This window comes from Elaeis guineensis, chromosome 6 (genome assembly GCF_000442705.2).
Source record: "Elaeis guineensis isolate ETL-2024a chromosome 6, EG11, whole genome shotgun sequence".
Classification (NCBI taxonomy): Eukaryota; Viridiplantae; Streptophyta; class Magnoliopsida; order Arecales; family Arecaceae; genus Elaeis; species Elaeis guineensis.
The window spans coordinates 2,759,266-2,868,684 of NC_025998.2; the positions used below are offsets into that span (position 1 = coordinate 2,759,266).

Genomic DNA, 109,419 nt, shown 5'->3' on the forward strand with positions numbered 1-109,419 from the left:
GGTGAAGTCGAGGTGACCAACCGGACCATACTACACGGGCTCAAAACCCGACTGAATGAAGCCAAAGGCCTCTAGGTCGATGAGCTGAGCTCCATTCTGTGAGCTTACCGAATGACCCCCCGCGTTCCGATCGGGGAGTCGCCTTTCAGTTTGGCCTATGGGACAGAGGCGATGATACCGCTCGAGATTGGACTGCCATCAACCAGGGTCGAGCAGTATCAAGAGCCGAACAACTCTGATTGCCGGAGAGCCGACCTAGATCTTCTCTCCGAACTACGGAATGAGGCTCAACTTCGCATGGCTTCATACCGACAAAAAGTAGTCCGATATTACAACGCCAAGGTCAGACCAAAGCTCTTCAGGCCTGGGGACCTAGTCCTAAGAAAAGCAGAAGTCTCGAAGCCCCTAGACCAAGGGAAGCTAGCTCCGAACTGGGAAGGGCCCTACATGGTAGCGGATACCTACGGGCCAAGGACTTACCGACTGGAAACTCTGGAAGGAAAACCCATTCTCCGGACCTGGAATGCTGACAACCTGAAGTTGTATCGTCAATGAACTTTGTACCTGTTCATTCGGAATACAAATCCAGTTTCAAATTTCAGAGTTTTAACTCTTTGACTGATGATCGGCACTCGTCAAGAAGGATGAGTCCCGACATCCCGACTTGGACTTAATGTCCACATGGAATCGACGGCCCGATCGCCGACGATGTATCGGACGCTCACAAGGGGCCGAATCATCCATGACAACGGGAGTTAACACTCCTTCTACGGTCGAAGTTTCGGGCCAAACGATCGGCTGACTTGCCGACTGAGCCCTGACCAAAGAAAGGCAAAATGCCTGCGCGACCGCCGTCACAACTTACCGACCGAGCTACAGTCGGTCGAAGGATATTCGGCTTGCCACCATCTATCACACGACGTGACCACTGTCGCATTCATGACTCACCGACTGAGCTACGGTCGATTGAAAGATATTCAGCTTACCACCGTATATCATGCGGCGCAGCATGAGTACCCGACACAAGGGTATCAGGATCTGACTTATCATCGCTCCCCCGACTAAACGCGCCGGATGACATCCGACTGAATGCGTCAGAAGAGATCCGACTGCCAAGTCCCATCCGACGGTCGGTCGGCTTTCGACTCGATAAGTACGCCCGACTTAAGTCGGGACTTGCTCTGCCTTCGTGATGGCATGCATTACCGAACATCCTAACTGATCTATTGGGCTAGCGACTTATGTGTTCAAACGCATTCCACAACACATGAAAAGAGAAAGACATGCGGAGGAAAAAAGTTTAAGTCCAAAAATTTGATTTCATTAAAGATCAAGACAAGTTTACAAACTGGGCAGAAGCCTGACTACAAGTATGATAAGCCGAAGCAAAAAGAAAAAGGTAAAAACTGACTAGTCCTCAGAGTCGGCCTCTTCCACTAGATGACGGCCGGGGACGGTCGACGAACCCGCTCGGGCTTCGGCAGTCGGGGCCGCTTGATCTTCGGTGGCTTGCTCTGCGTCTTCTTCAGCTTCCACCCTGGTGGTGAGGCCTTCCGACGTTGGGTCGGCCGTCTCCTCCGCAGTTGGGGCCTCCGACTCCGGCAGAACAACATTGCTGAGATCAAGCTCCGGATACAGGCTTCGAACAGCTTCTCGAGCATTCTCGTACCCCACCCGGTATGAGAGGAAGCCGCTCTCCAGAAGTTCTTCCCGAAACTCTTCCGAGTCTCGGAAGTCTTCCACGGCCCGACCCATGGCCTCCTTCGCCGACTCTGCCTCTGCCTTCGCGATGTCTGCGTCAGCCTGGGCGATGGATAAACCTTCTTCGGCCTTAGAGAGATTTTCGAGGCTTACTCGGAGCTGCTCGCGTTCGGCCTTCAGCTCCTTGATGAAGCTGTCCCACTCGTGCCGAAGTCGACGGACGGTCCGGGACTTCTTCTTCACATCGTCCCGGGTCGACTGCAGCTCCGACTCCGATGTCGCCAAGGCGCCCGTGAGTCGGGAGACCTCCCCCTCAAGTCGGCCCTCCCGGTCGACCGACTGTTGCAGCTGGTCGACCAGAATGACCTTGTCGGCTTCAACGATCGCGATCTTGTCTCTCCAAGCCATGCACATATCACTGAACTTTTGATATCCGGCCTCTAGCTCGGATATGTTGTAGACTAGCTGCACAAAACAAAACCGACCGTTAAGGGATCGAACTTACGAAAACCACATTGAAAACGAAGAAGAGAGAAACTTACCCGGATCATCATCGGGTAGAATGAAGACAGCATGTCGGAGACACGTTGGTTCTTCATCGCCTCGATGTCGGCGGGAAGAAGGAGCGCCTGGCACAGCCTCCTGGCCAAGTCGTGGTTGGCCAGGCCCGACGCACCTTCGGGGAGTGGGAAGTCGGTCGACCCTCCGCCACCGACCGATCTTCCTTCGTCGCCCGACACCATGGGGGCCTTCCCTCGGTCGGACATCCAGGCCCTGACGTCGGAGAAGGATGGTAGGCTTGAGCCCGATCGGGTATCGACCGAGGGCACGGCAGCAGCGGGTGCGGGTCGCTCGGGCTCGTCGCCTCCTCCCGATCCTCCTCTGCCGGCTCAGCAGCCGGTGCGCCATCGACCGACTCATCGGCCGCCCTTCTTTCGGGCGAGGCTGCGCCCTCGCCCGACGGTCCCTCAGACGGGACTTCGACCAGCACTGTCGGTGCCGACAGTGCGATGACGGGCTCCACCCCCGACCCAGTCGGTTCGCTCGACGAAGCTACGTGGGGCCTCTTGGGAGGCCGCGACGGCCCGGCCCCTTGCTCCGGCCTCTTCCGAATGGCGTACTGACGTACGTCGGCTGCCGTCAGTCTCGACCTCAGCGGCATATCTGCAAACGACGATAGGCGGTCAGCACCATAAAGAAAAGACGAAAAGAAAAAGGGGAAGAAAAATGAAAAACCGACCTAAGCGAGGGACCGGGCTGAGGCCGGCATCGTACAGGGCCTGCTCAGTAACGAGCTCCCTCTGCTTCGGCACCGAGATGTCTTTCAGCCGGTGGAAGTCTTCCCAATCTTCGGCTTCCACCCGACTGTTCTCGTTCGGTTCGGTTCAGAGATTCCCCCAACGGGCAGGGAACCCCCAAGGAGTGGAAGAAGACGTGAAAAAGAACTGGTTCTTCCATCCGTGAATAGACGATGAAAGATCAGTGATGAAAGAAAGCCCCTTCCGAGGATTGAAGTACCACCACCCTCGGACTTTAGGGTGGGGTCGGAGGACAAAGAAGGCTCGAAAGAGGAAGATCCGAGGGTCAGTCAGCAAAAGCCGACACAAAAGAGCAAAATTGATTATTAGCCGAACTGAGTTCGGCGCGAGTTGCGCCGGGCACAGTCCGTAATAGTCAAGCACGTTTCGGACGAACTCCGGGACTGAAAAGCGAAAGCCGGTCCGGAGGTCCTCAACGTAGAAGGCCACCTGACCCTCAGGCGGGCTATTAACCCGACCGTCGGCACCAGGGACGAACAGCCGAAACTGCCCCGAGATGCAATATTGCTCCCGGAGCCGATCGACGTTCGGCTCTGAAAGTGAAGAGACCTCCACCTCCGGGGTCGACCGAGGGTCGTCAGTCGGCTCTCCCGACCGACCTCCTCGTGGGGATGTTCTAGCCATGGATTAAAACAAAAGACAGGAAAAGAGGAAGAAGGAGTAGACTGCGAAAAGGCAAAGGAGAAGACGGTGAAAATAGTGATGGCCCTCAGAAGGAGAAGAGAGAACTCCTAAGAAGAAGGAAAGCGGAGTACCTGGAACAGGGACTATGCGGGCAGAGTCTCGACAGCAAAAGTGAGGGGGGTAAAAACCTGAATATGGGCGACCCTGTATATATAGTACCCCCCGACGGTCGAGATGAAGGCACGACCAATGAGGAACTCCCAGATCGCGCCACGTGGCATCATCCAGGCCGTCCGTCGGTCCGACGGTTCGACGCACCCATCCTCAGATCGAGCCACGTCACCTCCATCCGCTCCAACGGACCCATCCCAATGGCCACATGCCACGTGGCACAGAGGCCGTGACGTTTCGTATCCCCGAAGGGGCGGCGGGAACGACGGTTTCCCTTCCCGATGGGACGAGACGTCTGACGCCGACGGGACAGGACACCTGACACCGACAGGACACCTGACACCGACAGGGCGCCTGACACCGACAGGACATCTGATGCCGACGGGACGTCTGACACCGACAGGACGTCTGACGCCAGCGAATCGTCCGGCATTCATGAGGCGCCTGTCATCATGTCAACCCACGGTACGGTCGTCATATCGGCCCACGGGACGGTCGAAACTTGACACGCTGGTAATCCACTCCTCTTCGCCCGATGCTGCTGCCCAAACAAAGACATTGGCCAGCGCGCCATCCGACTCAGGAGTGGAGGGGGGCAACTGTTGGGGAATACCGATCGGCCCCACCCATGCCGACTCATCGTCGGGCCTACTTGTCCGACAGGTGCCTTCACCGACCGACCGACGGCTATCGACCGATCGACCGTCGGCTATCGACCGATCGTACGTCAGTCGGGCAGACCGTATCCACTCTCCCAACTGACAGCGCTATGGAGCCCGATGTCCGACTCCTGCAACGCGCCCGACTAACCGTCGGAGGGGCCCAAATTTTCACCCGACGCCCCTCAGCTAGCCGTCGACCTACGGTCGGTCGGCCCCTCCAATCACCGTACTACTGCCAGGGACTGTCAGTCCTGACAATGGCATGCGGAATGCCGCCTAGGGGCATCATCCCGCCTAAGGCATGGTCAACCCTAGCGATTTGACAGCCCCACGACGATTTGACACCTTTACGGCGACTCTGACAGTCTACAGTGAGTTGACAATTCTTCAATTGTCCGCGCCATTAATGACGGCGCCATACCATGCTCCACTATATATATCGGGGAAGGCAACAGTGCTAGAGGTCCATTCGAAACCCCTGAACCCCTCCTCTCTAGCCCTCGCTCTCTTATTCGTTGAGCTCCTTGTTTTCTTTTCACTGTTGCCTAGTCTCCTCTCTGACTTGACCGTCAGAGGGTCCTCGCCGGAGCCACCTCCGGTCAGTGCGGATATTCTTTTGCAGGCACTCGTTCCCGACGATCAGGCGACGAGGGAATTGGCCGCAACAAAGCTAAAGCCAAATGCTAGAAAATGTTCCATTGCTTGCATGAACTAATTTCTTGTGGACAACTAAATATTGTTCCATCACGAGAATTAGGAGCACTTTAACCAAGGTTCTTACAGGATCTATTAATAGAGAAGGTGTTGACTAAGATGCTACAAGAAATGTTATGCATAGAGACATTAAAAAATGCGGTTACTACTAAATAATTTGCACGATGCGTACTATACATTTTCTATATGCTCAATTTGTTATATATGCTAAATTATATTTATCAACAGTACATGCATGTATAGTTTTGTTATTTTTTCTATGCTTCTATCTGTTGTCGCCGAAATCCAAACTGCATTGCTGAGGTCGAACAGAATCTTAAATGAAGCGATGCGATCGGTTGATCATGCTCCAAGTTGAATAGTTAGATTCGAAAGTGTTGACAATGTTTGAGCTTGAACTTGAATGGGGAAAAACACCTAGCATGGCCAATCTGGCCTGAAAACAAAATGGAAAGGCCACTTGCGTTTGTTCGCGGTGGATCATCAGGTACTTGAGTCAATTGGATTCTAAAGAAATGGAAGAAATACGAGAGTTGCAAAGTATGGGGGAGTATGAGAACTCAAAAAAACGAACAAAGAGGTCTCTATGTGACCCCTAATATAGTGAGGGGTTGATGTTCATTACCAAATAAGGCAAAAATAGTCGTTAACTGCTTAGTAACGGTCACGACATTGTGCACGTGGCATAGCTTCACCGAATTAATCATGCAATAATAATCAAGCTACTCGGGATGAGTTGTAATCATCCCTCACTTCGGTTTTTAATAGCCATTGATTCCTTTAAATACACTTAAATTGGAGACATGTAGCTTATTGTCGTTGGTCGGCCAACCTATTGTGGTTGGCTTGATGGTTCAAGTGGTCACCTCGACCAATACCAAAGTTAATAGTTTGATTGATGGCCATAGCTGGTTGTTTAATTGGCTTTTAAAACTGGCAGCTCGATTGATGCCAAGTTCATTAGTTAAGCCGATAATTGAGGTCGGGTTGAGGAATATATCCATATTACTATCGTCTAAGGATCAGACAATAAGAAAACACTAAAGTTATATTTGGTAGGCAATGGTAATCTGGATAGATTATCAGGGGCGGCTGAAGGGCAAGGCCACCGAAGCCCTTGCCTTAGGCCCCCGCCTCCAGGAGGCCCCCCGCTCGCGCGCATCCGGCATCGCGGTCCAGCCTCCACCTCCCGTCTCCGACGTCCCGGTCCAGGCGTCTAGCCTCCGCCTTCGGCGTCTCGGTCCACCCCCGACCTCCGTCGGTAAGTTTCTTCATTTTTTTTTGTTTTTCGACACTCCTCCTTCGCCCCGGTTGTGCGCCGGGCCGGCGGCCCGTCGGTCCGCCTTCGTTTCTTGAAAGCCAGAGCCCGGAAGAAGGCCCCTCCCTGGTCCGCCTTCGTTTTTAGCTTTAGGCCTCCAAAAATGTTGAGCCGCCCCTGTAGATTATCAGTAATGATGATTACTGTATTTGATACACGCATGTAATATTGCAGTAAAATTATGAAAAATCTTAATTGACATATTTGGTATTACAATCCAGATTACTGATAATGTAACATCAAATTTTTAAAACATATTTATTATTAGTTTAATATTTTAAATTTTTTATTTAATTTTTTTATGATAAAAATTATTATATGAAAAATTAATTAAATAATCAAATTATTTAATTATTTATTATTTTTAATATTTAATATTTTTATTTTTATTATTTTTATTATTTATCTTTTTTCTTCCTTCTCTATCTCTCGTATGCTACACCCCGACACCCTCTCCCCCCCACCTTCGCCGTCCGTGCCTACTCCCACCCTCCCACACCACCTCTTAGCCTCCCAACGAACTTGCCCACCCGCGCCGCCGCCCTCACCCACCTCATTGGAGGCCGTACTAGTGGAAGAAGACGGTGAGAGCTAGGAAAGAGATGGCCGACCGGCTGTCTCCTCTTTCCATGCGCGATCATCTCTTTGAGACCGTCGAATCTCAATAGACCAACGGTTTTTCCTTGATTGTTGGTGGCTCCCATTAAGGAGATGACGGCAGCCCATCGATCGACTGGTTTCCGATCGTCGTTGGTCAGATTTTGTAGAGAAGGACGTCGGTTTTGGCCCCCCTCTTTTTACTGTCCATTGTGAGGAAGAAGACCATAGGATAGGTGATGGCGATGGAAAAGATGACGGGGAGGACCACGATGGCGGCGTAGGAGATGGTCTTGCCATCGAAAGTATGGGCGAGCGATGGGTGGCACTGTGCGGAGAGGGGGAAGGGAGGCACGAGTGGCGTCACACGGAGAGTGAGGGAGGGGAGGAGGGCAGTTTCGTCCAAAAAATTATTACAAGATTATTAAAGTAGTGATAATCTCATATTACCTCGTGAGAGATAATCTGTATTACCAATCTAAAAAGTATACCAAATATGATAATCTGTTGGGGTCTATTCAGATTGCTAGCTACTAAACACAACCCAAAAGTTTTTTGAAATCAAATTAGGAAGGATTTACACCTTTAAGCTGAAATTTCTGCATAAAGGCTGACAAAGGCTATCTAAAAATAGCTGCACTTTCTAGGATTATTAATTTTCACAAATGATAATGTAAGTTTTGAAACTTGAAATCTTGCTACCAATCTAATATATTAAAAATTAACAATAATTTATTTGCTACTACACATGGGAAACCAAGTCCTGGCAACAATCTTTGGTGAAGATGTAGATATAATGAGTCCTCTACTTGCATAAAATTGTTCTTCTTATGTGACCATTACTTCAATTCCACCAATGTTTTGAATCATTGAAGATGAATAGCCAATGATATCAACAGGTTAGATTAAGTTGTTGTGCTGTTGAAGAAAAATGCAATTTCGTGGATTTGGCAAACAAGCACATGACAAGAAAAGCATGACTCTAGGTAATTGATGTACATTCTGTTTAGATATGCATGATTTACATGGTCCACATTAGTTTTCTTTAAGATATCACAGCTGCTGCAATAAAAGAAAGATCTACAATCATATCAAAACCAAGAGTAGAAAGTGCTATCATCTGAGAATGTTAATTGTCAATAAGCAATAAGTATTAATATATCTGCACTATAATTTTCTACCGAACAAATAGACTAGTGTTCCAATCTCCAAGTTGAATCAATAATTTTCTCAAAATGAGATGATCTTGTCTGCTGTGGAAGTGAAATATTGTCTGAGTTGATATTCCATGAATTTCCTATAATTACTGCAATTTCTAGACTATTAGAGCTTTGATGGTACTAATTAAAGCTCAACTATACCCAATGATATTTGAATCACTAAATATGTTTATGTTACGCATGTTTTTTTTTTCAACTTGAAAACATCTCTAATAGTGATAAATTGATGGAAAAGTAAATGAACAATAGAGTTGGCAAGCATGTCTATTAGTATATAAAATCTCTCTATATATGCAATCATATTATAAAAGATAAGCAAGGCTTCACCTACTTATAAAAATTCATTAACACTTTTCAAAAATCTATTACTTAATATATTAGTATCTCATAATACCAAGATTATTGCTAAATGCATATCATACTCGATAGTTGAATAAGTAACTTAACATGATTATAAGCATGTTGTGTGTTTCTATGAGCATTGTTTAAACAATTACATAATAACAATATACTCTCATTCTATGTATGTTATCAGGTGGCATAGTACTTTTACATGCTTGCACCAAAAAAAAAAAAACTGACAAACTGATAAATTTTTGTACATTATATCATGATATTTTATGCTTGTACTTGGATATTCAAAATTTATATACGGCAATTCTTGGTGGTAGTACCACACAACTATAAAGATATAAAATACTTCTTAAATTACAAATTACTATGTACACACTTTTCATCTTATCTTGGATGAAAATTGAAATTTTAAAATTCAGCAGCTTCATAACTTACAAAAATACTTTTATTCAATGACCAACAACGACATCAAAAACCCCCACCATCGTTTCAATCATTATTGCACTACCATCAGTTTTATTACTATTTAATCCAATGATCAACAATAGGCATTCATATACAAGAAGCTAAAACCACTGCCAAATTAGCAAGGAGCAATTGTTATTACCATGTTAAATCACCGGATCACCTGATGAATAGCATCATTTGTATTCCATACCATGGAGACGATGAGTTAGTTCTCTACCCCCAGCGGTTCGTAAAAAACCGAGTCGGGCTGCGCCAAGGGGTACACGAGGCATTTCCCGCATGGAATCGATGCCGTTGGTTGGTGATCGAAGGGATCATTTTGTATTTCTCTTTTTAACCGTTGGTAGGCGGTGCCCAGGTCTAATGGCGAGGCACACGTGGGCGACGCTGCCGACTCATTGGTCGCAATACGTTCATGAACCTCCTCTCGTCCTCTCTCTCTCTCTCTCTCTCTCTCTCCCCGCAGTTTCCGCAACGCCAAGATCTCTCCCACGACCCTTTCCAATTTGCTTTCCCCACACCTCCCCCCCCCCCGCCTTTGATGGCCCTTTCCCCTTCTTCGCCCCCCACCTTTCTTTCTTTGGCTCGTCCGTTCCCCTACTAGCTAGCCGAGCGCGCAGCGATCGATCCCACCCTCCTCCCCACCGAAGGCCAGCCGGAACCGCAGGCTCAGGAGACCCCAAATTTTTCCTCCTAATTCGAACCATGACCACTGCCACCTCCTCCAATACGAGCACCACCACCACCACCACCTCCCATCCCCACCGCCACCGTCCCTCATCCGCCACCTCCCAGCCCGCCACCCAGGCCTGCGCCGCCTGCAAGTACCAGCGCCGCAGGTGCAACCCCGACTGCACCCTCGCCCCCTACTTCCCCGCCGACCAGCAACGCCAGTTCCTCAACGCCCACCGCCTCTTCGGCGTCAGCAACATCCTCAAGATCATCCGCGACCTCGACCCCGTCCAGCGCGCCGAAGCCATGCGCTCCATCATCTTCCAGTCCAACGCCCGCGCCCACGACCCGGTTGGTGGATGCTACCGCATCATCCTCGAGCTCGAACGCCAGCTCGAGCACGACTCCGCCGAGCTCGCCCTCGTGCTCCGCCAGCTTGCCTTCTGCCGTTCCCAGGCTCAAGCAGCTCTATCCCCTACTATGACCGCCGTTACCTCCGACCTCGGCTCCGTCCATCCCAATCTCATTCTAAATGCGGACGACACCGGTGGTGATGCCATCTATGGCGGCCATCAAAACAACCTCGTTGCTCTCCCGATGCATCAACAGCAGCAGCAGTGCAACGATTATTTCTATTATGATGGTGGTGGAGGTGGTGACCACCACAGCGACCATCATAACAATAATAACAATGGGACGAGCAATAGTAATAGCGTTGACGATAAGCATCATCATAATTATGATAACAGAGGGGTGGAGGTCGAGGTGCCAACAATGTCGATGTTGAGCCTCCATCCGCAGCAGTGCGGGGTTGATGAGGAGGACGTGAAGCCGCTGGTCGACATGTTCGAGATCAGGCAGGCATTCACGATAGGGGATGACGAAGAGGAACCAGCCAAGAATTGTGCTGCCGCGTTGCCGAACCGTTTCAGTGCAGGTTAGGGTTAGGGTTCTCGAGCTTCTGATTAATTTCTTTATTTTTATTTTTTAAATTATGGTTCAAATTAGGCTTGCCAATGCTTCGGTGCACCGTTTCAGTGATGTTTGCTGAAATTTTGAATTAAGAGACGTGGAGATGGAAGGAGGACCTGGATTAATTTGCTAATTACTTGATAAATAGCTGTTAAATTTTAAAATTATAGATTTTTTAGCTTTGTGGTTTCCGTCCAGCTGTGTCCTTCGATGCTTGTTGATACATTTCCATATTTATTCGGCTTTCTATATAGGGCATAGATTTCCATAAGTTATGCAATTTTCCATATACTTTTTTTATGCAAAGTTGCAAATCCATGATGCAAGTTTTTCTTCTTTTGGGTGGAAAAGGAAGTTTTTTTTTTTTTAGGAAAAAAATTGAAGTGGGATGAAATAGCCATATATACATTCGGTTTGGAGAATAATTTCCATAATAGCGTCGGTTTCTGAATGAGCTGCATGTCTCTATCGCATTCTCTAGGCATTTAAGGACTGGATTTGGAAATTAGAAGGTGGTGGGATCTTTAGGTTCTGGTTTTAGGTTCCTTGGATACTATAACAAATTCCTTTACTTTGATTAGGTTGTGTTGGATTAGTCTGTCAACCTCGGTTTAGAAAAGGCAAGGCAACTTTTAAATACAATAAATGAATAGAATTGTACGTTTCATTGTGTAATAATCATGTTGAAACGTTTGAATATTGGTGCACACTTTTCTTTCCTCTTTTTTTTTTTTTTTTTTTTGTTTTGATTCTAAAAGTTACAGTATGTTGTTTAATTTTGCAGTGGCAAGATAGAGTTCAAAGAGGAGTTAAACCCTATTGAGGATGTTCCAGAACATGATCTGAAGGGCGCTGCCTCTTTGTTTACTCTTACGAATTGTACAAACTCTTCCGTATGATTTCCATTTTTTTTACATATATTTTTTTCATCCATTCTTTTAGAAATTTTTTGACAGTTCGAAATTTAATGGGAAAAGTGCGTTGCCTGGTTTCTTTTGATGGATTATGCATGGAGATTTCCTCATAAGCCAAGAAGAAGCTTGGACATGTTGACATTCTTATAGACGTGTTCACAGATTGGTTTTGAACTCAGGGATGCTAATTGATACAAAAGGGAGGGTTTGGATGTGCAACGTATCTCTTTGCTCTTATCTACATTGATAATTGAACTTTTGCTGGAAAGTATTGATGGGATGGCAGATTAAAGGGGACTTGGTGGTGCTACAGAAGATAAGAACAGAGCTAACTGCTAAATTTCATGAGGATAGTGCATCATGCCAGTCTCAATCCAAAGGATCGATGGTGCCACCATGAGTGCTAATGCCACTGAGATCTCTGTTGTTTGAGTTGACCCAGACTACTCTTCCTCCTGGGATTTTAAACTCTCACTCTAGGTGGGCAGATGTTACTTTACTGGCCAACCTTGAGTGACGCGTTGCCTTCATTGCTTGCCTATGAATCAGTAGTTTGAACTCCAGCTTTCTGACATGATTGGTATTGGCTAGTGCCTTAGCTTTAGCCATCTAATGCTCTACCTTTTCTTATAGTGGTGGTCCCAACATGTAGTCCAATGCGATGGAGACCCCACAACCTATTCATAAAAATGTTGGGTGTTTGAGAGAGAGTATCGCAGAAAGATCTTGTATAGTGTCCTGTGGCAGGATTGTTGGATCCTATGGTATGTAGAACAGCCACATAATCTCTACTTACCATCAAAGTTTGATCAGCATATTGATATGGTTATCAGTCCACGAAATGATAAAGAATGTATGAACAGTCCTGACTTGTTCGGTTATCGGATGGATGACTACTAATGCAATTGCTTCGATCGATGTTCATCCATTTTTATGTGCACTTGTATGTATTATGCAATAACTTGCCCCTCTCGAATGTCCCATGATTCTAAAATTACTTTCCCCCTAATTTCTAGTAGAGAGTTCTAATTTTGGACCTCAAAAAAATTCCTTGCTGACTCATAGTTCAGCAGAAAACTAATGCAGTGCTTTACAACATCTTGATGCCTGTAAATAACAACATGGATGAATACCATCCTTTCAAGCATGCCATATCATCCATTCTATATTGATCATGAAGGTTTGCTGATGAAAATTAGTATCATATATAAATTTGTACACGATTTCTAGGATTGCTATACTGTTCTTCTAAATCACAGGGCAAATTAATTTTTGATTCACCAACCATGCTCTCGTCTAATCATTGGCTATTTCAGTGCATCTCAGTAATTATTGATTTTTTCAATATCAAAAGAATGATAAATCAAACCTAACATCATTTTACTTGTGACGAGTTCAGAAATAAGCACAAAAGTTCTATAATTAAAAAAGAATGCATATACCGAGCCTTTTTCTTTTTATTGCTAACAATAATACCATCACAAGCATCACATACTAGCACACCAGTGCATGATAATCTAATCAAGTCAAATCCCTCATGTCATAGAAAAAATCAATTTCTTACCGATCTTATATTTCAACCTGTCCATCAGACGACAAGAATCTTAATGATAGACTCAACGAATGATGTAAACTGGCTCATTTTGAGTCTCAACCTCTTGAGAATTCATTTACAAAAATCAATCACCCCACATTCACCAAAACCAACCAATAAACCCTCATTAAACTAAGCCAACAACATTATTCCATAACTTGAACTTCAATGATCAGTTTGTAAAACAATTCTAATGATTTTATAATCTATTGCTTCATCTGACCACCCCAAACATTAGGAAATTACATTCTATATGGCAAGCATGATGTGGTTGTGCATACAGCCAATCACTACCACTCTTTCATCCAACCTCATTCATCAAGTGCTTATTTTAGTGCATTCATACATGAACAAGCAGCTATGATTAACTGCCTGCACGGTTAGGATATAATTTCTCCCAAACATCTCTCCTTTTTAGTCCCACACCCCATTGAGATGGTCTGAGATGGAAAGTGAAAACAAAGGGTGTAATGGTTGGTCCCTCTCCCACCAATCAAGCCCCCCACGGTTGAGACTTGGAAGATCTCAACCTTACCCAAGCATCCACAGCCCCACACAATCCATACAGAGCCAAAGATAGATGCATAGAATCTGGTGCTGCAGAACGGTCTTATTTTTGGCCCCTCCCCACTAAAACAAAGCCCCCTCAACGCCAGAAAGCCTGAGACCTCACCCATATTATATATTTCTTTATGTCCCTTTAGAATCATTTCTTCCAATTCACCAAAGACTCCAGGCAAAACTATTCCATACGGTCCTCTTAGCATCCCTCTTTCTCTCTCTCATGTAAAGGAGCTGTTTTTGGAGGTTTTGGTTCATGAAGGAGCCACCTTGGAGGTTTTGGTTCATCATGGCAACATAAGCACTCCTTTCTTGGTGCGGAAATTTCCTCTGAACACCGTTCTTGATCATTTTCATCTGCTATCCCGGGCTGTTTTGTGATATCAAAATCGCCACTTTCCGACATGGTTTTGCTTAAATTTGTCGCCTTTGGCGTTGCCCATCTCTTACTCCTGGTCGGTACTTCAGCTCTGTCCTTTTCTAGGTTTTCTGGGTTCAGTGTTTCACTTGATATGAGTTTTCTTGGAGTGGATGAAGATGTAGAGGTGGCTGTGAGAAACTTTTGTTGAGTTATTGGATCTTGGATTTATGTTATGAGTGAGAGGGGAGCAGTAGGATGGGGCGATGGCGAGAGACTCTTCGCCCATGGGTTCTTCGAGTGATAGTTGTTCTTCTGGCCGTCCATGGATCTAAAGGTAAAATTCATTGCAGAAGTGTTTAATTTATATTTTTGTTATTCTTAGCCATGATATAATTTATGGCAGCAAAAAAAAAAAAAAAAAAAGGCAAAACTTGCGACTTTTTCTGGTTTTGTTATGCTTCTACCTTGGATCCTTTTGCCCCCGTGGCGCTTGCTATCTCCCTTTCTAAATGGAATCAGGGAAGCGACAGATATTTGGGTAAAGTTCAGGTTAGAGTCAAGAGAGATTTTCTTGATGGTTTTTGATTCGACTCTATATGGGTAAAGAAAGAAAGTAGTTATGTGATTTAGGATTCATCTCATACAGTTTAGAAGAAACGACAGAAAACTGTTTGCTTTAGGTTAGTTCTTATGCTTTCACAAAACATGTTAGTAAAAGCGTCAAGAAGTCTGCACAAATGTAATAGAGTTCCTCTGAAGGCTTTGTTTTCAGAAGAAACTGGTTCAAATTTTCGTGCTTTAATCCTAAACCTCATTGAATTGCATTCACTTTATCCAGATTTGCTCTTAGATGACCCATCCTTCTCATCAAGAGAGATATGCTTAGATGATGCTTTTCTCATCTGATCTTTCTTCTCTGTTATAGATTTCTTCTTTGCCATGACCCTTTTCATGTGATGTGCTGCAAAAATATTCTTACATTGGCCACATTTTGTTCAGCGTTAATTCTGTGAGGAAGATAATATAGGAATTCTGTAAAATTGTAAGCAGGCAACAGTGACACTAGTTTATAGATTCCAAAGTAGCTACATTCCCATGTTGGCAAATTCTCGAGACTGGAAGAAAGATAATCTTCTTCGAGAGCATAGCATATCATGAATAACCCTTTCTTAGAAATGCACAGCAATCCAGGCCTATCAATGATCTCGGAAGTGAACTCAACTCTTCATGGAAAAACTGCAACACTGTCACTATATTTTGCATAAGAGATTGGAGAAGAAGTTAACACCATGCTAATAATTGCCTTTTTCAATAGACTGTGCATGTGAATTTTTCTTTATGTTTTCATATCTGTGCTTCCTTTACATCACATATATCCCTTGTGGGGGCAAATAGAAGGAAGCAACAATAGATGGAATTTGAAATCAGAGTCTTTTAATTTCTTTGATATTTACTTATTTTCATTCCTAGAGTGAATAACATAACTTTTTTTTTTTTTGGATTACTTACTGAAATTTATGACTACAAGATGAATACTCATGCTAAAGTTACGGTGATGTTCTAAATCACCCCAATTTACCTACTCAATGCTAAAATTCATACAATTATATTATTTTCTTAAATTAGTAACGGATGCATCCAATGTGGATTAACCATTTCATTGTGTCTTCTGTTTGAACGATTGTATTTTGAATATTGTTCTAGATTACAACGACATGCAAATTGTGAGTTGCATGTGATCTCTGTGCCCCAGCAACTGCTTTAACAACAACTCTATGTAGCATTTTGGGAAATGTTGGCTAAATGTGCCTGGTTTTATACTGTTTAAAAATACACTTTAATATACCTTCAGAGCATGGCTATGTGCTTATATGTTCTCACTAACACTGTTGCTATAGGTCCAATTTCAAATTTTGTACAGCAACTATCAAAATCATCAAATGTACATCCATGGGCTCGCAGAACACTGCTTTCAGCAACATCTGGGCCTCCACCCAATGGCACGGATTTGAAGCTTCAGCCCTCAGGCATTCTGGCTCCATCCATTCTTCCACCACTTGAACTACTAAGTACAGGTTAATATTTATGACCTGTTCAGTTGTTCAATGCTTTTGTTCTCATGCTGGGTTCCATGAATCCCATTCACACAAATCACCTGCGCTACCACATATCAAAGAGAGAGGACCTACTCCTGTGTATTTTCCAAAATCGCAAAGGGAATATGCACATATCAAATAATGGTCCCTGAAGGTAGCCTTGATAGAAATATATTGAATTTCTTTTGAAATGTAAGGCCACTTGCTAAAATTTAAAGCTTACATATTGAGAGCTGTTGTACATGCCCCAACAGCGATGCTGCCTAAGTCTGAGGTTTTACCCCTTTCCACCCAAGCAGTAATACTATTGATGCAGCCTAGTGCTGCACATGATCATGTAACAATGAAAAAAGGAGCAACAGTAATCTCCATTACATTCCCCAACAGTGATGCTGCCTAAGTCTGAGGTTTTACCCCCTTCCACCCAAGCAGTAATATCATTGATGCAGCCTGGTGCCGCACATGATCATGTAACAATGAAAAAAGAAGCAACAGTAATTTCCATCTATACAAGGTCTAGCATCAAAATTTTCATGTTTGGGAAGGCAAATTTCCATCAATAGATTATTCACATAATGTTCTTGGAATGTTATCAAATTCACAAAGTTTTTTATTATTTTTTTTAACATGCATCTACAGATCATGATTTTTCTTCACCCTATATGACCCCTCCATTAGCACATACTGGAATGGGAGTGTCTGTGACTAGGGTTTGTGAGAAAACACCCAGTAGTAATTCTCCAGTTCCAGTACCACATGCGCAGGGTATGTTTAAGTAATAGCACATGCACTTGGTTGCCAATGGATGGCAATTTTTCTGTGAATCTAATTTATAAGTATATGTGACTGAACTAGTTTCCCTATCTCCAAGAAAATCTCCACTTCAACCACCTACTGTGTTTCCAGCTGGAGAGAAAATAGCTCCATCCATGACACCACTTTCTCCTCATACTACAAATTTGCAGCCTAAGCATTTGAGCACTTTATGCTTTTCTTCTTCTTCTTCTTCTTCTTCGGATGAAACCTGGAACCTCTCCACTAAGGAGAGGCACCAGCGAGCTGACCTAAATTCTGTTGGCATTTTACTAATCCTTCAGAATTACTTGCTTAATGGATCATTGTACCTTGGATTGTTCCTTGGCTTATAACTTTTTCAAGTTTAATTGATCATGCATTTATGGTGATAAATAATGCACAAAGCTGGCTGTTCCTCCTAAATCAACTGCTTCTCCTGTCATACAAGGGAATGGATATGGCATGCCTACTGGTGCACCACCAAAGGAATTGTCCGGTCACGCAACACAAGCAAATTATTCTCATCCTGAAGGTATTGTTCTTGTCAGTAAAAAAAAATACTGGATCCAAGATATAAGAGGCAAATTCCATGCCTTTTTCTTTTTGAAGTTGATCATGCATTTGTGGCAATATGTTTTGTGCAGGGCCTGTTGTTTCTCCAACATCAGGTACTTCTACCATTCATGGGCATGGATACATCATCCCAGTTGCTGCACCCCTGGATGAGTCATCTAGCCATTTATCCCCTGTAAATCATTCACATTCAAAAGGTATTCGTTCTTCTCTTCAGTGAAAGATATTGGAATGTGAAAGCTGAACAGACTAACTCCATGACTTATCTTCTCTATATTCATTTATCACAATATATGATATGCAGGGCCTGCTGTTTCTCCTACATCAGTCACTTCTCCTGCCAACCATGGGAATAGGTATGGCATGCCAGTTGCTGCACCACCAACAGAATCATCCAGCAACTTATCCCCTGTAAATTATTCACATCCGAAAGGTATTCATTCTTCTAGTTAGTAAAAAATATTGGAATGAGAAAGTTAAATAGACGAAGTCCATGACTGATCTTCTCTACATTCATTGTGAACATGTGGCAATATATGATGTACAGGGCCTGCCATTTCTCCGACATCAATCACTTCTCCTGCCAACCATGGGAATAGGTATGGCGTGCCAGTGGCTGCATCGCCAACAGAATCATCCGGCCATTTATCCCCTGTAAATTATTCACATCCAACAGGTATTCGATGATTCTTCTGTTTAGTGAAAGATATTGGAATGAGAAAGTTAAGCAGACTAAGTCAATGACTGATCTTCCATATATTGATTCTATACTTGTGGCAAATATGATGTGTAGGGCCTGCTGTTTCTCCGACATTAATCACTTCTCCTGCCAACCATGGGAACAGTTATGGCATGCCTGTTGCTGCACCACCAAAAGAATCATCCAGCAATTTATCCCCTATAAATCATTCACTCCCAAAAGGTATTCTTCTTCTTCTTGCTGAAAATAAAATGTTGGATGAGAGGACTGCTGTCATGAGATTCATGATGGATTTCTTTTATTGATCATGCACAACCTATGATGTTCAATGCCTATTATTTCTCCAACACATTGATTCCATGGCTGATCTTTATATGTTGATAGTGCACTTGTGGCATTGTATGATGTGCAGGACCTGCTTTTTCTCCAGCACCCGCCACTTCTCCTGTCACCCATGGGAGGTATGGCATGCCTATTGCTCCACCACCAAGGCATATATCCAGCCCTTTATCCCCCAAAAATTATTCACACAGAAAAGGTACCTATCTCCTCCTTGAAAAATGTTGAATGAGAACTTTAAAATGCTAATCCAATGACTAATTTTGCCACAGGCTCTTTTCCTGTCATAAGCCCGGCTCCACATGAGGCTGATGTACCATCAAATACGGTACATGCTCCTTCCAATTCACATCCCCAACCTCCAATGGCAAGGATGCTTCACGGCTTTGCACCAGTACCCGTAGCTTCATTTCACCAGCCGAAAGCTAGGAAAAGAACTGGAAACCCTGCATCTGCTCCTTCTCCAGAATCCCACAATCCAGGTTTGGAATAGTATAACTGAAAATGTTATATTCACCCTTCATTGGGTTTTAATAAGAGGCAGGTGTTTTCTCCAGCTCCTTCACATCCTCCAGCAGTACTTCCAAAGCATAGTAGAGAGCATCATGCTCTACCGCCTTATATTCAAGGTACTAAATTTACTAAATAACATGCAGAACAAAAGATGTATTATTTCTTTTAACTCTTGATCATGTTTCTTTTCCTTCAGGTCCTTCAATTTCCCAAGCTCCATTTTACTCAGTAGATAGTGAAGGAACCCCTACACCTTCCCCATCTATAAGATTCCCCTCTACCCAAAATACACGTATACTTAGTGCTTTGCATTTTCACTCTCGTTCTGATACATGTTTTGCCTTTGTTACAATACCAGTTGTTATTGGTTTTTGATCATGCTCATACCTACAGGGCCTGTTCAATCTCCTGTGCTGTCTCCTTCTGGGTCTGCTTCAGGAAAGCCAAGGGCATCACAACTTCAACCTGTCCATTCTTTACCACCTCCACCACCTAATCTAGGTAGGTATAGAGAGGTTTCATTTTGTCACTATGTGGTTGTCAACTTCTGTGTATTCCCTTGCGTTGTTCTAAGATTCTCCAAGTCTAGCTGAATACGCAACCGTAATCGTTGTTTATTTGGTTTGTCTGCAGACTGTACTATGCCATTATCTTGCACAGAGCCTTTAACAAATAGCCCTCCAGGATCACCATGTGCTTGTGTGATGCCGATAAGAGTTGGACTTCGTCTGAGCATTGCACTATACACATTCTTTCCTTTAGTCTCTGAGCTTGCCCAAGAAATTGCATATGGGCTTTTCATGAAACAAAGTCAGGTCCGCATCATGGGAGCAAATGCTGCTAGTGAGGATTCTGACAAAACTATAGTACTCATTGATCTGGTGCCACTTGGAGGCAAATTCAACAGTGCTACAGGATTTTTAGTCTATGAGAAGTTCTGGCACAAGCAGGTTTTCATAAATCCCTCATTTTTTGGGGATTATGATGTATTATATGTTCTCTTTCCAGGTTAGAGTACATGTTTCAGTGTTATTCCTCATGTTAGTCAATGCATATTTTATTTTGTACAGGCAAAGTGTTTAGTGTAAGATAGATTGCCCTCTTATATCTCCATGTGTCATTTTTGATGGATGATTTGATCCATCGACTAACTGGGCCACATTACCATTTTTAGCATCATAAATAATCAGATCTAGGCACATATCATGCATTTGTTTATTCTCATGACATCCTGGACACGTTTGATTCATGTGAGAGGTATGATTAAGCATATTTTGTAATTCATAAATATAAATTTGTTTGGGGAGGTTCCCTTCTCTTTTAAGAGTAAGAATTGAACTATATGGGGTTTATTGTTTTGATATAGGACTAATTATAGGGGGTTGGAGCTTAATGAATTGGAGCCTCTTAAACAATGAGGCACTTTGGACTTTGGAGTGTAGCACATGTGATGCATGCGAGAGGTAGTAAGGATGACTGGAATCCTCCAGTCCGATTAAATAATTTCATTATTGATTTTATTTTGAAAAATAAACTCCCAACTTTTGGAGGTTTGACTCTATCGTTTCTCTCAAGTTGAACTAAGTGAAATTTGTTTATTTAAGTTGGGAGCAATTACAATGTCAAGAGAGAGATGTTAAAAAGAATAACCTGGAGCCTCACAAGAACTCGAGAGTTCGGGTTCAATATTAGAACTGATACATTGCTTATCCTAACTAGCATTAGATTTAGTCTTTTGCAGTGGTGCCTTCCGAGAAACAGAAAAATGTAACTTACCTCATTATTGATGAGTTGAAAATTGGAGGGTTACGATCTCTCACTGATGTGATGTTTGGCCTAATAGAATGTCATAGAAGTGCTTAGCATCTGTTGATTATGTGCTACATGGAGAGCAAGCACTTTCATATTGTCAAAAGTTTGTTTCTGTAGTGCATATTGACTGCTGTCTTGACTGCTGTCTTGCTTGGCTTGTCTTGATTTTCTTTTATATTATATATGCAGGACTTCCTCCATCACCACCTATGGCACCTGGAAATGTTAATGTCGATAATGAGGCATATGGCAGTGACAATAACTCTAGGACAATCCATCCTCTTGGGGTTGATGTGAGAAAGCAAAAAGAAAAACAAAGTGGCACTGTAATAGCTATCATTGTTCTTTCAGCTGTTATAGCATTGGCATTAGGTGTTGGAGCTGCATGGCTTTTCTTGTTGAAACATAGAGAAATTTCTCATTTGCCAAAACCAACCTCACAGATATCACCAGCTTCATTTGCAAAGGCATCAGGTAGTAATATTTCCTATTCAACTTGTGTGATGGTAATTTTATCAGAAGTTGCTAGGAAGGATGATAATAAACTGACGGTCAAATCTGCAACTCTGAATAACATTGTTCTAGTCAACATCAAGTTACATTTGCTGATCCAGTTCATTTTGTATGTACAGACTTTAGCAACTTAACAATAGGTGATAATAGAATAAATAGTTCAACATGAAATATGTATACAGTTTCTGGTATATCCCCAGAATCAAGAATGGTCTTCATTTCCTCCTGTTAATAAAAGGAGCTTCTAGAAACACGTTTGATTAATGTGAAAAGCATAAAGTGTACACCATAGTTGCCCTTGGAAAGGTCAAGTCTGCAGATGCAAACTTCTTTTAAGAGAATTGAGAGAGCTTAATTTGGCAAGAGAAAGTTTGTAATGATTATGTTGCATTTTTCCCTTTCAAACTCTAAAGCTTGGCCTTTCATGTGTTGTTTGACAACAAGAGAGAAGTTGGCATGACTCACATTTAAAGTGGGGGCAGGAACACTTGTTTTCTTTGATCTTGATTGAATTCCGTTGTTTTCAGGGATGAGATTTTTTTTTTTTTTTTTTCAAGTGTAATTTTTATTTTGTAACAACTCCTTTTCGATATGCCAAAAAAGTTGCAGGAAGTGGACATACGATATCTGGAAGTAGGCCAACTTCTGCCTCAACATCCTTCAACTCTAGCATTGCAACATGTACAGGATCAGCAAAATCATTCAGCCTAGCCGAGGTGGAAAGAGCTACGAACAAATTTGATGATTCAAGAATTATTGGTGAAGGTGGTTTTGGACGTGTCTACGAAGGCACTCTTGAGGATGGAAGAAGGGTGGCCATTAAGGTGCTCAAGAGAGATGATCAGCAGGGTAGCCGAGAATTCTTGGCCGAGGTTGAGATGCTGAGCCGCTTGCATCACAGAAACTTGGTAAAGTTGATTGGTATATGCACAGAGGAGCATTTCCGCTGTCTGGTCTATGAACTCATTCCAAATGGTAGTGTGGAATCTCATCTACATGGTAAGGACCAGTAGTCCTCCCTAATTTTACATTGTTCAGCATCGTTTTGGTTGATAATTTAGTCATTCATGAGATATCATCCATAATGCACATTTATTTCGATCAGCAACTCCAGTGGCTCTCCAAATTGTGGAGCATTAGCCCCAAAATATCTGTTATCGTTCTTGGGCTTGTTTTCCAATTGTTGAGCTTTATCACTGTCTGCATGCTTCCAATTGGTCAAATTGTTGAGCTTGTTTGACCATAACAAAGTTTGTTTGTGCTTATCAGTCTTGGGACTAATTGCCATGGGGGTACAGAGATAACTAGTTCAGGCTTAGGCTGATGAAAAATTTATTCATTAGTTACATCATGTTATCTTTAATATTTTCCTTTCATTGATTTCAAGCTGCTTCTGAGAAACAATTTGAACTGTGATTTCTACACAGGAGTGGATAAGGATAGTGCTTCACTTGATTGGAATGCGAGGCTGAAGATTGCTCTTGGTGCTGCTCGAGGTCTAGCATATCTGCATGAGGATTCAAGCCCTCGTGTCATACATCGTGATTTCAAAGCCAGCAACATCTTGTTGGAATATGACTTCACTCCCAAAGTGTCTGATTTTGGCCTAGCCAGAACAGCTCGAGACGAGGAAAACGAGCACATTTCAACACGTGTTATGGGAACTTTCGGGTATGTAGCTCTAAAATATCATTATTATCTTGTTGCTTGTAACTCAATGTGATGCTTTAAATGATAAAAGCTGTGCTTTTCTTTTTTCTTTTATTCTTTTTTTGTAGTTATGTAGCACCGGAATATGCAATGACGGGGCATCTTCTTGTCAAAAGTGATGTTTACAGCTATGGTGTTGTCCTCCTTGAGCTCCTAACAGGAAGGAAGCCAGTTGACATGTTGCGACCTCCAGGACAAGAAAATCTAGTGACATGGGCTCGTCCCCATCTCACTAGCCAGGGTGGATTAGAGAGTATCATAGATCCATCTCTTGGCACCATTCCATTTGACAGTGTGGCAAAAGTGGCAGCCATTGCTTCAATGTGTGTTCAGCCTGAAGTTAATCAGCGTCCATTCATGGGCGAGGTAGTTCAAGCCTTAAAATTAGTCTGCAATGAGGGTGATGAGCATAGAGGATCAGGAAGCTGCAGCCAGGAGGAGATATCTACACGGGATATGGAAATAAGGATCAGTACAGGGTTGGATCTGGAATCGGAGAGGGCGACTTGGGCATCTGATATATTCAGCACATTAGCAAGGTTTACGAGGGATGTTTCTGGATCTTTCCGAAGGTATTCAAGCTCAGGCCCTCTCAGAACAGGTAGGAGGGGGCAGTTTTGGCATAGACTGAGAGGCTTGTCATCAGGAAGTGCGAGTGAGCATGGGAGGCGTAGCACAGGTTTTGTGAGCAGTGATCAGTGGGTGTAGGAATACTTGGTTCCTTTTCATCGCCGCTGAAGAGATCCATCAACAGAACCATCCTGGCATCTGACCATGCTCTAGACGAGTACGTTTCAAGGAGCCAAAAGGGTTCAGAAGGCTCTTGTTCATCAAATGGAAGCAGCAATCCCTGAGAAACCGGAGAAGTTCGTGGTGTGGGTGGATAAAGATGGGAAAAGTTTGCAGCTTATTTTCTTGAAAGATAAACATGACTGAAACAAGAAGCATCATTCTTTTGGGCATAAACAGTAATCTGACTAATGGAGCTGCTATGTTTGAAGAAGCTTCATTGTTATCCTGAATAAGATAATCGTGAGGATTCAATTAGTATTCTATTGCCCGATGGTAATGTACATTATTGATACATTTTTGCTTCTCCAGATTGGAATATTGAGGGCTGCTGCTGCTCAAATTAACTGTTTTCGACTCTGCAAGTTTAGCTCGCTGCACTGATTTAATCTATTCAATTGCCTTTATTGGTATTTGCAATTTCTTATTCTCCATATACAAGTCTTTAACCTATGATTTGTGCTTGATAATGTGGTTCAGAAACCAATTCTCGGAATGCCATGCTCTCTGCTGCTGCAGCAAATTGTTTTCATCTTTTCTTGGGTTGCAGTCTTGCAGAGACAGCTTAGCTGGAAAGGATTTAATGATTATATTCACCAACATTGGGGCCGCTTAGCTGGCTCCTATGATGAAGATCAAACCATGATCCCCACCAGAAACCCTTTTTTCTCTCCCACTATTCTTTTTCTGCAGACCGCAACAAGACTTGATATTATGTAAGCCTGTATTTTATGATGAGGCCTGAGACTTGTTCTAGTGGAGGTTTTCCTGGATAAGCTTGGCTGTATCTTGTTCCAGCTTGGACAAGCTTGGCTATCTGCCTGACCAACTTGTTGATACACGGACGTTTGATGGGACAATGGGGTGTTGAGAAACTTGAATCACCACGGTAGTAGCCACAATTTTATACGGATGTTATAGTTTTTGTCAAAAAGCAATTCTTAATAAAAACTGTGTTTTGATGTTAAAAATTATTTTGAGACAATGCAGTTTTTGGTTTGGCTAACGATATCTTAAAATTATTTTAAAGCTATAAAAATAATTTATTATATATTTAGTTAATAGATTTAAAAGTTATTTTTAATGATAAAATATCTCATATGATTCTAAAATTATTAGTATATAAAATTTTTTATTTTATTTTTTCTCATCTTTGATACCGTGGAAATGGAGATAGAGGAGATTAACCAAAGAAAGAGTTTTGAGATACAAAAAAAAAAGTAATTAAAAAAAGAATATGACATAACTGGAGATAAGACGAGATCAATATTAAAAAAAAAAATCTTAATAGATAAGTAGTCAAAAAAAAAAAAAAAAGGAGAGATAAGAAGAGAAAATGAAATGTAGATGGAGATAAAATGTAATTAATTTGAAGAAAGAAAGAGTTAGAGGAGATGAAATGTAATTAATCTAAAAAAAGAAAGAGTTAGAGGAGATTAATAAATTGAAAGGAAACATAGATAGAAAAGAGGGGAGATTAATAATCTAAAAATTGGAAAAAAAAAGACTTTAAATGAGGAGATTATGGATGAAGATGAGATGAGACTGCAAATGCGATATTTAGTAATGCCCATCTATGAAAAATATTTTATTTAAACTATATTTTGAGAAATCTTAAACACAATTCAGAATCACTTTTTATTGTAACCAAATATTAAAAATTATGCTTTTCAAATTTAAAATTATAAATACACCTTCAAATATGCACAACTACTTGCAATGTTTTCGCTCAACCGCTTGTCGATACATCATTGCTTGCTTGATGATTGACTTAACCTCCACAGGTCATGTTCCAAGTGGTTACGTATTTCTGTAAGAGCTTGTGTGCATGGAATAAGATGTTCAACTAACTAATTCAACCATAGAGACACGTGGAACTGATTTTTAAAATTTTCACAATATCTTCAAAAAAAAAAAATGTTTCTCGATTACCTATTTTCAGGCAAATGCATTTACAAATTTTACAACATGATATCCTCTCTCATAAATGATAGAAAGTGGAAATAATCAAGATTTAATATACTTCACCTTTGTTATGACTCTCCTTTCTCCTTTTTTTTTTTTTCTCTCCTTTTCCCGGTTCATCTTTTCTTGTGCCAATGATGCTGATACAGTTCGTTTTTCCCTTGACAATAGGAACGAAATCCATTTCGCACTGTCAGTATCTGAGCTCAAACACTCGGAAATAAACCGTTCAGGACTCAAACTAGGACCTCAGGTTGTTAATCAGAGGATCGACCAGTAGGACAAGCTCCAATCTAGAGGATACTAGTAGACAGTTTTTTTTTTTTTTTTTCCTGTATTGAAATCGGAAAGATACTAGTAGACAGTTACTGCTAGAAATTTCTACAATGATGGGCATTCTGTATGCTGTCCCGACCATTGAGTACACCACAAGCAAAAAGTCCAGCACAACTACGCTTCTATTATTAATTGTAACAACTGCTATTTTACGGATTTCCTTATTAATGGTACGAAATGCTAATAAAAGTCTTAGCGGTAACAAGAGTCTAGAACAACTATTTTTCTCTTATTAATGGTAAGAAAAGCTAAGAAGCCCCCATAGTTATAACAGAAGTTTTAACTACCCTCCGCAAATCTAGCACATATCGTCCCTCTGACGAAGACCTGGACTGTAGATTTTCATTTGATCTCAGTCCTTGCTCGTCATGTTTCTGCTGGTCACATGCCTCGCCAAACACAGCTGTGGAACCGCTCTCAACAACATGTATGCTCTGTAAACAGAAAAGAGAGAGAGCAGAGTCCTAAAAGAGAAATATAAATTCTCATGAGAAATTAGGAACGGAATTTTTAATAAACATTTCCTCTTCGTGACCCATACCATTGCGAATTTGCGATTCACTTTAGAATTCAAGTGCAGCAAAAGTGATCAAATTAATAGGAAAATGCAGTCTTTTCCTTGATGTAATTGGCCGCGTTGCGTTTAAAGATTGAGACCACACACACCACCCTCTTTTTAATAAGCAACGAGACCCAAAAAAAAAAAAAAAAGGAAGCAACAAGACCAAAAACGAGGCTAGAGTCAGGTTGTACTTCACTAAAATAAATACATGGGACAAAATAATGAACTCAATGAGGTGGGTGGTCCCTGAAATTTTTTAGATGGATCGGGTCTGCTACTAAACCGGTGAACCAGTGAATCATGAACTAATGCGCACAAGCATATTTATATTATTTTTTAAATTTTTTTTCCTATTTCCGTGCATGTTGATTTGTGGTTGAATTGGTCACCGACCAAGTGGATGTGGTTGAACAAATAGTTTCTCCTCCAATCCCTATAGCCGGATTCTTTCAATTGATGCAAACCTAACTTCCATGAGCCCACCCACTCCATTGCCTCATTAACTTCTAGTCTCTTGTGCTCCTTGCCATGCGGCGGCAGCCATGACAAGAGAATTTAAAATTTTTCGCGTAACGGTACTCCACAGCACGGGATTCTTTACCCTCTCTGTTGCCCCTCGTCCCTCATTAAAGAGGGAAGTAGATTGGTGCACCGCTTATTGGATCAGTCCTTGATCATGCGTTCAGGTGCAAGGAAAACTCCGAACCCCCACCTTTGCCTCCGCCTCGGTTGTCCCTCTACTCCCTGCCCCCCGCCCCCGTCCTCGCAGCAGGTCTCGCCCCCCACCCCGTCGCTGCAAATTCCGTTTGTCGCCGTGTGTTCGACCAAATGTCCCGCCAGACTCGCCTCCGGACGGTCGTGGTGGCCGAGGTGGTGACTCTGATGGAATGGATGCTGGAGGAGGAGCCGCCTTTTTCCTTTTTGCCCCTTGGCGAGGAGAGGAGTCCGTTTCCACGCGTTTGGGAGCCGGTGGGCCCCAACATGCTTGCTTTATAGATTGACGTGGACCAATAGGAACCGTGTAATGTATCACCAGAGACGGAGGCTGCCAAACGGCGTTGTTTTATTTCAGCAAAATAAATGCCGACGCAGTCCCTGCAAGCTCTTAAATTCCGACACGGGCGAGCGGTACGCCGAAATAAATTGAACACCGATATATATACATATATATTTATTAATCAAAGATATTCAAAAAAATAAAAGAGTGATTAAAAAAAATGCTAATGCATCAAATTTTACCGGTTTATATTAGCCTAGATAAAAAGAGTTGAGATTGTTATACATTCCATATAGAGAGGTGCTTGATCTAATGTAAGCTAAAATCTTTGATAATTTTTCTCAGAGATTTTGAAATACTGTTAACTTGTACTGTGTTTGGTTACAAAATAATTTTGTGTTAAGAAAAACTTATATAAGGGATGTCTTTTTTACGAGATTACGTGTGATAAGTGCTGGAGGAATAAATGAGAGAGAATAAGGAAAGGAAGCAATACGAGTTTACTGTGATGTTGTAGTAGTGTATGATCATTTGCTTGTTATATGAGTTATGATTATAAAAAAAGTAAGCTATACATAGATTGATCATTACGAATGGCAATACTTGGTTGTTTAATCTGTTTAACTTGATTTAGCCTGTTATAGATCTGATTAAATTATTTATTTAATCAAGTAGTCAAATTTGGATTGAGATTTATCGTCTTTTTAACGAGTAGTTGAGATTCAGATTGATATATTTTGATCTATATTGTATTCAATTCAATCGTTATCTAATTCGATCTGATTGGATTGCCACTTCTATGACCGTTGTGGTATATTGCTTGATCTACCCAAGTCTCTTCTTCCAGCTGATGAAGAACAGAACAACAGTAATAAAAAAATGTAGCTTGGAGCATGAAAGATATATTTCAGATGAAGTGAACACGACAACATCGCCAAAAGATTGGTACATGAAGCAGGCACCATTTCAACAGGTGGCAACATCCTAAGAGATCGATACTTTTTCTCATCAGCTCCGAGGTGGGGGGCACCAGCGAGCTGGGGCAGACAAAGCTTGTGTCGCGGTTAACGGGGGAAGTCGGTAGCTTTTTGACAAAGAGAGAGCGTAGTTTGTTAAGTTGCATGTTACGGGGAGGACTCTCCCAGCTAGCATTTATTGCGGCCAATCTCTTCATCATGTGATCGTCAAAAATAAGTATCTGTAAAAAAAATTTGTACTAACTGAAGATGACTCCGATGGAGACCTTTCGATGATCAAATCAGAAAAGAAATTAGGCAACAGCAAAAATCAGAGATCCAATCCGAGAGGGCTCGGGTAAACTTGGGAGCTGGAGGGAGCATCAGAGAGAACTTGAGAAAGCTTATCAAGACTGTTGTCTTACTCTTTTTTTTATAGTAGAACGCGACGTGGTCCCGTCATTAATGGTGCAGACAATTGGGAAGTTATCAAATCGCCGGAAGTTGTCAGAGTCGCCGCGGACTGTCAAATCGCCGTGGACCGTCACATCGCTGGGATTAATCTATGTCTTTGGCAGGACAATGTCTCAGGACGGCTATGCCACATGTCTTTGTCAGGATGACGGCCCTCAGCAGTCGTACGGCGTTTGGAGGAGCCGACCGACCATACGTCGGCATTTGATTACCGGGACGTCAGATGATGACCCAGAGGTACCGTCGGGGCGAGATCCATCTATCGGTGGGGCCCGCTGGGTTCAGCAGGAGCCCGATTTTTCTTTCGCTTCTCCTTCTGACCCGTGCCCTCGGTCAGGTATCGGTCGAAAGCTCTTTCATCTGCACGCATGTATTTATACGCGCGCTCCAGCAATTTGGCATACGTCTGGGGGAGGGTCTCGTCCAAGGAATAGGTGAACCGAGATCCCCTTAGTCCCCTCTTCATGGTCGAGATAGCCATGTCTTCGTTGAGGTCCCGGACCTCAAGTGTGGCCGCGTTGAATCGGACCACAAAGTATCGTAGAGTCTCATTTTCTCCCTGCTCGAGGGAGAAAAGACTGTCTGAGGTTCGCGGCGGCTTCCGGCTGGTGCTAAAATGGGCCATGAAAGAATGTTCGAGCTGTCCGAAGGAGTGGATACTTCTCGAGCGGAGGCCGAAGAACCAGGTCCTGACAGCTTTGCGGAGTGTGGCGGGGAAGCCGATGCAAAGGAGGGCATTGGTTGCCCCTTGGATTGTCATGAGAGTCTTGTAGCTCTCTAGATGGTCGATTGGGTCGGTGGAGCCGTCGTAAGGCTCCACATGAGGTATCTTGAACCGACTAGGGATCGGTTCATCGAGGATGAATCGGGAGAGAGGTTGGGTGGTCCGGAAGTCGACGTCGTTCGAAGATTTCTGACCATCCGCCTGGAGTTGAGCAAGCCGACGGTCGATTTTCTCGAACCTGCGTTCATAGTCGTTTAATCGTTGGTGTTGAGAAACTCCAGGAGTCGATCCTCTCGATGAATTTGAGAGTGAGGCAGACGGCGTCTGTGGTCGCTTTTCCCTCCTCGCTCGCTCCAGCCGGGAAGGAGAGGGACGTCGAGACCAACGGACGTTATGCTGTGGCCGCCTCTCCCCTTTTCGATGGGAGTGGTGAGATGGCTGCTCCTGAGGAGGAGATGGAAATGGACGCAGGCGTCGGCGGCTGCTTCTGGACGGTGTGGGATGCGCCACCGGTTGTTCCACTGGCAGTCGCGGCAACTGAGTTGGTCGCTGCTGGAGATTTTTGACAGCATCCATCATGACGGTCATTTGCCGCACGATCGCCGCGATCTGTGCCTCCATGGTTATCGCTGGATGCGGAGAGCTGAGCTCCGCCATGGAGGGTGAAGGAGAGGGCTCTTCTCGACAGGAAGAGTACCTCGCCGATCCGGTAGCTCTCGATCACTGAGCTCTGATTTTCTTCATCTCGAGAGGTCTCTTCAAGCTTCTGTGGAGCTCATTGTCTTACCTCTGTCGAGCCTCTTCCTGACGCGCCAAATCTATTGCGGTCAATCCCCTCGTCGTCTAGTCACCGGGAACAAGCGCCTACAAAAGAAGTCTGCACTGATCGAAGGTGACTCCGACGGGAACCCTCCGACAGTCAAGTCAGAGAGGAGACTAGGCAACAGCGAAAATCAGAGGCCCAGCCCGAGAGGGCTCGGGTAAGCTTGGGAGTTGGAGGGAGTGTCAGAGAGAGCTTGAGAAAGCTTACCAAGACTATTGCCTTACCCCTTTTTTATAGTAGAACGCGGTGTGGTCCGCCATTAATGGTGCAGACAATTGGGGAGTTGTCAAATCGTCGGAGGCTGTCGGAGTCGCCGCGGACTGTCAAATCGCCGTGGGCCGTCACATCATTGGGATTAATCTATGTCCTTGGCAGGACAATATCTCAGGGCGGTTATGCCGCATGCCTTTGTCAGGATGGTGGCCCTCAGCAGTCGTACGGCGTTTGGGGAAGCCGACCGACCATACGTCGGCATTTGGTTGCCGAGACGTCGGGTGATGACCCAGAGGTATCGTTGGCTGGTCTGGTGCCTTGCTTAAGTCGGACGTCGGCTGCCACCCCCGACACTGAGTCGGTAATATGGGTTCGACCGCTTGGTCGGTCGGAAACAGCATGAGTCAGTTCGGCCGACACACCTTCGGCCGGATATTATCAGCAGCCATCTGTCGGGTCATCCATCAGAATCGTCCATCGATCGCCCGTCGGGATCATCTATCGGAGTCGTCCGTCGGAGTCATTCATCGGAGTCGATCAGGATCGTCTATTTAGATCGTCTGTCGGGATCATCGATCGATATATCCCAACAGCATTCATGCCTTCGTTAAATGATTTCCCGTTAGAGTTTCCTTCTCTTAAATCCACCAAGCTGCATTAAAACCTACATTACTTTCTGCTACTTATATCCAATGGAGGGTGAGAGAATGAGAGCAATAAGAGTAAGGAGTAGGTAGCAGCAAGAAGAGAGAGAGAGAGAGTTGGCGCTTAGTTTTTTATCACCTGCTATTAGGGGCTCCCGCACCACGGATATTGTGGCGTGCCCACGCTATTTTCCAGGCGTTCGTGTTGCCTCTCAGACGCATGGCTTGCAGGAAGAGAGAGCTTTTCCTCGGATTCTTGCTGTTCCTCAGCATATTTGGATCAACCCATGGTCTCTTTTTTTCGTTTTTGTTGAATATATTAGATTTTCATTCTTGAACTTCCATATGCTTGTTGTGTCTCAAAGATTGTGAGACAATTGTTGCATAGCAAAGTTAAGACCAGGGGAATTTGCCTCCGTTTGTTAGATTAGATTATTAGGCGGTGGCCGGTTCTTGGAGAAGAGAACTACTTCCCATTTGGCATCCAAATGAATTCTTAAAACCCCACCACTTTGCAAATTCTCAATCTTCGAGTATCTTTTGACTCATCTTGACGGTTAGTTGCCTCTATATACTTTTATATTTCGGTTCCCCAAACTTTTCAAATTACAATTTCTGAAGTTTAGGACTTTCTTCTTATAGGTTTTATTCGTCGGTGTTTCTTGTCTTGATTGAGAGTTTTTGAATTTTGATATGTCTCAAATTTTTATTTGTTATTTGTTTTTTTTTTTTGGGAATATAAGGCTTCAGTTCGCAAAAAAAAGAAGTTTTCATATAAGAAAAAGCCACTTGCAATTTTGCACCCAAACAAAGAGTCACAAGGTGTTCCTTCTTCCTTATGTATGTTCTCTGATTGGAAGCTAAGAACTTGAGCTAATTTACTGAATATATTATTCTTTTTCTCTTTTTTTTGTCCGAGAGAAAGCTGAATTTGTTTTTGTGCTAATCCTGATTAACATTTTGTTATAATTGAGAAGAGTTGAGATGTGTGCTGAAAGCCAGTTGCTTCCATCGGTCTAGTCCATTTGCACTCTTATTTCTGAAAAATCCCGAGCCCCCTAGAGTTTTTTTGGAGAAGGTAACATTTGGTAATTCTTCTATTGCAATTCACAAAAAAATCTCAAACTGGGTTGTTGGGATTGTTAAATCATGACTTGCTTCAATTCCCATGGTAAAATCATGTATGCATAAGCTTTTCAAAGATGGGCTACTTCCATCCTCCACCTCTGTCAAGAATTTTCTTTTGTGAACGTATCTGTGATGCATTGCTTATAATATTCAGGTAGGGGGTTCCACAAGCTGAGTCACCCACATCTGGAGAAAGCAAGCAGCTTCTCCTCAACACCACCACAAGGGTATGACTACATCATTGTGGGTGGGGGCACAGCAGGGTGCCCCTTAGCTGCCACCCTTTCTCAGAGATACAAAGTTCTGCTGCTAGAGAGGGGTGGCTCTCCCTATGGCAATAGAAACATCTCCTACTTGGAGAACTTCCACATCTGTCTGGCTGACACCTCTCCCACTTCTCCTTCTCAACCTTTCATTTCCACCGACGGCGTCATCAATGCCCGAGCTAGAGTTTTAGGTGGGGGGACCTGCATAAATGCCGGTTTCTACACCAGAGCCAGCCCAAGGTATGTGTTTAACTAATCTCTTGATCATTCTGTTAATGTCTGTTCTCTTAATTCCTTTTAGTCTCATGGTGAATTGCTCATTAGTCTCTTCATCATGTTTTAATGCAAGAAAAAACAATACACCAACAGCTGGTGGCACGGTTGATTGGCACCAATCTCTCCAAGTGAGAGGGTTCATTTCCTTTTAGTCTCATGGTGAATTGCTCATTAGTCTCTTCATCATGTTTTAATGCAAGAAAAAACAATACACCAACAGCTGGTGGCACGGTTGATTGGCACCAATCTCTCCAAGTGAGAGGGTTCATGTTGAAACCTGAGTGGTGGTGATAACCATCATCTTCTCACAGAAGAAATGCAACAGAAGTATGCTTCTGAATGGTCATTTATTGGTTAGTAAATGTTAAAAAGTCTAAGTTTCAGATAAGCTTGTTTTAGTCTGAGTTATGGGAACCTGAAAGTTTCTGTTCTAGACAAGTCAAGCTCTTTTGTTTTTTGAGACTAAAATAGCGAGCGACATCTGAATATTGCTTCACTGTTTTTTTGGTCCTGTTCTGTCTTTATCTTGCTATCTGTCTCTCTTTCATTGGGTTTGGTTTGTCCTGTCTCTTCTACCGTTTTACCGAGTCCAGAATGATTGGTTTAATTACCACTAGTAACTAAATATGGCCTTAGGATTGTTTTGTTTAATGGACAAATTGCACAAGGAGGCCCCTCTTTTGTTGGTAGTGGTAATGAGGCCTTAAAAATCTAGATGATTATGACCTCTTTGAAGTTTTCCTCTTTTCATGTGCTTATCTAGAGATTCTAGACATCAAGATAATTTTTGCATCCCTGTGTTATAAATACTTAGATACATGTTCGACATTTTTTTTTCTTTCACGTAAGCAGTCTCTCATGCAGTCAAGCATAGCCAACCGCTTAAGAAAAGCACTTAAAAAATTTGGTTGCTTGAGAAATGACAATTAGAATCCATTTCTTATCTTGATGCACGACAATTAATAGAAAAGGCATATGGGGCTTTCAGTTTGCATGGTTCTGATGAGCGACGAGATGATAACTACCAATATCAGGAAGAGAATAATTTGTACAAATCAGTAGATGTGGAATAGACATTCACATATTGTAGAATGATTTTTCTTTTCAACTTACACTAACTTCAATGAAGCATAGAAATGTAATGGAAATGGATGTTTAGCTTGCTACTTGTAGTGAGAAAAAAAATATAAATCATTGCTGAATTCATGATATTGTTTCTTTAGTTTCTTTCTTTTTTTTTTACTAAATTTGTCATTTTCACATGGATCATTTTATATGTCAGAAATTATTATATGGGGTAATTTGATGAGCATTTCATAATCTTGTTTGGTAATTTACAATAAGACTATGAACAGTACATGGTACCACCATTTTGGCAGAATAGTGCGAAAATAGGACATGTCCTCCAAGGAACAACCATATAGAGAGAGATGGCTCACAAAAGTCAGTCTAAACAATTAAAAGCAGCCACCTCTACGAGCTAGGCCCAGTATGGGAGTCTTTTTCTCCCCTTCATCATTGAATTGTAATTTTCACCTAAATTTTGAGATTCATGGTAGTTCATAAACACATACTCTGGTGCCTCGTTGAGAAGTAGACAAATGCTACATACTTTCTATGCTTCTTAGCAGATCTTAGTCGAATAATTGATGCTGGCTAGCCAAAAGAAGCTTGCAACAGCTGGGAAGAAATTAGACCTTCAGATAAATTGATCCAATTTTGCCTCTTGTCAACGAGACACCATCATTTGTTTCCATTCTTCAACAACTCACTCTTCCATCCTGGTATAACTTGGAGTCCAGTGGACTATAAACAATCTGATATACGTTCGTAAATATGGAGTCTCCAATATTAATTGCAAAACTTGGCAAGCTTGTAGAACTGGTTCTATTACTGTTATGGTGGTGGTGGTTGCGCTTGATGTCATGGCGTCTCAATTCCTTCCAACCTCCTGCTTTAATTTCTGGCACTCTTTTTGTTCAATTCGCCACTTGATTCTATTTTACTCAGTCCACATCATTTTCAGCAACAAGAATAGCTGTCGCCGGCGTCATAAATACCTTTCCGAGCTGTAGAACCAATACCCACCCAAATGGTCCTCTCCCCTTCCCACCAACCTCGTGCTTTAGTAAACCTTCTGGCACCTTAATGAATGGAGCTGTTCATTTGCTCTGCTTCGATTAACTTTTACTGCTATGGGACTTGTAGCTTCCACTAATTCAGGAAGCCAAAAAAGGAACTGATTACTTGAGTTTTATAATATGGCTCCCCAGCTATGTGAGGGAGGCAGGTTGGAATGGTGAGCTGGTGAATGAGTCATATCCATGGATCGAAAAGAGGATTGTTCACTGGCCCAAGATTGCACCATGGCAAGCCGCACTGAGGAATGGGTTGATAGAAGCTGGAGTGTCACCTTTCAATGGTTACACATACGATCATCTGTATGGGACTAAGGTTGGTGGCACCATTTTCAACGAATACGGATTCCGAAGCACTGCTGCTGATCTGCTCACTGCCGGACATAGAAGGAATCTCAGGGTCTTGCTTCATGCCACTGTTCAGAAGATTATCTTCGACATACAAGGTAGAAGCCTAAGGGCCATAACCCAACTGCCTTCTCTGAAATAGCAATTATTTCAGTTGAATGCAGTATTCTAAAAGTGAGCAGAATTCCCTAGATCCTATCGAACATCTCTACAGAGTGAAACATAGGGATAACATATCCTGGTCATTCATCATATCTCTAACATGAAATCAATGAACAGGGCGGAAGCCCAAGGCGGTCGGAGTCCTCTTCAAGGATGAGAATGGCATGCAACACCAAGCAGTCCTCAATGATGGGAGGAGCAGTGAAATTATATTGTCCTCTGGTACAATTGGAAGCCCTCAGTTGCTACTTCTGAGCGGAATTGGACCCGAGGAAGATCTCAAGAAGCTCAACATTCCGGTGGTCCTCGACAACCAGCACGTCGGAAAAGGCATGTCAGACAACCCAATGAATTCAATTTTCATACCCTCCAAGGAGCCCATGGAGCAGTCCCTGGTGCAGACCGTCGGGATTACGAAGATCGGTTCGTTCATCGAGGCCACCAGCGGGTTCAGCCAATCACAAGACAGCATCCGTTGCCACCATGGGATCATGTCAGCTGAGGTCCAGCATTCTCATCCACCAGTAATTTTATGAAAAAATTATTTTTAGATTTTTACCGTCCACACACAGATTGATTATAAATATTTATGTTCAGATTATACAGATTACCTAGTTTCCATATCTATACGTTCATGTTTCGGTTATATGGGTATATATCTTAGTTATATAGAAATAATTTTTTAATATTTTAAAATTTTTTATTTAATTTAAAAAAATTAAAAATAATTTCAAATTTATATAGAGATTTATGGATAATTTTTTCTTATTTTATCCATTGCTACGGTATCCTTTTCTGTCAAAAATTCCTGCAACTAAATTGCAGTTCACCGCAGATTGGGCAACTCTCCACCATCCCTCCAAAGAAACGAAGCCTGGAAGCAGCCAGGGAGTATGCTAAGAACAAGGGGAGCCTTCCTCGGGAGGCATTCCAAGGGGGCTTCATACTAGAGAAGATCGACGGCCCGCTCTCCACCGGCGAACTCAGCCTCATCGACACAAATGTGGACAACAACCCCTCTGTCACCTTCAACTACTTCAGCCACCCGGATGACCTCCGGCGATGCGTCTACGGGATCAGGATGATCGAGAAGATTGTGCAGACGAGGCAATTTGCTAACCTGTCTGATGACTGTGCCAACTCCATGGAAAGGTTGCTGAACATAAGCGTGAAGGCAAACGTGAACTTGATACCAAAGCACACCAATGATACTACATCAATCGAGCAGTTCTGCAGGGATACAGTGATCACAATCTGGCACTACCATGGTGGATGCCATGTGGGAAAGGTGGTGGACCATGACTACCGGGTTCTCGGCATCACCAGCCTACGGGTGGTCGATAGCTCGACATTTGTTAACTCGCCCGGGACTAACCCTCAGGCAACTGTCATGATGCTGGGCAGGTATTAGCATCGTAAATGCTTAACAAGTATCTTTTCCCATAGTTGTTGCAAGGAGATCTGTTTACTGAATTCCCTTACTGATTAATTGTTTCTGTTGTTTTCGATATCCAGATACATGGGAGTGAAGATACTGAGGGAAAGGTTAGGGAGAGCTGGAGGAGTCTAGCTGTGACTGATGGCGGTGCGTTTTGTTGCGTTGACAAAAAAAAAGAAAAAGAAAAAGAGAGAGAGAGAGAGAGAGTGTGTGTATTGCACTAACTTTTACCAGTTTCGTCTTGAAGCATTCAAATCAAAAAACAAAAGTAGAGAAGAAATGGAAAATTCATCTGTCCTAGCCTCCTAGGTTACTCTGCAAAATGGATTGTACTGTGAAAACTACCGATGTCCTCTACCCTTAGCTTCTCAGCATCTAGAGAGGTGCTTCATGCAATAACCGCTGAGAAGTTCAAATTTTCTTGATGGTCGAAAAGGTGGATGTTTAGATAGGTTCCTGTAGTTCTCATCACTTGGTTTCTCACGGAGTGTTTGCTTTGCGACAACGAATCATGTTCTGATGCAACAAATGCAACCAGATATGATAAGGATAATAAACAAACTTTCAACTCCTCCATCACCTCAATCCTTTCCCATGTTATCTTATTCTGTTGTAACGTAACTCAAAAAAATAGGAGACTGTTGAGTATTTGTTGCAACTGGTTTTACGTTAATATATACCTCTCTGCTGGGAAGAAGCAGAGCACTCTGTTTTTCAGCCTCTCATATTCATTTTGTTTTACCACATTTTATGGTATCAGAGCAGACAATTGCCTCACCGCTCTAGCCTGGGAGCTGCTCTCCTACCTTCCTTTCTTTTGACCACTATGTCGACTTCTTCAGACTCCGATAATATCGCGAATCCACAACAGTCGTCCCTTCAGCCCATCAATGGCCATCACGGCACCTCGCCATCCCTGGTAATCTCTAATATTACCAATTTAGTTCCCATCAAGTTGGACGGCACGAATTATCGTGTGTGGAAGGGTCTTTCCGTGCCAATCCTACGAGGTCATCAACTAATGAGCTATGTTGATGGCAACCTGCCATCTCCCTAAGCCACTTCACCTGAGTTCCTCCCTTGGTACGAGAAGGACCCAATGATTCTATCATGGATCAATGCCACTCTGTCTCGATCGGCACTTCCCTACACTGTGGGTCTCCCATCTGCCAAAGAAGCTTGGGATGTTCTAATCCGTCGCTATGGTTCGATCTCTACTTCCCATGTTATGAACCTTTGACGTCAACTTCATCTGATTACGAAAGGGTCGTCTTCCATGCAAGATTACTTGCACCAGTTCAAGCTAATCGTGGATCAGCTTAGTGCTGCTGGATCCATGATTTCAAATGTTGAATTACTCTTTGCAATGCTGGACGTACGGTCTCCCGCCAGCCTACAATGTCGTCGCCAGCATTATCCGCACAAGGCGCAAACTATCACTCTCTCTCGTGAAGTGGTTGAGGATCTTCTTCTAAGTGAAAAACTCACCCTTACTCGTTAAAACCAACAGCAAGAAGAGATGACTGCACTTCTGTCCCAGCGAGGCAGCACCTTCCGTGGTCATGGTCGTGGCCATGGGAGAAGTAACCGCGATGCCCAACACCAGCCCTTCACCACTGGACATCGCGACCAACAACAGCAGCCCATATCTTCACCAACTAGACAGTCCTTAGCGACTATTCACTGTCAATCTGCGAGCGTCGTGGACACAAGGCGATTGATTGCTACTCAATGCATGAACTTCGCCTACCAAGGTCGTCACCCTCTGGAGAAACTTGCCACCATGACTGCATCATCTAACATGGACGACACCATATGGTACACTGATTCTGGGGCTTCTCACCACATCACCAACGATTTGGGTAACCTATCCATCTCCATTAAATACAATGGATCTAATTCGGTACGTATTGGCAATGGACAAGATCTATCGATATCTAATACTGGCACTGGTCTTCTCTTTTCCCCATCTCATTATTTTAAACTTACCAACACATTACATTGTCCCCATGTTGCATCTAATCTTCTTTTTATCTCTCGTTTTACTAAAGATAATAATTGCCATTTTATATTTACTAAATCTGATTTCTTGGTGAAGGACAACAACACAGGGAAGATTCTGCACCAAGGGATGCTTGAGAAGGGACTCTATCCATTCCGATCAGCTAAAGATTGCACTCCTGAACATATTGCATTATCTGCTATTTCCAATAATGTGTGGCATCAGCGGTTGGGCCATCCCTCCCGTGATATCCAGTCCTCTATTCTAGCTAGGATTTCTATTCCTAATTCCTGTCAACTAGGCAAAAGTCATAAGTTACCTTTTTTCTTTATCGACAACTGTATCCCCCTCACCTTTATCTCTCATTCATTGTGACATTTGGGGACCTTTACCAGTCATGTCTATCTCTAATTTTAAATATTATATTTTATTTATTGATGATCATTCTCGCTGTATCTGGCTTTATCCAATAAAATTGAAATCTGAACTTTTTCAAATCTTTATAACCTTCAAGGCTCTCGTGGAAAATATGTTTGATGCCAAAATCAAAACTTTCTGCTCCGATGGTGGGGGTGAGTTTATTAGTTGTTGCTTTCAAGATTTTTTTACCCAACATGGCGTACACCACCAATTCTCTTGTCCTTGCAACCCCGAACAAAATGGTATTGTTGAACGAAAACACCGACATTTAGTAGAAATAGGGTTATCACTCTTGGCTCATGCCTCTCTTCCTTCGAAATTTTGGCTTGAGGCCTTTAACACTGCTATCTATCTTATAAATCGAATGCCCATTTCTCCTATTTTCGATACCTCACCATTTGAAGTGTTGTTCAAAATGCAACCAAATTATAAGTTCCTTAAAACCTTTGGTTGCCTCTGCTTCCCATGGCTCCTCCCATATACCCCCATATATCCCCTCCTGCCTCATCACCTAACATTATCGCCACCTCCCCACCATGCATGACAACCAACGAACCTCCACCATGCACACGTGTCCACCCCATGAAAACCCGATCCCAATCTGGCATTTTCAAACCGAAAGTTTACAGTGCCGATCGATACCCTATGCCTCTTGCCCTCATGGCCACTAAGCAAGGCACCTGGACACTTGTTCCCTACGGTATCGATGGGTATACAAAATCAAACGACATCCTGACAGCTCCATACTACGTCACAAAGCTCGGCTTGTCGCAAAGGATTTTCATCAACAGCTTGGGATCGACTTCCTCGAAACTTTTAGCCCGGTGGTCAAGCACACGACCATCTGCGTCATCCTCTCCATCACCACATCTCGCCACTGGCCACTGCATCAGCTTGACGTGGAGGAGTGTGCTTTCCTCCATGGCAACCTTGCCGAGATCGTCTACATGCATCAACCACCACCAGGCGGCTATGTTGATCCTCAGTTTTCAGATCACGTCTGTCTCATGAAGAAATCCATTTATGGCCTCCGCCAAGCTCCAAGGGCCTGGTATGCCAAGTTCAGTGCCACCCTCGTCAACTTGGATTTTATGGTGTCCACCTCGGACCCATCATTATTTATATATCGCTCCAATGACTGTCTCGCCTTCTTACTTTTATATGTTGACGATATTGTGCTGACGGGCTCCAACCCCTCCATGCTTCAAACATTTATTAAAATGTTGCAAGAACAGTTTCACATGAAGGGCATGGGTGCGGTGTCCTACTTTTTCAGCATCGAAGTGACTCGCATTCAGGAGAAAATTTTTCTTGCTCAAAGCAAATACATCAGGGATCTTCTCATCCGCACTGCCCATCAAGTCACCATCGTCAGTGAAGAAATTGGATGTTTCTGGCACTGCTCTATCCGACCCCCACAAATACAGGAGCATTGTTGGTGCTTTACAGTACGTAATGCTCACATGTCCTGACATTGCATTCTCTGTGAATCAAGTATGCATCAGGCCACTGAACAACACATGACTGCATTGAAACGGATCCTTCGTTTTTTAAAAGGTACCATCCAACAAAGTTTATGTCTACGTCCAGGCCCACTGCAACTCTCAGCATACTGTGATGCAGCACAAAAAAAATAACCCACTATCTCGCATTCGTCAACTGAAGCCGAGTACAGAAGCCTTGCTCACACTGCCGCAGAAGTCTACTGGCTTTGCTCAATGTTCCGAGAACTTAATATCCCACTTGCCATGCGCCCTGTGATCTGGTGTGATAATGTGTTCGCTATTGCCTTGACACATAATCCTGTCTTCCATGTGAACTAAACATATAGAGGTCGACTATCACTATGTCCGCGAACTAGTCAGCCTGCAACTGCTCGACATCCGCTTCATTTTTTCTGCCGATCAAGTAGCGGACATATTCACAAAAAGGTCTTCATTTCAGCAGGGTACAATTTCTCTAAGCCAAGCTGGGCCTTCGGGCGCTTTGCTTGAGGGGGGTGATAACGAATCATGTTCTGATGCAACAAATGCAACCAGATATGATAAGGATAATAAACAAACTTTCAACTCCTCCATCACCTCAATCCTTTCCCATGTTATCTTATTCTGTTGTAACGTAACCCAAGGGAATCGGGGACTGTTGAGTGTTTGTTGTGACTGGTTTTACGTTAATATATACCTCTCTGTTGGGAAGAAGCAGAACACTCTGTTTTTCAGCCTCTCATATTCATTTTGTTTCACCATATTTTTACTTTGAAGCCCTCCTTCGAAGAACAGCATGCTTGGCAGCTCATGAGTCCTTTTTTTTTGTGGAAATTTTGGTAATCTTCGTGGTAATGGCAGGATATGACTGCTCTTGCCTGTTACGCAAAAAAAAATTATTTATTTATTTATTTAGTTATGGTTTTGGGGGTGCGGGACGGCGTGGTGGGGGTGTTAGGGGGCGGGTGTGGCGTGCGGTGGATGATAAGCCAATGATATGAAATATATGTATGCATACCACATGATTAATTTTGAGTTTCTTACTGTTGCGTTTTTGTATTTTTGTTTTCTCTATAAATTAATCAAATTCCATTATTAGGGGTGAAAGCTGATTTGATAATATCCATCTAAATTTATTTTTATATGCAAATCTATATACATTTGAATAAAAATTTGAATATTTGATTAATATTCATCAAAGCAAAATTGATATGGATATAGACAGATAATTATTCGATCCATATCAAAATATTTAATTTTATTTATAATTTTTTTTAATTCTATATAGCATCCATAAATAAAAAAATAAATAATACATAAATATGTTATTAACTTGATTTATCATTTACTTGATAATATTTTTATTCTATAGTTATAAAGCTTGGACATTCGATTTATATTAGTATCTAAATTCATATTTTTAGTGTCTGATTTATATCCGCATTCATTTAAAATAAATATAAATATAAATTTTTATATCCAACTAATATTATATTTATATTTATATTCATTAATTAAAATAAATATGGATTTGGATGCACCGGTGCCGGACCAATTTCAGCCCTAAGATTAACAATTCCTGTAAGGAAAAGGAAGGAGGGGGTGGAGGTCGGTTCAAGTCACATTCTAGAGCCCCTACTCACATATCTGACGTAGAGAAGACTCCAATTGTTGGTCTACGTTCATGTGCTGGTCTGTGTTCGTATGCGGCTGCATGTCCTGATCTGAGACATTATCTCTGGCCATCCAAATCGTCAAAGAAACAATCAAGACCCAAGGCATCTGTATCTACTTGGAGAGAATGGTATGCGTACCTTGTGGATGAAATCATCCTGAGGAAGCTGTAGTCATATAAATTAGTTTAGTTCCCTTAAACAATATATATATATATATATATATATATATATATATATATATATATATATATATATATATATATATATATATATATATTTTATTTTTTTATTTTTTTTTTTTTTTGAGAAAGAGCTGCATGTTGGCTCGGACCTCCTCTCATGTTGTGAGAGTGTATTTTTGCTACTTTGGCCTTCCTATAAGATCATGATGCAGACATTTGACCATGCTGTATAGTGATATCAAGTGGGAATGTGGAATGATTCCATATATATATATATATATATATATCTCCTACTACGCTCGAACTTGTGATTTATTATGGGTTTGATGGACCGGTATTATAGAGATTTGTGCTGTAAATTTTGGTTCTCTAGGTGAGTTTTTCATCTCAGCCGGGATAGCCGTTGGTATCTCCAGGTTGCGACCGTATTGTTCAAAATAATTTTGGGTCCTCGGCTGTTTAATTGGCCTGAAAATTTTGTTATTATTGGGTTGGCTATGCACTCACTGGACCCTCCTGAACGGCCAAGACGGTGCCATATTTTAATGGCAATAACAAGATGTGGACCTAAGCCAGTGTTTTTTTTGAGAACTAGGTCGCTAGGGTACATTAATGGAATTTGCTTTTGGGTACAGAGGTACAGGAGTAGAATTAGTAGAATGCCCAACTTAATACTAGGGTTTGGGGTGCCATTATGGTACAACATTGATTGCTATGTTCTTGATACAAGGGGCTTGGTTAGGTCTGAGATGATGGTAGGTAATTATTTTGGCTGAGATCGGAGATATCAGCTTGAAGTGTAAGTCAGAGTCAACGACTTTGGCTACTCTTGGCCGCAATCATTGGTGTGTAGTCGATCGTAAAAATTTCCTTCGGCTAGCTGGTGTTTATTAACAATCTGTCCTTCTTAAACTAGTAAAATATAGCATGTGATCGAGTTTAATCTGTTTAGGAATAGAATTAAAGTGTAATTTGGGAGTTGAATTAGAGAAAACCCAATCCAAGTGTCATAAAAGATATCTTATTATTATATTAAATAAGAGAGATATTCTTGGTATAAAAAAATAACCAATCATTTTATATATAATATATTATTGAAAATTAAAATTAATATTTTGAAAGAGTTATTGATTAACCTAATTTTTTTTAATTTTATTTTTATATCAAAGCACAAATCTCTGGGATTATCTCGGCTTCCCAAAATCACCGTATCCATCCCGATCGACCGTAAAAATCCGGCACGCACGCGAAACTCGGGTTGGCAGTGCACCGTCTGCCAGCTGCGACGATCCGGCTTGCACATGGTATCGATGACGTGTCGCCTTCGTTTTGGTTGATTCTACGTCATCGAATGCTCGCCTCGCGGCAGCTACATACAAACTAACGATACTGCATACCTCCCTACCCTTTTCCCAAGTTCCCAACCCTCGTTAGCATCCTTTCCTTCTTCTCTTCTCCAGCTTGCTTTCTAGCTCTGTCCTGAGAGATGGGGAAGTCCTCCTCGGTGATAATAATCTACACAACCCTAGCTCTCCTCTACTCGTCCTCCTCGCCTCCCTCTTCTCTCCGAAAAATCCCTACCACCGCCACCGCCCCCACCGTCGCCTCATCCTGCGCCCCAACTCCTCCACCACCGGCGGACGCCACCACCCGCCGATCCCCTTCGACCCCGTCATCTCCGACATCGAGATCCGCCGCGAGGACAAGCAGTGGGAACGGGAGCACTTCTCCATCCCCCACCACGACGGCCAGGGGGAGGCCGAGCCTGAGTGGGAGGACTTCATGAATGCCGAGGACTACATCAATGACGACGAGCGCTTCAACGTCACCAACCGCATCGCTCTTCTCTTCCCCAAGATCGATGCGAGCCCGAGCGATGGGTTCGTCAGTTCCGATGAGTTGGTGGAGTGGAACCTCCAGCAGGCGACTAAGGAGACGATGCACCGGACCCAGCGGGACATGGAGCTCCACGACAAGAACAACGATGGATTTGTCTCATTCCACGAGTACGAGGGCCCCACCTGGGACAGACATTCCGATGGTCGGTGAGATCCCTGTTTTGCTTCCCCCCGCCGCCCTTCCTCTTTCTTGGTTTGGTTGTTAATTTCTTTCGTTTCGTATTATCGTAAGTTTGGATGCTTAGCGGGATTGTTCAAGAGCCTTTGTCGATCAGATTGTCTGTTCTTCTCGCCGTCATTCTTTAATCTTGGAAGTACCTAACCCTAACCCTCTTTTTTTTTTTTTTTTGCTCAAAGCTCAAATTTTTCTTTAACATTAATCTTCTCCAAAATCTAAGTTTTCGTTTAGAAGCTTCCACATTGGTTACTTTTCCCAATCTTTTGCTAATCGTTTGATGCACTAACTTCGTTTTCTTGCTCACCATTAAGCTTGCACTGGTATCTCGGAAAAGATTACCTTTTTTCTTTAGCACTAAGCTTCGACGTTGCTTTACATGTTGTCTCGTTTTGCATATGTTAATGTATTTTGCAGCCATTATGGCATGAATCAAGTTGTGGAAGTAGAACAGTTATTTATGCATGTTCGATCCTTTGAATGCATCATGCTTTCTGAAAGTCTTGTCTACTTATGCAGAAGCATCAAACGATTGATGATCTGGTAATCTAATCTTAGTAGTGGGTTTTGAAATTTGCTAGATAAGACTTTTTCTGGTAATGACGTGGGTTGGTGGAAAGAGGATCACTTCAATGCTTCAGATGTTGATGGAAATGGTCTTCTAAATCTTACGGAGTTCAATGAGTTCGTTATCTACTCTCAGTTAGCTTTAATTTTTCATAATTTACTCTCAAACTGATTCTGTTTGGGCAATGTTCCTACAGCTTCCTACATCCAGCTGACAGTAATAACCCAAAGCTGATTCAATGGCTCTGTAAAGAAGAGATAAGGTAAAAGTATTCCCTTTCTTCCCTCTTTCATTTTGACAATACATTTATTGCAATATCTAATAAATTGCTTTTGCATTTTTCTTTTACAAGCATTTTGAGGCAACTATACATTTGGCTAAAATGTAGGAAGACTATTAAATCTAGTCTTCAATGTGCATAATACATATAACACCTGCACCCATTGCTACACACACACACAAATAAAAAAAAAGGAAAATAAAAAGCAATGAACATGTCTTATGTTGTTGCTTAGGGTTAGGTTGATGGATGGAGAATTATTGATTTATGAGTCAACAAAATAATATTAATATTCTATACTATGGATAATTTAATAAAATTGAAGTTTCTTGATGTCAAGTGGCCTTTTTTTTGTTGAAGTATTACAAGGTCATAGGAAGTGGTTTTATTATATATCTTGGAGAAAGAATTTTGAGTTGACTTAGGATAACATGTATTACCAAAGTTGAGCCCAGTTCACATCATGATCACATGGAACTAATGCGCTTTTTTGCATATTGAATGTATGTGGATCCTATCTCTATGTGTGATACATGACAAATGAATTTGTGAAACATCTCATAAACATGGAAGGGAGGACTCTTCAAATTCATGGAGATAATTGATAGTGTAGGATGTGTTCTCAAGGGCACAAGATTTCATAAAATCTCCCTATCTTTACTGGTCTATGACATATACTCCAAAGATATAATGCTCTTCGTTATTTATGATCTGAGCTTCAAAATTTTTGTCTATAGCTGGTTGGAAGTGGTATTGCTTAGGTTTCCTTTATGTGGAGTATTAACTGTTCAAAAGTTTGAATGTTCATTCGTGAAGTTCTTTGACATAAAAATTGAGAACTTATGTGATGATCACGTAGTGTATTGCACAAATCAGGTTTTGGACTTGTATATCATAATGAATGTAAAGCTTATAGGACTCGTTTGGTTGACAGGAAGTGGAGGGGGAAAAGATAGTTCCTGGGAAGTGTAGAGGAGGTCTCTTGTTTGATTGGAGTTTTAATAAGAAAAAGAGTGAAAAAAGCTTTTCTTATGGGATGGAAAGTGGTGGTACTTTTTTCTTTTTCAAAATACTCTTTTAAGATCCACGGTTAAGATTTTGCAAAATATCAATGGATGGTTAGGATGAAATATCTAATAATGATATAATATTATGTTAATGTTATCATAATATTTATATGAATATAATATTAAAATTAATATTATAATATTTATTATATTTTAATATTTATACTAATATAATATTTTTATTAATATTAATATAATATTTATATTAATATATTAATATAATATTAAAATATAATATTATATTTATATCTATATTAATAAATTTATTATATTAAAATATTAATATTATATTAACACAATAAATTATTATGGTCTAATGTTATATTATAATATATTAATATTATATTTATATTAATATAAATGTAATATTAATATTATATAAAGTTTAGGAATAAAAAGATATGGTCTTATATCTACTAAGGGTATAATAGGTATTTTACATAATTTTTTTCAGAAAAATAGATACTTAACTAAACATAAGTTACTCTGCAAAAAATAACTTTTCTAAGATCAACTAAACATACCAAAATCCTATTTTCAGAAAATAATTTTTTGAAAAGTTACTTCCTGAGAAGAAAAGTTCTTCCTGCGAGCCAAACGAGTCCATAGATGTCAATCAAGCTTATTTCTTGTACAATCTTACTCATATCATTACAAAGATGCTAACGAAGGAAAATAAAGAAGTTAAGAGGTTAAGAGTTAGTGGAGACTAGAAGCCAGCTATTTTCTCTCATCTAACAAGTCAGCCAGACAAGGGATGAAATGATAGAATTGGCTTTGATTCTGTGATATCATAATACGCATCCTAGCATAGATGAGTTGGGTTGAAACCTAATAATTTTGAACTTCAATGTCGACATAGAGGGTCAACAGTGGGTAATATCAGCATCAGGAATCCAATAACTTATCAGATATCCTTGTCCATCATCCTCCATTTCTTCTTCTTCTTCTTCTTTTTTTGTATGTATAATTGCTTTTATTAATATATTTTTTCTCCTGATCTCCAAGTTTGTACTTTCTTGACTCAAACAACATGCCACTTCTACGAATCATCTTAGAACATGTATTGCTTGAATCAACAATGCATAAGCTTGAAATATCTGGAGAAGATGATGTGTTAATGAAAGATATTATAAGAAAGGACAAGTAAGAGTGATGTTTATGGATATTAGAAGTTGATGGCTTCTGTAATGCTAGCATTGTGCTCTTGGCCTGGTCTGTGAATTTTGAAGGTCAAGTTTCAACATAAGGGAGTGCACATCTAGGCTAGGATTTGTAGTATTGTCTAGTGAAAACCTGAAATCAGTTGCTTCCTTTATTCCTTTTTTTTTTTTTTGTGTTTATGGTGGTGATTGGGGGGTGGGGGGATAATTATGTGAACAAATGACTGGCTGTATAGATTGTTGGGGTTTTTTTTTTTTTTAACTGTTTTGATAAATCCCAACTATTTGGCATTTGCTTGTAATGATTAGTTGCTGCTTTTTTTTTTTTTTGGTTTACTTTTTGTGTTTTTGTCTTTTTCAAAGCCATTAATAGTTTGATATAGATGGATATTATACACACACACACATACATGAGATCCATGGGTGTTCTATACTGATACATAGTTGTGGTCAGTTGAGGATAAATCCGGATGCTTTAGTGCATTTTTCAGTGAATGCTTCTGACAATATAATAATAGAACATAAGATATGCACAAGTTTATTACATTTATTGTTTATAATGACAAAAATTGACATAGTTAACCATAAAGATCGAATGTCTTCCAGCACAGTTAATCTATCATAATATGAATTCATATGGAATTGTTGACAAGATTATACATGTCCCAATATCAGATCAATGAAGGATTTTTTTTCCCTTTTCGTCATCATGTTTTGACAATATGTGTTGGAGGTGATAAAAAATTTTCAAGATTCATGGTGTGGTACTATGCATTTTTTCTTAAAAGGTCAGCATTTATTTATGACTTGTAGTTCTTACATTAGTCATTACTCGTAAGGGTATAGATGCATATGTGACCTGTTACATCAGCCAAGTTGAAGAATCCATGAAACGTATGAGAAAATTAGTATGTTTTTGTGGTTTAAAGTATCTCTCGTTCTTTTGATTATTTTGCCATTTATATGGTTCTATTAATGCCAACTGTAACGTAATTGCTCACTGAGTTCTTTCATTTTCAGGGAAAGGGATAAAGACAAAGATGGAAAGCTTAGTTTTGAAGAATATTTTCATGGGTTATTTGATGCAATACAAGATTATGATGAAATTTACAATCATTCTGATTCCTCAATGGAGGAGGCATCCGCAAAGAAGTTATTTACTCAGCTTGATCGGGACAATGATGGGTACAAGCCTGGAGAGCTCTTTTTATACTGACTTTGATTGAAAAGAAATTTATATGGAGTACTTATGGAGTGTCTGGTTTCTATTTTAGATTTCTATCAGACGATGAACTTAAGGCTGTGATTGGTATTCTTCATCCTTCAGAGCGCTACTATGCAAAACAGCAGGCCGATTATGTTGTATCACAGGTATGGGTGCATTAACTCTTCTACAATCTTTGATTATGCATATGCATGACTTCCTGGATTTAAATTATATTAATATTGATTCAACTTGGTAATGTGTAGTTGATAGTATCAGAATTTTAGCACCCTAAAACTTTGGAAATCTTCAGTATTGTGTCCTCTGACCTGCTTTCTTGCACTTCTGAGCTATTGCTAAATCTTTGCTTTGTGCTTGTTTATGTATCCTTCAGCCTAGTTTTTAACTTGCTGATTGACATATTCACCATGACTAACAGATCCCATCAACTCTAACAAAAAGAAACACACATTCAAGAGTTTTGGACTTCTGCATACAGACTTTTCGACATTCTAATATAGTGGACATCCATGATGGTTCTATAGTATCTTACATTCTGACACTGATTAGAACACCCACATTTATGTTGTTTGTATATTTTGATCCTCTTTAAGAGTGGACAACAAAGTGGATCCTAGCAATGTGCATTTAGTATATATATATTGCAATTTTGATGCCCCTATGAGTCAGCACTATGGTATAGTGTTAGTATCCAGTACAGTCAGTACTTGATGTTTAATAAATCAGTTTTCCTGTAAGATGAAATTAGCTAATACCTATTGGTTCTACGAGTATGATCTTGTGATTTGAGAATCAAGAGGACTGATCCTGACCAAATACCAATATTTATTAGGAATAAATCCAATGGGACACTCTATATGACTTCTACCAGGCAGAATGATGGTGTTCAGCATAGCTGATATTTAACATTAATGAGTATAATTGATGTTGTTTAAAGAAATTTGATTGCATTTTAGGTATCATCTTTTGTTAGAAGTTAAATTTCGGATCGTACTACTAATACATCCTTTCGGGGATTTATTTGCAATATGAGTATAATTCCAGCCACAGTATATGATCATGTTTCCTTATAAGAGCGAGAGGTACCAAGCATATTCTTAATTATATTCTCCTTTATTTCTCCCTGTTTTCCCTGTTCTGGAAGGTATGTTGGCCTTTTTCTAGTCATATTGCATAAGATCCACTTATTAAGAAAACTGTCAGATAGTAGATTGTGGTGGTTTCCTATTTGAAGTTAGAAGTTAGAAGACCGACCCAACTCTTATTCTTGAACCATTTGGTTGTATTTTTATATCTCCATTTTTGACCTTTCACATTTTCAAAAATCAGATCGAGAGGTTGTGTTTCTGTTCCTTCTTATCTGATATTCCCGTTAAGTTTAATGTCATTATTGGTCAGAGCTCCATGGAATAAACTTTTGGCTATTTGAGAATGGCATTTTTAGGCCTTGATCTGGTGTTTTCAATGATCAATCCACAATCAGTTCTATGGTTTTAACCATTTGTCAGAATGCACTGAATATGAAGCCCCTGGATTTGAACTGATTTGAGGAACCTTTCTCAATACTGCAGGCAGATTCAGATAAAGATGGGCGGCTAAGTTTGAGTGAGATGATTGAGCACCCCTATGTATTTTATAGTGCCATTTTCAGTGATGAAGAAGATGATGATTATCATGATGAATTCCGTTAATACGTTTACAGGTGCTGTGTGACAAGAGTGTTTTTAAAGGAAAATCTTAACTAGTTTCACACAATTCATTTATTATTGGTCAATTTGTTTTTGCAGGTCGGAAGGATAGGAAAAACAATATGATGAGAGCATTGAAAAAAAAAAAATGTTAGTTCTTCCTTCATACGAGCCATGTTTATATCTTAACCATTTCTTTATGAGTCCATCTTATTTGTTCTATTTAATATAAGTTAATCCTCATGATCCTTACATGCTGGGGACCTATTTAATTTTGATTTTGAGATGCCTGATTTTATTAACAGGTCGAAATTTCTGTTTGCTCTTTCAACTATCAGCAAATTCGCAGACTAGATATTTGTGCTGGAAGTTACACCTGCTGAGCATCTAATTCCGTATATGTACATTAGAGGAAATTACATTTTATTTAGTCAATGTATTCTAAAAATTATATGGTAGATTAGATTATGCTCGTTCTTTTCCTTGATGTAAGAGGTTTATTCTTGTTGCTCCAGCTGCTGCTGTGTTGGCAAGAGAGCTCACAGTGGTACTCTGGAATTTTCACAAGTTGCATCTGACTTGGTTGTCTCCAAATGCGTTAGATTGGGTGAATTCTCTCTCTCTGTGCGTGTGCGTGCGTGCGTGCGTGCGTGCGTGCGTGTGTGAAGGGTGAATGTTTTCTCACCGGTGCATTCTTCAGGGACAGGGCAGATGCAACGCCTGTAGTTGGTTTTCTGTAGAGATAAAGCTAGGATGCCATGTTGAATCCAAGATTTTCCTTCATGGATTTTATTAGAGTATTTCATCTATTCTGGTTCAGTCGATATGTTCAATTTTAAATCATCGTTAGACTTTAGCAGACTCCTTAAATGAGGCACCTAGGTTTGAAGTCATTACATTTTCCAGGCCGTCGTACTGAGTTCTTCCCAACCTGGGACCAACACTTTAGACATTTCATCAGGTAGAATTTGACCTACAAATGTCTATGTAGGAGACTTCAGGCCTTATTATTTTTGTAGCATACATTCCATACAATCAGAGATATTAGCCAAATATAATGTCAATATGATCATGAAAATTTTCAATCATTGTTAGGCTTTAGTGGAAGATTGGGTCTTGAAGCTTAAAATGACATTAATCTTGATGCTTTGATACTTGGGTTTGGATAGAATCAGCTAAGAAATTGCGGCCCTTCTAGCATATTTACTTAAGCTAGTATCTTTGGTAGGTGATATGTCTTGAATCCGAAAGTATTTATGGGGATCCACCTTGAAACTTTATATAGGGGCCTATTAGGTTCCAACTATAATCTTTGTAGTGGTGCCCCCGCTTAGCAGGAATTAGTTGAGGAATGGAGGTTGGCAACAAGAAAACTAAGAGGAAGGCTCGATTGTCTCGTATTTGATCAATCTGGTAGACTATCTGACTAGGTAGAGGAAAATTTTAGGAATTTTAGGTATGATCGTTTAAGTAAGAGAAATTTTTTGTATATCTGTGGGGTCAAAAATTCAACGCAGAGCATATCGTTTCATCATATTAGATTCGTAGTCATCATTTTTTAATAAATATTTAATATTATAATTTTATTTTTTTATTTAAAATTTTGAATGATAAAAATATTTTTTTTATTTTAAAAATTATGATATTTTGTGTCGATATTATGGTATCTCGTTGAAATTATAACTTTCTGCATGGGATGTCATAATTTTTTCATAGGATGTGTTATAAGGAGGGAAAAATATTTTTATTATTAAAAATTTTATAATTTTAATGTAGTATGCTATAATATTGGTATAAGATATCATAATTTTTAAAAAAAAAAAATTTATCATTTAAAATTTCAGAATTGTAAGGTATTAAAATAAGGACAGATGCCCATCGGGAGCAAAGGCCTCCTTGGCCCATCCCACCCACATGCTACCTTGCCAACCTGAATAAAATAAGTAATACCGTTCTGCTGCCCACATGATGTCCATCTCCAATTAAAGCACGTCGAATTAACTGGTTCAGCCTAAATAATGCCTTCCAGGCAAACTTATCTTTCCCTTGCCTCGGTGGCGAGGAGTGATCGAACTCAAACAGTGAAGCAATGATTGGATAGACGAACATTTTGTGTTGTAAGCGACAAAAGAAAAGAAAGAGGCCTGCAGCTGAGCTCTCGGATCATCCCAGGCCACACGTGAAGAGCACAAATGATGCATGGGCATCTCAGCCTCCTATGTACCAGTGGCTGGCAGGATGAGATTAGGTAGCAAGAGACAGAGGGGGGGCCCAAAAGCCTAAAGGAATCCTAGGCTGCTTTCACCTATTTTATATTATTATTGAAAGACCGTAGGCCCTCTGTTCACTGAAGTAATGCAACAGCAAAGCACAAATAAAATCCTTTATTCTACAGATTCTACTACCAGACCATAACAATGCCTTGAATTAATCCCATCCTCTTCAACAACAGAGCTACTAGATTACCTTGAGATCGGAGAATCAATTAAGTAGTTGGCAAACCTAATAGCCGCGTAATATCTTGAGAATGTTTGCACATCTACGTGTGGGCCTGTCACCTTGGAAACAAGTGGTTTGCGTTCGTGGGCAAGTGGGTCCCTATTCTCGAAAGGCCCAGTCCACGTGAACGATGCCCTGGAAGCCATGAAAGGTGGAGTGGGAAACAGACGGTGCTTGCTTTAGAATTTAGCAAGAGGTACGTAGTGCTTCGGGTTAGACGACAAAGAACTGCGTACGTAGCCTACTGGCCATGCAGTTTTTCTTTTCTGTCTCTCTCTGTGTTTTTTGTTTTTGTTTTTGTTTTTGGTTTTTTTTTTTTTGTTTTTGCGTGTGCGTGAGTGTAACCGGTCATGCATGCAGTTGGATGTATGGGTCTTGGTCTCTGTCCTCTGTGCCAACCAATCCGTTCGTTGGAAGGCAATTTGTGCCCGTGCCCGTGCGCTCGTGTAGGATGAAATGGGTGATTGGTGATGGGGGTCGGTGAATGTGCTCGTTGATCCTTGGCTTTTTACTGCATTGCCCAACATCCTGCCTATCTTATTTGACCGTAACATGTTGGATAATCTAGAGGTGAAAGACTTTATGGTTCCGCGTGCCAGGCAATTGGAGAGGTTCGGCTAAGAAAGTGTGCTGCAGTGGTTATGGCTCAACCTAGTTTGGAGTATCATGGCCTCAACTAGAGTCAACAGTAGAGACTTTTACAGGGTTTTCTAGAGCGGCCCACCTGATCAGAGGGAGAGCGTGTAGGTTTGGAAGGTTGGCACTCTTCCTTTAGAAGGCAGCTTGGAATCGGCTTCCCCGTCTTTGTATCTTGCACCGTCAGGGCATTCATATCACTCCTGATTGCAAATGGTGCTCACATATATATTGACAAGGTTGTGAGTCATGTGTTGTTTGAGCGCCCGAGAGCCCTGCATGTTTGGCGCCGGGTTCGTGCAGCTACCAGTTCTATCGCTTAATTTCTTTGATTCCTTAGACTCATTCCTACAAGTCATGAGGGATGGTGTGCACCATCATATTGTTGTTTATTTTTATACTGCCGCATATCATGTCTGGCGAGCTAGGAATGGAAGACTCTTTGAGGATGTAGATGATCAGAGTCCCTGTGTGACATGCATGAAAGCCCTCACACAAGCCAAGGAATAATACATTCACACCAACACTATCGGTGGTTTGAAGTATGTAGGGGAAAGTTGGTTTTCCATTTCAGTGATAACTACATCTCGTTCGGATATGGATCACCTAAGAATCTCCATCCCTGCACTTTCTTAAATCAGATTCGATGGTCGTGTGTTGGATGGTGGGGCTAATGGCGGTGTTGATTTCATTATTCGCAATTGGAACTCTAGTTTAGTGATGGTTCGGAGTGTTGGATAATATGAAACCGCAGTTGCCCTAGCTGAATTGAGAGGTGCAATTGGGAGGGGTTTGGCCATGCCATTATGGTTTTGGGGGCTAACCAAATCTTCCGTGAGGGAGATTCTAAGACAGTCATTATTTGGATTGATAGCACGGATGGACATGCATGTGGATAGGACTTATCAATACGTCAATCCAGCTCAGGCAGTAATAAAAGCAAACATCTAATTCATCTATCGAATAAAAATGGTTCATGAGGTTTAATTAGAATAAAATAATATTTATTTTAAAAATAAAATAAATAAAATGCATATAGGATCCTATGCTCCTCATTGCTCGTACCCAAGCCCATGGATCATTTGAATTAGAAAAAAATAGAATATAAGAATGAATTTTATGGACTTAGTAAGTTATCAGAACCTCTAATTCAATTAAATATTGTGTATAGAAAATAATTCTCAGGTTGTATAAGCTTTTCATAACAAGATTAGAAGCATACTATATCAATCAACATAGAAGTAAAATATATAATTACTCAAAATAGATTATTCGGATAATTAATGGTTGATCTTCCACTCTTACTCTCCTAGTCCCTCTGACTATGCCACGATTGGCCCGTGGCTAGTTCCGAAAGAAACTAAATTTCTGATTACAACATGCCATTCGACGGTCATGCATAGTGATCGCCCCAGTACTGGAGGTCCAGAAGAAAAACTAGCTCTGATATTTTACGGATAAATGTACTCTCATTAACATATACTAGTGATTAGCACCCTCTGAATAGATCCAAAAAAAAACTAGTATCTAACTACAACACATCATCCGCCAATGTGCGTCGGTGATCGCACCACTGAAGGCCGAAAAGATGATTAGATTCTCAATCCGTGTGATCATAGTCGGACTAGAAAGTAGTGGATCGATAGACACACAATACGTTTTGATGCAAAGAAATATAATTAATTTTTTACTAAAAATGCATAGGTGATCAAATATTTCATAATTCATTTTCATGTAGAGCATATCAGATAATTAATTTAACCAGAATACTATAGCAATAGATAAATATGGAAATCAAATAAAGTATATTAAAAATTGAGGTAACTTACTATTCTTGGTCTAAATTTTCATGAAACTTCACCCATCCCGAAACTAAAATCTAAAATAATTAATCAATCTATTAGACTTCTCAAGTTCTGATCATAGAATTTGGTTTATCATCCTGAGGCCTTGATTAACCCTTGAACCTAACAATTATCAAAATGGAGTTCATGATTATCTAAATATAGAGAAACTTGGTCATGATCATGCTTTCTCGAGATTCAGATCCATGGTTCCACCCGATCCATTTAAATTTAGATTTAATTCACAAATCAAAGAAAGATTAACCTAATTAAGAAAAATTAAACTAGATCTAGGTGGATCAATAGACATAGAGGTAGAGAGAGAAAGATCAATTGGTCTAGTTTAGATTCGAGTCAAGGTTCAATCCATCAGTGATCACAGGTCAGAGAAAAGAAAAAGGATATAAAAATTAATTAAAAATTAAATATAAAAAATAAAAAAAATGGAGAAGAAAGAAGAGAAGAGAAAGAGAGGGAAGGGAAGAGGAGAGGAGAGGAGAGTGATGGCCAGCTAGGATGGTGGTGGCATGGTGGGCATGGCCGAGGTCTGATGATAGTGGTGGCACTGACAGTGACAACAGTGGCGGCATCGATGGTGGTGGCCCAAGAGCAAGGCCAAAAGGAGCAAAAAATAGTTCAAAATAGATTAAAAAATGAGGCTCGATTCTAGCAAAAATGGAAGAGAAGGGAAGGGAGCTCATCAGTGATCACGGAGGCTGTGAAATCTCAGTTGACAATAGTAGCTTTCTGGCATTTTAAAAACTATGGAATCGGATCAAAATAGAGCAAGAGGGAGGGAAAGAGGTTTTTGGGCAGCCAGACTTTAGCTACAGTGGCTCACCGGCTATCAGAGAGGAGGAAGGGAGAGAAGAGGAGGGAGAGGGCTCGATGATGGCTCGATCGCAGGTGGAAGGATTTAAATTGAGATGGTTGTAGAAGGATTAGGCCAGTCATTCGCTGGTTGCGTCGGCCTCCAACGATCGCTGGCAGTTTGCATTGGCTTGAGGATCACGCACCGGCCACCATTGAGTGGCCTTATCCACTTAGCGATAGGGATCGGGCAGGAGTTTGGGATCCCTTGTTCCAATCCTCAAAATTTTCAAAAAAATGAATTGAAGTCGGCAATGGGTTTGCTGACTTCAATTCAAAAATGGTCCAAGTGGACTGGGTTTTCACACTGTTATTATTTAGATTAATAGCATGGATGGACATGTGGATAGGGACTTATCCTCTATTGGTTGATCTAGGGAAGATCATTGTGACACTTTTATCCTAGCAAGTTACATACGTATAGGGAAGCTAATAATGTAGCCGAATGGGTTGCTTCTCATGTTGCCCATCACTTCGACAATACCTCTGTGGCTCCTATGAAATTTTGGGATGTTTTACTCGTTGATGCCTTTGTTGTATCTACGCTCGAATGATATGATTCATCTATTTGACCAAAAAAGAAAAAGGGAAGATACTTGTAGATTCGACCAAAAGCACTCTATCGATGCTACCACCTCATAGCTTAAAGGGAAAAAGGAGGTAAAAACAAAGAAAAAAAAGGATTCAAGTGAGGCAAGAGCTAGGTAAATCCAATTTAGTGTTGAAAATTCTGATCATCTATTGAAAGTCTAACATTAGTTCTATAGTTTTCATGAGTATAAAAGTTTGGACACAAATGACTAACCATAGTCTTCTATATAGTACAAATTGAAGCTCATGTAGTGCCCAAGAAGACAATAGAATCAGAGTCTTTTGGAATTTGAGCTGTGCATCGCATGGTGCGATGCACAGCATACCTGCCCACATGTGTAGCAGGTTATATGATGCATGCTTCTCACAGCCGCACGCACCACCATCGTGTGATGGACGGTGCGGTGCATCGCATGCACAGTAGAGGATTCATGCCCTTAAAATTTTTAGAACTAAAAACTCCACCTCCTCCTCTCTAGTATCAACTACATAGATCTTGCCTACTTTTGGGAATGATTCACTTCCCCACATTAAATATAATATATCTGAGTAATTTATTCAACCAAGTCACGTTATTGACTATCAATTTTAAAAGTGCGAACAATCTTAAAAAAGGTAAAAGAAAATTAGTATAAGGGCAAAAAATTAAGATGCTTATTTTTGACTTTTCTCATCACATCACTGGGATAGCAATTTTAACCAATCCGATCCGATCTGAATAGGACCGATTTTATCCGATCCGATTAGAACCTAGGATAAATATAGATTATAGAAAAAAAATTTCGAACAGATTCGGATTGAGTACGGTAATGATATGCCCATCCTGAATCTGATCCATTATAATCTTAATATATATAGCTTTTTTAAAAATAATTATTATTTTATAATATTTATATATATCCAATCCAATTCGATCGGATCCAACCCTTCTTTTCTATCCAATCCAATCTATATCTCTATTTGACCCATTCCGATCTCACCCGAGACGAGTATGGAGTGGATATTGATATGAAATTTTTAATTATGAGGCATATCAAATATTGACCGGCTTGACCCATACCCTAGTTGTTGCCATCCCCACACATCAAGTAGATGCTTCCAGAAAAGCTCATTTTCTCGGACTTGATATTCAGAAATAATACATGTTCAATATCACCACAAGTTATCATTGTTGGTCAAACTGTTACATTGGCTTATCTGTAGTAGGTTAGATAAATAAAATAAAAGATTGGGTATCCTAACTCTGATTGGTAGTTGCTTTACATTTAAGTAGGTAGCTTTCAAGGACAAAAAAAGGTGTTTAGGTGGTCGGATGGTCAATTGTCTTCAATTAATGAGTATGATCTCTCTAGGCTGCGACATTATGACACCAGACCTAACTTGCAACAACAGAAGTTTACGCATTTGATAAAAATATTCTTTCTTCCTTGATAGATGTGTCGCTCTTGTTCCATTTCAGAGACTAATATTTATGGGTTTTTTTTGGTAAAAGACTAATATTCATGGTTGTTGGGCATTTTGGATCCACATTGCTTCACATCTAAAAAATAAGGATTGTTTGATTATGGATTTAATCAGTAGTTGCAGATCTAATGAAGTTATTTATGTGCACATAATGGGTGCTTTGAAACATTTTCTGATTGTACTTGATTGACAACACAATAACAACAATGCCTTGTTAAGCCAGGCTATGTAATTTAAACTTCTATACTAACATGTTAGGGATTCAATTTAATGAGCAAGATCCGGATGAGTTATATTTTGTTAGACATGAGAACGTTTTGAATTTCTCTCCTGACATATTGGGAGCTCAATTAACTTTATTCGCAAATCTCAAGTTCAGCATGAGTTTTATTTTGTCAGACATGAGAAAATTAAGAACACGTTGGCTCCATTAGCCAACAAAAATACATGAAAGTTAGTGTAATGATTTGTAGCCTAGAGAAGTATATAACATAGATATAGATATAGATATAGATGGATAGATAGATTTTTGCGTACAGCCAAAGAACATCTTCGTGTACCTATCATGCATCTTGAGATGGATATGGCAATATATACTGCTAATAAAGCTCCTGTCGGCTTGAAGTCAATTTGTATTTCATGAAAACAAAAACAAATTGTATGTGTGGGAACAATGGATCAGCCTCTACAACCTCAAAGCTAGGATTTCTTATAACTTTGTCACGAGATTATAAAAGTATTCCCTTTCTCTCACTTGGTGATAGATGGAAATGAGACTAATCCATTTGATGTGTAATTTTGTTATGTAAGATTTCTTCATTACTTCAGTGTTTATCAATTGTAGTCAGCTTAGAAGTTAAATCGGGTATAAACTATAAGCTGATTCAACTGATAAAGTTAGTAGGGCATGAATACCAATGAACTGGGTTTGAGTCTCAACGCATAAATTTAAGTTCATTATCTTGATAAATTTTAATAGACTTATAAGTGCGAGATACTCTTTCTTTTTTTTTTTTTTTTGGGTAGAGACAGGAGATACATGCTTTCAGTTTAAACCAATTTTACTAGTGAATCAAATGTGAGCTAGAGAAATAATCATAAGACTCTATAACTACAGAAAAAACATGATTCACATTGAATGAATTTTGCGAGATAGATGCAAGACTGATTAAAAGAAAAAAAAAAAAAAAGCTACCTACCGCTATAACTGGTGTTGCAGTGTGTTCATACTCTGAGAATCATAACGCTGTTATTCCTGCCCCCCCCCCCCAAAAAAAAAAGAAAAAAAAAAATGAATTACCATCTGAACAGTGAATATAATCCTATGTCTATTGGTGGAAATAAGTTCTTAATCCCTATTTTGAGCAGTCTCTCTCACACACACGCAATAAGCTCCATATTAGGCCGCCGGCCAAACATACAACACATGAGAAATTATATCCTATACCACACGTGCATCACATAATAATACACCACGCCAATCATAAATCTTTCTTTCTATAGCTGCATTGATTGATCTATATAAATGAGCATGATTGGTAAAATGTACCATTATATGGGATATATGGTGTAGGATATAATTTATCCATTAATGAGAGAGATGACAGTAGTAGGTAAGGCCCAAGGAGGCTGCCAGCGGAAGGTGTAGTTCCAAACACCAAGCGTTAAAAGTACATGGGGATGTCTAAATTACGTTTGAAGTTTTTTTTTTTTTTTTTTAATCTCCTATTTCTAAACACTTTTATGTCCCTTAATAATGTTTGATAATCCCCTTAGTTAATATTTGTTTTGGCTCCACCTCCTAGCTATTATCAATTCGTGAAATAAACATCACCTCTATTATGGGCATCTGTGCAGGAACTCTAATGGTCCATCATCTGAACTCACGCCACGCCTGATGGTAACTTGCCAGAAAAGCCAAACCGCTTTTATGACCTAATAATATTCTCCGTTATAAATTAGAGAAAGGTCCGGAAATCAGCGGGCAGAGATGGTATCAAGATTCATGCATGTTGATACTTTCTTGTCTTCTTGCCAATGGCATCATCTCCTCCACTGGCCCACCATTCAGCATCCGTCACTGACCATTAATGTCCACTGTATGATCTTTTTTCTGTCGGATAAGCTCCATATATACATAGCTTAAACCAACAAGTCCAAACCCTAATTGTATCACGATCTTGGAAAGTTTTTACCCTTAAAAGTTTTTAAAGAAAAAAAAAAAGGGTTATCAAAATAGTTCTAGTACGAAACAAAAAATGAAGAAACTTGAAAAAGTAAATTTCATTTTCTCATTTGGATCGAGAAAGATAAAAATATATGAACAGAAGAAAATGTAAGAGATTCTAAAATAAATAATAAGATTATTCGTAAATCAATCATTCAATTCGATTCATGAATTGGACAAATTACTCACTCATAGAAAAAAAAAAAAAAATCTTGCTGGCAGGACAGAATCAAATAGAACTAGAACGAATTACAAAAGACAAAAAAAAAAATAGTTCTAACTTGTGACGATAAAAAATCAAAACACAGAAATATATTTTACAGATATTTAAAAAAAAAGATTCAATTTATATGTAAATTAAATTATTTTATAAAATTATTTATTAAAAATTATATATAGATATCTTTCTACATATGATTAGAAAGTCATATGAGCACATCTAATTCCTTCTTTCAAGTACCTCGATCATTTGGTAAAAAAACGTTATGAAAAATTCTGGAATTGATCATCTCATGTTTTCACCCTTAAAGTACTTGCTTACTGATATTATACATTGTAACTACTGCAAACTAGTACTATCATGTCTTAAGGTGTTCAGTCAAATCTCGGACCCATGTATCAACTGAAACCTTCTCGAAAGATAATTAGATGGTTTTGCTGCACAGAAGATAGATGAGGATGTTGGGCTTTGATGAAAAGAAGCCATTTATTATAATGTTTTTCCTGTGGATAGAAAGATTAAACAACTGGGGGAAACGGCCTAAAAAAAAATTGTAATCCTAAATTAAAATTTTAAGTTTGATAATGCAGCTTGGGAATTTTAAAGTTATGTTTAGCAAAAAAAAAAAAACAAGCCATGCTCATCATAAGCATATTGACATAATTTAAGAGAGCTTAATCTCTCTATTACAACAACATTAGGACAAAATCCAGTTGATAACCAACACGAAAATTATTAATGTTCCATAAACTTATATAAAGAATAGTTGAAGCATGTTTGCACCTAGTGACTACCAAAAAAAAGCTTAGCTATATTCTGTAAGCTTAATGGATCAATATTCAACATCTATTTCTATAATGGCCATGTCTCTCTGTGTTAATAGGTAATTCTCAAATCCTTTCGTAGTTCGGGTCGCAGCTTTGTCAACATTTTTTTTTTTACCGGGACTTAGGAAACTTATTTTATTTGAATAATCTAAATGGTCTTTGCAGGAGAAAAGAATAAGAGAAGGACATTTTGTTATCATATATACATTACAATTTTCCCCATAGCCAAAGCATGGTTTTGTCTGGGAACTAATGCTCTTTTCCATAAGCAACTCTATGTACTAAAGCCTCCTTTAACTATTAAGTAATAATATTACTGAGCTAGGCTTTCCCTAACTCATTTCAATCAAAAAAAATTCTCCCCACAGCCGCCACTGTTATCCAACAACACTAGATCAAAAAGAAAAGCTGTCCCAGCAAATAGCATAATTTAAACTTCACTAGCATTTCATTTGTTTCAAAAATAGTACTAATTCCCCAAGTGTTAAACATGCACGGCATACAAAGTATTTATCTTCAGCATAGAAGCACATGAGGAAGATTATTATTTATCAGGCACATTTATATAGCAACAAGTGTAAATTAAAGTGCCACAGGATATAGCTTATATATGAGGGAATCTACTTAGTAAAAACAAAGACATAGAAACAAAGATTCCTCCCTTTGGGAAGAGGACAGAAGCTTTTCCCATGAAAAGTTTAAAAAGAAAGTAAAAGCCATTCATACCAGTTTCATTTGAGTAAACTACCCACGCCATGTCTCCTTGTTCTCTTGTAGCTGCTCATAGGAAGAGGAGGCCATGCATGGGTCCAGCCCAGCCATGTTGAGAATCTCCCTATGGGAGAAGTTCCTGAGACCCAGGAAGTCTCTCGTCATTCCATCCTTTCCACCGCGACCTCCTCCTCCCTCATTCCTTCCATGGCTTATTGTGAGACCCTCAACACCACTGCCCTCTCTCTTCAAGCCCAGAATCCCACCCAAGGCTCCCTCGAAGATCCTCCACCAAGACCAGGAGGTGATGACATAGAAGCCATCATCATATCTTTGAGCAAATGACCACCACCTCCATCCCCACCCCCACCCCCACACATCTCTTGGTGTGAAGACAAGCCGAGGCCAAAACCAGCAGCACTGGTGGTGTGAGCTGCCATCCGATCACTGTTTGGAGGTCTACTCATGGTTGCACCCATCTGAGCTGCCTTCTGAAGCAGTGCAGTGGCTGACAACTGAGGGGTGGCTGCTGAGGTTTGGTATAGAGGAGGGTTTGGGGGTTGGTTCTCATTCCGGAACTCAGGTCCGAACCTTGTCGAGTAAATAGCGGGAGGGAGGTCCAGTAGTGGGCCAGGGCCTTGGTAGGCTACCCATGGTAGGATATTGTCTGGTCTCATGTTGAAGTCCTGATGCTGGTGCTCTCCTTTTAGTGTGAGCTCGTGGAGACCCTGACTGCTTGCAGTGCTAGCGCTGGCCTCTGTGGCTGTCATGAGGTGCGGGAACTGGGCTCCTTGCACACTAATATTTGGAAGGGTAGAGGAGGCATGGGATTCCGTGGGCTGACAGCCCAGCGATGGACGGTGATCAGCCACGGTGTTTGCTGTGATAGATCTCGCACTCTCTTCAGCCAATGCATCACAGAAGGCTCTGTGGGTGATAAAGCTGTCCCTTCTGCAAACACCAGCAGTTCCAGCAGCATAAGCAACAAAGGGAGAAAAGCATCACGAAGGGGGAGATACCATTCAAAAAAGTTCGCAAAACTCCAAAAAGAAGCAACGAAAAAGAAAAAAAAGAGACCAGAAATGAAAGTAGACTGCAGTCTCATGATTCCTTTCTGCGTCCACAAGTATACTCAGTCGTCCTCCAACTTTGTTCCCTTTCTCACCCCTTATTCCATCTTCCCTTTTGCTGTACCTCCATGACCATAACCCAACAGGTAGAAGGGGTGTTCCCCTCCCAATTATTCCATCAGAAAAAGAAAAAAAAAAAGAAAAAAGAAAGGCCTATAACTCAACAGAAGCGATGGCTAAATTCTAATGCTTAATGGTGATCATGATACACTATATATTAATTCAAGAGAACTGAAACACTACTTGCAACCTCATGAATTAATATGTTTTAGCTTCTCATTTTAATTGAGCTTTAGGGTTGGTGGTGCTATACCTTGAGAAGAGTGTTCCACAGTCACACCTATATTCCCTCGTGCCGCAGATCTTGATGTGGGCTTTCCAGTCAGACTGAACAGCATATTTCTTGGAGCACTTGTCGCATTTCCACTTCTTCTCCCCGTGCTTCCTGCAGAAGTGCTTCTTGACCCCGGTGAGGTCCCCGAGAGCCCTGGAGGGATCATGGTGCACGCATGTGACCTCCGGGCAGATGTACACCTTCTTCCTCACCTCCTTGCTGCTCCTCTGCTTCAGCTTCCATGGGAGGTTGTGACCCCTCCTGTGGAGCTGCAGGTTCTGGTCCCTCTGGAAACCTTTGCCGCAGATCTCACACAGAAACCTATTGGTTGCCATCAGCGTCTTGGGGGACAGCGCTATCACTTCAGCATCCGGGTCTAGACGCCAAAATACCATAGATAATTAAAAAGCATAGTAATTGAATTAATACACAATGAATGAATAATTGAGAGAAAGCAGCATTAAAAAAAAAAAAGAGATAGATCTCCTTCAGTTCGATCGGCCTAATTATCATGAGACCTGGGTTTCCTGGGAGGCTCCTCTTCTTCTTGACTGGATTTGGGTTTGGAGTGGCAAAAGAGGACTGCTGGTTTGGAGAGACACTGGCTTCACCAGATGCAGAAGAGAGGTTGGACATGTTGTCATCCACGGCTTGGTGATGTTGGATTCCCAACCCTTTCATCATCAAATTGCTTTAATTTCAGCTGGAGACGGGAAAAAAAAAAAAAAAAAAACTTGGATGGGCTAAAAGGGGAGATAGAGCTCCACCACTCGAAGGAGATCTATGTTTTAGTCTCCACTACAATATAAAGATCGAATAATTGAAGCATAACCAACCAAAAACTAACATGCATCGATCTATGATGGACATACCACAATTCTACATCAAGAACATATGAAAAAGATGAAGAAACGAAGTAGGATGATGATACTATGTGCACTAAACAAATATCATTAAGATTCCAATATTTATTTTCTAAAAAAAGGAAGAAGAAAAAGAGCCACAAGAAAAGGCCTGCAGGACACTGCTAAATGGAACTGCACCAAACCATCCTTCATCAGCCCGGTATGAAAGAGAAACTGGAACCATCTCCCATGCTTCAACAGCTCTATATGCTTTGGTACCACATAGAGAGATCTTAAGAAGGCTATACCAAAGTGTCAATTAAAAAAACAACAGAAACTCAATTAGCCAAGGAGTTGATATTTGTGACTAGGGTAAGAAATCCCCATAATTTAGACTGTAAGTACTTGCAGAAAACCTAAGGAGGGGAAAAAAATGAAAAGGATGAAGGGAAAGGAAAGGGATGGAGAAGCCAAGCGTGTAGAGAGAGAGAGAGAGAGAGAGAGAGGTATAAGGGTGTGGATGAGGGAAGCAACCAAGTGTGGAATTGTCCACCCATTCAATACCCACACCATACAACACCTCAGCTGACGTTGCACTTTCTGTCGTTTCCGTTGTCCCCTTCCCATATCTAGAAATAAATTCGTCCCCCTTAGTTTATTCTTTTCTCTCCTCATCAGTTCTTGGTTTTGCGTTTTTACTTTTAACGTCATCTATTCCAGCTGTAATTAATGTAAATATTGATTGGTTCATTAGTCTATGGGCAGAATAATGAGTCACTTCTATAGATGAGAGTTTGTACTGCCTCCCTACTCAGTTCAGTGCATCACAGAGAGCTGCACCCACAAATCTTTTTTGACGGAAGAGCAGCACCCACAAGTCAATGCAGTCTCTCTGATCTCCGCTGGAGTACAATGATAAACCATACAAAGGTGGCCACCATTTCTAAAGGGTTCGCTCTTTGATGTTTAAAGTCGGGCATAAAACAAAATGAACTTAACTTTTCAATGTAGCTTTTATGATATTCGTGGTAACTTTCTTTCACGGGGTAAAGTAGCGACGAAAAAAAGTGGATCTGATCTTGTGGAGAATGATGGGCTTTTGATTTATTTCACATTGTGGAAGGCATGGGGTTAATGGTAAAAAAAAGCACCTATGCCACAGCTTTTCACATCCATAGTAATATGATTGGCTCATTGATGAACTTGATTCTGACAAGCCCAATTTCTAAGAAACCAAAAGGAATCCATTTTTCTTATTCTTTTTAATAACACTGATAAGCCCAAACTATGCCTAATTTTCTTAATCTTCTTTTGTCAACATCCAGACTTGAACGGAAGAAAATTATATCCTACATAGTATGTATTATACAGCTGTACACATCATCAATTACAACTAAATATTTCTACGATACTGTATCGAAATGAACACAATGAATCATTCTATATGAATGAGCAGCTGTGATTGGCAGTGTGCTTGGCTACATAATGCCGTCACATAAGATATAATTTTTTTCAATAAATATCCACCAGCTCCTCTATGTATCATGGTGTATGTGGTCTAGATTACAATAGAGTTTGCAAATAGAAAAGTATGATTGTCGTTTGAGCAAAACTGAATTTAAACCTTATATTCTGATATCATGGAGTTGGTTAGGTTTTTGCGGGACCTTTCTTCAAAAAAAAAAAAAAAAAAAAGAGAGAGCGAGTGTGGATTCAGTTTATTTTACAGCAAATCTAGTAGCGATGCCTTCACCATATTTCAAAAAAAAAATTGTTAACCATAAATTCCAATAAGAGATTGAAATTTATGGAGCAAACAATGGACAAACCAACCTCCGGACATGGAATAATCATTTTATGTAAACGACAATATTGGATCTTGCTCAAAAACCGACCATATTGGGTTGCTGGATCGCTTGCATTTGCTTCATCCTCATGTTAATATAACCTCCTTTGCTGACGCATGAGATAGTGATTGACGTGAGAAAACCCAGAGGGCAAAATTACTCTTGTGTGCATCCAAGCAGTCAAGTATGATAATCTTTCGAGACAAGTTAGAAGATGAAGCAAGTTGCGAGTATATCTTCCTCGTTTAACAAGATATTAATTCTAAATTATCAAGAACATGTGTTCACATAAAGATTAAGGTTTATGGCCTTTGTTAAGCACATGGATACTATTGTATTCCAGGCATTAATGCTTGTTGGTAAATAATTCAAGCAACTCAATGATTGACGACTGTTGTCCTTGGATTAATTCAAAGAGTGTTTTATTTAATTAATTTTTTTAAAAAAAATATTTATAAAAATAATTTTATTTTTAATTTATTTATCAAAATAATACAAACAGTATAAAACGTCATTCAAAATGACGTTTTATGATGACCACGTCACCACCCAAGTTTCTACGTGGACGAAAAAAAATCATCAAATTAAATGGCGTTTTTAAAAATATCATTTCAAATGACGTTTTAAAAAATACCATTTGATTTGATGATTTTATTTTTTATTTTTCGTCCACGTAAAAATTTGAGTGGAATAGAGTGATGACGTGGCCATCATAAAACATCATTTTGAATGACGTTTTATACTGTTTGCATCATTTTGATAAATAAATTAAAAATTAAATTATTTTTATAAATAATTTTTTTTTAAAATTAATTAGATAAAATATTTTTAATTCAAACATCTGGATCTTGATTTTTTTTTTTTTGATGTAAAGAGAAGCAGAGCCACCTATTTCATTAGAATAAAATATTTATAAAAAAAATTTACAAAAAAACTGTTGACAAATTATCAAAAAATAGAATAAAAATTACAAAATAACAATACTAGCCGTACCAAAACCATTTAGAACAGCAGAAAAACAGTAACCAAAAAAGATCTTCTTCCTTTCTTTCTTTGGCAGCCAGCTCCTTGTTAGTGGATTCAACTCCAACTAACTCCTTGCTTTCACACCCGCACAACCTGCACAAAGACATTCAGAAATAGAAATGCTAAAGCAGTGGTTGTAGAATTCTCCAATCTCTGATCTTTGGGCTGCAAATATGGAACCAGCTATGAAAGGTATGCAAAATTTTCTGAACAACAGCAAATTTAGAATGAAGAGGCATTTTGTTAGAAGATGTGAGATAGACTCGGAGTTAGCATCAAAAAAACAGGCATCCATTGTGAGTTTGCCATTCCTTTTTTGCCATCACATTCGCAGAATGTAATTTATTGCGAAGCACCAACCAAAAAAACATCTCCATCTTTTTGGATATTGCAGCTTTCCAAATCACTTTATAATAGGCGCAGAGAAGCCCCCCCGTTGTTGATGAAGCCACAGAAGGAGTCAACAATGAACAAATCATTGGAGGTGAGCTTCCAAGTGGGAACATCGACGATTCTTGAAGGTTTTATGTTGGCCAAGCAATTGGTGAGGACTTCCAATTGTCTAGTTCGTAGAAAAAATAAAAATAGTGATTCCTTAGTTCTGATCTTCCAAGGTAGAGTTCTCTTGAACCATTGAGAAGCAACGGAGTAGTTCTCGTTGGCTACCATGGGGCACAGGTCTCCAAAAAGATTTGCAAGTGTTTGTTTCGCCGCACTTGAATTTATATGGCTTGTTATAAGGCATGACTTCATGTTGTGTCATAAAGCACCGCTACTAAAGAAAAAAAAAGGGGAAAAAGAAGTCTCCCATGGTCAAAAATAGTCGATTACGTTTGTGAATCAACTACTTGATTATGTTGTCCACGCAAATTGGAATTGTGTTTGAGGCACAAGCATTTGAATATTCTTGCAATTTTTCTGCTCAAGAATTCCTTCAGAAATTTACATCTACTTTCCGATGCAATGAAGTATCTACAATTGAGTTACCGTCCTTGCCGCTTGAAGATATATTGTTATGTAATTTAAAGCACCTGAAATTAACGCAGTGCTCTAGTATGGTTTGTGATACTTGATTAATATGCAGTTTCGTTTGTTTCTTACTTTTAAGCAATCAGATCTTTGTCTTAACTCTAAATTAACTGGACACATGCCCTTTGTTGTCTGGGTCGTCGTGACCAAATTGTCCAGCAGCAACATAAGTTTGTCGCTTCCTTGGCTCTACTTTTGCTCCGTCTCTTTGGATCCTTGAAATATACAGGCACTCCACTCCAAATTAATTCGGGACATTCTGGATTACTCAAACCTGCAACTTAGCTTTCACTACAGCTTATATAGAGAGAGAGAGAGAGGGAAAAAAAAAAAAAAAACAGACTAGGATCAAATCAGTTGAATTTAAATTTATATTTGATCAGATCAAAACTCTGTGATCGAGATCCTACATCAATTATTCAAATCGTTGAATGTAATATGTTATCTTAAAATTACTTGTATACAAAAAATCATATAATTTGAAAATTTTTAATTTATGCATCAAGTAGTCAAAAATTGAAATTTAAATAAAATTAAATTAGATGTATTTTTTAAATACTTGATGCATAAATTAGAAGTCTATAAATCATATAATTTTTGATGTGCAAGTAATTTTAAGATAGTAGATCATATCCAATGACTTAAATCATCGATGTAAGATCCTTCTTGTCCAATTTTGATCTGATCGGATATGAGTCCAAATCCGATCAATCTCACCCAAGCTCCATATACACATTTGTTTGAAGGCTATATAGAGATTGAAGAGCTTTAAACGAGGTTATTGCCTGCCTGGTTCAAGCCCAAATTTTTCAGCACACAACCTTTACCAAAACTATACACGCATAATTTCACCATAAGACCTTTGAAGAGTAATGTCCAGGAACAAAGGTCAAAGAACAGAACCATACCCACAGCCAACGATAAGTTACCCCTGCAATTGTTTAAGTGATCAAGCACCAGAAATCTCGTGGGACCGCGGCTTTGTGAAGCTATCATGTTCCCAATTGATTCATGTTCCCGTAATATTGTATAAATAAACAGTAGCATTTAAATTCATTTTTTTGTCACTATCTGCCGTTATTTTATGGCCAAAAGGAATCATGCACAAAGTGGTAAACATGCTCTCCCAGCTCATCAGTCTCTATTTAATTTTTGAAAAAAATATTATAATCGAATTTTATTGAGATTAAATAAGAAGTACCCTCTAATCATGCATGTTTTTACCGGAAAAAGCAATGATGTTGGATGTGCAGGTGCCTTTTAATTGGAATCAGAGAATAAAGTTATTTATTAGAGCATTGCAAGGCAACAGGCATTGAAAGACAAAATAGTTGGATAATTGAATATAATTGCTGTCTTGAGAAATCTTTAAGTGTACGCATCGATGAAATAAGAGGTTTTTACATAAAAATAATTCAGTATTATGGAGCGTTTGTGTTGAAATTAGGAAGAAGAATTCATTTAGAAGTTCAAGGTTGTTAAAGTCTATAAATAAAAATAGTTTCTGTCAACCAAAACTGAAGAGGGAAATAGATTTATGGTCGTTCAGATTTAATAACAAAATATGGATTTATACGTTTCATATGCAAATGGTTCATACATGCAACTAATTATAATGCCTGCAGAAGCACAACATTTAGTGCAAACACCAAATTCACAAGCACCAACTTTAGATGTTAGATTGGAAATAGATGTTTGGAGACATTATAATGCATATTTTTTAATTTTGGAAACTTAGGAAAGAAAAATTGAAAAAAATCCCTTGAGATGTATAAATGCCAATGACATTGACAGCAGATTAGTGCATTTCCATTTTTCCCAATTAAATAAATAATGATGGTTGTTGCTTGATAGTCTTGAGAAGCAAAAGAAGTGTAAAATTAAAAATAGTATAAAAAATAGTTGAATCAATCTCATAGATCACTTATCTTGTAAGATAACATATGAACATTTGTTGAATATGGAGTCATCTAGACTTATGATCAACATTTGTGAATGGAGGCTCAGGCCAATGGTCACACTCAGCAACCAGAAGTTCTGAATGCAAGTCTAGAAAGACACATTCCAAGTATTTGGATAAGGATAATTATGGCATGGCAGTATAAATGGGTAGAAGAAATGAACATCCGAAATGTTATCTGTCATATATGATCTCTTAGGCTGTAGAATGATGCGAAGATGAGATGATGAGATTGAATGAATTAGTATAGCCTGCTACAAGTGGTAAGCACTACCATCCAACAGATAAGAACCACCGGCGACGCATATCGCCCTTTGACTAAGCTCAACATTAATGATAAGCTAAACCTGTTGCAAGATGCAAGGTTGCAGGCATCTGGCCTTAAATTGCCAGGATGGTAGCAAACATTTTTCAAATGATTTTCTGATTCAAGGTCTCCTCAGCTTCCTCCAAATTAAGATTAGTATAAAAGGACCGAATTACTGTTATAAATCATTTATCAAGTAATAAACTATCAATTTTTTGTCTTTCTATTCAAAAGAAGATCTTAATATTGACTAAATTATAACCCTTGTTTATCCTTGATAATGAACCCACCCCTTCATTAGCTAATTTCTACTTCTGTCTCTAAAATCCCCAGAAGAAGCCCGGCTCCATTTTGAGCATGCCAGACTTGTCGAGGTTTTAGTCACCTGAATATAATCAACAAGCAGGGACAGAGATAGCCTAAGCATGTTCTTGATGTTCTTTATGGTTCAGTCTGGCGTGAATCGATCATTTTGACAAATTTGGGTTTAACTTATTCATTGAATTTTGTTTCACACAAAGCACATGCATCTAGATACAAATATTTTTCTCAGTTAAATTATGTAAAATAAGTTTATGACTGTTTTTGCCAATGCAATTTATGAAAATAAGCATAACCATAATTGCATTTTTCCTACTCAGGATCGGCCTTGCAAATATTACTGTACAAGGTTTCCCTGACTTCTTTATTATAATTTCTATCCATGTTATCATAAGTCTTTCCAATTGTTTTTGAAATCATCTATTAGATATTTCTATCCAGAGTTGAATCTTGGCCTCGCCATTTTTTCTATCTCAGGTTCAATTATTTGGCCAATCCATCTTATTTCTTGAAAAAAAAATAAACAAACAAAAAAGAAACAATTTCAAGCAATTCATGAAATGGAAGTCAAAAGATAACAGGAAAATTTTGATATAAACTAGTTCAACTCTGATGCAATCCACATGGACCACCCCTAATGCAACAAAAGAAAGCTGAAATGGTAATCAAGTCTCTCACACAGCTGTGGTGAACCATATTTGCCAGTTATTAGATCTGGGAGACCCATGTGTATTCTTTACATTCTCCAATCTCCACAATTTAAACATGAGCCTATGCTCAAGGTCGTGGCTGCGTTAATTTGGTGTTGCTGGGAAGAAAGAAATGCGAGAATCTTTTTAAACAAAACTTCTTCAGAAAAGAGGCCGTTCTAAAAATTGCTTCACCTAATCAGTGATTGGATGGCTCTTTGCAATCAAAAGGAGTTATTATGCCTTTCAAAAATTGCTGGCTACCTCTTCATCAGAACAGCCTGATCTCAGCTATGATTTTGAGTTTACTGAGTGTATTTTCTGATATCAAATCTTTTGTTTTGCTTACTACATCTACCTTCTCTTGTTCTCTCTATAACATTTTGTAATCACCCTGATGTTTTCTGTTCCAGCTGAAGCTTATCTGTATCCTCTTCTTGTATAGCTCTTTATTAATAAAGATTGGGTGGCCTATAGCCTCCCACATTCTTAAAAAAAAAAAAACATGAGCCTCCTGTTCATTCTGAAATCAGTCTTCCTCCAGGGAAGAGACATCCTACCTGTAAAATAATTCAAGAAAAATGCTCAAAAGTGACTCAGATCACAACCAAATGTCACGTCCCTCCCCTTGATAGCATCACATCTGACATGCAAGGTGTCAAATGCGTTGAAAGAGCTGCAATGGAATCCTTCTATACTGCTCAATGGCTGTTGAAGGCAACCAGTAAATAGTCATGTGGAAAGGTCAGTTTTCTGCAAATGTAGGCAGAAAAAACCAGCATTAGCAACACTCATCTCCTCTTCACAATTCTTGCTATCAGTTCATTAGCAACTGATGTCAAAATGACTGGAGTATGAGTCTATATCACATCGTGCATGAATCAATTATTAAAAAAAAAAGATTAATATGCTCGAATTTTATCTGATTTCACCTAACAATTCAGAATTGGTCATAGAGAATGATACATTAGATTATGCAGCTGCTCCAGTTTTGGAGATGCACTGCATTGCTACAATAACCCGACCCCCACTTAAAAGGTTGCATGATTGCAGTGCGAATTAAAAAGGCCCAAGAACTTTTCTTATTTTAAATTTATTAGACATGATTGTTGAGAAAAAGAATGGCGAAAAGTTTCAAAATAAGTCCTCATCTAGAGTCTTGCTAGTACACAGAGGCCATCATAGCTCAATTGGACATCCAGACCCTCTATCTCCATCAACTTAGAAAGGTGCTGACGTACTTAATGCAATAGCCAATACAAAACCAGAATATTTTGTTATCAAAGAAGGGGTATTGATCGTGGCATTTAAAAAAGGACCTGAATATATGACCTATGTTAAAATGGATGCTTAAACCAGATTTCAGGTAAGAAACATTTCTACAGGAAATGACAACAGGAAGAACTCCAAGAAAGATTTCAGGTTCTTAAACCAACCTGCTTTTTATAAGGGAATGAGATGGTGAGATGCAAAGAAAAAAAATTTCTGTGTTTTTAAAAATGATCAAGCTTATAGATAATAAAATACTTCATAGAACTTCACCTATGAAAGAAACCTCTTACAAACATTACTACCCCATCCAAAGTCAAAAGCAAGATTTAAAAAAAAAAAAAAATGATGAGCAGAGTTTAATGTAACTCGAGAGAAATGCCAATGATAACAATAATGTTCTGCAAACTGAATGGAGATAAGACGCATACACTTTGTTGATTGTGCTTTCCATCTTATCACTGGTAAGAATTCAAATCCTGAGACCAACTTGTGCTAGTTTATCCATGCACCGAGCAACCTCTGGAGGATGAGAATGAGAAGGTTAAAAAAGATTTAAGTAACTGTTAGCTTAATAATGTAAAACTACGAAAAAAACCTGACTCCCTTTTGTAATTTGTTCTGTACAGCAGTTACACCAGCAAGAACTAATTCCCTTCCAATCATGTCAGAGGCTTGTTCCAGTTGAGCTTCTCTGTCTGGCCCTATAGAAGTTTTCACTATGAGAAACTTGGTGTTCCAAGCGGAATACTCGGAGTCCTCAGGCTTCCTGTATGCTAGTGCCGAAGTTCCATATTCATTCAGATGCTTACTTGGGTCCACCTAATGCATTCTTCCTTTCCTTGATAATCCATCAGAAATGAAGCCGTGTGGTCCCAAATATAATACAAACTTTAACATTCATACAGTTGAAGTTACATAGAAGTTGATTATATATGCATTATCATGCATGAAAAATTTCAGACAACCATGAATCCATTGGTTTTGACACAAGGATGGAAGTTCTATATGCCAAAAAAGTATCATGGACAACTTATCAGAAAAAATATTGACAGATCTGTCTGCACCTTTGCAAAGAAGCAGCAGCTGTCCATTCTCAGTCCATACAACTACTGACATTCTTTTTATCTTGCTGTTCAATTCCAATAAACTGAGAATTTTGAACTCCCTGTAAGATTGATAGTCAGAGAATATAAAACAGTCCACAAGGCACAGAGGAGAAATTAGGGAGCACCTGAAAAGCACTGGTCTTCTGACCTTTCTACTGGATCTTCAAAGTAAGGATATCTTTCCTGCACGAAGACACTTGATTGAGCCCTTCTAACAGAACTCAAACCCAAAATTCTCTGGTAGAAATAAGAAAAGCACCTTGATCTGGTGACTTTGCTTCATAGGTAAAGCTACCAGCTTCTCATCTGGCTTAGGAATCACCATTTGATAAACTGCAAACATTCCGAAGAATAAAAGAGTTGTGCCAGGATTAAGTTCAAAGACATCCAATTTCCACGCATGAGACGATCATCTTTGAAACTAAAACCTTTCATCACACATTTCCACACCTTCTCAATCTTGGAGTAATTCCACCTTCCTATCTGATATCTGATGATGACGTAAAGCCACCCCCACCATTCACCCAAAACTCCCTTCTGCTGCTGCACAGAACCACCAGATTCTTCAGATGTGACCTGCTTCGCAGCGACAATTTCTACTTCACCAGAACCAAGGTCATATGAGAAACCCGCAATCGAGCACTTTTAAGAAATCCATCTGATTGCAAGTCAAGGTGCCCATCTTGTCTGATATAATTGTGTCGACCTGCCAAAGCTCCTCATTCAAGTTTGATGTCCTAAATCCTCATTCAAGTTTGTCTGATATAATTGCAGGATTTCCTAAATCCTTGTCGTGCATTCGAAGATCTTTGTTTGATGAACGATGCCTTCATGATTTCAGTTGAAACATACAGCGAAATCAGTACGAGACATCCATATAGGATAAGAGCTGTGACGAGATGGAAGATGAAGGATAATCCAGATGTTGGCAGGTTAAATAATTTGCTGTCGCCACCCACTGCGGTTGCAAGTATTAGCCTTCTGGCATTTCAAACTTCGTCTTCACCATGAATTGTATGGAGCTGATCAAGAAGAGCAGAACAAGAACGGTGAAGAGGATGCAGAGGATGTAGTCATCACCGGTGAAAATGACCACTCCACATATGCAGCCAGTGCTCCGAAGCTTTGAATCTCTGAGAAGGATCCAATTTGGATCGATGCCATCGACCTTCACTGGTCATAATACTCCAAATTGCCCACAAAAGTGTGTCTACGCCATCGATGGAGGCGTTCGAATCCCTAAAGGACTGATCATCTTCCCAAGAGCAAAGTTGCCTCCAACGATCTGTTAACCTTCAAGTTCGTTCCCCCGTCCAAGTTCATAGTGCCTCCGCAGACCATATCCCATCCTCATAGCCCGAAGACAGCTAGAGGAAGCCACAGCATCCTCCCCGTCCAACTTTGCATGCTCCCCGTCCTGGTCATTCTTCCATTTTCTTTTTCAGCTCGAATCGAACAAAACCATCCCCATCATTTTTTTTTTTTTTTTTCTTTCGTTTCTTCGCAGAACTCCAATCGGCGGTGCAAGGCATTTGCCTTGGTGGATTCATTTTTCACGCCATCATACTATCAAGAATGTGTATCGGATCGATTGAGATACCACCGAACGCCTTCAAGAAAAGATTCAAATTGTCAGCTCCAACACCAAGACCAAAATGCACGAAACAGAAAACCAACCAAAATGCTCGGGAGTCGACAAAAACAACAGATAAAAAGAAACAAATATCCAATAAAGCACCTGAAAATTAACAACATAACATCAAGAGACGATCTTTGCCTAGAATCATGAAGAAACACGATGGGGGTCGCCCCGGGTTATCCAGAGGCGAATTCCACATCGTTTAATTTTATCAAGCTATAATTACAAGAGGACTCGACATCTTATTCTTTTTTTTTTTTTTTTTCCTGATCGGAGAGATCTTATCGTGTTTGCTCCTCTGGTTTTGGGTTTCAAGCGGTTATCCGCATGACTTCGGTTATTAAACATCCACTTGATTCACATGCACACCTCTTCAGCCTTTATTCAGAATATCTCCTGGTTTCAATCTACTCCGAACCATGGAAGTGATGGCCTATCATTTTATTGTGCATACCTAATATTGAAGCAAAGTCTATTTCACATAGCACTCAGGAGGTCCTTCATCGACTTCCTCAAGCGGCTAGAGAGATCAGAACCATTTTTAAGCTCTTGTTCCTTTAAACTAGGAAGAGCGCATATGGGCCTGACTCTTATGTGAGTTGATTAGATACAATAAATTTGTGGTCCGTAGTGGAATTCCTCAAATGGTATGACCTCGCATCATTACCTTTGGCAAGAGGTACAGTTTGACCGCATCCATCATCTTTTGCTAACCGGATTGCCTTTATTTCTTTCATCTGTTCCATTCAAAGGGAAAAGAGACCACGAACTAGAATGGATACATCTTTTGCACATAGGCCGGCCACGTGAAAGATAGAAAGGCTGCAACCATATACGTAAATTACAAACTTCATTGGACGGCATATTTGTCACAATGAGTGCGCTTCCCCACTCTCAAGCTTGTAAAAATTCCGGGATCATTTGGACTGTTGTGCCCCTCAGCAGCAACAAGAAGTTCAGACGTTGAAGATAACACAATTCATCCACTACTCTAATGACTTCCTCCTGACTATTACAAGCATCAAGGTAGAAGAAAATGCACCATTATGTCTAAAAATACATAAACTCCATTAGGGGGAAAAAAAAAAATCCAGGCAAAGCCGCCCATCTCCAATCTAAACAAATCAAGACCACAACACCCCACACCTCTCTTTACAATTCAGCATGGAAGCCATTTGTTTCAAACGAGTAACACACCTAACAAGAGGCAGGGTGACTACACAATCGGAACCCCAAGCGCCAACCGTTGATTCTACCGATGTAATGGATCCAGCATGGGTTTCTTCAGTTACAAAGAACAAATAACGAACAAAATGGATTGAGCACAAATTGGAATTAAACGTGACACCATGAACATGTGACAGAAAACAAAGTAACAACCTACAACGGTATACAAGTTAAACAAATGTGTCGTGTCAGCCTCGGGGAGCATCTCCACGTCCTGTTAGAGCTGAGGCAAGCCACTCCGAAGCCGAGGCTTGAATCTCAGACCCCGCATGCAAGTTTAAATGCTGAGGAGTTACAGCAATCTGTAAAGAAGATGAAAAGGTTGGCTTGCTAAGAACGTCCGCATGTGTCTGTATGTGTGTGTGTGGTGTGAGAGAGAGAGAGAGAGAGAGAGAGAGAGAGAGAGAGACTCACAAAGCCATTTTCGAGAGCCCTAAAATCAAGATCTTCATCTAATTCTTCTCGCTCCTTCTCTAGAAACTGCAATTAAAAAAGTATGCTTTAAGGCTCTACTTGTTAATCCTAAATATTTGTGCAACATAAAATGTTCAGATGTGCAGGTAATTTTAAATGATGTTTAATTTCAAAAAGCAAGCTAATACAGATACTCAAAACGTATGGTTTTCTCAGAAAAGCTAAACATTTGACCTAATAAGGAAACAGCCTCCTCTGCAACTACAATATTCATAAAAGGTTTCTTTTAGAAATAAACAAGCCTGGTACTACATTATAATTTAGTACAGTACATAAGCTATAATCTCATCAATGAGCTTCAAGTGAGCCAGAAAACTCTCCATATTATTTATATATAGCTTGCCCGTCACAAACTTACACAGCCCAAGCATACCTCTAGACGGAAGTACTTCTTCACCACTTCTTTTTTCTCAGGTTTTCCAGCTGCTGCAACTGATTCTATTTCCACATTCCTCCTTTGAGCAGAAATGCGACGAGCTGCTCCCTGAAAAAGCACAGATTCTTCAGAAGATAGAGGAACAGTCCCACTAAAAATGATTCCAAATTTTGGTTCCTGTCCATGGACAGATTATGATCTAATACTAACTGCTGCCGAGGCGTCTCGGCCAAGCTGTGCAAGCTGTACTCCAAGGCTTTGATGCATAGACATGAACTGCCCGGCAGAAGGATGCCTGTTGCTGACACCACTTGCCAGCTAGGAGAAGACCTCCATAGACTCTGCCTGGTCAGCTTGAATCCCTGTCAAAAATTACAGAGTCAAAAACAACATTAACCTCAGGAGCTATATATAACTAACAAACAGGTAAGTCCACAAATTCACAATGAAATCAGGCACAGCAGCCATCAAAGACATACCTTAATCTTATCAACCTAAACAAATCTATGTGCTAAACATGTTAAGCTCTCAATGCAAAAGTACAAATATAGAATCTTCAAATGTTAGTATTTATCGATAATTTTTGGTCCATTGCATGTTAACATATGCAAGTGCATGCTAGATGCATAAAGGATCATGACACCCTTATCATCATTGAGAGATAATACATCAAGCCTCATAAAGGGTATCTGGATAAAAACCAGTCGGCTAATTCAGTCACATTAAGACAACCTAAGAAGGGAAGCTCAAGTTACTGCAAGTATGAGCTCCTTAGCGAGCACCTGAAATGAATAACATTAAAATTTGTCAAAAGAGATCCTTGTTTTCATGTTATATAATTGCAATAAGTGAAAAGCAGCCTTGGAGGAACATGAAGGGAACAAAAACAAATATGCACAAGATGAACAATTTTCTATGTAATTCAACTCTCACCATTCCCACTTCATCTTCATCTTCCATTACACTAAATTTTCCTTGCCCGTAGATGGTGGACTTAAGTTTATGATTATAGATTGATTTACCAAGCCCATGATTTAATCAGAATGGTGGGCAAAACAATGAGCCAAGGCCAATAGATTAGGCATACCCTGAATTGATCAAAGCTAAAGACTTTGACAAGTTTAGCATATCAAGTTATTATATAGCAGTATTAAATTAATTCAACCTGATGACAGTGTAAACGTCAACTAAAAGCTTGGCCAGCACTTCGCTTCTAATATTTATCTGTCTAATCATGTGACTGCCCTTATCTTTTTCTTTCCCACTTCTTTCCTATCTCCTTTTTTTCTCTTCCATCTCACCTTAAATCTCAATATGAAGGCAGAACAACCAGACAGTGTAATCTGATTTTACTCCATCTATGTAAAGATTATCCTCTTAAAATGTCATATATGTGGAAGTTATTCTTGGACTTTGCTTATTTTTAATCAAGAGACTTCAGACTTCTTCATCTTGGTGGAACAAGGCATATAGTTGACTACATCCAAACACAGTTAATTCCGATACTGATGTCAACTTAATTAGTAAAAAGAATATACATGATGACAAATAGAAATCATGGTTAACAAAATTAACAGCTAGGAAGCATGGATACTTCAAATATGTCTCAGATACTTATTTTAAGTATCATTCTTTATTGTTTATTTAAATGTTTCAGTACTTCTCGGATGCTCCAGGGATGAGTGGAGAGCGCTTTCTTCTTGTTTGATCAAAGGTGACCATTTGACAATGGATGATCAATTATGGTGTTGATGTTATTACATCGAGTGTCAGTTTTGCTCTGCAATATTGTGTAAGCATTATATGAGGTTTGTAGAAACTGGTGTCATCATATGAAGTGTGGACTATAATATTGTGATATGCCATCATTCTTTGTAAATGATTTTTACATAAATAAAAAAATTATTTATGTTATATCATGGATGTTTCATACACTACTTTTTAGAGTTCCTATTACGAGTATTCTGTAGTGTAATATCTGTATCTCACATCCATACCTATGCTTCATAACTTAGAATAAGTATCTGACATGTATTTAATCCTGTTTCATGAATGCCAGTGTCCAATACATACCAAATACTATGTTGGGATACAATTTGAAGATATTTGTGTATCCTAGGTTCAATCCAAATCCCTATAATCAGTATCCGGTGTAGGTCGGTCCATACCAGAACACAAGATTTCCTACCTGATTGCACACACAGTTATCCATGTGCAAATGCATGATTAGAAACAAAAAGATCTAACATTTATCAAAATTTGAAGGTGTTCCAAAACGATGGATATAACTAATAATTTGAACAGGTCCAATGACAGAGTTTTCAAAAGGATAAGACAGTAAAAATAAAAGATTGGAAGATGTAGTTGATGAAATGGATATGAATTCATCTAGTGCATGCATTAATAATGTCGTTACAAAGACTCATAAGTCACATAGTACATGCAGACACAAATATACACATGCACAACCCATTTGTTTTCCCAATTGCCACTCCACCAAGATGCCCATCTTACTTTCCCTATTCTCCTCCCAAATGGCAGTAGTGACATTGGTGCTGCTAAGAAATGGCACAAGAGACTAGACAAGGCTCTCTCTCTCTCTCTCTCTCCTCTCTCCCCCCCCCCCTAATTCTACCCTCCTTGATCGCCACGTCAGAATCCTCAAACCCCTTCTCCAATATTGAAAATATTTGATAGCTACCTGATGACATCAGATTCCAACTATTCTTGAGAGGGTGCAAGGCTAAAAATCGGATGGGGTTCAGCTCCAGTACATTGACACTCCTAATGACAACATGTTGAATCTTTTCTTGGACTGGGCATGGCCAGCACAACCACTGTGCCACTACATGCTGCAAAAGAAAACTTAAACCTTTTGGAAAGATAATATCACAAAGTGCTACTTGCAATAAAATCAGATGTTGAACCTGCTTTTTCTCTAAACAGCTTACTGAATGGAGTTCCAAGAGAGTTGGTCCACATGAACTTCAAGAATTACTTTGATAAAGATGATGTTCGCAGCCCATAACCATAACTGACAGGTCGGGCAGCCAGCCCAACCTGCTCGAGGCTGAAGCCTTTTAGGGAGAGCTCAGGCCAAAGGCCTGTCAGGCCTTAAAAATAGGACCGTTCAATAAACAGCCTAGGCTTGGGCTTGGGGTTTAAAGCCTGGCCTAGCTCGATTTTTTTTCCCTATTCATTTGTTTATGTTTGTTGTACTTGTAGACTTAATTGACAGTTATTGTTGCTAATGTAAACTTACATGGGATAATAGATATGCTGTAAATTTTTGGCAATATTTAATTAGTCACATTTAGCATTTTTTTGAAAATATGATTAGGCATTTTTAGCATTATTAAAAAAATAAAAATCATCATGAAGCTCGAGGCCTGGCTTGAAGCTTGAAGCCCAACTACGGGCCAGATTTGAGCCTGGAAGGTGGGCCGAAAGGCCAGGCCAACCCAAGGCTAGGCCCAAGTAAATTGTACTGACCTTTGGGCAAAACCAGCCTAGGCTGGCCCATGAACAGGGGTACCCACAACAGTTAAGCTTTTGATATAAGCAATTTGACAAGATACCAAAGTCTCACGTCTACAGTTCTTAAGCACCTCTCAAGCCTCATGCAAACCACAAAATTTTTTTCAGGCTCAAGAGACAGATGATGGAAAAGATGAAGATAAAATTATGCCGCAGCAAGTTATTATCATGGCGAGGCCCATCAACTGACGGTTCATATTTTTGTACACATGGCATCTCATCAATTTCAACATTTCTGATAAAAATGTTACAAACTGTAGGATCCACTTTAAATAGTTCTCCAAAATGAAGGCATGTATATTTAGAAATATCTAAAAGACCAACTCTCATTCATTGAGCATTACAAGTTCATCCATCAGTCATTCATCATTCTGAAGAAAGATCTTAGTGCTACAATCTGAGCTCCCACCTCCAATAATACCTATGGAGCTTCTCACCTGCCATACATTTGCAACAAATACACATGTAAATTCTTCAATGCCGAAAATTTGATCCATATAACATAGACCATCTTGTCATTTTCTTCTTTCCAGATTATTTTAAATTTCACTGGTTTATACCAACCATTCAACACTCCTGAAGTGCATCTCAAATAATTTTATTTTCAGTTCGAAAATCCCATTTATCATATCATCACCCCACATTACACCACAGCATAACAAACAATTTTATGCACCCACTACACCTATAACTTTGCTACTTCTGCAAACCTGACAATCAGATATCTCAAATTCCACTTCATCATTGGGGTGTCAGTTGTTATACTAGGCCCAATCATTTAATTTGCTTGGAAGACCTAATAAACCTTCTGCCACTAAAGGATTGGATTGATCCTAGTATGTGTATCCTCTAGCCCCTAAGGGGACACCTCAGCAAGGAGAGAAAAAGAAGATAAAGAAAAAGAGAAAGTCCCTCAATGCATGCCATGATGAATTGAGCAAATGCATTGGTTTAAGTTCAAGGGAAAAACCTACGCTGCAACTTGTAACTCTGCCCCAAGCTATCGATGCATTTATGCCATGTTTTTTTTTTATATTAAGCATTCAGGAATACAAATACATGTAGTCCTTACACAAGTATATGTAATCCTCGCTACCTACCAGCTTCTATATCTTGTAACCTTATAGGTGATAGTATGATTGCTGAGGATTACTAAAATAAGTAAGTTTTTTATCAACTCTGAAAATTATCCAATTGTTGATGTTGATGTTGCCGTCCATTGTATATTTCTTATGCTGTTATTTTAAAAACCTCACAGCTTCAAAATCAATGTATCAAATGAGAAAGCAGAAGCATGTCTAAATAACTGTGCCATCGAACAGAGGATACATTGAAAAAAAGGGTGTCTAATTCTCAAAGAACTCGTGGTAAAGGAATTAAATTGCATGGTAAAAATAAAAATTGCAAACTTACAGGGAAAATCAAATGGACTAATTTAAAAAAAGAAAAAAAAAAAAGTTTTTATGCAAACAATGGAATGTCATAAATATATAGACTATGTAAAAGAAAAAAGTAATGGTTTTACTATGGTTTTCAAACTTTAAAAGCCTTCAAAGTTGGCAAAAGCAAACCTTGTTTGTAGAAGGGGATGTAGGAATTTCTATGCTCAGCAAGCAACTTTTTGGGAAAATTCCCTTTTCGATATCCCTAATGGCCGCATGTATTAGTGGTAAACAAACTTCAACTGCATCCTTGAAATCACTTTCCTGGCTTTCATCCTTCCTCCTAATGGAATTAACCAAAATCAAAATGTGAAAGCTATATATAAGGATAATTGAACAAGCAAAGACCATAACAACAAGGAAGGCATTCTTTACCAATTCAATGAGATTGCAAGTGAAGGTAATCCACATAGTAAAGCCTCTCTAGCTCCAGCAACAGCACCCGAGTAGAAGCTATATAAATTTTCATAGGAAATGAGAGAACTAAAGTCAACATATAACACTTACATAAGAAAGTCTAACATGATTCAAAGCCATATAAGGAATGAAATATGCAACTAAAGGAAAAACAATAAATAAATTAGCAAGATATCAATGTGGAACCAGATGTTCAGATTGAACATGAAACATGGAGCTCACATATTAGAGGAACATAATATCAGTTGATTGTACAAAGGCGATAGAGTAACACCTCTCATCAAAGAAAAGAGGTCTTAAGTCATTATTTGGTGACTGATCCACGGGACAGCAAGAGAAAAAAATGAAAAGGCCTGCATACTTACATGTGATGGCCACAATTGGATCCCCTGTTAATACCACTGATGACCTGTAACATATCATATTAAACATTATTAAATCCCTGTAAAAAAAGGTACTAAACTGACTTCAATTTTAACATCTAATTTTTTACAACATATATATAACCATATACCAATGCTGGCCTGGACCATGAAAACACGGCACCGGACAAAGCCAAAGAGACACAATCAGCAGGAGTCCCTGTCAGAACAAGCAAAACCTACCCAAAATTAGAACATAAATAGCTTCTTGCTCGCCCTCCAATGATTTTGGCAAAACTAATTTCTTCATATCCAAGTTCTAATATCACAAACTTGACTATTATTTTGGATAAATCAGTCCATAGATAATAATATGAGGAAGCGAGAACATAATTTGATATCAACAAATCAAGATGGAGCTTAGAGGAAAAGCCTCAACAAGCCACTGAAACAAGATCTCACCAGAAACCTCAAAAGCCGTGGCACCATTAAACTCTGCAGAAGTCACAGCAACGGTCTCGCGAACGGTGACCGAATGACCCGAGGCAGACTTGTCCCTTTTACCATAATTCACAAAACAAAGGACAAAAAGACGAATAACCAAGAAATCAGCCAACAACATTGCCATACGTATATCCAGCAACCGCATCCGGTTCTTCCAAAACCCACAAAGCCAACAATGGAACCAAATCAAAACGAAAGCGAAAGAAAAGAACAGACAAAATCCATCCGCAAAGATAAGCAAACCCTACTGTAGCTAGCCCAAAAAACAAGCAACCCAACACCCCAACTCGAGAAGAGGAACGAACCCAAAATATTGGACAAACACCCATAGCCAAAAAGGAACCCCACAGAATCCAAGCAAAAAGATAACAGAGAAAAATCATATCCCCAATAGAAGCAATTCTGACTAAATTTGGAGAAAAAAAAAGCCCCGAGTCCGAATCTTGCGATATAGGAATTACACCGAACAGATAAAGAACCAACGAAGGGACGGAGGGGCCTCACGATTCGGGGGCGCAGACGTGGACATCGCACTGGCCGCCATGGACGAGCGCCTCGACAAGGGCGGCGAGCCCCGGGGAGCCAATCCCGTCGCCATTGGTCACGAGAACGACCGGCTTCTTGGATCCGTCCCCTGCCTCCTCGGCGGCGGCGGCGGAGGAGGGGGAGGAGGGGGCGGCCTGGGGCTCCTCTTCGCTGCTCTTGGCATTGCCCTCGCCTCCGTCCTCGCCGCCCCCACCGCCTCGCCGGGCGGCGAGGACGCTCTGGAGATTGGAGACGAGGGAGGGGGGCAGATGGTTGTTCCTTATCGACGTCGAGTCCGTCGTCATTATTAGAAATTTATATTCAAAGGAGAGGAAGAGAAGAAGAAGAAGAAGAAGAATAAGAGATAAACGCGAGGGAGAGAGAAGAAGAGATTCTAATGGAGAGTATGAGTAAAGGAGAGGGAGAAGGGGGGAAAAGCGAGGGATTCGGTTTGGTATTTCCGAGTCAGACGGGGAGGTGCGGGGGTTGGAGAGGGATAGGGAGAGAGAGAGAGAGACGGTAGAAATGGGTGGAGAAGGGAGTGTGAAGGGTATATCAAGGTTAAAGAGGGCTTGGGTCCGGTTTACCTTTTCTGGTGTTTGGCCCGGGCTGAGCTATTATTGTCCTGGTGTGGTTTTGACTTTGGTTCCACCACCAGATCCAGGAACCGTTTGGCATCTATAATTTTCTATTTTAAAAAATAAATATATAAAATTTAAGCAAATATTTAATACTATTATTGTTATATCTTATTTTTAATTTATTTTTATAAAAAAAATACTCTATTTTTAATACTTTTAAAATTAAAAAAATTTATTTCCATCGTAACTGCAATTATTGCTACGACTTCCACTATTCCTATCATTTCTAATATACTGCCATTACAATTATCATTATCCATCACCTCCATCATCATTTTCCCGTTGCTGCCATATCATTATTACTATCATCATCATCATCCCACTACTTATCTAGCACCCATGCTATTATCATTGTTGCAACCATATCTATTGTATAACCACCATCCTCTTCACCTCTGCTTATTACTGTTATTCTTATCACTACCACTATCATCACTATCATTCTCATATTCATAATATCTTTGGATCTTTGCTAACAACGAAAGGTGCAAATAAGTTAAGTAGCTTATGAGTTAATCGAGCTCAACTTGAATCCAAGTTCAAATAGCTCAAACATTTTTTTTTGAATCATGTTCCAGCTTGAATATAATTCCGTTGATATTCAAATTGAGTTTGAATTTGAATATTGAAGTCCAATCGATATCAAATTGAATTTCGAATTCGAACATTTTAAATCGAGTCAAACTAGAGTCTCTAGCTACTCAGCTTAATTTAGCAACAATAGCAGTTCACCACCATTGTTATTTTCATATTTCAGTAAAATTATTGGCTATATTAAAGATATTCATGCCACTAGTTCATCACTATTATTATTTTTATATTTCTATAAAATTATTGGCTACATCAGAGATTTTTGTATTATTAAAATAAATTTAAATAAAAATTTAAGAAAAAATTGATGCCCAAACAGCAACTTTGTTTGCAATATTGTTACATGGGGATAGTGTTTAGCTGCTGCTACGTGTGGCGAGAGGTGAGGCGAGTCTGGCCTTGCATGCGCGTATGATATACCACCTTGTACTTATAGCGATCGAAGACCAATGCCAGGTAACGCAAAAGAGCTCTAACATGTAGCGTAGATGTATGTTTGTTCTTTTACGTTTAACGATCAAGGAGATGCTTGGGTTTTCTACCAAAAAAAAAAAAAGGGACGCTTGGGTAGCATTAGACGTGTCGCATGCATGTATGATGTCCTTTGTAAGTTTGGCCCTCAAAAGAAGAGCGTGGGTAACGCAAAAGAACTCCAACTTGTGACTTTCTTATTGGACCACTGATTAACAGCTTCCATTACCAACTGTCAATGAAATTACCAGGAACATACTTAGGACGCATCTGTGCTATGCTCGCAGAGTTTGATCATTAAAGAACGCATTTGATGGGTTTATTTTGGAAGGAGAAAAAATGGTTACAGTCTTGTAAGTGATTTATGATTTCTAGATTAAGTACTGTCGTTTTACCTAACAAACAAGTATGAGTGCTATTCTTTTTAGCTAAAGATGACTTCAAAAGAAGGCATTGTAATTGAGCTAAATTAATGACTTCCAAGTGCGAGCACCTAAAACGCTCCATCTTGGGTGAAATCATCTAAGGTAAATTAATTTTACCGTCGTATGAAATTATTAGATAAAGTTATTTTACTCTAAGTTCACGGTGGATCTGATCCACGTAATAATTTTCGGATATCTGGAGACAAAAGAAAGGGGCAAGAAAATTACGGTGATGTGATGTCTCTCTTTTTTACTTATACTTCTTTTGGCGTAGAATGAAATCATGATGGCGAGTGCCCGACCACGTGAGTCCCTTCAGTGCTCTCGTGAAACTACGTTGGAGTTGCAGCCCCACAGCGGGGCAAATACGTGGATGGCTCCAAATGATATGTATAATGCTAATCATATTGTTTTAGCCGTCCAATCACCAACTTAGGAAAAATCTTTTGGATGTAGATCTCATGAAAGGAGGAATCATTAGGGGCACCTTTTATTTCATTCCTCTCCTCTCATCTACAACAGTCGGCAACATGCATGATCTAATTATTTCTGAGGCTTGGCTAAATTTTAACTCATTAAAGAAATCAACTAAAAAGAAATACTAACTTAGATTTCAATTTAAGATGTGCAATTCATTGAGCTTATGGAGCAACTTAAGAGGATTTTTTTTTTTATAAATTCCAACATAATTCAATAAGAAGAGCATTGATGGGCCTGTTAGGTTGAATACTTGCATCAGTTCGATATATCATTTTCAGGAGCCGAGAAAATATATAATTTCTTCCGTTGTGATCTATAGTTCTTTGTTATTGTAAGGTGAAAACCTAGGCAAGTTTTTCTTTTCTATCCCACAATTAGCAAAATTTTGATTTAATGAGCTGTCTTGATTTGCCTAGCAGTTGGAGGTAGAGTTTGAGCCAATCCACAGAATTTGCTTGTGTTTTATATTTTTTTCTTCATCCTTCTTTTTGTGGCATTGAAATCGTCATCGATATTGCATTCTTAAACAGGGATCTATATTCCGCATTCGTGAGAGATTCTCTAATAGCTCTGACCTAAAATGGAATGGGTAGAGATAACGTAGCAAATGAATTAGAAACCCTTCAAGAAAGTGGGAAAAAAAAAGATTACTAGGACCTTTAATCTGCAGTATTTTGTAGTTTAGCATAGAAAGATTGAGACAGTTGCTTAATAATATAGAAATGATATAATACAAGTTATAGGAACAACCATAGCATCCATGTCACTTGGGATGTGGATGCCTCATTTTGTACTATATATTGAAACTTTATATTCTTTTTTTTTTAAGTTTTAATTGTGCTGGATTTTGTGTAGCATAACACAGCTTTTGATATATATTATTTTTATGTAAGATATCACCAGGGGCTAAGTTCTATTAATTGATTCGAAAGCATAAAAATTTAATTAACTCAGCCAACAAAAGTGGGGGCCAATGGTTCGCATTCTACACAATAGGGAACCCTGCGTCACAACGCAAGAGGTGGTGCTACTACCATTATTTATGAAAAAAAAAAAAAAAAAATAGGGAATCTCAGGCAGCCTTGACCTTGACCGAGCAACTTGGATAGGATCAAGTGCATGAGTCCAAAATTTTCAGCTTAGATAATTAGATATACATACATGGTAGATGCTAATATCACCTCGAAAGATGGCATGATCTCATTGGCATAATCAAAATAAAGGGTTTACCAATGAAATAGTTGAGAGTGTACTCACAGCAATCGAGTACAAAGTGGAAGTTTGCAATAAAAAATATAATACAATAGCATGCCTTGTCTGAAAACCATTGAACCAAGGCCCCATTTGTAACAAATAAAACAATGAGGAAGTTCTGAGAATATCTGAAAACCATTAAATCAATGCACCACTCATGATAAATAAAACAATGGAAAAGTTGGGAACTTTTCCAAATCGAGGATTTTTAAATTGGCAATGTATTCCTCTTCAACATTGTCCCCTGCCACTGCCACCAAAAACCCATTTGAGAACCTCTCCAGATCTCCTCATCTTAGTTTCCTTGATTGCAAAATTACAGGTCCATAGGTTTGGGTGAAGTGCCCTGTTGATAATTCAAATACTAATTAGTTATAAAGGTTATTCTATATAGCTTTGTTGGTTAATCAGGTTATAAGAAGGCTTTTATTTTGAAAAGAGAAATGTAGAAGTTAATAGTCTAAGGGGGTGTTTGGTTCGCAATGGGAATCAAAATGAGAATAGGAATCAAAATGGCTTGGAATCGGAATCGGAATGATCAAATCCGCTGAAGCGTTTGATTCGTGATAGGAATCGAAATCAGAATTGGAATGAAAAATTAAATCCATAGAGAATAATAGGGATTGAGTTTTATATAGATTGAGCCATTCCCATTCCACCTCGGAATCGGAATGGAACTCCTCTTAATCAAACGGTTAGAATGGGAGCCATCCATTGCGATTCCGATTCCGGACCTCCGTTCCTTTCAACTAAAGACCCCCTAAATTGATTCAGTGAGACAGCCTGTTCATCCACCAAGAATTTTATTTCCATTTTCCAGAAACCTAATACCTATATAGTTTTCAATGCATCATCAATAGTTAGACCATATCATTGAAAACTTAAATATCAGAATATCCCATATAACCCACAGATATTCCCACTGCGATTCTTTTAATCTTCGTGGATTGTAATATTGTGATCATCTTCAATCTTCTTATATGTTTCCATTATTATTCTCCAGATTATATCTACCATCAAAAACTTATGAATAACAGACAAAACTTCTTTCCATCGTGCTTTTCCTGCTCCAAATCCACTATGTACAAACCCTTTTATTTTGGCTAATAAACTACACATAGATTTAAAAAAAAAAAAAGAAATTTGATTTAATATGATAGAATTGCTATTCATTTAAAGAGAATGAAAAATTAAATGAAACTAGCATGTGAGATCATCATATCTCAAATTCTCTCACAGATCAAATTAAGAATTGCCATCTGTGATTCACAGAATATATTTTTTGTTGCTAAAAGAGAGTTTATCAAGGATTTAAAACAGCATGAAATTCCATGCAAGCAGTCAAGTGAAAAACAAAAGATCTAAGAGTTTGATAAGGGTTTTCAGCATGAGACTACAAAGCTACCTGGGTATCTTCATAGGAAGCAGTGAATAATGAATCAGGAAATAAGCAGGACTTGACGGATAATCATTATGAGCTCTCCAGCCTAAAGTGACCATGTCTTGCCCATCTCCTACTTCAACTATCATTTACGATTATGAATCTCCCACTGCTCCAGTACATAGAATCTCTTTTGCTGTCACTTTTAAACTGTCCTTATAAATCCAGATGTCATGGAATGAAGTATTTAACATTGGGACTAAAATCATGGGGGAAGTAGCAACAATGACGAAGAGTTCATCAACCAGCTGCTATTTTTTTTTTTTTTTGATACAAACGGACGATTACACCATTTTAATGTAGAAGCAGCCCAAGGAACCAGCTGCTCTTTTAAGATTAGCAGTTTCTTGATAGTTTTATGCACAACTTCCTAAGACCCTTCTTTGACAGAATCATTCCATGAGATACTCCTGGGTTTTGTTGAATGATCCTGCCATCAAAAACAAAACTGAGATTAAAGAATAACATGACCTCTTGCCAATTTTTGCTTGCAATCTTTCTACAATGGCTTGCGATCGAGTCCAAGCTTTGCATTTTTCCTGTTGTTCACCGTCACTCATGTTCTCCGTAACTGTGAGAATTAGATTGAGAACTTGCAAACTCTCCATTCTTCATTTTGCTGTAACTCTTCGCACCATTCTCCCATCCTTTATTGAATCCTGAATCATCTTATCACAAGCATAATACCTGCACCTTACATTCTAACTGCTGTATCTCCGTTTCCAGCATTCAGTTCTCATACAGCCGCATTTCTAATTAAGAACAACTGCCTCTTTTTGTTCTTCAAAAATCCTGAGGCATTTTCACCAGTCTATCTGCTCCAACTTCAGGAAGCTATTTTCAGTTGCCTTCTCTAGTTACCTAGATCTTCAATTAAGTTCCTTTCATTGAAAATCCAGCCATGGGCATAGCTTTTCTATTTTCCTTGAAAATCCTGCACGAATGATATAAGAGTTTCTTCATTACAAGCTTGATTAAAGAAATCTCATTTTTCATTAATGGGCATAGCAGTCTCATTGTATTTGCAGTCCAATTCTTATGGATAGTGTTTTATTTTCATCTTAATCTGTTTCACCATATTTGCCACAAGTTTATTTGCTTTGCAAGGCTCTTTTATGGTAGTACCGCTTGAGAGGTTTTAGATCTCCATTGATGCACAAATGCACCACAAGGAAACCCCATGGTTGTAATCATCAGCTCATGTGACCTGTTCAAAAATTTGATCCACAAGGGCTCCTTCATACTCCACTTCAAATCGATTTTTAAATGCCACAACATCCAATCTTTGGGGAAGTCCAAATCATATTTCTCATGTTATACGTACATATAGAAATAACTTTTTTTTTTTCAGAAAAAAAGATCTGGACAAACCCCTCTTTCAACCTAATTATGATTTACCAACTTGTTGGCCATTTTTTCCATTTGCTTGGAGCATTTACAAGGATACCGATCTAGGAGCAAACAAACTCATAATCTGGCTCGGGGAGAGGATCCTGCTATTCAATCAACATGCTTGCTGCATCAGTAAGGTCAGTCTTCAAGAGTCTACTGATGCTACTGATATTGCTTCACTTTTGCCCTCAGATTAGACACACCTGCTCCTGCAGCAAGCTAAAGCAGTATACAAGGCCAACAAATCTGATCATTTATCTGGGCAGATGAAGGCCCCGTGCTGTTACTTGAATCAATAACGCCTGCTGCATCACCAATGTCAGCCTTCAAGAGTTTTAATAACGTTAGGTGATTTTGCTTCACTTTTCCTTCCAGTTAGATGCACCTGCTATTGTGGCATGTTCAAGCAGTTCCTTGTTGAATTGCAACAACATTTTATTGCAGTGCTTTTCCCCTGAAAATCATAGCATAAGTAATTTATTTGTTAGTTCACACCACCAAGTATGTCTGCAATAAAAACATATTCATTAAGACTCTTCAATTTAGTTTTAAATACCCACATCCAATATTTAGGGCATTGGTATAGCACTTGGATTTAGGTTTGTACGAAAAAAATTCTTAGATATTGGTAGGATTTGATGCTTAGACATGCATACCTTCTGAAGATATATACCTGGATTTATATAAGATAAAACTACATGGCCATAAGAAACATTATCACAGAACCAAAAACAATTATAGTTCATTTCCTTATGTTCTAACAAATTTCATCTCTTAATACATACGGTAGTATCAGATTAATAAACAATTTATAGTTTCTACAGCTTGATGCCACAAAAGGATGTAATTGTAAAATCACCCACGTTCCAGGTTCAATCAATGGATCAGCTGTTAGAGCATGGAGTCCCAACCTCTTTAGCTCCTGATGAAAGCAGAGACTGATCTGTTAGCTGACATTGCAACAGAACCATCCAAGATCAGCATCTACAATCAAGGTTTAAAATATGCCTATATAGTTCAAAGAGATTATATGCTCACAAGTGCGAAAAATCAATCAATCAAACACAGCATTCAATTTGCTGATCGATAGAAGTCATGTTAGCTAAGATGCTAAGTTATAAATACACAAGTTTGAATTTGTTTATACAAGAAATTGGATCAAATTGCAATAAGTTTTGCAAATGCATTTGATAGGAAAATTTTCCTCCCCTTTGAGAGGCAAGCAGGGAACAGTGGTCTGAAAGATCACTTTTATGATACTATATCATAGGATTTGGACCAAATCCAAGCAAATTATAATAACTTACAAAAAGACCAACATGGCATATGGTACTTAAGTAAATCAAACATAAAGGTACAACCACTTTATCCAAAACTTTTGACTTTCAACTTACCATTATTGTAAAGTCATGACCTACATGAGTAATACATCATACAGAGACCTATAAAACAATGAAATGGTTCCATCTTCCTCAGTTCAGATAAAACCACTTTGGAAATGATCAACACTATGATGCTCTCCTTCAGTGAATTGTAACTTAAGAATGACTCTTTCACATACAACTGAAATTGGAATTCTCAGAAAAAAAGGGAAAGGGGAGAAGGCATTACTCACATTAGTACAGCAACTCAGCTGCTAATGTCAAGACCTTGCAAAGTCTACAACACCAAATAAGCCACAGCCATAACTGGTAACTTTATGATAATGCAGCAGGGTATGTATTACGGAGTGCTGACACAGCAATCTTCTCCAAAAAAATGGGACATTGGCCATTGTATATCGACATCAGTGACGGTTGAAGGAAAGACTTGGTCAAACAACAGATGCTACTCCTTGCTGCTAGCTGATTCCACTGAATAAGAACTCCTCTAAAATTTTAGAAGCATCTGACACTTCACTATGGAGGCTCCTGGAACCAGGAGCTACAGAAGGCACACTGCTGAAACTGTTATTCTTCAAATTTTTATTGTCAAAGGGATTTATAGCAGAATTAGCAGCTCTGCCAGACATCATCTTAGACTCACTATGTGCTTTGAGAAGTGATTTCTGAGCTGAACTTCTATCATTAGCGTCATTCTTATGGCCATCCATTAAAAATTTCTCCTGGTTCTGCTGATCCAATATTTTGCATTCCTTAAGAAGATTATCCTGGTGCTTGCTAATGCTGTCTGAAGGTCCTTTTCCAAATGAAAGAAAGCGTATTCCATTAGGTATTCGCATGGGAATCTTTGGAGGCTTTATGGTGTCTCCCTCCATGTTCCTGTGAATGGGAAATGGTGTGCTTGAAGCTGTAGTTTTAGGTGGACCACAGGCAACTATGGAGGTGCTGTTTGTGGTATTCTGCTTTCTCAAATTTAACTTTTCTGATGTCAATGGAGACTTGGATTCGCTTATGATTGGCATTGAGGAGGAAGCTTCATTGGTTGTAATCTGAGATCAAGAGTAACCAATAATTCATAGAGTTAATAATCTGAACAGTAATTAAGCTTTCATATCAACATTAGATGCAGCAAAATAAATAAGAAATGTGGCACAATTCTCAGTGGCTAGAAGCTGATGATTGAAGAGATCAAAAATACTAAAACAATAATATGTGACAGCTTCTTAAGGTACCTTATGTGAAAACTTGCATTTATCTCCTCTGCTGCACATGCCTTTGGATGAGAAGTTGTGACATGGGTACTTAGAAAGCTGATGATCAAACGGACAATCATCCCCTTTCAAACAAGAATCACGTGCAAAATATGTGCATGGCTGCATGAAATAACACCATCAAGAACAAGGAAAGAAAATGTAATGATACTAAATTTCAGTTATGCAGGTAATAACTTTAGCAACTAAGACGGATGCTGGTAAAGGATTAAGTTTAATATAAAGCATATCTGGGTTGTTAGAAAAATCATCATATTCCAAGTTGCGGTAGATAAAAAAATGCCAGTTACAGTAAGAAAAGAAACTAAAGTTGACTATGCAGTCATAAACTTAAACAACATCTTTTATGCATATATCTTATATGAATTGTTTATTAAGACTCAAAAAAAGAGACATTTTGCTGCAAGGTAGACTTTTAGAGACTACAATGCCTTCTTATCTCATATCAAGAATACCAGGCAACCCTTGTACCATCAAGGGGGAGTTGGCTATGAAACTCAAAGCAAGGAGGGAAGTGTCTAGCTAAAGATAAATTAAAATTTACAAGAAGCAGCCAACCTAATATCAATTATCCCTCTACATTTGAACAAGCAATTTCAGCACTTCTGCACAAGAGATACCTTCTTAAGATCGATATGAATGTTTCTACTTGTGAATTAACAAGGCTCATCTCATCCATGGATGGCAAGTTTCCAGCTCAATAGTTGCAAAAGTTATCCTTGTACAATTATAAGTGATCAATTAAATCTATCCAACGATATAAACTCTCTATCCACAAGATGGGCTATAGCAACATATCTAGAAATATTACATATCATGAAAAAAAAACAACATATATAAAACATTGAAGTAATTGATATACACAAAAAAAGAGACATGGTAACAAACAAAGATTGATTTAGCACATGACAAATGTGTTATATAACCAGCAAAAACATGGATAAGAGAGCTGCACTTTCACATATTTGTTTTTACTATATGCCTTTACATCACAAGCAGAATGTACTGTTTTCACATTATAACAACATATTGGACAATCAGATATTAAAAGTTCTGACTGGAACATGTTAAAAATGTAAAAGATACCCAATGAAGTCTGTACATACCTGGGATTTTGTCAAGGGAGTAGTGTCGTGAGAAAATTTGCACGAGTCTCCCTGGTGGCGAAAAAAGAATTTGATGAGTAAATGACATTAACAAAATCAGAAGCAATATATAAATAAGAAGCTCTACACAATTTTTGTAAGCAATTCAATAACTTACTATATGAAAGCATAAGACAAGGAAATAACATTCCACATGCCCATATTTATATTAAGTAAATTCAGATAAATTTTATCAAAAAAACTTCATTCCATGTACACAGGATAGGCATGGAGCATTCTATTAAGACATTCATGATTCACCCCATCAAGGGTCATGTCTTTTCTTGGAAAGGGTCCCCAGACCTTCTTCATGTTTGCAGCCATAGATTAAAAAACCAAAGGAACAGGATGGTGCCGTCAGCACCATACTGTTCCAATGCACAACCGGCACCAGTACAGTTGTTGGGAAACTAAAACAGCACAGGATCAGAAAATACCAGCCAGCCCCATCAGTACGATGAGGTACCAAGGCCAATACAAAGCACATCCTGATCCGGATAACGATTTCTTTTAAAAAGCACTGAAACGGGACAAACTGGCCACCTGATCAGTTCCAGCAGTACAAGATGGTACCAAGGCTAGTTTAGTCAGTACAAAGCCCACCCATCCCAATCAAGACAACAATTTTCTTTAAAGATAATGGTGGAGGGCGATGTTGACTGACACCACATGAAGTGAGAAAGAAAATCAATCAGATATGAAGTGTGAAAGACAAATAAATCAGGTACTAAACTCCTATAACAATTTTCTTTAAAAGATAATGGTGGAGGGTGATGTTGGCTGAAACCACATGAAGTGAGAAAGACAAATCGATCTGGTAAGAAGTGTGAAAGACAAATAAATCAGGTACTGAACTCGTATATGAAATCGTAACTAGAAAAAGAATTATACTACTCAAAAAAAAAAAAAAAGAAACATGCTAAAATAATTCAACCATTGAAAATATGGTGAAAACTAATGTCAACTCTAATGGGAGTGAGCAGAACATTAAAAAAAATCTAAAATTAATTTAGAATTTGAATATTTTGAAGAAAAAAATTAATTACTTAACCTGCTGACATCTACCCATCAGATAGAAGTTGCAATATTTCACTGTTTTTGGCTTTGAAATTGGCTGCAATTTCAATCTCTTCACTCCTTGCTCTCGCTCCTTCTGTGCTCTTTTCCTTTTCTTAGCCTTCTGCAAAACCAAGTGGCAGTTAAGACCATGTATTTAATAATTTGGTTTTCATCACACGCGCGCGCGCACGCACACACATCAGGCTTCTTTTACATGTGAGCTTCAGACTAGTTGCCCTTTCAAACTCCAAGATGAATTACCAGTTCACTATAATATTGAGACCTAGGTACTGAGAAAGTAATATGGAACCAGAAAGTAATATCTGAACCAATACATGCCTTTCGTTTAGCTTTTCTTTCCTCGGTTAAAGCACCTCTTTTTCTCTTCAGTCTAGCTTCAACAGCCTGTAATAGATATACATTGCAAAGAAACAAGAGATTTCATGAATATAATTGATGAAACAAAGACCAGGGAACATAAAAAAAATGGATTAACACAATACAATAAAAGAAAGATACCGCTAATATGCATTTCTTCCTAACAAAAAACTGAAGATGAAAAAAAAGAATACACAAAACTCGAAGCCTAATTTTAGTCCACCCTGTTCTATATAGTAGCCAAAATGGTATATGTGATGCCTTATCCTAGAAAATGTGAAAGTTATCGAGCAAATTTCTTTGTTTGATTGCAAGAACTTATTTGTAAAAAGCACTGGAAGAACTTATTTCTTTGTCAAATTAAAAGAACCAACTTGTAAAGAAAGAACTATAGTAGTGAATATCTGACAAATCACTTAAATGAGTTAGATCATCTCTTCTACAAGACACAGATAACATCAAAACCAAGACTATATTTTAAAAATGAAGATAAAAAAGTAAAGACCAGAGCATTAAATTTTATGTCATTTGAAACCTTTTCTTCATGCTCCAAATAGCAACAAGAATATGAAAATGAGAATGCCATTTGAATGAGTTGCCAAATATATGGAACAATTGCTAGAAAAGAATTTTCCATGAAAAATGAAATCCCAATCTACAACGAACAATGTACTAAAGTTGCCATTTTAAAATGTCTCTAACAGGAGACAAATTGATGCATTTCTAAATTTGGAAAAAAAATATAGGCATCAATTTTGAGATTCAATTACAAGCAAATAAACCATGGCGCATATTCATCTGCAGAACAAACAAAGTTCGCCAAAAAAAAAAAGAAAAAAAAGAAGAAGAAAACAACAACACGTTAGAGCAAGATAGCCATAGTAGATGTAGAATGGATAAACAAACAAATCAGTTGTAAAATAAAATGGTAGCATAACACACAAAAAGGAAAAAAATTATTATCATACCACACTATTGGATGGTTTTTCTTTGTTCTGACTTGTTGTTTTTTCTAAGTTCTCTCCAGTCAATCCAAGAGCCTCTGGATCAACAGCTGGGCACTTAACATCCACTCTCATCCCAGAACTGTAACTTTTCTTCATCTGAGTTTCTGAACTCCTATCATCTCCAGAAACATGCATTATGTCACCCTCTGCAATATGTATGGGCACAGCAGATTCATCATCCTTGTAGTTACTTTCTCTTGAATGCATACCCTCATCAATACAAGTCATGTTAGTATCTCCTTTGTTAGGAGAGCCACAATATGTTGTCCCTGCCTCTAAATTCCGATGTTCAAGGACCACATGTTCATGTGCCAGATCCAAATCCTGGTCTGAAATATTTAATTCCCCAGGAATTTCCCCTTCCTCAATGTCTCCACCATCCTCTGAAGCTAGTACTGGACCTGCCATCTCTATTGACCCAGAACATTCCATCAAAGAATCAGGACAACAGCGTGCTTCTTGTTGCAACCCTTCTCCTAATTCTTTCACTGATTTGATTTCTTTATCCCTAACATCATCCATCATATGCTTATCAGGAAACATATCCTTAGCTAATACATCATCTACGCGTTCACCATGCCCTTCTACTCTCATTTTACCATGAAGTAATTCCTCAGAAGAATAAATCAGTTCATCTCCAGAGAAAATTATTTTACCGTTTTCATCCTGAGGTTCGTGATTCTTTCCTTGTTCTGAACAGGAAATTTGATTCTTGGAATCAGCTAATTTGGATTTGCGAAGAGGTACATCTTTTTGCAACTCATTGTTGGCAAGTTCACCATGTCCCAATCGTCTTTGTCCATCCTGCGACCCTTCAGCACAAACTAGATCATTGGGGTCATCAATTGATCCAGAAAAATCAGAGATCATGTCATTCAGCAATTCCCCATTTGCCGGTTGTTCCACAGAATTGATATTCTCATGCAGTAAATGCTCTAGATCTCTGAAAAACAGACCTTCCCGAGTTCCATCATTGGCGCTTCGATCACACTCATCATGTCCATTTCCATGCCCCAATTCTTCCATCCTATGCAAAGCTTCATCTTTAGTGCCACCAGATTGCAGCTTTTCAAAGACAAGTGATTCTGACAACTCCGCACTTGTGTCATTCTCGTGCCCTAGTTCCTCCCTCAAGGCAATATTTCCATTCAAAGAAGAATCATCAAACCGAGGGTTTCCACATGCCGAACCTTGGCTCCTCTCGCTGCCTCCAAATCCACCCCTCTCACTGCCTTCAAATCCACCCCTCTCACTGCCTTCAAATCCACTGTGCTCTTCCTCTTTCCTGCCAGGACCAATTTCCTCCGCCACGTGTCCATCACCGTTTCGACCAAAGATCGAATCTTTACCGGTGCACGAGCTCTCTGGCACTTCATCCGATCTAGAGTTTGGATCTTTACAAGACTCCTGAGGACGAGCGAGGGATTTGTCAAGGCAGAGGGAGAAGATCCGAACCAGAGTGCGATAGGAGGCGCTGTCGAGATGGGATCGCCGGGGGGCGGGAGAAGGAGAGCGCGAGAAGCCTTCCATCCGAGGGTTTAGGGTTTGAAGCTCGGGCGCGGGGCTTCGAACGAGGTCCTCCATCGATTCGAATCCCCCTCCCCCTCCCAGATTCGACCCGTTTGGAAAACCTAGCGTCCCTCGGGCTCAAAGGACCGGTCGCCCAACCCTCTTATGCTTGCGGTCTGCGGTAACATGTGCCGACGTAGGTACTGGTTTAGGCGGCTATCGTGTACCTGTCGGGTGGTATTTGGTCAGTCGGAGCGTGAAGACCTGAGCAATGTGCGGGCCGGCCCAAAGCTCATTATCAGAACCAATTGTGCAGGCCCGGCGCGACCCAACTGGGCCTGCCTCAGAGAAGCTAAAGGCCTACGGAGAAATTATTACATGGATCAGGTCTAGTGGACCAACCTAAATCCCGGAGAGCTTATGTATGATGGTTAACAGGCAACCATTTGATCTTGAAAATACAAGTGACAATTGGACTGATCCACTGGATCTGGTCAATCCAATAATCAGACGTTGTCCTGCTTTAACCAAAAGAAAAATAAAAATTGGCTTCTCACGGTGGCGTCTGCCGGTTAACAAGCCCATACATTGTGAACACTAAAGCCCACGGCCCAAATTAAGTATAAACTAGCTTATAACCCACGTCAAGCACCGGTATGATTTTTTTTTTTAAATAATTTTGTAATATACGACATACTTTATGTAAGACATATTTACATTTGGTATGTTTATTTAAAGCATATCAAGAAACAGAATTATTTTATATGTGTTTTATATGTTTTTCCACAAAATAATTTGGTCAAATTGGTATTTAAGAAATTGATTTATATTTTGAGATTCCCATAAGGACGAAGAAAATTCACATGCGAATAAGACATAAAATAATGCTTATAGGATATTTTTCTGTTAGGATTTTTATCAACAAATATTTCATGGTATTTATTGACTTATACTAAACAAATATTTGTGCCTTCCTTTTTTAATTAAAATTAGAATTTTTCTATTTCAAATTATGTGCATATGAATACCATTTATTTTTCAGGGTTTTGGTTCTACCCTTTTTTTTCTCTCCTATTTACCAATGATTAAAATAGTATATCATTTTTATTGAGATATGTTATCTAATATGTGCAGTGCTTTGTCCTTAAATTTACAGGGTATTACCTAAATTAAGCTACTCATTGACCATACAACTTTTCTATATCCAAACAATTTAATTATGCTATCAGTACAAAAATTTTACATTTATTATATTTATATAATATATAGCAAAATTTATCTAATTATTTTCGTATGAATAATATAATATATAACAAATGATATATTATATTGTTAATTATCATACATATGTTATAATACCGAATTATTGTACTGAACAAGAATAATCTTAATAGTCTGCTAATGGATTATATTAAATATATTATACAACTCCTCTTCAAGTGACTATATGGTTTGCTGTTGTACATTTCAGTTAAGAGTTCATGTGATATTGCAATGCTCCCCCTCCTCCTCTGTGGTCTTAGACGTAATTTTCATCTACAATATAATCCCTCTCCTTCCTATCCCAAAAAAAAAAAACACGCACACACATTGTACTATATTATATTAAATATCTGCCATAGTATACAAAAACATATCATAATATAAAATTTTAATTAAAACATATCAAAAAAATTTATTTTAGATGTACTTATTTTTGATAAATAGATCTTTTATAATATATTATTAGTATTATAATAATTGATTTTGAAATCAATAACAAATATTATTTTCATTCGCATTATTTTTTGATAAAAAATTTTTGAAAATTCTTTTTTTCGCATTAAAAAGAAATATAGTTATTTTATATTTTTTTTAAGTACTCCATTAAATTGGCGTGTAGAGAGAGAGAAACCACGCAGTTCAAGTTGGACACGCAAGTTGTACATTTTCCAAACTTCCCAAATGAGTCCAGGTGGCCAGCCGATCTCCCATATCCCCCCACACAGCTTGCCACGTACCCTCTTCCCCATGCCTAGAGGATCTGTCGTTGTTTGGAGTTCAAAAATAAAACGGACAGCGAAAGCTTCTCCTATTCTCTTACAGACAGCCAATCTTACGATTCCCAACCCCGTTCAGGTTTCCCTCTCGCTTGACATGGGGCCCGCAAAAAGCGTCGATTCCAAGTACCGGGTAATCGCTTAAAAGCGCGTCGGTCGCCGACGTTTGACCGACGGTGATCATCAGCCATTTCTTCCATTGGACGTCTCTACATCCATCACGATCTCTGAAACCTTTTCCTTTCTTCACCATCATCCTTCCCATCGATCACCGCCCCCGGTCCCGTCAGGAAAGCCTCCATCGCCTTCGCTTTCCCGGCGAAGCCCTCTCTTAACAAGATTTTTTGTTAGATAATTTTAAAATTATTATATCTCGATCATATTTTAATATTAATATAAAAATTAAATTAAAAATAAATCATATTTTACATCATCGTAGATCCAATATAATGATCATGTAGCTCGCAGGATATCTGACCTTCTTCCAAGAGACATCCGATCTTCTCCCTCTTCATCCTACTTCATAACGTGGATGATTGATAGAAATCGTTCACATCATTATGAGAATTGGAGAAAGAGATCAGACCACTTCTATTTATATCTGCATTTATCTTGTTCCATCAAAAGACTAACTCCTAATTAGAATTGAACTTTCAGTGTAGATCTGATTAGGAATAAAACTCTTTAATTAAATGGGCTCATTGAAATTGATTCAGTACATATGATTGGCCCAAAGAGTTAAACCTGATGAAGTGATAATTAGGCTATAAATTAGGAGTTAATTAAATTATTCTCCCACTTGGTCTATATTATTACTCAAAAATTACTTTTGATTTTTCAAAAATATTTTATTTTAAAAAATAAAATATTTTAATTTTTCAAAAATAACAATCCTGAATTAAATTATGAAAACGATCCGACGAGTGTGCACTCATATTTTAAAAAATTTATCAAATTATCTATTTCTTTAAAGATCCTTTATATTTTGATTAAGCAAAAAATATTAATGTAGATCATGATGGTTATGCATCTCAATTGATATACTCCCTTCAATATATCATGACATTAATATTCTCACTTAACCCAGTCTTATATACTAAGTACATAAGCTATCAAAAACTATAATGCATATGATAATGGTCCCTCTATTATGTCATATGAATGACACTTCTGATTTACTTTAATTTTGACAAAAGTCAACCATAATGTATACAAATAATAATTAAACAGAAATAATAGCAGTCATTAAACTATTAAGAAAACTCAAAAATAAGTATCTATTGTAACCGAAATATTCTAATGACAAATACCCATAACTTTTACATACTTTTTGAAAACTTTGGACACTAAGTCTTCAGTCAAAGGATTAGCTATCATACAAGCAGTACCAATAAAATCAATAAACATCTGATGACTGCTAATCCTCTCATTCACAGCAAGATATTTAACATCAATGTACTTATTTGCATTAGTCATTTTATTACTATTAGAGAAAGAAATTATAGCAGAATTATCATAATAAATTCTCAGCGACTTAGAAATAAAATCTATAACTTCAAGCTTTGAGATGAATTTCCTCAACTATAGAGCATGTGATTGAGGAATAATCTGTTGTGGACTTCCTACTATCGAGGCAATCAGCATAATCTGCATATGAATAATTAATTACCTCTAATTAATCAGTCATCCTATAAGTAATTATAATAGGACTTCCTCTTACTCCTATTATGATGGATTTCTATATCAAAAATATAAGAGACATCTTTCATATCTTTTATATCAAAATATTTAGAAAGAAAATTTTTAGTTTCATGCAAAAGACCTAAATCATTACTGACTAGTAAGATATCATTCATATATATAACAAAAAAAATATAAACTTACTCCCACTCATTATTAGATTTATATATTGATCAGCAATATTTTTCTTAAATCTGAAGGAGCAATAATATGATTAAACTTTAAGTACTATTGCCTGAAAGCTTATTTAAGACCATATATAGATTTCTTTAATTTACATACCAATCTTTTATTTTCTTGCACTAAAAATCCTTCAGACTGTTCCATATATACCTCTTTCTTTAAATCTCTATTCAAGAATGTAGTCTTGACATCTATTTGATATAGCTCTAAATCAAAATAAGCTACCAATACCATAATGATTCTGAATGAATCCTTTCTAGAAATAAGAGAAAATATTTCATAATAATTGATGCCTTCTTTTTGAGTAAATCCCTTTGCTACAAGTCTAGCCTTATATCTTTTGATATTACTTTTGAAATCTCATTTGATTTTAAAAATCTATTTACAACTTACAAGCTCAAATCCTTTGGGCAATTTGATAAGTTTCAAGACTTAATTTTTAATCATAGATTCTATCTCATCTTTCATGACATTTAACCAGAGTTTAGAATCATCGCTATTCATGGCATCCTTAAATGAGACTGGATCATCTTTCATCCCAATATCATAATCATATTCTTATAGGTAAACAACATAATCATCTAGAATAGCTGATCTTTTAATTCTAGTAGATCTCTATAATATTCAAGATTCAATATCATTATTGTGATTATTTTTAATCGATTTAGGTTCATTGACAGTGTATTCAGAAAGTGGTGTATCAACCATCTGTTGATGCTCCACAATCTCAGATCGAACAAGTTCATATGGAATATCTTTAGGTGTTACTGTAATAGAAAAAGATTATCTTATTTCCTCTAACACCACATTATGTGGCTCACCACTCTTACTATTTTCTCCATCCTTAATAAACCTAGCTATTTCAGTTTCAATAATTCTAGTAGTGTGCGATGTATAAGAAAATCTAAAACTCTTTGATCTTTCTGGATATCCTATAAAATAATAACTAACAATATTGGGATCTAATTTATTTTCTTATGAGTTATATAGTCGAGCCTTTGCAAGACAACCATAAATATGTAAATGTGCTAAATTTAGTTTCCTATCCATCTATAACTTAAAAGAAGTTTTAGGAACAGTCTTACTAGGTACCCTATTTAGGATACACATAGTGGTTTTCAAAGCTTCTCCTCATAAATTCAAGGATAATGAGAAATTATCAATCATATTCCTTATCATATCCATCAATGTGTGATTATACTTTTCAACCATACCATTTTGTTGAAAATTTTTTAATATAGTGTATTGTGCTACAATACCATATTGTTCAAAAAATTTGATAAAAGATCTTAAATTATGGTCAGATTCATCATATCTACTGTAGTATTCACTATTCCTATCAGATCTCATAATCTAAATTTTTTTGTCTAATTAATTTTCTACCTCAACTTTGTACATCTTAAAGACTTCCAAAGCTTCAGACTTTTCATACAATAGGAAAATATGATCATAACGTGACAAATCATCAATAAAGGTGATGAAATACTTTTGCCCTCCAAAATAAGATGAAAAATAGCAATAAATATCGGTATGTATCGATTCTAAGAGTCCTTGTTTTCTAGTGACATATCTTTTATGACTTTAATTTATTTTTCTTTAATGCAATCTATATACATACTAAAATTACTAAAATCTAGATTTGGTAAAACATCTTTCTGAACCAATCTAGTCATTCTTTCTTTTGATATATAACCTAATCACTTTTACTATAATATTGAAGAACTCTCATTCACAATACCACGTTTCATTCCAATATTGACATTCAAAAGAAGTAAAGATTGTTCAAAAGAATAATCCAAATTTATTTTATATAAATCATTACATAATGTTCCAATACCAACCAAAATAAAATTTTTTATTAATTTAAAACTTGAATTTACAAAAATAAATGAAAAACTTTCTAAATCAAGTTTTGATAAAAAAATTAAATTTTTAAATACTGAAAGAACATAAAAGACATCATGTAGATCTATTTGGAACTAGTGTCTGTAATAAGTCTACAGGTTCTAACTGAAATAACTTTGGACTTCATCCGATTCTCCATAAAAATTCATCATTCCCTATCATTTGGCTTCTGACTTGAAAGAAATTCTTGCAATGAATTAGAAACATAAATTGTAGCATCCAAATCAATCCACCAGATATTAGAAAGAACATCAATAAAATTAATTTCGAAACAAATAAGTAATAAAGAAATACCCTTCTTTTCAAACCATTTTCCTCTTTTCTCATATTTCTTCTTGATATGTCCCTCCTTATTATAGAAGAAATATTTCAATTTGTGAGAGCTTTTCTTTAGTGGATTGCTCGATCTTTTATTTTCTTTTTTCACCTTCTTTCTTTTAGGGCACTCCTGTGAAACTATATAAATAGCTGGGACCCTTTCCTATTTCAATCTCTTTTCCTCTTGCATATACTGGGAGATAAGTTTATTCATTGACCATGATTCTTTATGTGTGATGTAGTAAATTTTAAATTAGATAAATTATGATAGAAGAGAATTGAGAATAAATTAGACAAAAAATTTTCAGATACTATCATTCCTAAGTCATTCAATTTTCAAGCTATATCACATATTTTCATAATGTGCTTTTGCACTCTAGAAAATCCATCATATTTCATAGAGATTAACTTGTTCATTAGGATACTAGCTAAGGTTTTATTGGATTTAGTAAACTATTGTTCTACAGAAGAAAGATACCTAGAGGCCCATTCATTATCAGGAATAGATCGCCTAATATCTCTCGCTATAGTACTCTTAATAATCATAAGAGACAATCTATTAAAATGCTCCTACTTTTCATATAACTCCTTATGATTAAGAGAACTAGTGGGAGTAGTTGGATCTTGCTAAGGCTTACGAATGACCAAATCTAAGTCTAGGCATCCTAGGATAATGAGAAGTTGCTGGTGCTAATCGGGATAATTAGATCTATTCAGTATAGAAATATTAGATAGATGCGATGAGAGTGAAGCAGAGGTCATTGCTTTAAATGAAAGAACATACTCATAATTACAATCATGATGCAGATTTTATAATACAATTCTACTAATAATACTTATTATACAACTATAAAATATTTTTAAGCAAGAATCATAATATATAATAAGTGTCAGAACTAATTTAATTACAAATCTAAACATAATAATCAATGCCAAATCATGCACTACATGAATCATAAATATGAATTTTTTATAATTAACAATAATAACAATAATATGAAATATGCAAGTAAGAACATTAATTATGGCATGAATTCAAATACATAATTTATGTTTAAACTGTGATCCATCATATTAGTTATATTTTTAGTGGTTTAACTAACTATGATTACAAAAATCTAAGGTTATTCTCATCTTTGGATATAGAACTCTCCATCTTTATGCAATTTAAGTTAGTTAACCTATTACTGTTAATTTTGTATCCAATTACAGTCACCTTTAGGTCAACTGTAACAGATACATCTTTATACAATTTCAAATCTATAATGAGAGAAAAAATCATTAGCTCTCAATAATTCAGTTACTCAATATCCATAGAGTGCTTCGGATCCTCTGGGACTATGCGAAAATATACTTGAACATTGCAATAGTGAACGAAATTATTAAATAAATAATATATATAAATTATTTAAATATTCTATCATTATGAGATATGAAATCAAAATATTCTTCAAGCTATTCGAGTTCATCGATTCAAAAATCACTCAAATTGAATGAAACACGAGTAAGTTACGGTGATTTTTCCAAAAACCTTAACAAGAAAAGACTCAATTGTAAATAACAAAAAGAAAAGGGACCTTTCTGTAAAACTATAAGGACCTTTATGTAATAAAGTATTCATCCGAGGGTATTTACAAAATTATTTAAAATAATTTTAGATTAATGGATTTGGTTCTGATCGAAAACCTAAATGGATCAAAATCTGAAACTCGAAACCCAATATGCCTTAATGGGTTTAGATTTAAATAGGTTCGGATTTGGACCCGCCAGGATCCGAACCCTTTCTTGCAACCCAATTGGGAGAGGGGTCTCTCCCACGTGCTGTAGGTGGCCGACTGACTGCCCCTAGCCACCCAATCACCGAAGAAAACCATAGGGAGGGAGGCGGACTGCCACCCTCATCGGAGAGCAGTGGAAAGACCTGCCGCCTCCCTTTGCTGCAGCATAAGCCACGGTTCCATAGCCGCATGGAGACACTACGTGTGGCGATGCCTCCTGCCACTGTTGCCGTTGGCGGGCTACCCCCTATCCACTGCAGCGTTCTATTGCTGTTGCTGGCATGGCAGCGGCCATGGCTGCTGCACCATTTGCTGGATGGCATGGGTCAGCCTACGTGATCGGCCAAAAATTTTTTTTTTCAAAAAATTAAGAAAAATATAATTTAATTTTTTAAATCTTAATGAATTTTAAAAAATATAAAATTTTGATTTTAATTTTTTAAAAATAACTTAAAATTAGTTGAAATTTTTTTTACATGAATACGAAGTATGAAACTGGGGTTCTAATACTATATGTTAGATAATTTGAAAACTTATGCCTGAATCATGCTCCAATATTTATGAAAAAATCAAATCATAAATAAATCATACCTTACGTCATCGTGTATCCAATATGATGATCTTGTAGCCCGTAAGATATTCGATCTTCTTCTGCGAGGCATCTAGTCTTCTCTCTCCTCACCCTCCTTCTTAACGTGGATGATTGATGGGAAACGTTTACACTCTCTTGAGAGTTGGAGAAAGAGATTAGGCCACTTCTATTTATATCTGTACTTATCTTGTTTCATCAAAAGATTAATTCTTAATTAGAGTTAAATTTTCAGTCTAGATCTAATTAGGAGTAGAACTCTTTAATTAATTGGGCTCACTGTAATTGATTCAGTACACGTGGTTGATCCAAAAAATTAAACCTGATGAGTAATAATTAAACTACATATTAGAAGTCAAATCCAACACCTTTTGTATTATAATTATATAAATTAAAATTTTTAGAAATATATTCAAGAATTTAACCCAAAATCTCATGCATTTCATGACTGGATGAAGTGGAAAAGACCTTCCCAATTACGTGGAAAACCCACAAGTCCACGCGCGCGCGCGCGCGAAGACCTTTGATGTTAAGTGAGAGCATAAAATAGAGCCAATTATCCTTTCATGCCATCCCATGCCTTTTTTAGAACTTAAGTATTAAACTATTTTAGACTAGCCTCTGGACCTTGACGGTTCCCTGTACCATCTTGGCAAATTGTACTCCAACTAACTTATCTTTAATTGATGCACCTTTCTTTGTTATCTCCTATAATATCTAAAGCTATCTATCATTGTGCCCCATCTCTCATGTTCTCTTTGATATGATCAATAGGAGATGCGGGCTGTATCCTTTATGCGGAAGGATAATTCATTTTATTTTT

General features: G+C 38.9%; 7 protein-coding genes and 1 pseudogene across 12 annotated transcripts; 4 read left to right on the forward strand and 4 right to left on the reverse strand.

Moving 5' to 3' along the window:
• The first annotated feature begins 9,708 nt into the window (after positions 1-9,708).
• On the forward strand, positions 9,709-12,585 carry LOC105047660 (uncharacterized). Its single transcript, XM_073258891.1, is given in 3 exon segments — positions 9,709-10,730; positions 10,733-10,757; positions 11,577-12,585. Coding segments are annotated over 3 exon segments (1,017 nt in total). The 5' UTR covers positions 9,709-9,853; the 3' UTR covers positions 11,692-12,585.
• Positions 12,586-13,855: 1,270 nt separating this feature from the next.
• LOC105047659 (uncharacterized) lies at positions 13,856-24,482 on the forward strand. Of its 6 annotated transcripts, XM_073258893.1 has the most exons (18): positions 13,859-14,316; positions 14,399-14,556; positions 16,121-16,297; positions 17,562-17,645; positions 17,758-17,883; positions 17,991-18,119; positions 18,234-18,362; positions 18,480-18,608; positions 18,799-18,924; positions 18,998-19,207; positions 19,283-19,354; positions 19,435-19,530; positions 19,632-19,739; positions 19,872-20,246; positions 21,240-21,524; positions 22,167-22,562; positions 22,991-23,234; positions 23,342-24,482. In XM_073258893.1, the coding sequence occupies exons 2-18, from the start codon at positions 14,478-14,480 to the stop codon at positions 23,979-23,981; spliced, it is 3,405 nt and encodes a 1,134-aa protein (XP_073114994.1). In that variant the 5' UTR covers positions 13,859-14,316; positions 14,399-14,477; the 3' UTR covers positions 23,982-24,482. The 6 variants fall into 6 exon arrangements, with proteins under 6 accessions (XP_073114995.1, XP_073114997.1, XP_073114994.1 ...); XM_073258894.1 differs by having other exon boundaries at positions 13,856-14,556; positions 22,173-22,562; XM_029265309.2 differs by having other exon boundaries at positions 13,859-14,556.
• Positions 24,483-31,851: 7,369 nt separating this feature from the next.
• LOC105047658 (protein HOTHEAD) lies at positions 31,852-37,780 on the forward strand. The gene is made up of 6 exons (XM_010926689.4): positions 31,852-32,046; positions 33,039-33,390; positions 35,700-36,010; positions 36,192-36,577; positions 36,910-37,478; positions 37,590-37,780. The coding sequence occupies exons 1-6, from the start codon at positions 31,977-31,979 to the stop codon at positions 37,642-37,644; spliced, it is 1,743 nt and encodes a 580-aa protein (XP_010924991.1). The 5' UTR covers positions 31,852-31,976; the 3' UTR covers positions 37,645-37,780.
• Positions 37,781-44,700: 6,920 nt separating this feature from the next.
• LOC105047657 (uncharacterized) lies at positions 44,701-51,918 on the forward strand. The gene is given in 9 exon segments (XM_010926688.4): positions 44,701-44,816; positions 44,819-45,317; positions 45,931-46,033; positions 46,114-46,179; positions 49,448-49,612; positions 49,702-49,798; positions 51,224-51,354; positions 51,440-51,490; positions 51,646-51,918. Coding segments are annotated over 7 exon segments (1,104 nt in total). The 5' UTR covers positions 44,701-44,762; the 3' UTR covers positions 51,344-51,354; positions 51,440-51,490; positions 51,646-51,918.
• Positions 51,919-63,059: 11,141 nt separating this feature from the next.
• LOC105036640 (protein indeterminate-domain 11) lies at positions 63,060-66,050 on the reverse strand. The gene is given in 4 exon segments (XM_010912391.3): positions 63,060-63,516; positions 63,519-64,180; positions 64,673-65,069; positions 65,212-66,050. Coding segments are annotated over 4 exon segments (1,479 nt in total). The 5' UTR covers positions 65,378-66,050; the 3' UTR covers positions 63,060-63,262.
• An 8,367-nt stretch (positions 66,051-74,417) lies between these two features.
• On the reverse strand, positions 74,418-77,598 carry LOC140858646 (phospholipid-transporting ATPase 6-like; annotated as a pseudogene).
• Positions 77,599-78,036: 438 nt separating this feature from the next.
• Positions 78,037-86,118, reverse strand: LOC105047656 (uncharacterized). The gene is given in 11 exon segments (XM_073258898.1): positions 78,037-78,263; positions 78,376-78,441; positions 78,809-78,919; positions 79,022-79,113; positions 79,116-79,173; positions 83,920-84,073; positions 84,166-84,243; positions 84,573-84,616; positions 84,722-84,789; positions 85,032-85,126; positions 85,578-86,118. Coding segments are annotated over 11 exon segments (1,206 nt in total). The 5' UTR covers positions 85,904-86,118; the 3' UTR covers positions 78,037-78,149.
• Positions 86,119-92,321: 6,203 nt separating this feature from the next.
• Positions 92,322-100,192, reverse strand: LOC105047655 (uncharacterized). The gene is made up of 8 exons (XM_019851448.3): positions 98,497-100,192; positions 97,490-97,555; positions 97,143-97,271; positions 96,053-96,103; positions 94,908-95,048; positions 93,909-94,724; positions 93,157-93,243; positions 92,322-92,747 (listed from the first exon to the last, which is right to left on the reverse strand). The coding sequence occupies exons 1-6, from the start codon at positions 100,117-100,119 to the stop codon at positions 94,134-94,136; spliced, it is 2,601 nt and encodes an 866-aa protein (XP_019707007.1). The 5' UTR covers positions 100,120-100,192; the 3' UTR covers positions 92,322-92,747; positions 93,157-93,243; positions 93,909-94,133.
• Between the last annotated feature and the right edge of the window lie 9,227 nt (positions 100,193-109,419).

Bases quoted from the DNA above. Each gene is read 5' to 3' on its own strand.
- LOC105047659 (XM_029265309.2), top strand. From the start codon at position 14,478: ATGGGGCGATGGCGAGAGACTCTTCGCCCATGGGTTCTTCGAGTGATA. The intron at 18,609-18,798 runs GTATTCTTCTTC...TATGATGTGCAG, and splicing joins AAATCATTCACTCCCAAAAG to GACCTGCTTTTTCTCCAGCA. The intron at 23,235-23,341 runs GTATGTAGCTCT...CTTTTTTTGTAG, and splicing joins CGTGTTATGGGAACTTTCGG to TTATGTAGCACCGGAATATG.
- LOC105047658 (XM_010926689.4), top strand. From the start codon at position 31,977: ATGGCTTGCAGGAAGAGAGAGCTTTTCCTCGGATTCTTGCTGTTCCTC. The intron at 36,578-36,909 runs GTCCAGCATTCT...AGTTCACCGCAG, and splicing joins ATGGGATCATGTCAGCTGAG to ATTGGGCAACTCTCCACCAT. The intron at 37,479-37,589 runs GTATTAGCATCG...TTCGATATCCAG, and splicing joins ACTGTCATGATGCTGGGCAG to ATACATGGGAGTGAAGATAC.
- LOC105047655 (XM_019851448.3), bottom strand. From the start codon at position 100,119: ATGGAGGACCTCGTTCGAAGCCCCGCGCCCGAGCTTCAAACCCTAAAC. The intron at 97,272-97,489 runs GCATGTATTGGT...TTGGTTTTGCAG, and splicing joins AAAGAAAAGCTAAACGAAAG to AAGGCTAAGAAAAGGAAAAG. The intron at 95,049-96,052 runs GTATGTACAGAC...TATTTCATGCAG, and splicing joins CTCCCTTGACAAAATCCCAG to CCATGCACATATTTTGCACG.